General features: G+C 57.5%; 3 protein-coding genes across 30 annotated transcripts; 1 reads left to right on the top strand and 2 right to left on the bottom strand.

Moving 5' to 3' along the window:
• Nucleotides 1–1,195: 1,195 nt before the first annotated feature.
• PCBP3 (poly(rC) binding protein 3) lies at nt 1,196–63,342 on the bottom strand. 26 transcript variants are annotated; one of them, XM_072874852.1, is made up of 17 exons: nt 63,096–63,342; nt 58,930–59,020; nt 52,348–52,429; nt 51,120–51,230; nt 32,341–32,412; nt 32,023–32,046; nt 30,993–31,025; nt 30,139–30,255; nt 29,598–29,729; nt 29,132–29,281; nt 26,344–26,418; nt 23,246–23,287; nt 18,932–19,010; nt 18,099–18,158; nt 15,091–15,143; nt 11,886–12,055; nt 1,197–1,596 (listed from the first exon to the last, which is right to left on the bottom strand). In XM_072874852.1, the coding sequence occupies exons 5-17, from the start codon at nt 32,407–32,409 to the stop codon at nt 1,551–1,553; spliced, it is 1,050 nt and encodes a 349-aa protein (XP_072730953.1). In that variant the 5' UTR covers nt 32,410–32,412; nt 51,120–51,230; nt 52,348–52,429; nt 58,930–59,020; nt 63,096–63,342; the 3' UTR covers nt 1,197–1,550. The 26 variants fall into 26 exon arrangements, with proteins under 26 accessions (XP_072730954.1, XP_072730940.1, XP_072730942.1 ...); XM_072874855.1 differs by having other exon boundaries at nt 58,930–59,015; nt 63,096–63,212; XM_072874828.1 differs by having other exon boundaries at nt 51,125–51,230; nt 58,930–59,015; nt 63,096–63,212.
• A 2,816-nt stretch (nt 63,343–66,158) lies between these two features.
• SLC19A1 (solute carrier family 19 member 1) lies at nt 66,159–72,240 on the top strand. Of its 3 annotated transcripts, none has more exons than XM_072874378.1 (6): nt 66,159–66,296; nt 68,791–69,101; nt 69,857–70,604; nt 70,872–71,064; nt 71,148–71,289; nt 72,100–72,240. In XM_072874378.1, exons 2-6 carry the CDS (start codon nt 68,925–68,927, stop codon nt 72,187–72,189), a joined length of 1,350 nt encoding a protein of 449 aa, XP_072730479.1. In that variant the 5' UTR covers nt 66,159–66,296; nt 68,791–68,924; the 3' UTR covers nt 72,190–72,240. The 3 variants fall into 3 exon arrangements, with proteins under 3 accessions (XP_072730479.1, XP_072730477.1, XP_072730478.1); XM_072874376.1 differs by lacking the exon at nt 72,100–72,240 and adding an exon at nt 71,388–72,066; XM_072874377.1 differs by lacking the exon at nt 72,100–72,240 and adding an exon at nt 71,388–72,066 and having other exon boundaries at nt 66,179–66,296; nt 68,912–69,101.
• COL18A1 (collagen type XVIII alpha 1 chain) lies at nt 71,894–113,705 on the bottom strand. The gene is given in 44 exon segments (XM_072874375.1): nt 71,894–73,240; nt 73,334–73,449; nt 73,608–73,805; nt 73,889–74,107; nt 74,110–74,160; nt 74,403–74,438; nt 74,634–74,762; nt 74,842–74,915; nt 75,055–75,199; nt 75,294–75,416; nt 75,524–75,567; nt 75,659–75,721; nt 75,868–75,910; nt 76,094–76,165; nt 76,383–76,457; nt 76,682–76,735; nt 76,859–76,894; nt 76,988–77,062; nt 77,214–77,276; nt 77,500–77,526; nt 77,633–77,662; nt 77,833–77,922; nt 77,994–78,029; nt 78,458–78,520; nt 78,666–78,710; nt 78,840–78,866; nt 78,982–79,053; nt 79,141–79,281; nt 80,259–80,303; nt 80,476–80,538; nt 80,679–80,828; nt 80,903–80,956; nt 81,112–81,198; nt 81,304–81,366; nt 81,457–81,483; nt 81,590–81,760; nt 81,857–81,883; nt 81,973–82,076; nt 82,196–82,334; nt 82,517–82,576; nt 82,669–82,752; nt 85,643–86,187; nt 113,122–113,192; nt 113,636–113,705. Coding segments are annotated over 44 exon segments (4,062 nt in total). The 5' UTR covers nt 113,647–113,705; the 3' UTR covers nt 71,894–73,026.
• Nucleotides 113,706–121,896: the final 8,191 nt, after the last annotated feature.

Raw genomic sequence — 121,896 nt, 5'->3', positions numbered from 1 at the left:
GGACAACTTCCCATTCGGAGGCACTTGGGGCAAGCACCAGTGCCTATACGGATTTCGGGCTGGTGCTCCCTGGGAAGCAGGTTTAACGGGGGTGAAAAGCAGGCTCCAGCAGCAACGCTTGGGCTCGGCCAGCTGCCAAAACCCAGAGGGGCTGCCTGCCTGCCCGCAGCCCCTTCGCAGGGCCAAACGGGAGCAAGGGTGACGTGCACTGAAGAAAATACAACTGCAAATGGAGAAAAAGGTCGAAATGGGCATTTTTGCCTTTGTTTCCCCCCAGGGCAGAGGTCTGGGCATGCAGTGCTGGCTTCTCCTGGCTGCCTGGCTGCGTTTCAGCCCCGAGCTGGACTGGCTGGGGACAGAGACCTCCCAGCTGCATCGGGGGGCTAGGCAGAGTGGGGGGGCTGAGCTGGCAGCCCTGTTTCTGATCATCACGGGGCGATACCCCCTGCTCAGGGCTGGCTTTATGCAAGGGCGTGGGCACGGGTGGGCATGGGTGGGCATGGAGGGGCACTGCCGGGGCTGGTTGCGTGGCAGGGAGGGGCAGCGCTCTGGCATTGCTTCTCAAGTGAGAAATGAAGCATCTGGGAGAAAACACGTGTCCCAAAGTGGCCCAAAATAGCACTGGATCTGCTCTAAGGTCCGGCTGGCTCATGGCAGCCCGGGGGGGGCCTAGCTTGAGAGCTGCCATTGTGTGGGGCTGGATGGGCAGCCCGTACCCTGTCCGAATTGCTGGTGGCCCCCGCCGTGGACTGCTCCCATCCAGGGGCCCGGCAGTGACTCACGCTTGCTATAAACACGTCTCCCAACGGATAATGAGTCCCGGCCGTCACCGCCTTCGGGGAAAGCTCTGGATTTTCTTCCTAGTGCTCCCCCCATCTCGCTCCCCCTCCCCTCCTGGCAGCCCCGCTCCTGCGCGGGATCATTTCCTGATGCTGAGCAGAGCCAGGGCTCTGAGGCCGTTTTTCCAGCCAGTCATGGTTTGCTTCTCGGGCTGCGTGGGCTGAGTTTTCTCATTAACCCTTCCGGGAGCACAGAGGCTTCTGTGCTGTTGGGCTGCCCCATGGCATCCCACCACACTCCCTGTGGACGCCCCGCTGCCCAAGCCACGGCTGCACCCGCTGGGGACCCCCTTTTTGTCCTCACCCCAATCTCCTCCCGCTAACCATGGAGGGTACCTCAAGCAACAAAAGCTTTATTGCAATTACACAAATAAGCCACAAAATACATCGCAAAGCGGCAGGGGAGCGAGGGGTGATAAAGAAGCGCAGAGAGGGGCAATGGGGAAATGCTTGCTTGCAGAAGCAGGTACTGCTGAACGCTGGCTGCAAGCTGCTGTCCTCCTGTGAGCTGCTGCTCAAGCCCCCCGGTCCCACCGCTGCCCCATACCACAGCCAAGGGAGCAGGGTCTGTGCAGCCGTGGGCAGGGTGCTTCAGGCAGCTGGCCCAAAGGGTGCCACGGAGGAGAGGGAGAAGCTCACGGGAAGCCGGCAGCATCTTCGGAGGGGGCTCAAACGTCAGCCACTGGCACCACACCCGCTGCAGTGCTCCGGTCAGGCGGTGAAAGTGTTCCTCCCGTGGGGATCAGGGTCTGGAGAGCTGGGGGGGTCAATCAAGGGAGATGGTCAGGGCTCAGCCAAGGCTCCAACACCAGTGCCTCCCCCTCCCAGCCCCAGCCATGCCTTGGGCTACACGGACACGTGGCCCCGCACAATGCCCTGAACAACTCTCCAGCAGGATGTTGAAATCACCTGCACCCCGAAGGCCAAGCCTGAGTGAGCCATGCCCAGGCCGAGCTCTGCTACACCAACGCAAACCTCCCTTTGCCACTGGAGCTCGCACTGGAACACATCCTATGTGAGCACCCTGGGCTGCCGGGTCAGCCGAGGCGGTCGCCTGGCAAGCTGCGGGTTTGCCTTGTGGACTCTCACTGGGTGCTGAGAGCGGCTTTTTGGGAACTCCAGAGGAGCTGTCTGAACGTACTGAGGCCACAGGCTTTGTGCAGGGAAAATGCCTCCACCCCACGCCGCATGCTGTGGGCTGTCCCCGGGCTGAGCATTGCCCCTGCCTGCCTGCCTGCCTGCCTCTCTCTGCCTGCCTCTCTCTGCCCCGCAAATGTGGCTGCGAGGATGGTGCTGCTGGCCCCCATCAGCCCAGGCAGCGAGGTTTGGGGGTGATGGGCAAGGGCGAGTGCATCGAGGGGCTGGGGGTGATGGACAGGAGCCCGCAGCCGGGAGAGGGGCACTGGGGAAAGGCGCAGACCCCTGCCCCACCTCTGCCTGCAAACAGCAGAAAGCCTGTGAGTAGGTTTTGTGCTTGGTGTTGCACTAAGGGAAAAAAAACACACCCTGCCCATGTTCTGGCCAACAAGGAGCCGTGGTCACACTGCCCCAGGCTGCCCCAGCACAGCAGGGATGAGCAACACAGGCTGAATCTTGCATCCCAGGTACACGAGCACGTGCACATGAGCAAATGGTTTTTTCAGTCCAAAAAACCCCTCTGAGCATTGCTGCATTTAAAGATGTGCTGCACTATCCTGTGCATCTTGAAATCACTGCATTTCAGCCTGAAATATTTGGAGGGAAAACCTACTTGAGGCAAGAAAATAAATATTAGTATGCAACTGAAAATTTGTTTTAAACACAGAGATGGCAGTTTCTCTGGGGTGTCAGGTTTGCATCTTTAACTGGCTTTTTATAGGCAGTGAGAAGCAGCACACCGTTCCTCTGCAGCGCTCCCATAAGAGATTTGGGAGCATGGCTGCGTGCTGAGTAGCACACAGCAAAGTCCCTTGGGAAAACCACAGCACCGGCTGCAATAGTAGCCTCAGGTTACATCACTGCAATGTCTGGGTGGGAGCTCTTCCCTGAAGGACCCCACCAAAAAAACCCCCACACCACTAAATGAGAGCTTTTGGGTGAGCACGTCATGAAGCTGTCTTGCTCTCCTTTGCACTGGGAAATCCTGTTGGATTTCCGTTGCGGTTCGACCCTAAGCCATGCACGCAACCCTGACTTCAGGAGTAATGCTGCTCCATCCCTCCGGCCCGCTCTCCCTGAGCTGGAGCTCTTCGTGCTTGGCCGTGCTGCCAGCTGGCTGGTGGCCTGCCGCCGCCACGCCACCGTGCCCATGCTTCCCTGGAGCATTCCGCGCCCCGGAGTCTCATCTGAAGCATGAAAACCCAGAGAGGCTCCAGAGCCAAGCGTCACTCGTCCCCTTTTTGGTCCAGACACAAATGCTCTAGACACAGGCTTTCCTCCAGGAATAAATAATGCCGCCGAGACGCTGCCCACAGGGAACCAGAATACAGCACTCCGGGAGTGCTTCAAAGACTCGAGTCCTCATGCACATCCTGGCTTTCCCTTTCAGGATCAAAGCAGTTCCTTCTAGAAACAGCATGCATGTTTTAAATCAGCAACAGGCCGTGGTTCAGCATGGGGCTCAGCAACGAAGCCTCCTCCTGCCGCTCCATTTTTATCTCGCTCATCTGGTTTTGTTCCCCATGTGCGGAGCCGGCACGAGCATCATTTCTGGGAAGAGACATCCCTGTGGTTAAACTGCCTAAACATGGGTGTGGGAATCCAGAGCCAGTCTGGTTTCGCACTTGGCTAGATTTAGTCTGCGGGATGCTTTCTGAGCAATCTGGTGTCTCTTGTTCCTCTTTGCAGGACAACTGTGCTGCAGGACAGGGGGGGTTGCACATCTGGAGTCCAAGGAGTTGCACATCTGGTACATTTAGTACTTCCTAAAAGTCACTGCCACGTTTCCCTTTGGATGGAGGCCTGAGGCTCAATGCATACAACAACGGATTAAGACCTGCAGCTGCATTTTTTTTTAAGGGAAAGAAAAAATAACCCTCTCAGCAGAGCCCCAGCTCCATGTGATGTCCGACATGGGAGCAGGGGAATTGCACCGAGATCGTGACCTTTCTGCAAGTCATTCCACCCCAAGCTCTGCGCTCGCGCCAGCTGCAGACGCTCCTGCCACAAGCCAAGGCACGGTGCTTCCCGCCTGCGCACGCCGACCTCCCCGGGGACAGCGAGGGCTGGAGACCCTCGGGACCTCTCTGGCAAAACCTTGTCTTTCTTTTGCGAAACTCTGGGCCAGGGAGGCCGAATGGGCTTGGGCCAATGTAAGGTGGGGGCTTGTGCCGCCAACCTCGTTCCTTGGTGCCACCGGTATAACTGGAGAGCGTGGGGACAGCCGTGGCCAAGGGAGCTGCTAGCCGTGGTGCTTGCCCAGATGGGCTAGGGTGTCTCCATGAAGGTCCCAGCACTGACGGGACCCTTCCCGCAGTGGGACACAGTGCCAGCCGCCTGCTAGGGGGATGTCACCGATGGCCACCAGTGCAGGGGGGACACAAATACCCACTCCCTTCTCAAGTCCAGTAGCGTGGCACGGCTTCTGCAAGCAGATGAAGCAGAGGCTGGGAGCACCCCACGCCCAAACGCTGCCCACGCCCCAGCTGGAGCAGGATGCCTGCAAAAAGCTGGTCAAGGGGGACATCTAGTGACCAGCCTGGGGGGGGCCAGGGCCGGGGAGCAGGGGTACCTCCCCGGGGCTGGGGGCTGCAGGCATGCAGGGTTAGAAGAGATGGGCTGCGGGGCTCTCAGCTTCTGCAAACAGCATGAGAAAGGTGTCAGAAAGGGTTTGTGCTGAGCCCGCACCATCCTTCCACCCCTGTGGCCAAGACGAAAATGAGATTAAGGATTCATCCCTCCCACAGCACAGAGCGATCCCCCAGAAACCCTACCTCTGCCAGCACTGGAGGGAGGAAATTACCCTTGCTAATCGAATATGAGCTCAAAATTAGCATAATTAAAAGTGACTAGCATGAATACATAAAAAACCCCTGAATTACAACTAAAAGAGAGTGTTAAATTTAAAGATTGTCCCTGGTGAAAGTCACTTTCCCTTAGGGGAAACAATCTATTTTTTTTCAACCCCATTATGTACTAAATTTGCAAACACAGTCTAGGAAAAAAATGCACATAACAATACTCCAAACACTTAATTTTGGGATCATGACCTGGGAAGGATATGAGGGGGAGTGGAGACCTTCAGCTGAAGCCCAAGGGGCTGAGCACCGTCTCCAGCTGGCCCCTCTCTGATGGAAAGCCACCGTGCCCCGGGGGCAGGGGGAGGCATTGGACCAATACTTTCCTGCCAAAGTAACAATTTCCCACAAAAATAATGCATTCCCAAAGAGTTTGACTGAGTAATACTGAGTCGGTTACTTCCAGAAATGTTGAATCATTCTGTCTGGATAAAGTGCATTGCTTTGAGAGAGAAAAGCAATGTACTAAAGCTATGCTGTTGATTAATTGGGACGTTCACCTTGTATTGAATATTCACTCCAATATTAGAGATGTGCATATGTTTTCCCAGTGGCATGGCTGTGGATGCATCACTGGAGCATTCTAAGTTCATATAAAATGCAAACCCAAGACATATCACAAGTAAAAGCAAAACATTGAGGCTCCCTCCAAAGAAAACCGCAAATCTCCTTTTCAGCCATATCAAAGAAATCAAAGCTGTTTGATACATTCCTTGTGATTTTGTTGTTATCGTTGTTGTCATTAACATGTTCCCAGGAGATGCTGCAATTGTTTAAACACTTCTTTCTCCAGGCCTAACTCCAGCCCAGATAATGATGGATAAGCTGCTAGATTCCCACTGGAGTTTTGTTTCTCCTTTTTTTTTTTTTTTTAATTTGCAAAATAAACTGGGAAATGTGACCCCAAAGAGAAGTTGCAAAGTCAAAGGTAATGTCAGAAGGAGGGATGCCTCAGCCACACCAGTGCGACCGCATCCTTCACTGCGCCCTCTCCTGCAGGATCCCACCCGATGCTTTCCACAGGCTTCCCTCTCTCCAGCCCTACAGCAAGGGGCTCAGCTGCTTCCTGCTGCCTCTAAAACCTAAATGCACAGCGGGGAGAGGCAGCAGGCCAGGCCGTATCTCTCCCTCCACTGAGGAGGGGATTCCTGAGCAATGGGAGGCAAATAAGCATTTGTATTGTAGGGGCCCAGCATAGATTTATCACTTTTTGTATGCCCACTTTGAGAAACCCCTGGCTTCGTTTGCAGGAGGGCTGGCATTTCCCAGCTAGAGTTGCTCAAGTGGCTTTTTCTATTATAAATGGTCTCCAGATAGCTAAAACAAAAAAGCATCCTGTATCAGAGGAAAAAGCAGAATTGTGATTGGTTTGGTACATCAAAGCTCCTTTGCCTGCTCAAGTCCCTTGGAAATACCTCAAGATTTAACGATCAAGCAAGCAGACATCATTCGGATAAAGCGAGCTGAAACGCCATGAGGAGAAGGCAAAACCCAGCCCCGTGCTCTGACCTCCAGGACGGCACATTTCAGCAACGTTCCTTAAAAACCACATCCCGAGCAGCGCTGCTTTTTATCTAGGTGCTGGAAGATTTGTGACACTCTCCTGCTGCTCCACGCCGAGCCAAGGCTGCAAGGACACGGCGCTCCTGTAAGGTGGCCGCTACGGCTGGGACTGTCCCTTGCCCCCCTGCGGCACCGTGCACCGTTCCCCAGAGCGCTCCCACGAGCCCATGTCCTTGCTGCAGCGTGCAGCTTGACGCGACAGCTCAGATACCTGCCTGATGCCAGAGCGATGCTCGTATCTGACCTCCCCCCGCTTCACCATCGATTCCTGCGGTGGCTTTACCAGCAGGCACGGTCTCGCTGGGTGACGGACATATCGCAGCAGGCTGGGGTGGGGATGGTACCCAGAGGGGGATGTTATCTGCGGGTTCACTGGCATGGGAATGGGTCTAGAGGTATTGCTGCAGTCTGCTCCTTCTCTCTAGTAGCCTCTGAGCTCGGTTGCATCTGGCACACCCAATCTGGCATTTGCTATTTTGGGCAGCACTGTCTCAGTAGAGGTGGGGAATAGCACAGGGAGCACAGCACATACAGCAAAGAAATTCAGGGCAGCCATGATCTGCAGAAACCGCCGGTCCCTGTGCAAAGCCATTTCCACATTCATTGCAATTAGCACTCTATTAAGGTCCCCTGCCTTCCTCAGGGCATAAGCACCCAACAGATGTTCGAATCCCACAAACACGTTGGCTTGTGATGGATTTCTCGGTCTGGGTCGACATGGTGCTGCTGCTGATTTCTGACTGCGCCCTGTGTGCCAGCACTTTAAAGTGCTCCCATGTGCCAAGAAAGCAGCGCAAGAAGAGGCAGGCTGCTCCTGCCATGCACCTTGGTTGCTTTCCATGTGCCTCCATCACCTGCAAGATCTGCTCATGCTCCAGCTTGTCCTGCAGCCCCATGGGAGAGCCGAGCCATGGTGGGATGGGCTGGCTCCCTCTGTGCACCATCCCTCTCTGAGGGAGGCATCACTCCAGGCCACTGGCTGCCATCACTTTGCTTGGGGGTGGTGGCCGTGGGACGTGGAGCTTTTGCTGGCTGGCACATACCCCGGCTCACCGCCCAGGCTACCCTGATGGCTCTGGAATGCTGACGGTTCGTTATTTTCCTGCTGGGTCTCACACACAGATATTTTGTTCTTTCAACAGGAAAAATACTTGGGCTAGACCAGAGCGAGGAACAGGAGAGGATGAGGAGTGCCAGTTGCCCACAGCTGACTTACCACCTTGGCAAGTGGCTCTGTGCTTGCTGTGGCCAGTCTGCAACTCGGGGAAGGCAACATTTGGTGCCTGGGCTCCCTCTCTCTCCAGCATCAGCACAAATACAAGGGAGGCTGCTGCCTCTCCCTGGGAGAGGTTACGGGCTCCACCTGAGCCCCCGTGGTGCTGCCCAAAGCACCTGCTCCCCCAGACGGGGAGTAAGAGGATGTTCCTGAGCACATTCAGATGTTGGACCACATGAAAGGCACAGCTGAATCCAAACTGCCAGGGAGAGCAGAGCAAGGAGTTGGGAAAGGGCAGCAAAGCATCTTATGAAGGAGCTGGAAGCACCTTTAAACGCAGAGGCTTGAAATGCTCCAGAGAGCTGAGCACACATGGGTTTTACGACACCTAGGCGGAGTGACTCGCAGGTGCTCGGTGGCTGCCAGAAAGGTGGGCTGGCAGCCACCTCCACCTTTCTGGAGCTTTGCCAGCAGTGGGCTCCTGGGCTGGGGGAACGGACCTCTAAGGAAAGGTGACGATGCTGCCTGGTACATGCAGGGAGCAGGCATGTGCTGTCTTGCACAAGCAAACTCACTCCCTTCGCCCTCTCTGAGCAGTGCTATCATCCCTGTCAGCTGCCAAGCAGCTGCACTAGCCACTGCGCTGGGGCTGGAGCCCGTAACCCCCTGCTCATCCCTGGCTCCACTGATGTGGCAGCACCTGGGGTCCCCTCCGCAGCCCAGGGGAGCCCCAAGTGCCCTGCACGAGCGCCAGGCAGTCAGCACTTAGAGCCAGGAGGAGAAGTGGTCCCGCATCCCAGCAGGAGAAGAGAAGGGAGCTGCCAGCAGTGCCTGCCAGCACTAGGAGAAGAGGAGAGGGAAAGGCCATGGAGTCTTGGGGCTCACCTGGAAAAACAATATATTTCCCACGTGGTACTGTGCAAAAATGCATTGTGTGGCTGCTTTAGCTGCCTGGGGACATGGTGTATCATGATCCCCTCATTTGCAATGCAGGAGAAATATGTACCATACATTTTGTACAGTAGGAAATTAACTGATGGAAAATATATTTCTTTCCCCACTTGACAGGTAGGAGAGAGATGTAAAGCCTGGAACCAGAGGCAGGGCTGGGCATAGAGGGTCCTGGGGAAGGGCGTGGGGCACAGACATGGCAGATCTGTCCAGACAAGGGGGCAGTGAGAGATGTTTGTTGCTGTACTGTAACTTGTAAATTAATCTTAGGGAAAACCAAAGTATTGTGCAAGCCAAGCACCCTCCCCTTCAAAAAAAGAAAGCCTAGAATCACTCAGGAAGTGCATTGCTCATGGAGACCTTCTCTAAATAAAATAACAGATGATGATGATGATGATGATGATAGTAATAATAATAATAATAATAATAATAATAATAATAATAATAATGACGGGTTTGTATACAACCCCCACCTTCCCTCCAAGCAGCTAAAAAGGTGCGGAAGGATGCAGAGGGAAGGATGGGGCTGGAGATGGCGGAGCGGCCCAGGAGAAGAACAGTCGGAGCCCATCAGTAGCAGAGCTGCACAAACATTTATTGAACACAAACGACGACAAACACAGCCGGCTCACAGAGCTTCCTGAGCTATCATCCAAAGGTTTTGCTTGTGGGGATTGTCAAAAGAGTGCTTTCAAAGGCCCCTGGGGGTGTGAATCCCATACAGCTGAATTCTTCCCACTTCCAGTTGCTTATTAGTTAAAAAAGAGGACCATTTGTGTGTGTATGTGCGATTCCCCTTCACTTAATATGAAAAATGGCTTGTCTGGACCCTGCCATGTTGCAAAGAGAGAAGTCTGCGCGTGAACCCATGCGTGCACGTTGGCTTGGCTCCCGCATGTTCTGCTTCCCAAATAACACGGGGTGAAAACTACGCCTTACCCTGAGGGCAGGGATGCGAGGTCGCAAAGGTGAGCCAGGACAAGCAAAGCGAACGAAGCAGGAGCATCAAAGGAAGAACGGTGAGAAAAGTAAGTACTCTGAAGCACGCACAGCTCTTGAGTGGCGTCACACGTCCATAGGCTACAGCAAGTACCGCCAACGTCAACTCAAACGTGTAAGTAGCTACGCTAGACTGACACTAGAGACCCCATCATCTTCTGAAGTCTCACCAGCAGAAAAAACCAACCCCCCTTCCCACCCCCCGAAAAGCAGATGAAGTAATAACACCGTACGCTGAAAACAAGGACCATAACCAAAGAGTTCGGGAGCAGCCTCAGGAGCACAGTAAGGAGCTCATAAAGAAACGTTCCAGTGTGTGCATATGCATGTGTATTTATATATATATATATATATTTGTTAGTAAAGAAAAGAGTATCTGTGGAGGTAAAGGGAAGACGGTAAATGTACAGGCAGTACAGGCTGGGTGGAGTGCCGGTGGCTGGAGAGGGTCGGGTGGTGCGGAGTGGAGGATGGTGGGTGGAAATTAGAGTGCGCCCATTCCAGTGACCTCAGACGTCAGCCTAGAATAGACAGGGGCAGAGAGAGGGGTGGGGGGGAGACAAAAACAAGCGCTTAATATCCGCAGCAGAAAAGAAAATGAAGACCCTGCAGGGCAGCACTCCTCCTCTTGCCTATGCCCCCTGCGCTCCGCCAGCGCTCAGACGGGGCGCAGAGCATCACTGCGTGGCTTGAGCGCATGGGGCTTGGAGGTCACTGTGGAGGGCATGGGGGGCTGGAGCACAGAGCCAGCTCAATGGCTGGCTGCCTTCCCCTTTCGTTGCTGCTGCCAGGTAATGCCCATCCCTGGCCCTGCGCTGTGGCAGAGGTGCCACCCACCAGGGGTGCTGTCAGGAGACATCCCAGCACATGGCTTCGCTTCTACCAGCATCCCTCCCTCGGAGGACAGGCAGCTGCCCCAGCTTCTCCAGGTTCTTCGTTTTACTCTGGTTTTTGAAACAGTGGAAGAGGCTGAGCTATGCCCCATCCTGCCCCTCACCAGGCCATCTCTGCCTCTGCCACAGCACAGGCTGCAGCTCAGCCAGCCCTTCCCAGTAACAAAGAGCTGCTCGTTTTTCTTTTCTTTCTCTTGTCTCAAGAGGTGGGGAGGATTTGCAAGGAGCTGCGGGGAAAGCCGCTTGGCCGTGCCCGCAGGCGCGGGGCCGACCCCGTCCCTCTCCTGAGCGGCTGGAGAGGTGCCATGGGTATAGGCAGCGGGACAGCAGGGCAGGACGGGATGGTGGAGGTCTGTTGCAGGTTGGGGCTGAGGTGGGTTGGGTGCAAGGAGGAGAAAGCATGTACAGACCTCACCGGTGCTCCCAGCCCACACCCCAACGAACGTCAGAGTCGCCGCCAACAGCCCCCCATCCTCGGGACCCTGCCGACAGCCTCCCACAGCCATGTACGTCCTGGGCTGGCGGCAGGTTGGCACGGCAGCAACTCTGCCCGCAGCGGAGGGCATGGACGGGGGGACAGCCTCAGCTTGCACGGCTGTGCCAGGCGGGTGTGAAGCCAGTGAAAGGCCCTGTCTCCCCTTAAGCTCCCCATCCACAAGTCTGCAGACGCAGGCAAACAGGTCTGCGTGAGCACCCCGGACACGGCTCACTACCAGCACGGGGCTGGTCCCCAACCCCTCTCCAGCTACGCCTCCCCTATAGGCTCCCCTCGCAGTCCCTTGCCGGACCCCCGGTCCCCCATGGCACAGGCAGCATTACCCCCAGCCAGAGGCCATGTCGGGAGCGCTCGGCCCCTGCAAAGTTCTGCTGCGCCAAGCTTTTTAGCATGAAAAGGAAGCAATCAGGCTGTTCCCGTGTCTTGCGTTTATTGGACTGATTATTTTCATGGGATGGAGGAAAGCCTTTGGGAGGCCTGGAAGCACGCGGAAGAGGCTCTGAGGCAGCAGTAAGTGATGCTGGGATCCCAGCGAGCAGGTCCCAAGTGATGCCTCCCCACCACCGGCTCAGCTCCATCCCCGTCCCTGTCCCCTGCCTCATCCGCAGGGAAAGACGGCAGCGATTTTGTCCACCCACGAGCAAAATCCTCGAGCGAGGGCGGCAGGTGGACAGGCGACCGGCGCAACCCGCGGCTGCTCCACCAGCAGCGAAGCATCTCCCGGTCCCCAGCCAAAGCACCAGTGGGTTGAGAGGTCCCGCTGGTGACATCTGGTTCCCGCTCAGAGGTCTCAGCAAGCCACCATCCATCCCAGCCAGCCTCAGGAAGCCCCTCCTGGCCCCCGGTGCCGGGAGCGAGTGCTGCTCCCACTGTGCCGGCAGGATGGGTTCGGCCGTGGTTGGAGGTGGTGGAGTTCGGCGGGGGGGGTCTCACCTGGCGTTGATGAGGTACTGCGCAAGGCTGATGTTTGCAGGGGTTCCTGTGATGGTAATTTGGCGCTCCGATGACCCTTCTGTGGCGTTGGCGATTTTGATCTGCGCTCCCGACATCTGCCGAATTTCATTGATTTTGGTCCCTTGGCGTCCGATTATGCAGCCTATTAGCTAGAAAAAAAGCACGGAGGGAACGTCTGAGAAGCGGCAGCTCTGGCAGCCATCGGCAGGACACGAGCACAACTGCATGGCACCGGCCAGAAACCCTCCTCCCTCTGCCCTGGGGCACAAGTGACCTTAATGCTCATGAAAACAGGAGAGGGACAGCCCAGGGGTGAATCCCACCTGCATGGGAGCACGGTCCTCCCAGGACACGTCTCGCAACCTGCCCTGCTCTGCTCCTTGGGGGACAAATTTCAATTATCCACACACAATGTGTGGTAGCTCAGAGGGCTTCAGGAAGGGCAAGGCATTATATCGGGCTCATTTCAATAATAATAATTTTCATGATCTAATAATTGGTCCACGTTTGGCAAGGGTATAAGGATGGGAATAAGTCATGTTTCAGACTGTGCTCCACACTTATCCCCTCATTAATCACAGCGAACCTGAAGATGGTTATACAGGACGTGTTACTAGAAGAAAACAAGCCCGCCGCCTTCCCTGGGGACAGCCCAACCCCAAGTGCACCCTCATCAGCCGGTGCAGCCACACACCATTGATAGCTTCATGTTGCTCACTCCATCCCACACTTCTATCCTGCTGGGACACCCTCGCTGCCTCTGTTACCCCCTTCAGCTCTTTCGGTGCAATGCAAGGGCTCACTGGCGTTCACGCCATTGACAGGAGAGCACCACGTGGCTGCGGCACCGGCAGAAGAGGAGAATCCTACTAAAAACATGTCTTTCACACTCTTGTGAAAAAATTAGAGCCGGCTGGAAGCTTGAATTTCCTCAATTGCCTGCCCCTTGAATTTCCTCAATGGTCCTCAATGGCTTGAATTTCCTCAATGGTCTTCATCTTTGCTCTCGCTCATTTGTGCATCAAACTATCCTCAAGCACCTCCACACCTTGGTCACACATACCGAGATGTCCAGCTTTACCAACACAGGCATGAGGTGTTTCTTTATGCTTTTCCTGGCCATCAGCATTTGAGCTCCTCTCCAAGGTTGCACCTGGGAATTTGATATGTGGGACATTCATCTTGGCAGCTGCTGTATTTCTGTCACTGTAGAAGTGGAGACAACTACTCCTCCAAATATTCACTGGTCCTGTTGTCAGACCATGGGGCTACCTTAGTAGTTTGTCCCATACAGACCTGAATATACACCCCACTGCCATGCTGGAAGGGTATCAACTACGTCAGGGGCTGCAGCGTGATGTTCAGCCCAACAGCCGCCCATCCTGGTCTTCATGGCACAGAAATAACTCAGAGATGCTTCAGCAAATGAAAATCCCTTACAGCTGGAACCAGCTGGAGAGACCCAAGGAGCCAAACCTATTTGGAGAGATGTTCAGCAACATCCAAGCATCTCTGCACAGTGTTCAAGAGGCATCCTCTGACAGCCAGAGGAGTGACAAGATGAATTTCATCATCATCTTTCCTTCAACTCTCCTCTCTCTGCGGCGCAACCACAAGCTGATCTACAGCAGTAAAACATGCCTGTAGACCCTTTGCTTTAAGAAACCCAAACCTGTCCTCTGCTTCCTGGAAAGGTAGCAATGGGAATTTCAGAGCCTTCAAAATGACAGGAGGTAGAGCTAAGGAGGCATTTTTTCAGCAGGCAGAAAGATGCAGGCTATGATATTTAATCCTGTGCAGGTCTGATGAGAGCTGGTCTTTAGTGAGCAAATGATCTGAGTACTCCTGGGTCCCGTGGCAGGTTCCTTGCCATGTTAAAGGGGAGGAAAGGCCCCTTTGCAAGGGGTCACTTGATATTCCTGAACATGCTCTCATTGCTGCCAGGGCCACGGTCCCCCACGCTTGACAGACGTGGCTGTTGCAACCTTGGGAGCGCTTGCAGAGCTCCCCACAGCCTGCTGGAGGGGGTCCTCGCTGGATGGACAGAAGCAGGCCTGGGATCAGCTCTGCCGCCATCTCCCACGGGCTCCTCTGCAGAGCTCTCCCACAGCGGTTAGCCCCGGGGTGAGGCATCTCCGAGGGCTTCAGCCAGCAGATGCTCAGAAGCTGTTTCACTGCCGCATCTCTCAGGTGGAAGGAGGCCTCGCAGGTGTCCTGGAGAAGCGGAGGTCCCCGGCAGCTTGCAGCCAGGCTCGCTGCCCTTCCCTTGCACTGCCACGCGTTGGTGAACAGCAGGAAGAAGTGGCAACAGCTGCCAGACCTGATCCAGAAAATCCTGATGAGGATGGGCTGAAGGTGCTTGTAGGTGATGGAGACGGGGACAGAGACTGGAAGTCATCCCCCGACTTGCCCTGATCCTGATTTGAGTGCCCACTGGTTATCAACCCATGGAAACCAGTAGGCCAGTCCAGAAGCAAGTGAGACCCTTGGATCCAGGTGCCGGCTGTGTTGGGCTCTCCATCCCACCCCCTCCCACCTGAGCATCCCCAAGCACCCTCCTCGCACCGCTCAGTGCCCAGTGTGACTCCAGCCTCCTCCCAGCGAATATCCCAGTCCAACATCCACTTTACTACAATGCCTCCATCTATAAGACCCAAAAGCTGCCTGCTAGCAGTACTAAGATGAGACGCACTGTCCTTCAGATGCTTATGTGGCATTTTGTGGCATCAGAAACACTATTTACTTACCTCGTCTTCAACCGCACCCCCCCCAACCCCCCCCCCCCCGGTAACTATGCTTGAGTTGAAACATCGTCTCAGGTCTGCCAGTGCTAGATTAAGCAATTATAGTTTAATCGGGGCTGGCTCGGGAGCTCTCTCCCCTTCCAGTGCTGTCAACTGGGCATGCTTCATGAGCACTGAGTTCACTTGGAAAGGGAAAAGGAGCATTAAGGAGGATTGTACCTAGGAAAGGTACCGATGGGGTAAAGTCCAACGGGTGATTTATGCTGCAGGCTGATCTCCAACAGAACGCACATGGCATGAGTGAACCTGGTGAAGGGGCATCTCTAAACATATTTAACAAAGTCATATGCCTGCAGCTTATATATATATACACACACATACATGTATGTGTGTATGCACACACACACACACACGCCGAGGAAGTACTTGGATTTACTTACATCATTGGGAATGGTGAGTTCATGAGTACTGGCCGGGGGACTGGCATCCAAACCTGGGCATATGCAAGGGAAAATGGTTATAGCTTGCAGAGGCAGCACGGCGGAGCTCCGCTGCTTTCCCGCAACAGTCAACACTGCAAAGGCTGCGTCCTGCTCCGGGGCTGGGAGGGGAAGGGGATCACACACTCTGGTACAAGGAGGAGGAAGACAGTTGCTACCTGACTCTTCTGGAGCTGGGTGCCACCTTCCCCTGCATCCCTCGAGCTGGCCTCGCAGGTGCTGCCCCATGAGTGCCTCGCTTCCCACCCTCCATCCTCCCACTGGGAATGGCTTCAGAGGAGGGTGCGTTACAGCGCAAGGTTGCAGCATCGCTGGGGAGCGTCTGACAGAGGTGGAAAAGCACCTTTCCTCCTCTACACAGCAGCAGACAGCCTGCTGGCTGGCAAACCCAACCCTAGAGGCAAGACAGCCTGCCAGTGGGAGGGTTGTCCACGCACCCCCCAGCCCTCTCTGGACACAGCAGCACAGAGCCACTTGCTTACAACAGCAGCTTGGCGCCCCAAAACGGGTTTCCCTGGGGGATCTGGTGGTGCTAGCACAGGGCAGCCTGCAAAGCACTTTGCAAGTTAAAGCCCCACAGACTTGCATGCTGAATTTAAGGCAGACTGCTAAGACATGCATGCTATCTGGACCCGGGACTGATAGTCCCTCTTACTTCCAAGGGAAAGCATGGCAAACAGTACGTAGCCAGCAGGCTACCCTGTGTGTGCAGCTCCAGAGGCAAGAGGACAGCATGCTGTAACGCTCCTAGGCCAGGCTGAAGCTTGCCTCTCCCACAGGTTTCCTTATTAAGTCACCTCAATGCTGAAGCAGGGATGTCCTATTGCAAATCTGCAAGAGAGAAGCTGTCTAGTGGCTAACAGGAATTTGCAATGACCTCAAAAAAACCCCTTATCCATATGATATGAACTACCGAGGAAGGCTTTTAAGAGCAGTGTGTGCAAGAGTCCAAGACACTTGTGCAGAGTAAGGGGGTGCAGAGAAGAGAAGCACAAGGAGACTGGAAGTGCTGGACTGCTACAACACAAGTCAGTAGCAGCACCGGATTCCTAGTCACCCAGTCCACCAGGGCTTCCTCACGCTGCACGGCATTATGCCACTGCCTTAACCACGCTGAGGAACTTCTCCAAGCAATGGTCAAGTTTTGATGGTCTGCATTTCCATCAAGGCCCTCTGCACCAGAGAAGAGGTGCTCCCATCCAGTTTTGCCAGCAACAGCCACCGAGGTTTTAAAACCCAGCGGGTCTGAACTGATGTCTGTCTGGGTACCGGCACTGTCAAAGCAAGATTTCTGAAATGCTAAAATGAAGCCTTAGGTTGCAATCCCATTTGAGCATCAGCCCTAGAAAGGAGAATATCAGGTATCCTTGATTTGCCCTTGCATGATTCCTGCGCTTTCGCACATGCACCTCCCTTACAGAGACGCAACGCCTGGGTACACCGCCCAGACACCCGCTTGCAGGAGGTCTCTCTACCACGTTTTTCACTCAGGAGCACACAAAAAGGCAGGGAATGGGGACACAAATCCTCCACTCAGCAGCCCTATGCCCTCTTTCACCCCTGCTGGGTATACTAATGCCAAAGCCTGCACAAAACAGCTCCTGCCCAGCTTTTACACAGTGGGCAATGCTTAATGCTGACTTTATAGCACGGTGCACTGGAAGACACGTTTCACCAGCCCTGGACCATCTTTCATGCCAAGCTTCCTCGCAGTCTAGGGCAAGATGGACTGCACGTAATACAAATAGATGTCCCCCAGGGTGCAGATGTCCCCGCCTCTCGGCCATGCATTACAAGGTTCAGCTCGGTAGCAGCCTGGGTATGGCAGAAAATGTCTTCTGAAGGGAGCAGAGCACCGTGGATGGGCTCAGAGCAATGCTGAGGCACCCAGGGGTCTTTGGAAGTGCAGGCTGGACTCCTCAGATTCATAGATAGGGCCTCCCGCCCCATGCTCAGATGCCACGGGTGCTGCTGAAAGCTCTTGGGGCATGCGGTGCCATGGTACTGCATCACCCTCTGCATCACGACAGCCATTGAGGAATGGCCACATCCTTCTCCATTACCTGGAGATTGTTTATTTTAGCATACCAGATCCTCCCTCTCTGATACGCACATGCAGTCCCCACAGCTGTAACGGGGGGGATCAGGGCAGGATTAGTGCCATGGGTGATTGCAAAGGGCAAAGCAAGGCACACAGAAAACAAGGCTGTGGAAGATGGTATCATGAAACCTATTTTTGCTATAGTCTTGTGGGGTCTATTTACTTGGGCTATGTTTGCTTTCATAGTTAGGTGACATCCCCAGACTCTTTCGAGGCATGCAGGTGATGCACCTTGGCTGGCCACAGAGCACGCATGTGCCCCAGGTACATCCAGGGGGGGTCTGGCTCACATCGCCTACGAGCCTCCAGGTCTCAGGATAACTCCTCTAAGCAATGGTAGGTTATAAAAGATAAGCACGTTCGGCACATATGGATGAATGTCATCCATTTTGATATCAAAATTTCTCCAAGATTACAGCCATGCTTTGGCTCCTCAGGGTCCTCTTCCACTAAAAATGCAGCTGACCCTGAATGGCTTAGAGACGGCTAAAATTGTGTTTTGTTTCCGTTCCCACAGGCATTTTTCTACTGTTTCTGAGCAAAGTTTATGCAAAATTAAATGAAAGGATAAGGGCAATGACTCTGATGTCTTTCTGTTACAAGGATGGCAGTTATATGCAAACATCAAAAACCTAGGCAATAAACTCCAGGCACTTTTCTTCTGACATGCTGTACAAAGGAGAACGGCAGGCACAGTGCTGCCTGGTCTCTCCCTGCCAACCAAGAAAACCTGCCGTCTTCTCCACAAATACCACAATTTATCTAGGAGCACAACAATGGCACAGTCCTATTTAAGAAATATATTTCAACAGAAGCCTGCTTATTTCCCTGTAGCTTTGTGTTTTACCTGATGATTGGCCCATCAGATTTTGAGCTTCTTCGGAGGAATGTAAGGGCAGCTTTTCTCCTGAAGAGCAAAGAAGAAACAGGTTTAATGCTTTTGCCTTCAAGGAGATAAGCAATGTCACTTCATCTAGGAAGCTCAAAATATGATGAACATACTGTCAGAAAAGGCATTTCCAACTGGCATTTTGACCACCGAGTAAACAAAGGTACTTTAAGTATCTCCATCCCCTGCGCTCTATCTGCTTCCCAGGTCACCATGAAATGCGTTAACTGCAATGCCAGCCTTGGGGATGAGGCTGCTGAGCCACGCCGGGGCTGGCTGTCCTCCCATCAACGCGGCTCCCTACGACAGCAGCTCCTTCCCATCGCTCTCCCCAGCACGGGGGTGCCGTCCTGCCCGGCTCAGCACTGCTCCCTGCAGACATCGGGGCAGCATCCCCGGCCGGCACCGAGCCGTTCCCCCCGGGAAAGCAGGGATGCCCCACCAGGGTCCGGATCAGCGCACGGCAGGAGATGCTACCTCCTCTGGGCAGGGAAGGATGGGAGACTGGTGCTCATCACTTCTGCTGGGAAAGCCAGCAAAGCTGCGAGCAAGGTAAGCGTGGCTTCGCAGGAGCAGTCCAGGCATGCACGGTTAATGGCTGAGAGCTCGCCCGTGAGGACCGTAACCCCCAAACATCCGTCCTGTCTCCCTGTTAACCTTTCCCCATGGACATTGCAACTTCAGTTTTACTTGCCCTGCCTGTTTCCATTAAATAGCATGAGTTTAGAAAGAGAGAGAAACTCTACAGGTAAGAAGAGAAGGATATCTAGAAAGGGCGTGTGGGTACGTACCAGGGAAAGCGGGGGTGGTCTGTCCAAGGGGAGTAAAGGGGGTTTGCTGCATAGCCAACTGGTGGAGCTTGGTCAACTGCTGAGGGGTAGGAGGGACATTAGAGCTAAGAAGGTTATTGTCATAGAGTACAACAAGTCACACCGAAAATCAAGAACAAAATTATAACGGAAGGAAAAAAAGAAAACAAAACAAAACAAAAAAAACAAACCAGGAAGCCATGGTGAGACATGGCAAAAACATTAGCAGAAGGACTTGGCCTGGGTAAAATGCAATAAAGCCCAAATCTTTTGCAGAAGTGCTTGGTCAGGGTCTGAAGTACGATACCAGCAAGAAGCCCATTCTTAGTTTCCGCCCCTCGTCAAACGGTTCAGCTCCTTCGCTGCGAGCGAGCGGTCATCTCGGCGCACGGCCGGCTGCTGCAGCAGTGGCAGGGCTGCTGCCTACGGTGCTTCCAGCCGCTGCCTTCCCCTTCTGGGCTTCGCAACCGGCAACCAGAGGCTGCTGCTCGCTTCAGGGTAGCTTTAGAGCAGAGGAGCCATCTCAAAGGCACTGCCAGGCTGGTGGCCATCATGTGCCAGCAGCCAGAAGACCCTCTTTGTGCTGCTGGAGCTGCATCGTGACCATGTGTCCCTGCAGCAAATGCTCTCGTGCTGCGCCTCCAATGGGAAACGCCTCTGGGAGATGGACAAACTGCGGCTCTTAACGTCAGCTCGTTACGAGCACAAGCCCCTTAGCAGTACAGGGAAATATGGGCTTCAGCCATGACCAGTAGGTATTTCAGATCCTTGTATCCCTTGTTGTGCCGGGTAGGTTTTCGTGCCCCGTCAGGAAGCAGTTGCATAGAGAAGAGTTTGTTTGGAATACATTTTGTGCTCTGTTTTAGTCTCCAACTTAAAAAAAAAATAATAAAAAAGAAAACAAAAGAAAATAAAACAAACTGGGCTGAAGTCTAGCGGTGAGCAGGAGGGAGGGTCTTTATCACCTCCTGCTCGGCAATTTCACAGGTGCTCAGAGGGTTGCCAGGATCGCATCATCCCCCAAACACAAACCGCTCGTTGCACCCATCCCCTCCCCAGCGAGGGAGAGGCAGGAGTTATGATTTCCACGTTTGGGGGAAAACAATACTCAAAAACCTCCTTGCTCCTGCAGCATGGCTGGGGAGGGAGCGCGGGGAGGTCTGGCCGGCAGCGGTGAGGGGGAAGCGCTGGAGGGAGCAGACCCGGGGGCTGAGCACACCGGGGGAGAGACTGGAGGGAGGCAGCGGGGAGGGGAAACGCCTGGAAGTCCCTGGAGGGTACCCCAGGGAGCCCTGCCTGGCAGAGGCGTGAGGACTTCCAGCCTCCGCCGGCTCGGGGGAGAGGTCTCGCACGAGACGAGGCACGTGCACGTCTCTCCCTGTGCAGCACGGAAAATAAACTGAGGACGCCCTACGGCGTGTTCCTGCCGAAACAGTCAGCTCTGGATAGGACCGGGCATGCCACCGCTCCTGCAGGTAGCAGGGATATCAGCATTTGCCGCTTTTTAATTTAAGAACTTCCCTGTTTTCTACCAAATTAAACCCAGGCGTGCCCTGTTTGCGGAACTCCTCGTTACAACCGGTCCCACCAGTGGGACTCCAGATGACGCGTCCTACCTCTTTGCCGGCACTGCTGAGGAGCACTGGGGAGGCAGAGCCCCTCGGGCTCCAACTGTGCCTTGGGGCAGGGGTCCTGCTTTGCCTGCCCGGGGAAACACCAAAAGCTTTTCTAATCCTGATCCAGCATATTTTTAAGACATAGTTTGGATAGTGGTATTTAGCAAACACCCGTAATAAGAGCAATGAAAAAAGCCTGCAAGAGGAGAGGATGGCTATACCTAGGCATTAAAGTGAAAGCTGCTACGTGAACGCTTGCAGTGCATGAAACACCTCCTCGCCCGTTTCCTGGGAAAAGCTGAAAGCAAAAGCCTGAGACCATTTCTTCAAACTCTGGTTTTCCCTGCAGACCAGAGGGCAGTTCCCCCACCGGCGCTGCTGGGAGGGACAGCACAGGGCAGGACAGCAGTGCTGGAACCAACGTACAGCCACACCGAGCATCCCTAGGCACCCACAGCAATGCCTGGTTACATCTCATCTGCTGCCAGCCTGGTGCGTACCCAGGAGCGATGCCCTGGTTGGGGAGGCTTCCTGCGCTCCACATTTATTTCACTCCCAAACGCCCCTGACTCCTGACTGCCACGGCTGTCCTTTCATCTCCCATTGCAAATTTTGTGAAGGCAGGTAGCTACACATCACATCCCGAACGGCTTACGAGTACCCAGGCAATGCTGAAGCCCTTCATGAGCCAAAAATCCCACTGACCTGGGGGTTTTTCCCAGGGGAGAAAATCAAGGCAGAAGCTTCCATTTTAGCTTTGGCATTTGAAATTCTGACCACTCTGCAGCCATGGGTCTGCAAAAGGCATCTGCTAAACACAGACACCTGCGAGAGCAAGAGCAATGCCCTAAAATCACATTCAAGACTGGTTTCTGTACCAAGCAGCGTTTAAAATGACCAATCCTTGTGAGAGAGCTACGAGAGTAAGGATGGAGCATATGGCCCCCGCACGAACAACTTTTTCCAAGTTTCAGCAAATCTGCTGGGAGTAGGGCAGAGCGCAGCCAGCAAATGTATTAAATGTATTTTATTCCTGCCAAACGGAGGAATAGAATAACAAGGAAAACACTCTAAGCTGTCACCACTGTTTACAAAGGAAAACTGGGACAAAGAACATATTGATCTACGCTCTCTAAATATGCAGGTGTATTTATTCATATTCCACTTAGGGAGCAAAAGTGAAGTGCACACAATTACGAATATTTCTGAGCAACCATCACAGCAGGCTGTTCAAAGTATATGCATACTGGTGTCACATGGAAAGCCAAAGCCTGGCCTCCACTAAATTGGGTGAAATCACCGCTCCTAAGATCAAAATCCAGCCTACAACTCCTAAACGTTCCCACAGGGAGCATGCATTCGTGGTATCGAACAGCCTTGCTCCGTTCTCAGTCGTGCAAAAAGTAATCCCATGATTTAATACCCAGCGCACCTATCCGAAAGAGGAACGCTGAGCCACGTCAAACTCTTCCCATGTGTGGGATGGCTGGAGAGGGCTTTCCACCCAGACCACGCCGCTTACAATTAAGCCACATCCCCAGAGCGGCCCCTTGTGCTCAGCCCCCACTGCGGACCCCCGACTCACAGGCATGCCAGCAAGAAGGGGCCTCTGCAATGGGACTCGACGGGTGTTTTATACCCACTGAAACACATTTAGAAAATCCCAGCTTTTTCCAAGAGCTCCCCAGCACGTGTCAGCCGTGACGACCCCAGAAGCCAAGCAGCTGTCTGCTGCTGGCAAGTACTTCACTGCTGCTTTTAATAGAGAAGTCCTTTAAAATAGACTCGTTTTCTATTTCTGTTGGTACTTTTATGCACAGACATGCCAGGAGACGTTCCCTACACATCCCCCCACAAACGTGCTGTGGCTCCCTGACCCACCCCAGGCACGGTAGCCTGGCGCAAGCAGGGGGATCTGAGCATCAGCAAAACCCATCCGTGCTGCATGCCTGAGCGGCGCCTGTCTCCACACCACGGAGCGTGAGACGAAGCGGGGACCGTGCCTACGATGTCCCCTGCCCCGGGTGACAGCGAGCCAAACCCAGAGAGACAGCTGTCAAACCCAGGGTGACCGCTTCGGTCTGGGGTCCAGCTCCCGCAGGAAGGCACAGAGCCATCGGCAAGGTGAGACCCAGCCATCCTCTCCATCCCTCCGGGGCAGGCGGGTGGTGTTTTGCCTAGCCTCAGCGCCTGCTTCCGAGTCACCCGGAGGAGGACCCCCAAAAAGGCACGTCCCCTTGCCCAGGCTTCAAGCAAGACACCACGCACCACTGGAGCTCTGGCTTCTCCCCACCCCACCAAGGCACTCAGCACCTAAATAAGCCCTTGGTTACCCATATTTTAAGGATAAGGGGGGAAATAGAGAGGAAAGTCTTTTTTCCCCCTTTCTTTGCGTGTTTTGATCATTTTGAGGCACAAAATGCATAGAGTATGGTTTGTCTCAGAACAAAGGGATAGCACTGAACAATGCAAACAATTTAGCATCAGGCCAAGTCCTCAAAATTAATAAAGTTTAGCGCTAACAGGTTAAAAGGCTATTCAAGGTATTACAGATACTACACACGGCCAGTTACTTTGAAAATATGCTATTAATATTATTGTCTAATATTAATATTATGTGAATTAACAGTAGCATGCAGGTGACATAAAAGGGTATAAGAAAAATTAGGGTAAAACTCACATCCGGGTGTGGAATAGCGTATTGTCCCTGAATTGTATAGGCCTGCAAAAGAAAAAAACAGACATTATTAGGGCTGGCAGGAGACGGCGGCAAAGCCCCGTGCCTCCGCAGGGACTGCTGTCCCTGGGCTTTGCTCCTTTCTGCCTGACATGGAGTAACTGCTGTGAATGCAGGGGCTAAAGAGGAGCTCAGCCCCCACCCTGCTCTGCCCGGGACCCTGTGCTACCCCCAAATAACCGAGCACGGGGAGCTGAGCACCATGACTCCAGCACATCTCTCCCCTCGCTCCGCTGCCAGTGAAAGCGGGGTGTGGGATCTTGAATTTTGATTTAACCACCTTAATTTTGAGGCTGGAGGGGATGAGGGAAGCACCTTCCGTGCAGCAAGCAGTTGCCCCGCACACCCCCCTGGCTAGCCCAGGGGAAGAGTCCCCCTGTGCTGCATTAAATTTGCTGGGGCAGCGGGAGGGAGACGTACCCCTCCGATCAAAGCTGGAGCACACTGAACCACCTAATTTGAAGGGGCTGGGCTCAGTTTGGCTTTTCCAGAAGGAACAAAACAGCTCTTTAAAGGTGCCAGAATTGCATGGAGCGGGAAGACTGGGTTTCGCTGTACAAAAGATATTAATCAAACCAGAATTATCTGTGTAGCGGATGCACGGTAGCATCATCACTGCCCTTCACACCTAAACGTGATCCTAGAAAGCAAGCCAGTGCAGTGAGTCTCTCTGTGTTTTCAGGTGCACAACTCTCAACATGTTTTACATTTACCCAGCATATTCCAGTGCTCTGCTGGGGGGAAAGGCATTGCTGTGCAGAAAGCCAGCTGGTGCTGATGTCTCACCAGGCTTGGAGAGGGCTCGGGGACAGGCTTCCTGCATTGCAATGCCTTTCACCAGAAAAAATTGACAAATCCATGCAGATGTCTGCTAGGCAAATTGTTTAGTGTTTTTCCCATTGTTTGTATCCTTTCTCTTTTGTAAATAACCTGGAAATAAGCACCGCTGTGGGTAAAGAGCCAGATACTAGAGAGCCCAATATTTCAGACTTAACCAGCTAGCAAAACGTATCTCACTGGTTGACACATTATTCAGATGATTCTGAAAGAAATGGCAAAAGAGATGGATAACACTTTAAAAAGGGAGAGTAAAGATAGCCAAGAAAAAGAAAAAAACCACTCTGATCCTCCTGCAAATTTGCTGCATCGTTTGCAAACAGCAAAGCACTTTGTGTGAGGAAAACCCCCCAAATCCTGGAGGAGGAAGGAGGCAAAGCCTCATGCACAGAAACAGCAATCCCAGTGCCTGTCGGCATCCCGGCGCGATGGGGACTGGTGTGTCCGTGGGGAAGTGGCAGAGGCTGCTCTGAAAAGTTCACTCTTTCCTGGCGGTTTTATTCGGTCATTGTTTTTTGATTAGAACAGTTTATTAGGAAAAGCTAATTAAAGGCAGGAAGGTGTCTTGGACAGATGCAACCCAACTCTGACAGCACCCTCCTGTGTGACACGCGGCTTTCTGCAGAGGCTGACATTGCTCACGGATGATGGGGCAGTTGCCATCGGCCACCGTGTCCCTCAGCCTGCTGAGCTCCTGCAGGTTAAACCCACCCCAAGCACTGCGCAGCACTGACTGTCACCTGCTGTCCTCTGCCCACCCGCCCTGCGCCACCCCTCGGGCAGAGCCAAGGGGCTCGCCAGTGCTCCCTCAGGGGCGGCAAGGAAGAACTCTCATTTCAGAGATGGTTGCTTCTTCCCGCGACGTCACTTCTGTGCAAGACACCAACCGTTTGCCAGCAGGAGAAACGCTACCTCCATCTTACTCTCCCTTTTGAGAAGATAAGTTCACCAAGCAGCTGGACTCAAAGCTCTTTTCCAGGACGGCTGCTCAGACCAAACGACACACTCCTCCTGATGCTGGCAATGACTAAGAGATGCTAATTCAGCACGCTGCCTGAAATAGCCTGTGCTTTGAGCTTTGCTCCCATCCTTAGTTTGTCCTTCTGCTATTTATTATGGCTGGGGAGAAACGAAATAACTCCTGTGGAGCTGCTCTGGATTGTATTAGCTGTAGCTTCGTGGTGCTGGCTCTACCTGGCTGCTGGAGCTCCTGGGAAAGTACCTCTCCCGCTAGATACTGGTGCATCATGGCATGGTGGCATCTACAGGCAGGTCTTTGGTCACCAGGCGAGGTGAGTAGATGAGGTGGAAAAAGCAATGGTTCAAGTCCCCTCTTTAAAAGCAGCCACCTGCTCAAGTGCTTGTTTCATAAATCACGTGCTGCGGGAGCTGATTTTTGTTTGCAGAACAACTGCCAGCTCGCACGGCACATGTGTGTGATGGTTATCCTGCAAAGAAAAAAATCTGCCATCACTTCCCAAGGGTCGCTAGAAATACCACATCATGACTGCAAGCCTGCAGACCGAGCACTGCACAATGTCACCAAAGGCAATGCAATGCAGGCTCTCCTGCAGGCAGAGCTGAGACCCAGCTTTGCAGCAGAGGTTATGGCATTTTGGGGGGAAGCAGCACCCCAAACCAGCCGAGCACCAGTGATGGGGATGACCCTTTCATGGAGGCTGCCCTGAACAGAGGCTCAGCACAGTCCTGGAGCAGCTGGGACGCGCTCTTCCTATCTCAGCTCGATTACAACTATGCAAAGTTATTTTTAATTGGACTAGAGATGCCAGAAAATAAACACTTGCAGCCACTGTGAGAGCATAGTCACGGCCTCTTGTTCAATGAGGCTTTTCTCATCTTCTTCACACTGGCAACTGTTGGTAAATACTGAATTTGGGTCTAATGAAGCAAACTCCAGCCTTTTCTTGGTGCACGAGTGCCTGGCAGAGCTAATGCCGTTTCCCCAGGCTGGCCCTTTCCTTATCCTCCAGCAGCCATCATAGGAGCTAAGCCGTCTGCCCAGGCTTGCAAACTGCCATCAGTTCTGCAAAGAGCTTTCAGTCCACCTGCCGTGGCACACAACGGATGGGATGACACCATGCAAGTCAGAAGGCAAGAAACCTGAGTGCACTAACGGGCAGCGGCTGGTGCTGCAGTAAAAGGCTGAGGTTGGCAGTGGAGGCTGCAAGCGGGTCGGCTCTTACCTGACCACCTGCAAAAATGACAGGGGTGGAGGCGGGCTTTGGGCGGTAGGGAATGGTGGCACCTTTTGGTGGGGACTAGGAAAAGGGACAAGGAGAGGGAGAGAGAACATTAGAACAGCTTTCCTGAAACGGCGGCAAAAAGAGCGTTAGAAAGCACCCGACGGAGCACGGCCCCCGGGGCCGCCGCCCAGCAACACCCGCGTTTCTGGACAGGAGGACACGGGGGAAATCGGTGTTTAATGGACAACGAGGACAACCTGGGGTACAGGAGATCCCCTGACAAGGCACAGGACTCTAAATTGCTTCCTGGACCTCTGCTGCCTCCCTCGCCTTCGCTATGCTGTCTGCGAACTGCGTTACCCGGTCTAGACTCAAGCCTGACACTGGAATGCAGCGCCCTCCTCAAAACACCCCAAGGAGACCCTCAAGGTGCAGCAAGATGGGGAGGTACACCCATGGACCAGGCTTTTCATCCCTGGCTGCCAGGAACCTCTTCGTGCAGTGGCTTTCTTTGCAGCCTGAGAGCTCTTGCACATCAACAGCCCACCCCGGAGTCGTACCAGCCCCGCCGAGCACCAGGAGCTGTGGCATGGCATCATGAGCACAGGCATCAGAAGGAGTGAGCAGCTCATCTGAGCGACCCAGCACGATGCTCAAGCTCTTTGACCCTTCTCATCTTCCTCGCTGCCAGAACAGGGTCACCTTCAGGACTTGGTTTGGTCTATCGCCATCCAAGCTGGGACGTGGATGTGGTCAAGACCTCCCATGCCCTGGTGGGACAAGTGGCAGTGATCACTTTGGTCAGGGTGCTGAGCTCTGGAGGAGCCAAAGCTGGAAACCCCTCTCAGATGGCAATACCAGCACTTCCAGAGATCTTATTCTAGAGCTGCATGGTGGTAGCAGTCTCTGTGAGAAGCCAGCCAGACAGTAAGCAGCGGAGGCACTGACCCGTACGCACTCCCAGCCCTCCTCCTGCGGCAGCGTGACCCGGGGCAGCCCCCTCCAGCTGGCCAGGACATCTCGCTCCTCCCTGCTGTGGCCTGACCGGTACCTGGGTAGGTCCGAGCAGAAGCTGTAGTGATGCACATCAAGCTGTAGTGATGCATCCCACTGCGCGGTGCACGGGATCTTCTCACCCAAGTTATCTCTGTTGGTTTTCTCTTGAACGTAACTAACAGGCCATAGAAGAGATTTTGGAGGTTTCTAGGGATCAGGAGAGATTTCAGATAAAAGCCTCCTGGTTCTACCCGAAGTGAAATGACCCAGTTACTGCTATGTAAAGACAGGCAATATAAATTACGTTATCTCATGGAAAATTCTTCATTTTTTCTGTGCATTCTTCTAGATGTCCACTTGCAGCCACGTGGCATATCCAAATCTTCCTGCTAAGCACAGGTCTGCAGAAAAGCTGCATGATCAAAGCACAGCCTCTATAATCACAAACCTGCTTTTTCTTTTATTGCATTACAAATCTTGGAGGGGATGAGCGAGGATTTCTGCGGTAAGATAATTTAAGACTGAAAGGTTATAAGGAGCATCTCTGCGAATTGTTCAAGTCAGGGGACTTCCCAGATTTCAGACTGCAAGAAAACTCATGGGTTTTTCTCTTTCCCATTGCTGAGCCATACAGAGGAGTAGCAACCCTTGCTTTGGTCGGTGAGAACAGCAGTCACCAAAGACTTTATAACACACCTGCAAGGATCACCTGGGGCCCACCTCTGCCACAGTCCAGAGCATAACCTGGAGTCACCATGAGGCTAAAATCGCACTCCTCTGACAGCAGAGTGTACCCGCCTGAGCATCGCTACCGGCAGCGGTGTGTAACGTGGTTTGTGGCAATTCCTCCTTAGCCGTGCTGCTGACAAACTGAAGTTGCTTATGTTTGGTTTTACTCCACTTCCACTAAGCCTTGGCGCCCTCATCTGAAGCTCTCGCAGCGGCAAATGCACTCCTCCCTGCCGTGAAAGGGCAGTGGTGTGCGGGCTGTGCAGCAAGGCAGAGGGGCCTGATGTGGGTCTGTGCCCGTTGACCTCTGGGAGGCACCAGGAGCAGAGGGTGTCACCGTCCCATGTGCCAGGGGGTTTCCTCCTGGAGCTTCTCCCATCTGAGGTGGCAGGTGTGGACGTGGGGCACGTGGCTATGGTCATCCCTGGCAATAAGCCATTGGTACAGCAGCATCTCTCCATGGCAGAGATCTTCAAACTCTGCTCATCAGCATTTCTCCCAGAATACGGCACCCTGGACACACGTCCATGCACCCTATGCCTCAGCCAAATGCCTCAGCCTTCCTCACTACCTTTCCCGCTGTGCTTTGCTGGAGCCCGGGTTTGCACTTCCAGCCCCAGCTCCCCCAGCGTAGGAGACGCACTGGTCTCTTCCTCCCAGCTGTGGTCCTCATGGGGCACCATGAGCCCCGTGCAGAGGAGGCCAGGTACTTGGTGGAGTGGCTGCAGCCCCCATCCCCTTCCCACAGCACCCTAAGCGCTGCTGGGACACCAGGCTATGGCCGTCCCAGCCCACCTGGCCTCCTCCGGCACCCCTCTCTCCAGAAGCCAGCCTGTGCTATGACAAACCATCTCCTTTGGGGCACCCGACCAGGCAGGTTTCCAGTGTTGGGACTCTAGAAACAACATACGAAGATGGCGGGGAAAACACACTGGGTGGGTTTCAAACGGAGGTACCAGGAAATGAGTGGTCCGACAACGCGTGGTGAAGGGTATGAGAGACACGCTCCACAGCTCCCAGCGCTGTTGTGGTGTCAGCTGGGTTTTTTTCCTATGTACTTTACCCCCTTTGTTACAGACTGTACCTCCAGCATCACCACACAGATCTGTTTGACACACTGGATAATTGCGTCGGGTGTCCCCGAGATTGTCACCGCTCGCTCCGTGGAGTTGGGCAGCATGTCCCCCGCCACTTGAACCTGAGCACCTGTTGACTGGAGACAGAAAGAGAGAGGAGGAGAAATCCCACAGCTGAATGCCTTTCCTCACAGCCAGCTCCAGCTCCGACGCCACGCGCCTCCCGAGAGCTGCGCTGCCCCATGCAAGCTCAGACGCAACGCCCTGCCTGCCTCCGCAGGAGCACGCCGGCAAGTTCCCAGGGGATGCTGCTCCTACGTCAGCAGGACCGTCCTGGGAAGCAACGTGATGCATGATGCTCGCAGCGTAAGGATCCCCCTTTCCAAGGCAGCTCCTGCTCTCCCTTGGTCAGAGTTGCGATTACATGCAATAACAAAACCAGGTCTGCCTTACCTCCCTGATTTCCTTGATCTTGGAGCCTCCTTTGCCGATCAGCGAGCCGCACTGACTAGCTGGCACGACCAGTCTCAGCGTCACCGGAGGTTTGCTGGTAGCAGTGCTGTTGCTCATTGAGTTGGTTATGTCCTTGGGAAGGAAGAACGCAACACATCAGCCCTTGGTACCCAACCTGCTATCCAGGACAACACAAATGCTCCGGGCCAGAGAAGAGGGGTCATGTCCCCCAGACCCCAGCTGGTCTGCAGCTGCATCACTGCGCATCCCTGCAGTTAATTAACTGCAAGACCTCTGGGGCACTTCACTAAAGCTCAGTTCTTGCCTAGTTAGAGATGTCTGGAAGGTTTTGTGTGGAGGTCGTGTACCAGTTAAGCAAGTCCAACCAGGCACGCATGGATTGGAGGTACTCAGGCCCATCTGCACTGCTGCCCCCAGCAGCAGGCATGCTGGAGCTCTGCTTGGCCAGTGGGCCACCCAAGGGTCTGGGTGCAGACCATTTTACTCTGCCCTCCTGGGCCAAAGGGTTCACATTGCTCACCTCCTCAAATTTGTAGGCAATCATGGCGAAAGCCTTGAAGATGGCATCGGTGGGGCCGGTGATGGTCACGATTCGCTCGGGGCAGTTCCCCTCCGAGATGTTGATCCTTGCCCCGCTCTGGAAAGAGAAGGGCAGTCCTGGAATAACCATAGCCAAGCAACCGGTGGGGATGTGCCGGAGGTGCAGCCTTTCCTCCAGGTTGGATCCTGTCCCAGCCTGGGAAGGTTCAGCACCCAACAGCAGAAGCTCAGAGAGCCCCAGGTGACCGGCAAGTACATTGCTCGCTTAGTCCCTGGTCATCACCTCTGCCAGCTTCTCGACAGCCCATCTAACCTTAAAAACTCCCACCCTTTCCCCTTGCGGTGCTTCCAGCGCTGCCTTATCCTGACCCTCAGAAAGGGTTTCCACGCATCCATCTTGGATCTTTTACTGCAGTGCAAACCCATGCGATCAAGGCAAGACCAGCTCGTGGGGTCATTGCTTGTAAAAAGAAGAGTGTTGCTTACTGATCTGATAACTCCTTGGTAGCTGCAGGCACAAAGACCTTGGGCAAACTCAAGCATCTTAGAAGTGACTTCGTTTTACTGTTTCATTAAGAGCAAATTCTTGGCTCTGGAAAATTCCCATTAAATGTGATAGGAGTTTGTTTGTGTACGGAATGAGAAAACTGGACCAAAGAGCTCTGGGTACAGCCGGCTTGCGTGTCCTTTCCCTGGGAGTGACTGCACGTATCGCGCAGGGCAACGTGCAGCTCTGGCCATTGTGCTGCACGCTGCCAGGCAGGACAGCCCGACGGCCCTTCCCACTCCTCTCTCCTCCTCCTACAAATCATTTTAAAGAGCAGGGTTGCTCACCTCCTCACGCATCTTCTTCACGGTCTCCCCTTTCTGAAATAAGAATCAGAAACACAGGCTATTGTAAAAAATTAAGACTTCCACCTTCAAAACAACCCTTCCAAACACACATCTCTCTAATACATGGCAATACATGGCCAAACATTTGGGCAGCTCTGCGCTGCCTGGCCCTCCATCCCCACGTGATGGGCAGTCTGAGGAGCTGAGGCTGTAAGCCATCATAGTGCTGCTCCCCGTGTCTGTAAGAGATGACAAACAAACCAGCTACACAACTGCAGCTTCCACCTCCATTTCTACATTTCCCATTAGGAGGAAAACCGCATGGAAAAAGCTCAGAAACTGATCAGGTGTTGAGAAAAGCTGGCACTTCAGAGTGCCTTCGAAGGGCAGTTATCTAGTACCTGTAAAGAGATCTAATATCTTTATATCCAGATATAAAGCAGGTACAACTGTGAATCTTTCCAGGGCTGGACAGCCTGATGGAAAAATAAGGTGCAAGCATATAGGAGAAGGTGCTTGTGCTGCAAATCTTCACTACCACAAACCTGCCTTTTAAAAACACCAAAAAAACAATCCTGTATAGCCAGGACTTTCCAAACCACCACGGCAAGCACCAGGGAGCAGAGCACCTCGTAAAGCTTTTCTGCATGAGTTAAATGGCATCCTGTGTCCTCAGAGGGAAGTGCTGCAGAATTTAGATGGATTTGCATGACATTTCTTAATGTCTCTTAATGAATCTATTTAATTAATGTGTCAGGGCAACATGATCATAAACACCTATTTGCTACCACAGTGAAGCAGCTGGAAACAGCACTAGATAAGTTTGGTGGTTGTTTTTTTCTTTAGGGGAATGGTCTTTGATCCCTCGGTGGGTCTCCCATCATTTCTGTCTCACAAACCCAGCGACACGCCCACGCACACCGAACATTTCAGGGACACTACAGGGAAGAGGTGACTGGCATCTACCACACCACAGGCAGCAAACGGTGCGGGCAATAGCATCAAATACACATTTAAAAGATGTTGTTACCTTTCCAATGATGCTTCCGACTTCCTACCAAAAAAAAGCCAAACACAAAGGAAAAGACATTAGAAGACATGAAGACGATCCAGCCCCACCCCATAATGAAGCAAAGACCTGGTGCACACTGTCCCCAGCAGAAGGATAGTGCGGGGGGCAGGCATAAGAGGGGCAGGAGCAGCACGCCACCATGCCATGCTCTCCATGAGCAGGAGGAAACCTGCTCCCGGCAGCCCGGCGCTGCAGAGGCTGGCTGGACCCAGGCACAGCTGGAGTAGAGGCGGGAGAGGGAGCTGCAAGGAAACCCCCTCACCAGGAGCCCCTTACCTTGCCGTGCATCAGCAGCCGGATGGTGAGGGTGACGTTCAGGCCGCCTTCGGAGACCTTCGACTCCATTTCCTACCGGGGGATGGGAGACGTGCGTTAGCTGGGAGGGCAGCCCCGGCACAGAAGGAGACAGCACCACGGCCGTATCACCTGGGGAGAGAGAGGGGGAAAGGTTTTCTCTCAAAACAAGCAAGTTCCTCAACACGGATGGACCCTGCAGAGCAGCAGAGCATGGGAAAGCCACAGCTGGAGGAGCTGCAGGGAGATGTCATGGGCTGAGCACCTTCATGGATGCAGATGGGGCTGCCCACTCGCCGCAGGGACCGTGCTGGGTGCGAGCCTGGGAGCAGCCCACAGCTCTGCCACGGCTTTGCCGTGCAAAGCTTTATGCAAAAGCATGCCATGTCATGCTTTATGCAAAAGCCATCGTGGGAGCAAAGACTCAAGTGTCCGAGGTGGCACAGCCAGACTGCTAGCCCACACCTGCACAGCCAAAAAGCAGCTGTGCCCAGCTGAGCATGTAGATGCAGGAGCAGGGAGCTGGCGGAGCAGCCTGGCCAAAGACCGATGGCTGAACTGGGACTTGAAAAGACCCAGGGCACCTACCTCGCAAACCAAAATTCACCATTTCAAGTGTGAATAAGGCACTCAGAAAATCACAAACCAGTTTTTCAGTAACCAGGAAATATCTATCTGATCCCAGGACCAGGGAGCGGGAAGGATGGAGGACACTTCTGCATTTTCATCCAAGCTGTGAGCACCCTAGCTGGGCACTGCGTCTCAGGACCACGCCATTTCCAGCTATTCATGCTTTGCATGTATCTAATGAAACCTCTGCGAGTTTTCCCGGTGCTGCCGTGTTCCTTTCCCTTCCCATTCTCTCTCTTTCCTCCTCTGCCCTCTAGAGGGAAAAACGCCACTGGTATTTTGAAGGCGGGGGAAAAAAAAAATCACAGAACGGCAACAAATCCTTCCTTTTCTTTCCTCACGCCTCCTTAGTACCATCTCTGCGCAAGGACCAGGCATGTGAAATGTCTCTGCAGGCTACTGCATGGGGAGACCGGTCCTGTCTGAGAGGGGGGTGCCAGCATCCTTCTATGTGCAATGCCAAGAGATTTGTAGCAATTCTCCCCCATGTTATTTAATCCCTCAGTATATATCAGATGGGACGTTTTTCACCCTGGTCACGGGCATCTGGCATTTTCCTTTGCTCAGATGGGGACTTATATGACCAAAAAATGGGAGGTAAACCAGTTCTCAAATATTACTTTAATACAAAGAGGCAATCGGGATGAATAAACATGCAGCAAAGCACAAATCATGGCTGGGAGATGAGTTTGATGTAAAACCTCTTCCAAGAGGTTATTATGAAACCCAAAATGGATAAAACCCATGTGGTTAGCAGGGAGATGGTGTTCCCACCAAGCTAACAGGAGACCGGCTCACTGGGAATGAGGTTGCTTATAGCCTACTTGCAAATGCTGATCTTGATGCCGCTGGATGTTGCAAATGAAAAAAAGTAAAAACCTCACAAGAAGGATAAGAAATTAATGTGTTGAAGATGTCAAGCCAAAAGGCACTGTTAAAGGTGGGGAGAAGGAGAATATTTCAGACAAAGAAGGTGACAGCACTGGGGACCAGAGTAATGGGAATGGCTGGCACACGATAGCACAACGTGCAAGATCAGGAACTTTCTCTTTCAAGACCAAGCCCCCTGCAGGCAAACAATAAAGGAAAATAAATAACCGGTTGTGTTGGTTAACCCCATGCTGATTTCTGTGCATGGGAAGCAATGCTGAAAAGGACGCACGTGCTGATTTGTGGAAGTCAGCGTTGCTGGTGCTCCTGATGTGCCAGAAGATAAAGTGCCTGCACGGAAGAGGTGCGCCCATTGCACAGCAGGACAGCCATCCCCAGGGATGTCCTGTCCCGGGAGCAATCTAGCTCTGCCGCAGGGAAAGAAACAAAGCCACGACACCACTGCAGCCACCCAAGAGGCTGGCACCTGCCAATACAGAGGTGCAGCTCCCCTTCCCGGCTGATGAGCATCCTCTGACAGCAGAGCCAGAGGAAGGTAGAGGCTGTTCACAGCTGACGGTCAAGGCATATCCTCAAGCAGTGGCTTTCCTGACTTGCAGAGGCAGTACTCACAAAGCCATTCCGCCCCGCACACCGCCCCAAGGGCATTCTTTTGTAAGCTGCCCAGCCGCGGTGGTCCGGGCAGCTACAGCCCGGGGTGCCAGCCCCATGGCTGGGAGCCAGCAGGCGAGGGTGGGACCCTGGAGCCGTCTGGGCCTTGCCACTGGGGTGATGGACCCCAAAGCCCAGCTGGGTGGCTGAGGTGCTCTAAACCCAGGCACATCCTTGCGGCAGCGGGAGAGCTGGCAGTCCCAGTGAGGTGGGTCACGACTTGCCCGCTAAGGACCGGCCAAATTTGCCGTTTTGCTTTCACCAAATGTCCTACAGTGGCAACGCTTACCGCGGGAGTGTCTGCCATCCCCTGCTCCACATCCCTCACAGGAGGAACCCTGCATCAGGCCGTTATGTAAATGTTTCCAATTGATTGAAAAAGTGGGTCATGTGTTAGCCAAATGCTCCTGGCTTTAAGATTTATCAGCATTATTAAATTAAACACGCTTCATGCTCCAGTGAGCGGGAAAGCTACATTGGCCTTTTCTTAATCATACTAGTGAAAGGTAAGTCTTTTACATGGGGGTTCATAAACTCAATGGAAATGATGGGAACAATAGGGCCGAGGCATTTACCCTGGGCGCGTGCCTCCCTCCATAGCCCTCATTCTTCATGGACAAAGGGCTGGGAAAAATTATCCCTCAAACGCCATTTTGAGCATTTCGGAGCATTCCCTGCCTGGAGAGAGACCCATCTCGGACCCTTCCTCTTCACCGTTGTATTCTGCCTAGTTCACAGCAGCTTTGAAATGGCTTCTTTGTCCATCTACTTGAAAGCCCTGAGGACACCATTACATCCAGTCCAAGGAACAGAGTAGATCCAGAGCCCAACTCCAACCCAGTGCAAAGCAGGTGCAGCCCCGCAGACGTCAAAGATGCAGCATTAGGAGTCAGAACTGTCGAGTTTGGCCCCGAAATGGAAGTTGCACAGTGAGCCAAGTGAGGCTCTGCCGAGCATCATGCCTGGACAACCGCAGGCGGAGGACCAGAGCAGCATCCTCCCATGCACGGCCATCGCGGGGAGCAGTCAAGTGTCTTTGCACTGCAGCGAGGGGAGCTCTACAGGGTGGGGAGCACAGTGCCTGGCACTGATCTGCCCCAAAACAGCTGGGTAACGTCTTTCCAAAGGATGATCCTGCTGCATAGCAAATAGAGCTTTTAAACGCAGCTGCCTTTTGGGAGAGTGCTCGGAGGAGGCATCGTCAGTACTCAGAGCAATTTGGTTCTTCCCTCTCCCTTGGTTTTGAGATTAAATATATTAAATTCCAGGAAATTTCCTTAATCTATCAGGAATTCCCTGTGTCTGAAAAAGCAGCTCAGGCACCAGTGACCAAGGAGAAGAAGGAGAAGAGGAAGGAAAATGGAAACCCAGAATAGCAGAAAGACATGCAAACATGCACACTCCGATTGTTCTCCTTTCCAGGTTTTTGGAGGTTGGAGTGATTGCCTAAGCTGGCACTCTTGCCTTTATGCTAGGTGATACCTCACAAATAGTGACACTCTCCTAAAATTCGAGCAAAACCTTCTAATTAGGGGAACTGTGAACACCATGTATTAAATTAATTTAATACCTTGATCATCTCCCAGATGGGAGACAGCACGTGAAGCAGAGTAAGGGGGGGGAGACTGAGCTCTGGGCTGGACTTTGTTCTCCAGCCTGGTTTCCAAGCGGGAGCTGGAAAAGCGGATACTGGGATCCCTGCAGCCCGCTCCGGACTTGCGATAGCAAGGGGCTTGGCTGAGCTCGGGCAGAGCCAGTGTCCCTGCAGGGGCCGGGAGACATCACTGGCTCCATGCTTGCCGATGCCAGCCCTCCTCCTCCTCGTCTTCCTCCTCCCATGCATACACTTGGGCTCCCCGGGCACGTTAGTCACGCGTGAGCGGGTCCTGCGGCGCAGCTCCAGCAAACACTGTCTACACCTCCTCTGCAAATGCCCAGCAGAGAGCCAAGGCATCTGCTGACAGTATTGGGGGGCAGCTCCCCCGAGACAGCCCCCGCCGCCCTGGAGCGTGGCAGCAGCAGCCTGCGTTTTGAAGAAGGTGGTTGAGGTTCCCATAAATGAGCTCCATCACAAAACTGTTCTTCTTGTCTTGGCACTAGCATTGCAGACCCCAACTCCAAAAGGAGGGTGTCTCTTATCTGCATTAAAGTCACCCTAGTGCCTCTGGGATGGACAGTCCTGCCAGAAGACAGATACACAAGGTAGAGTTTATTTGGTAGATCTTGTCATGGAATATTCTCATCAGCATTGTGGAGATCAACTGTCATTGTTTTATCTAGGTATTTGTTTTGGGGGACAGCAATGCTTTGTTCAAGTTGTCCAAAAACAAACAGAGAGGACAACTCGGTGCAAAAATGTCCCACAGACACAACCCACCCCCTCCCTGAAAGGTTTGGATGGAAAGTTCACAGGCACTGCCAAGCAAACTCAATGAAGAAAGTCTCTACCACCCCCTCTCCCATCACACAGCCTCCAGAAAATCACACGTTCTTGACAGGTTTGGTCAGTGCAGGCTGATAAAACTCCAACACCTTGGAGCCCTATTGACCAAGAGCCCTTGCCAACCCATGCAGGTAAAGCGCAGGGTGGCCAGGACACCGGTCTGTACGGGCATGTCGTGCCACCTACACAGAGGACCACCCCTGAGACCCTACCCTGGAGCATCTCGGTAGTTGCTCAATGGCAACGCCACCCTGAAAAACATCTGACGCACTTCCCGGGCTCTTTGGTGCTTCAGGAGCCTCACCAGCAGAAAGCCAAGTGTTAAAGAAGAACACGAAGCTTCAGTGTCCTTCCGCACACCGTAATACGCTACGGCATGGCCCAGATTTCTATTGTGGTTGGCAGACTTTCACATCGGGGATTAATAACTCGGCTAGAAAGTCCACCACTCAAGACAACATTTTCCACTGCGAAGGAGGAAATGTTTAAATACCTCTGACCTCTCAATACACCCTTCACAAACCTCAGGCCAGCATTTTCTGACCCTTGGAAAATGAAAGATGTGCTAAATGTAGAGAAAAGCAGGGGAAGCCAGGAAAGAAGATGCTTTTCCGACATTTTATGCTTTCTAGCTTGCTTTCCCAAGGAGCACTGCCTGTCCACCTGCGTAAGCAGGAGCTTTCTCCCCACTTATCTCCTGGCAGCTTGATCCTGCCATTAAGACCTAATCCGGCGATTTTCAGCATTGCGTTTTAGCGGCTGGGAAGCACTGCAATGCAGCCAGCTCAGGATTATGACGACAAGGCAGTCTGGCCAGGTCAGGACGGGGGTGGAAGGAGAAAAAACGCTATGGCAGAAAACCAAAGTCAAGCTTTCCCTTAAACCCAGGCTCCAAATGGAAACGCATCAGCCACCGGCAGGCTTCAGCTGTCCAGAGATGAAGCCATGAGAGGACAGTAGCACCGTCTATATGACACCAAATGCCATTTTGCAATAAAGCTGCATTTCCAGCTGCTGCCATTTTCCAAAAACTGCAGTGATTTTGGTTGACATTTCCTCCGCTCACTCTCCAGCTTCAGTGGAAATATTTTAGATATCTCTAACCAAAAAAGAAAAAAAAGATGTGTCCACACTACCTTGGTACATCAGCCAGCAGCATCCCTACTTCACCTGCCCTTGGTCTTTCCAAGCATCACAGGAGACAAATGTCCCTGCTCTTGCCCTCACAGTAGGCATCTCTGGAGGCTTCGTTCTTGGTCATCTGCTCCCATTTCCCTGCTCTCCTCTGGGTGAGATGTCTCCGCTCATGGCCCAGGATGTCACTCGCTGGCTCCTGATGAGTAATTACAGCCCGCCTTCCCCTCCTTGCTCGTGTGCACCACGGGGCTCTTCCAGTCTCACTCACCTCTATGCCAGTCACCCCAATGACTATTGTGGGGATGTAAATGCACCTTCCTCTGGACCCTCTGCTCCCTCCCTTCCCCTCTCTGCTCTTCTGGCTCCTCTGCCCACAAATTCAGTCCCAGTGCCATCAGAGCAACCTCTCCTGCTGCCTCATTTGCTACCTCCATGCCTCAGATGGTCTTCTAACTCCTGCTTCTCCCACCAACCTCTTTGCTGGCTGCAACTCTTGGGAGCTCTTCTCTATTTCCTAAACAATCATTTCCTACCACCCTTCACATCAGCATGGCTTTCTCCCCGGATCCTTTGCCCTCTAGAGAGCAGGGTTGATTTTTCACACTGGGTGGCCCTCCAGGGAAAGATATTGGCTCTAGATATTGGTATTAGCTAGAGCTCAGGAGCAACTGGTATGATGGCCCATAGCTCCAGCCCTGTCACGCTGCTGTGGGCTCAGCCACATCCCAGGCAAATGCACACCTCTGCTCTCAGACCAGCCCAAATCTGTGCTAAGCCTGCTCTCCCATCCAGGAAATTCCCAGCTGCTTTCCTGGGTTTCTCCTTCATCTGGTGCACCCACAAGGTGTTATCAAGCTGTGCATCTTGCTTTGGGTGTTGGGCAAACCAGCCTCATTTGCCTCTGCTGAACCCACCTTACATTTGTACTTTTTCACACATTTCAGAGCAACTTCTGACCTGATTAATAAGCCAAGAGGAATAGGAACACAGCATCACATACCTCCAGCCCAGTCCAGGAGAGCTGGCAAGTCTCTACAACAAAGAGTAGCACAAACCCCTGGCTCCAGCCTGGGGACACTGGAAACCCAGGGAGGGATGTCCACTAGAGTCCCTGCTCATCCTCTGAGCACCATGTGGTTCATCGCAGCCTACTGCACCTCAACAGTTAACCAAGACCAGCAGCAGCCGCCCACAGAAGTGCAACCCTGGCACAGCTGGTGCATGGATGTGCAATCACGCATGAAATCAGAATTGGGCCCCGCATGTCGGATGGTGTTAGTCTCCACCTTCTCTACGGCAAGCCCGGTCCGAGGAGAACAACTGGTTTTGTTGCAATGGCGGCGCCGTTATCGCAATCTTTTGTGTGAAGGCTAGCGAACAAAGCTGCAGCTTTTCCCTACCGATCACCCCAGGGTGAAGGTCTTGCATGCAATAACTTCATCCCATGCAACAGGCCAGCAGGATGATATCACCTGCCTCTTGCCCTGATACATTTGCAGAAGACAAAACTTGGAGGCTCATGTTAATTACCAGGTTTAGAGGAAATGTAGGTAGCCATACCTGATATATATCTGGAGACATCTATAGCATACAGGAATTTGCATTCATTCACATGAGCTGCTGCTGTGTTGCAAGCAGAGCTTGGACACGCAACAGTGAAGGAAATTCAATTTAGTGGGAGCAGGCTATTACATGCCCTTGTGCAACCCAGAAAACCCTGTGTGGGCTGGTTTCAGGGCTCATTGATTGCGGGACCCTGAGCAAAATCAGTGAGTTGAACCTGTTAAACCACCATCTCGACAAGCTGAGATAACCCTGCCTGGGATAATAATGGGTCTTCATTGACCTTGCTTAATTTTGTAGCGAATTAAAGCTGCTTTTGGAAGGCTGGGGTGAGTGGGTGGGTGGGAACAATGCACTTTAATTCAGCCGCTTCCAATTCGCCCTGTTAGCTACTTTTGGAACAATTTGCCAGTAAAAATAGTATTTTCAGTGAATGTCAAACTGCTTAAGTACATCAGAAATTTCACCCCATGAGGTGATGAGAGCCAATGCTCTTTGCACTACTCAGGTGGGTCCATTACAACTCAGTGACCAAGAGCATCCTCAGATGTCTGTGAGCCTTTTGCAAGTGCTGGGTGGACTCAAGACCCTGTGCACTGAGAAAATAACACTTCCTGGGATAAGGAAGGTCACTCTGTCTCCTCGATCACAGCTTTTTCCTCTGTCAGCAGATTAAAGAAGAGATAAAAACAATCCATTAAAGTTCTTTCCTGAAATACTGGCTGTCCCTCCATGCCCAGTCCAACTTTTTGGAGAGGCTGGGAGTGAGGGCTCCAGAGGAGCTGCTGATGGACCAACAAGGACCAAGCGTTGGCTTGGTCTCCGCTCAGCGCAGGTGCCCTGGTTGTCTCAGGAAGGCAGAGCCAGCAGCATGGCATTGCACCCCCAGCCTGGACCCTGCCATGGGGCTCAGCACTGCAGAGTAGGGTGGATTCTGCTGCAGCGACCAAGACAGAAAAAAATCCCAAAGCTTTCCCGAATTAGCTGAAACGGCACTGCCTTGCACTGCAGGGACCGGGAAGATGACTACTTCAGTGCCACGCTCCACATCTGCACCGCTGAACATGCAGTGGGACATGGGGAAACACCACTAGTAGTGCCGCAGAGGGTGGCTGGACTGAGCTGCTGGAGAATGGAGAAACTTGTGTGATGTGAAGGGAGCCAGGGCAGCTCATCCAGCATTTCTGCGAGCACCAGCAATAAACACCCCCTGAGATGAGTCTTCATAGAGGGGGGATATGCCCTAACTGGTAGTACAGGGGTGGCAGTAACAAGGTTGTTCATACTGTCCTACGTGGCATTGTCCTGAAAGAGCCAGGGAAGCCTGGGGCAGATGAAACCACTTGAAGATGGCTGGGAAATGCTCTAAAGCCCCCCCAGACATTTATCAGTGGCACTCCTATTAAACTGCCAGGTGACTACCCAAGTGGGGGAAGCCAATACACTGGAGAGCAGGGCAAGAAGCCAAAGCAAGCTTGGCGAAGGGGAGAAAATAAGACACAGTTCAGCAAGGCAAAGCACTGAGCTTGGCTGTGTGCAATTAAGTGCACAGCAACAGAGGAAGAGCTCCCCATCCGCCTGAAAAGGGCTGGGAGCAACAACTCAACTTGCAAGCTCAGGATCTGCAGAAGGAAACCAAGAATGACAAGGTGGGTCATTCTTGACCTCTGGGTCACCAGAGATCCAGCCAGCAGAGAGCAACCCCAGACCCTGTGGCCAGCAAACATGGCCCATGGGGAAGGGCTGGAGGAACCAAGGCTCTGTAGGACAGAGGGGTGGGGGAAGACAGGGCAACGGTTTTGAGTGAGGGGCTTAAACTGCAGCAAACAAGATCCAGGCCAGGTACTGGAAAAGAGCTTCCCCACAGCCATGTGCCGTTGGTGACAATGTCATTCTGCCAGTCATTGTTGTTTAAATCTTACAAACATTTGCACATTTGCAAATAAAGCTCATCTGTTGGACAACTGCACTTGCAACCTTGACACTGAGCTATGCCCAGGGTCAGTCATGCTTCAGGGATGCACCCCATTTAGTCTTTTTTCCCCCTAGCCAGAGGCTAAGGAATAGGAGCCAGGAGACACCACCTCACATTGGGAGATGCCTCGACAGATGCCCCAGGGATGCTCTGCTGGCACCATGGACCAGCTCTGAAGGACCCACCTCTTGCCCAAAGGAAGCCAGCACAGCCAGCGATGGAAATGCACCCCTCCGGAGTCTGAGGAGTGGGACAATCAGATAGCAGTCCCCTATGTGCCAGTTTTTACATGCCATTTTTCAGGGGAAGGCCAAAGGCCACCCAAAAAAGGATGCTCATGGCCATAGGTCCATGCCAGCTGTTCATAAAGGAGGAGAGACCACGGGGAGCTGCATGGACCACAGAGGACAAGTGGCTTGTCCTCCAGCAGCCTGGAAACGAGAGGGCACAGCTCTGCAAAGAGCTCCAGGCACACTCCTGGCATCCTTTTAACTGGGGGTGCAGCTGAGAGGAGACCACCTCTGGGGCCTTGGGAAAGCAGAAAGCAACGGGCACATTTATCCCACTGCCGTGCCAGAGACTGCACAGCCTTAACCATAACCTCGAGGAGGTAACTCAGTCCTCACCTAAAAGGGCTGAATAGACTTAACCAGCACAAGACGTTTGCCCATCCTGTTTCTACACCGCTGCTGCACGGATGCATGCGTGGCCGCAACACCTGCAGAGCAGGCACCACCCCCCCCACCACTATTTTTCTTGATCCAGCCACCCGGGATGTGGCCTCCTGTCCCCTTATCCCTCTCTCTACCTTGGTCCCTCATGCTGCGTGCCCTTTCAGGCATCCTGGAGAGCTGGGGCCAGGGGGCATCCGCTTCCAGTGCATTCTCCAAAACAGATGAGGATGCAGCCAAGAGCATCTCCCCACAGCTCGGAGCAGCAGGCATCCTGTGGCCCACTCATCCATGACCCCCTTCATTCCCCTCCTCCAGAGCCTCCTGGCTGCCCTGGCTTTAATCCTGCAGGGAGCATCATCCCAATAACTTCCCTCCGTTTTCAATCTACTGATCTGGGGGCAGTCCACAAATCCCTTCATCCCAAGAGCGAAGCAATCTACTGCCTCATCTCATCCCATCTCCATTTCTCTCTCTCTAATCCCTGGAAACAGGGACAAGGCTCGCAGTGCATGGGCTGCCCTGGAGGGGTCTGTGCAGGTGCTGGTGGACAGACAGACAGACCGACCCGGAGCACACGGGCGCAAACAGGAGGTGCGAGGTCAAGACGGGCAAGGAGCCTGTTATTTTGACCATGCTCAATCTCTACAAAACCCAACTGATTTAGCTGCTGATTTTTTTTTTTTTTAAAGCAGATGGCAGCCCAATGCCAGGCTGCACAGGATGAAAGACTGGGGCTACTCTCGTGAATGCCACCGAATTTCTCAGAGCACCTGGGGTAGGTCCTAGCCCCTCCTGATTCGGGGATCAGGGAACAGGCAGATCTTCCCGTTCTCTCCCCACAGGCTGGGGACATAAGGGACAGACTGGGTGCAGCATCATTCTGCTGGTCCCCTCCACATTTAGGAAAATGCATGGGAACCAAGCAAGACCGATGGGGGAGCCATGACCAGCCTGGTCCCATAAATCCCAGCTCCTCCGGGCCCAGGGCTGGATCCAGTGCTCTGCCTGGGCCGTTCCTCCACAAGCCTAAACCCATTTCTTTCACCCTGGTCATAGATGCTCTTTGGGAATGGAAAACTAATGGGAGACATGGGAAGGGAGACCCTCAGGGTCTCTCCCTGCCCTGGAGAAGCAACTCAGCATCGTGCAGTAAGGACCGAGCAGATCGGTCAGGATGCAGCACTAACCCCATCCCTCCTTTTTCAAGCATCCATTTGCACAGGGCTGGAGGAGGCGGGGGTGAGTGCGCACTCGGTGGCCACCACAAGGCCATGTCCTGCCTGATGCTGTCCCCAGCCAAAAGCACCACGAGGAAGTAGGATACAGGGGTGGCGTGTGACAAAGCCAGCCGGCAGCCGTGCCGGCGGTGGACCCGGGCTCCACGGCCCACATCCTGTGCTTGGCGGTGGCAGCTCTCCCTGGGTTCGGCCGGCAAGGAGGAGGATGGGGGCCCTCGGCGGCCGGGGGTGGATCGCCGCCACGCCGTGCTCAGACCCTGACAGCAGGCTCCGAAACTGTCACTCCCGATCTGTTTTCACTTCAGCTAAACCTCAACCCCGATTAAAATCAAGGAGAGCCGCCTTCTCCTCTCTCCTTCTCCCCGTGGTAGGTCCTCTGTAACCTCAGGTCTAAACACTGAGCAAAACGCACCGGCAAGGGAATTGGTGAATCTGCTTGGCTGGGAATCGGGGCTGCTGGGGAAGGGGCCATGACCACCCGTGCCCCAGACCTGGCCCTGGCTGCCAGGGCACAGCCGCTGCAGTGGTCCGATCCCCGCGGGGCTGCAGGTCCCTGCTGAAATCCAGGGCGGGATGCGCCACCAACACCCCGAGCTGCCTCTGCCGCGGGCGGGTGGTACCCCAGTAGCCCTGGCGGATGGTGCAGCTGTGGGGTGGAGCAGGTCTGGTGTCAGTGGGGTGCCCTGCACTGGCACCCGCTGCACGCTACCAGGTCCTTTAGCAAAGCCTGAATAAAATAAAGAAATTAAACCAGATATACGTGTGTGCGCAATCGCAGCACCAGGACAGATGCATTTAGCGAGAAGCTGAGAAAAGCTCACTCCAGGGATGGGGACAGCCCTCACCCATTGGGGAAGCATTTAAATTCACCTTCCATTTCAGCTGGCCAAAAAGCAGCTGCAGAGGCCTCTTTGCACCTTGCAAAGAGCAGCAAGGTGCCCACTCCCCTCGCCGCGCAGACAATGCCTGTTTTCCAAGTGGGTGTGCGACTTGGAGGAAAAAAATAATCATCGCCTGAGAAAAGCGGTCCTGGGACCACCAAACCATGGAGGGTAAAAGCACCGTTGGTAGTTACCCAGAAGAGCATCCTGCAAGGTGGCAAGCATCTCCCTGTGCAGGCACCCAGGACCCCTCCGCTTCCACCTCAAATCAGTGCTGGCCACTGCGGAAACGGTTTGCTAGGTCCGCTCTGCACAACCTATGCCACCAATTCTGACAGCATTTGTATTTTCTGATGCTTTGCACTAAAATCCCACAGCTTCTCTAATGCATTTTGAAGACAGAATTTGCACCTATTGCAATATGAACATTAAAATAATGCTGAAACCACTTAAAGAGGGTTTTTTTTCCCTTGGTCTTGATCAGTAGCCTTTTTCTCCCCACACCAAAATGATTGGTTTTCTTCAGAAAGAAATGTCCTCTTAATTCAGCAAGACTAAAGGAACATTTTTTACAGTTATTTCTCAGGAAGAAAGAATTTCAAATTTGTTTTTGTATCTGAGAATACTAAATATGTTTATATAAATTAATCCATAAAAGAAGGGGAAAGTCTGAGACTAAGAGCTTCAGAAATATTACTGAATTATTTTGGAATTCTGTATTAAAAGCAAAACCCCAGATATCACGAAAAACTGCCATTTTTCAGGGTTTGGTCTCTGTATCAAAATGCAGGCTAGCATCTGTCTTTGCATCTGTCAAAACAAAGGTCAATCATTTTATGCAAACTTAAACACAATGTCCTTGATCCACTGTTTCTGGTTTATTTTTAAGCTGGACATGACTTCTGACTAATAAAATAAGATTTTCTAATATGGTTCACATTAAAATTACATTATCCCAGAAAACTCAGATTACAAGAAAAACACGTCCAAGAAATTTTCCCTTTATAATACGGAGGTGATATTTTGGGATTGATTTCAACAGCATTTAAGCCCTTTGCAACTAATATTTCACTTTTCTACTTATAAAGCAATGGTGTAACCAAAGAAAATGCAACAAACGCAACGGTATCAGAAAGAATTTAGCCACCCTGAGTAAAATGGTTATCTGAAGGCAAACTGAAAAGAAAACAAAGCGAGCCTCATAATAAAAGGTATTCCTCTCTTCAAATCAAATTTTCTCAGTGCAAGGAAAAAAATTAATGGAAATAGAATCAAAAAGGTAAAAATTAAATCAAATAGGGTTGAGGGGTTTATTATGTTGCCAGACTAAGACGTGATTAACATCTATGTTATTTTAGCATCAATTTCTTTAAGGCAATTTGATTTGTGCTATTCTCACTCTGCGCGCATACATAAATGACACTGTCCAAAGCCTGCACTGTAAATCACACAAATTAGGAATGGCTGAATATTCTGGTTAACGCAGAGATGGATGCTTCCCTACCCAGGGATACGATCTTCGGTATTAGCCGCAAGACACAAGTAAAACTGAATTTTATCAAAATAAAGCACATGCTATAACAGAGAACAACAACTTTGCAAAACAATTTTGCAAAACTATTTTGCAAAACAATTTGCAAAAATATTTTTGCAAATATTTTATAGGAGAGCCTTGAGGAGCAGCCGTTAACTTAAGCTAACCCCCTTACTCGCATACCTATTTCTCCCATAATCCCACCTCCCTCCAACACAGACTTAAATTTCCTCTACAAGAGATTCACTTAAGACGGCTCTTAAGCATCCAAAGCTCTTTTAACCCATACTGGAGCCCCAGACCCAACTCATTTCATGATTCTTCCCTGATTTTCCTCGGTAGGAAAAGTTGCATGCAGCAGGTGGTCTTCCACCAACACAATCTTTTAAATCTTCTTACCTTCCCCAAAGAGCCGCTTTAGTGCCGATTTGGCGGGAGGGGGGTCCGGACAGATGGCCAGTCTTTTCACATTTGGAAAGGATGAAAAATGCTACAGGGGAAAAAAAATCCCAGTGATTTTTTTCACCGCACGGCGCAGAGGGCTCCAAACCTCATTGGCCCTGGGAGAGCCACCACGTGGCACAGGATGAAGAGCACGTGACCCATTTTCTCCCAAATCCCTTGGTTTGCTGGAAAGGGGGATGCACCCACTGCTGATGTTCTTGTCATTTCAGTGGGCTTTGATTTTTTTTTAATTTTTTTAAAGGCCACTGAGCAAATCAGGTTGCCTTGAGGCAATGAGGGTGAACCAGCCAACGCTTTCAACATGAAGGAGAAAGGAGCTCGGGTACAAAACGAGCACCAGGGCGCTGCCCGTGTGCACGGGGAAATCTGGAGATGCTGTACCAGGGTACTGGCAGAGCGGTGCCTGCCCACCCGCTCCAGGGACAGAGCCTCTGGGAGGGAGAGGAGGGCGTACAGCAATACATATTTGGCTGCTGGTGATGGGCTGTGCTAAACCATCCATCTCAGAGGCCGGCAGCAGTGGAGGGAAGGACCAGGCTGAAGCCCTGACTGCAGACCCCACAGCTCAGCTGGCTCCCTGAGCCTCGGAGGAAGGGGATGTGTTACAACTGCTCCATCACTAAAAAAAGATTATCTCATGCCCCTGCATTGCTCCTGACCGCCCCCCCAGGCTGATCCCATCCTCCGCTGCCCTCCCGGCTAAGGCACGGTGGTTGCACCAACCAACTGCTCCAAGAGATTACAAGTTTCCTGCTTTGGAGGCAGAGGGTCCACTGAAACAGCTTTCTTGGAAGAAGGACGAAGTGCAGTGGAGCACTTGACTGACACTGACTTTGATGCTGGGGGTCCCTCCTTGCCCCAGCGCTGTATTTCCCAGGGGACAGCAGCTCTGAGCCACCACATCCCAGCCAGCCGTGGTCCACAGGCCAAGCAGCTCCTGGCCTTTCCTCAGTAACCGCAGGTACCAGCCCATCAGTGTCAGGACACTCAGTTTGGGGAAGGGAAAAGGAATTTCTGGAGCCCAAGACATCCTCTTGTTTTTCTCGTTAAAGCTCAAGCCCATAGGTTGCACCAGTCAGAAGCTGCATTTTTCTGGCAACCAGAGTCTCCACCTGGCAAATCCCTTGGCGGTGCCATCTTGTCGTGCCAGCGATACGCCTGTTCATCACCCCTGCCAATGGAAAGCGCCAGGTGAATCCACCTCTGGCACCTGCCCTTGAATTTCAGTGATGTTACTTCTTCAGAGCAGCTATCCCCTGCCATCCTATCATCCAAGGGCTCAAGCCCTTCTTATCTAAGGGTAGCACCTAAGGCTCCTTGAAACACCAGCTGAGCTTGGGCTTTGGTGAGAAAGCACAGCTCTGGCCACCTCCATGCCTTCTCGGCATCACCACCACATCCCAACCCGGCACTCAGCCCGGCTGCTGGTTCTCCGTCACGGCTGTTCCCCCGCACACAGCTCTGCACGGGGACGGGAGGCATCAGGAGCACAGTCCCTCTTTCCAGGTCCTTCCCGAGGCTGGACTGTCTCACCACGCTGTTATCAAAGACAGAAGTACAGCTATAAAATGCCCCAAACTCTGTACAGAAGTGCAGGGTTTCACCTGAAATCCTCTCTGGCTCGGAAGGTCACACTTCTCCAGCCACCAGCCAGACGATGGGGCATTTTATTCCAACAAATAGAAGCCGAGGGAGAAGCCTGCCATACTCAAATGCAAACTATGGACACAGCCAAAAGTGCTCAGCTCGCTGCCTTCCCCTCCCGTGTTCTGCGATGGCAAACGTGCAAAGGGAGAGAAGAAGGCCCCCCACCTTCCAGCCCCACAGCTCCCCGTTCACAGCCTCCTCATCTTTCCCCAGCAATGCCCAGCTAAATCTGGCTCCTGAGTAATCTTCTGAATAATTATATAATAGAGACGCAGGCAGAGAAATCATTTTAGGCCGCTCTGTTGGTAGAAAGCAAGCTGGATTAAAAGATCAGAACAAGCAATACTTAGATTAAAATGGTTTGTTATTTTCAGCTGCGGAAAATCTGTGGCTAAAGCACGGAAGATGTTGAGGGAAGGCACATCATCTTTCTTTCCCCCCAAAAGAGCTTTCTATGTATTAGCCAAGGCAAGTTCTAGGTTTCCTACTTAGGCTCAGGTTTTGTTTCCCAATGGGCCAAAGAAATACAATTTGCCCATTTGTATGGCATTTTATCTAAAGACTTAAGAGCAGCACAGAGATACTTCAGGTTACATTCTGCTCTGCAAGCTGAGTCCGAATTAACCACCATCAACGTACCACTGTTTGTTAAAACATCGGACCCCTTGAGTCAGGAGAATCGGCGTGTGGCTCGGCAGACAACTTCATTACCTACAAGAAACGTGTCTTCTGGCACACAGCATGGGTTTTATCGGTACCAATGCCTTTGCCTTTAGCATGTGCCTCCCCGCACCCCCAAGCTGATGGCAGGCAGATACCAGGCTTACCGGTGGTGGAGAGGCAGCCGCGACTGGGAGAAGCCCATCAGACAGCAGGGCAGCTCTCTGCAGGCACCTATATGGCGTCCCCCTGGCCCCCAGCAAGGTCGGCGGCACGGGGTGCTGTGCCAGGCCCCGCTCTGACTGATTGCTTTGGAAAGGCGTGAAGGGGAGGCAGGAAAAAAATGGTGAGAAAGGGACCCGACGCTGGGGGCCGAGCCCTCCGCAGGGCACAGCACTCGTCAGCCGCATCCCGGATCGATGCCACTAGCTTTGCTCATTCACCTTCAAGTTCAGATTAAGCAGAAGGGTCAAACTGGGAAATCATTTGCCACTGGCAGGCACGTCCCCCTCACCACCCCGCAGCCTCCTGTCACACCATGGCCAGCTTTTCCCCTTGCCGGCATGGACACTTCCCACCTGAGCACCTTGCTTGCCCCACAGCATCTCCAGCCCCTAGCATCAGCAGTGACCACTCGTCGCATCGCCAGGATGCAAGATGGAGCAGCAGCCGTTTCCCAGTGCCAAGTGGTCTCCAAAAACAGAGTCCTCTTCCAGGTGTCCCTCACACCTGTAGTTTTGCTATAAAATAGTCATGGTACTACACACACAGGATCAGCTCTGAGTTCAAAGGATGAAATCCCATGGGGCAAGAGGTCCAAGACACAGCCTTGAAGGGGACTTAGCATTCAAAATGAAAACCACACCTTGCTTTGCATTTTGAGCCAGAAGCTGCTGGCTTGCACAGAGCAGGGCACCAGGCTCCTCTCCTGCCTGCAGGTGTGGGAGAGGGGCCAGGGCACAGGCCCGGTAGAAGAGATGGGACGTTGGACAGGGAGTGTGGGAAGGCAGAAAAATGAGGTCGGAGACCTTCCTGGAGGGAGGTGGGAGCTGCAGGATGGTGTGATGTTCATCCAAATGATGCTTTAATAACCAATTATTGCAGAAAAGTGTCTTCACTAAATCCAGACAATAAAACGCACTTGGACAGACTGGGGCTATGAGCGCTTGTGGGAGGACAGTCTGGGGACTTGGTCCCAGGCGGGACACTCAGTCCCCGCAGCAAGGCCATGCCCCAGTTTTCCTGAAGTTGCCTACAGGGAGCCAAGACCTGCCGTGCTCAGGGTGATGCCAGCAAGCGGGGAAGAGGCAGAGCCCTCCCGGGACGCACTCTCAAGTGTATTCTTCCTTCAGCTCGTGGCCTCCAAGCTATCAGCAGGAAAGCCAAAACCGCTCTCCACCCCCCCCAAAAAAACCTCTATAGTTGGATGTGTTTGTAAAAGGCTGCCCATAGCACACAGGAACCACAGGCAGTGACAGCAGAGGCCTCAGATGATGTGCGTTCAAGGCCAGGCACAATCAGTACCCACCACATCGCCAGTGACCTTGGACAAGCCTCCTCGCAGGTTTTTGGGCAAGTTCTACCCTTGCTGCCCCTCACTGGGTCACCTGCAGCTCCTCTGAGAAACCCTCCATCCCATTATCCAAAACACACCATCCTGTCGCAGGTATAGGGTGTTGCTCTGGCCCGTCTCTCCCAGGGTTTTAGGTGCAGAAAACAAGGATTAGCAACACTTTTAAAAGGAAAGGGAGAGAAGAGAGGTAGGTTTATCTGTCGCTACAACACTTCTGCTTTATGGAGCTGTCTTCTCACTCGGAGACGCGTGTCATCCTCTTCGCTAATGGAAAATGTTGCCCCACCGTCCATTTGCGATAGTCAATGCCTGGGACAACATGATGGCCCCAGGATAAAGCAGATCTATTTTAGGAACAAAAGCAGAGTGGCTGATGAAAACGACCCCATCTATGCACTTCCTAGCTTAGCTCTTTAGCTGGTTTTAATGGACCTCTGTGACCAACGTGGCGGAAAGCGTGTGGCCGAGTGCAAGGAGGGCAGAGGCAGCAGGATGGGAGACCTGCACGGGTGCAGGACGGCGCCAGCCCCTTCGCAGAGAGAGGCCCCAGCAGCAAAACACACCTCTCCCAGAAGCCCTGTTAGCAGGATTGCACTGTGCAGAGAGCAAAACCCCCTTCCCTTTTTTGCCCACAGAGCAGCCTTGCCCCTCACGCAGAGCTGGGTCCCTGCAGTGCAGCAGTACCTCTGTCTGCAGAGCCCAACCGCGTCCTCCCTGCAGGCGTTTTATAGCCTGAGGGAGACCGTGGTGCAGCTACAAAGACCCCCCAGGATTTGGAAAGGGACTGAGCTTGCCTTACCTTACCCTGCAGGCTGGCCTCGAGCTCCAGAGCGATTCCTCGGAGGGTCCCGTTGCACCAGAAAAGGGCATGCTGATCATGGGGCGGAAACCAGGGGTCCGCGGCACAAGCCTGCAGACCAGGACAGGGCAGAGGTTAGGCACAGCGTAGAGGAAGGACACCCGACGGCTGCTTACCGTCCAGGAAAAGCAAATTTCAGAGAGAAATAAAACATGGTTTGGGTTGGGGGAGACAAAACAATCAGGAGCATCACCTCCAGGTTGTTTATGGGGCAGGCAGCAAAGCCCTGTCTATACTTCTCTCTACATTCGGAGCAGGTTTGGGCAGGTCCTGCCCCAGCATCTACTGACCAAGGGAAGTCATCGGAAGAGCCGGGCTGTGGAGGAGGGGGTCCCCGGGACATGACCCTAGCAAGACCCCCCAGGTCACCACAGCCCAGCGGTCCAGCTGTGGGAACTGCCCCCACGGGGGAGCGCGAGCCAGGGGTCTCCTTCACCCAGAAATCACACCGCTACAGCAATGGAAACAACCCAGCACGTTTCCATGACATGGGCGCGGGGTTATTTTTATTGCTTTATTTTTGCTGCTGCTCCCAATAAGTTAACTGGGGCATGCATTTCCCATCGATAAAATCAATCGAGCAGCCTGAGCCGTTAATAAGCTGAGTGCCAGAGGGCAGACAAACCTCTCCATTGCCCAAAATATTCTTCGGGCAGTGGGATGGGCGAGCTGCAGGGCCCACTCGTCGCTCTGACTTGGTACCGCTCTTGACATGCCACGGCAGCTTGTGTGTTATAAGGGGAAACCTTTCTCTTCCCGGTGACTCAGCAGCCACCAGGCTCATCCCCAGCGACCTGGGCACGAGGGGCTGATGCTGCTGCTGCTGTGGGAAGGAGCCCATCAGTGGGCGGGGAGTCCATGGGACCCCCGAGGTCAGTCTTCGGTCCTGCCTGCAGCAGCGTCAGCACGAAGATCAGACCAGGCTGCCCAGGGCTTTATCCCTTTGCGGCTTGAAAACCTCCTAGGATGGAGACTGCACAGCCTCTCGCAGCAACCAGCTACCCTCAGAATTAATGTTTTTTCCCCCACAATATCTTATATGTCTCTCTGAATGGCAGCCATGTCCTCCAAGGTAGCAACTGCATCCCCAGCTGGCGTCACCAGCAAGCAGGACAGGTCCCAAACAAATTGCCAAAAAAACCTGGAAAAAACCCAAACTGCGACTCACCGTTGGAGGAGCAGCGGGGGCAGGCCGGGGAGGCCGTGGGGCAGAGGGCTGGGGGTCAGCAGTGGAGACGGCAGGGAAGGACCTGGAAGGCAGCACAACATCTCAGCACCCCAGGTGCCCGGCCAGCCCCCCCACCCGAGAACCCACAAGAGCATCCTCCTGGCGCAGCCACCGTGGCCGAGGGCAACCCGGGGGATGGGGAAGCGCATGGGTAAAACAGCCCCGAGCAGAGGAATCCTTGGTAATTTTTATATGCTGATTAGCACAAACTTCTGGTCACTGATTCCAGTATTGAAAAAAAGAAGGAAAACCCCCAACCACGGCACCAGCTTCCTCAAAATACATGTGAATGATGGGGGTCAGACAAGGATTCGGGATGCTGGAAGGACAAGGAGTTGCAAGAAAACTTCCTGTCCCACTCCCCAGGGCCGGTGCAGGCGCAAGCCCCTCTGTCCCAGCCCCGCGGGCGCAGAGCAGCGACCCACAGCAACGCAGCCCGCGAATTCACGAGGAAATAAACTTTTATTTGTCTTTCAGGTCATAGGTTTGAGTTTATCCCAAGACAAGGCCTAGCATTCAGGAAATGCTCCATTAAATAATTTGTCAGCAGTTTTCTTAATCAAATATTGGTCCATCTCCCAGCAGCTCTGCTTCTTGTTATGTTACAACCCTTCCACCCTTACACTAACATGCTGCACGGTAAGATCCCAACCACGACCCCGTGGTCTTGCACTGTGCACCATGTGCACACCCACGCACAGAAACTCCTGCTTCCAGCACAGCTTTTCCCTCTAAATGTTTGATGCAGATAGAATTGTAAGCCAGTCTCAAAAACTGCTATTTCTCTGTCCTGCAGCCCCCTGAGATGCACAGGAGCAGGCCAGTCAAACCACACGCTTGTCTAGCCACCTAACTCATGTTTTCTGCGATTGAGGCACAGGTCACCTCCAGGTACAGACATGCCTGCGTTTCCCAGAGGACTGGTGCCATGCTGGGGGTAAACCTCAGTTCCAGCACGGGCACGAGTGCACCTCAAGTAATCCAAAAGCTGCCTCCAAGCAGAAACCTCAGCACTGCAAAGCATGTCTTGACCACGGCTGCATTAAGCATCCCCCAACACCTCCTGCAGGGCTTTCCAGAAGACCTCTGCCAGGCGCAGCCGTCCAGCAGCACCACCACGGCCAAAGAGGCACCGGCTGTGGCAGCTGCCTGGGTCCCCACATCACACAACAGCGGAGTCTTGCTCATCAGTGACCGATGCAAGGCAGTCAGGAGTTGTCTTAAAAGGCAGCATCACAAGTTTATGGATAAGCAACTTTTTGGTCCGCTGGTAGACTATCATCGTCGCCATCATCACCCAAATGCTCTCTCCAGCATGGCTAAAGCCCCTGAACCTCACGTCTGCTCTGGCAGTACAAGAAGAGGAGTCAATTATCTTTTTTCCTCTTTGTTTCTTTCCAGTGAAACACACATTGGTGCCGCGAGAAAGGCACCAGCAAGGTTATCACGCCAAAAGCTTTCTAGCACTGGGTGGGTGTCCAGAGCACCCCAGCTCACACGCTGCCCTGCTGCCCAGCACAACCCAGCAGATCACACTGGGAATCATTTTTAAGGGTCCCTCAAAGCAAAGCTTGCTCAGGCAAAACCAGATTTTCAGCAGCCCTTCCCAGAGTCTCCCCATCTCTGCACCTAGTCTGGGCTGGAGATGCAGAAGCAGCCCCCTCAGGACTCTGGCGCACTGCCCCATCCCACCATCCCAAATACCAGCAGGTCCTCCCATATCCCCTATTACATACCACCACCCCAACCCCATCAAAAAAAAAGCCTGCTCCAAAACCCAGCCTGCCTCTACTGCAAACTCAGCCAGCCAAGCTGGACTTCGGCTTCCCCTCACCTGCGAGTACTTGGCTGTTTGTGCCCATAGGACGTCTTGCTTGGCCCTGTGTTTGGGACCATGGGACACCGGTGTGGGGTCCAAGGTCTGCAGAGAGCATGGACAGCTTGCAGATGTCCTCTTGCTTTGCTGCAACCCCCCAGGGAAAACTCAAGCTCTTTGGGAAAATGTGCTGTGCAGCTGGTGAGGGATGCACTGGATGGGATGGGGTGGGATGGGGACGGGGACGTTCCCCCACCATATCACCAAATCCCTGAGCTATAGTACACCTTATAGACAGGAACCTCAGCAAGATGGCTCCGTCTGCATTGCCCCGGGAGGCTGCCGGCCCCCTTCATGTCGGAGGGGACCCCGCTCACATCCAGTCGGGATGCAGCAGCCCCTGCGCTGCTGGGATCCGCTTTGTTCTGCTGCTTGGGGTTTTCAGTGCTGCCATTCATCGCGTAGGGCAGAGAACGATCCTCCCCTGACCTGTGTTCCCATCATCCGCCTTGCTGGGTGTTTTACGCAGACAGAGGCAATGATTTTAATATCCCAGTGAACAAGCTGTCGGGACGCATCAGCCTCAAAGGGCAGGCTTCAGTGATGGCTTCTCCTCCCAGGCACTGCCTGGGCAAGGAAAACCGATTCCAGCTCTGCACACACACACACACGCCATGCATGTCCCGTTATTTTCCAGCCTCTTAACAAAACATCCTTCAAACCCCACTCCTCAAGTGGGGGAGTTGGTGAGCCCAAGGTGGGGGGTCCGTAGCTGAGCCGCCACCGGGACAGCACGGCCACCGGGCAGGCAGAGCAGGCAGCCCTGCGGGCAGGAGCCTGCATGACGTGATGGGACCTGAGCGCTCTGAAGCCGTCAAGAGCCTCGGCAGAGATGAGCTGAGAAAAGCCATGAGCGGAGCTGACATCTGCCCCCTGGGCAGGTACCTAATGAGCGGAGACATTGTCCATTTGGGGAGACGAGGTAAAGTTAAAAGATTTCCGAGCTGACACCTGGCAGCCTCCATCGATATTCCTGGCGAAAGAGTAAGGGAAGGAGAACGGAGACAGGGGGCCAAAACCGGTCCCCCCCCAGGCTCTGCAGCTGTGGGTGAGCGGGATGGGTATGGTGCTGGCATCTCAGCATCTCGTCTCTGCTGTCCAGAGCTCCCCTCTATGCGATTTTCTGACACGTTAGAAGAGAAATGGGTGCTTTCTGAGAGATGCCCCACCAGGAGCATCCCCCCGGGGCGGGGGGGGCGGTGGGGTCCCATGTGTCCCCATGCCTGCCAAAAAGGCAGTGGCATGGGGAGAGCACGATCCTGGGTCCAGCAGCATGCCAGACCTGCTCTTGGCTGAGATCTGGGCATGGGCAAAGGCTCCCATGTCCCGCAGTCCCCACAGCCTGGGATCAGGACGGCACTCGGCAAAGCCCCGGCCCCCAGCATCACCCGGCAGCCCCGCCCTGCCACTTCCACAAACCTAGTTCAGTCAGTCCCTATAAATCCAGTGTCTGTAAGCCCACTTGTCATCAGCTCTTCCCCAACTTACCTCCAGCCTCTTCGCTACCCACCACCTTCAAACGGCACCTGGTGATGAGACGGGAGCGACGGAGTGGGAGAGGGGAGAGCCCTGTATCGCCCCTACCACCTCCCGGTTTTCCCCTCCGGAAAACCTGGCTCTGAAAGTGCTTGTGAGCCAGCAAACCTCCTCCCATTTACCCCCAAAGCCCCGGCAGGCACACGGTGGGATCACCTGGGAAAACCCGCACCGAGATGCTTTCCTCCCCACCTGCTTTCCCAAAGGCCAAGGGGGTTTTACAGGGCATTCATCTCCTTGGGACCATCCTGGGTGGAAGGGGAGGTCCTCAAGCATCCTCAAGGCTTTCTACCAGCCAACGACAGCTTAAAAAACTTGCTGCTGCTCCGCACAGACTTCATCAGCTTCATCGACAAACACCCTCGGGTCTAAACCACATCACGAGCAGGATTTTCACCCACATAGCTCCGGGGGTTTTTCCTTCTTTCCGACAGATATAGCCAGAAATGCCCAACCCAGGGTGCAAAAGCCAAGGGCGGCTTTGCCCGGGAGCGGGGACAGCAGTTGGGCTCTGGCTGCTCCTCCCCGGCACCCGCTGACCTGCTGGGCTCGAGCAGATGGAGCGGCCGCAAATCCCCCCGTAAGCCAGGGAAGGGGACTAATCTCCTAGAGGACAAATCGGTTGGCAAGGGGGGGAAGCTCAGCCTTTTGCCGTTTCCTCTCTCTTCCAGCAAACACCAGCAGCATCCGGCATGCCCGGAGGGACCCCAGCATCCCCGAGGGCAGAGGAGGCAGCACCGGGTGCTTGGGTACCTGGTGGAGACCTGGTTTTGGGACAAGCAGACATTTCATTTAGGTCACAGCAAGCTATGCCCTAAGTAAGTGCCCTACCCAGGGAGACACAGCAGCTGGTGTCTCCTTGGGGAAAACCACACCTGGTGAGTTCTTAAAACTTCCAGAGTGCTCCCCGGCCACGAAGGGCTGAGGCTTCTCTGCACATGAGAAGTCCTTGGTGGGCTTAGGAAGCCTTAGGAGCAGCCACCGGGATGAGACGGACCACCCGCAGTGGAATCCCTGGTCCTTTCTCGCCTTTGGGGAAGGACGGGGATTGGGTCCATTGGAGTGGGCTAGTTTAGGTCCTCAGGATGGGATCTGGAGAGCCAAACATGCTCTCTCCAAAACCTAGACATCACTAAAAGGATTAGGAGTGATGTAAGGCGCCGATGTCAAAGCACTTGAGCCAGAGCCGAGCCCCAGCAGCAGATGCCACCAGCAGCTCCCCGGGACATCACCTGTGGCCAAGCCCACCCCGTGTCTTTCAGAAGGGTGTTTCTGCCCAAAAGACCCCAGAGCAGATGTCAGCCCAAGGAGATCTCAGGGTCTGCACAGCCCGGTCCTGCTCCCGGGGCCATTTGCAAGCAGCCAACCCCCTCCCATTTATTTTCCTTCTGCTCCAGAGGCAACCAAGAGTGAGGAGTTCAGCAAATTTATGCCATCCTCTGTTCTTCTGGGTTGTTTTCTTTTTCCTTCCATCCTTTCTTTATCATTGCCCCTCTTCCCTTGCTTAAGGGCTGGCAAAACTACTCCTGCGTGCTTGCAAGGGAGAAACGTCTCGCCAGATATTGTCAGCTATATTCACAAAACTCTGGGGTGTTTTCTAGCCGTGGCAGGGAGAGCTGTCGACGACAGGCACGTTAGCTCTCATAAACGCTCGAAAGGAGGAGGCTGCAACCCAGGGCAAGGACGGCGACAGTACAGGCTGGGACGCGTGGCATCTGGACACGCTTTGCACCCTGGTCCTCTGATGGAGGAGCACGGATGGCCGGCAGAGCCCGGTGAAGCCCTGGCTGAGGTGTAACACACATCAGCATGGCACAGCATCGCTTCTGCTGCTCGCCTGGGGAGCCAGACCCCCGGCGCAGAGGCCGCATGCAAGGAAATGTCCCGGGAGAGAGAGGGTGAGCTATTGGTTTGTGTCCCTGGGGACCACGGCCACCCAAGCTGTGCAGTAAAAACAGGCAACTTCAGGTCCCTCACTCATCCATCCCCTGCCATGCACTGGTGTCCAAAATCCCCTGGAGGGGCAACACATTTTCCAGGTGGGGAAACTGAGTCACAGAGGTGTCCAGACCAGCGAGGTGCCTGAAGAGGTCCCCCTAGGTGTATTTTTCAGCAGACACTAAAACCCCGATGATGCTACAGGGCTGCTTCTCTGCACCTCGCCATGCACTCGCCGTCCTTCCTATCACAGCCTCATGTGCCCTGCAAGATCCCTCGCCCTGCACAAGCTCAGGGAGCCCACCCTGGGCATCCCCAAGGCATCCTCCTCCCCTGACACAAAGCATCCGACATAGCCAGATCAGGAGAATCTCCCCCAAAGCTATGAGATGTCAGAAACATATGGATTTTGCCCCCTGCCTTTGGGCTTTGCAGCTTCCCAAGATTCCTGAGGTGCGTTTCACAGAGTGGCCACGGGCAACGACGGCGGAGAGGCTCACCTGCCCCATGGAGCTGCACCGTCACAGGAAACGGCTTCGTTTCACAGATACCCTGGGGTGTCCTCTCTACAGCTCCCAAAACATTGCCTTCATGTTATCAGTCAAATAAAAGCCTTTAAATAGTGAATCGTTTCCATATTTGAAGGAAGGCCAGAGGCACAAGAGCGAGTCAGGCTATGAGCATCTCTGGAGGTCTCTGGTCCAGCTCCTGCCCCGAGCAGGGTCACTCCAGAGGTGGATTAGGCTGCCTGGCAGGAAATAATTTCACCCTGAAACCTCAAAACTTTTTCCGAGCTCTCCATTTTTTGCCTGCACACTGGGAGGGTCTCTCCTGTGGGCTTTCCCAAAACACACAAAAGGGAGGAGATGTTTGCTTCAGGGAGTGAAACCTGGATGCCCTCATCCACTGCCACCACCGAAAGTCCTCATTTTTATCATTTCAGGAGCACAACGGGCAGCGGGGACCTCATCACAGATCACCCAGCTTCCTAACATCACCTGGGTAAGAGAGGATGGAGGGGCCACACACCACCCCTCAGCAGCATGGAGCCGGTGTGGTCTGGCCTTGCCACCAGCCGGCATGACCTGTGCCAGGGAGGGACATGCCACCATCGTGCCTGGTGTCCCCTGGGCAGCCCTGGACCTGCGGCGGGGCTGATCCTGCCTCCTTACCCCCGGGGCCGGTCCCCCGCGCAGCGCGACTCGGAGGCACATCTGGCGGTGTTGGGAAGGTGACGGTGCAGCCGGCCGGGTGGCTCCTGCCCTGCGGACAAAAGGGATGAGAGTCAGGCTGCGCCGGGGCGAAAGCATCCTCCAGACACGCGCCCCGACACAATGCAAGGCACCCGGCTGCCCAGCGGCAAACCCCCCAAAATCCTCGCAAGAGTGATGGAGCAAAGATGTCGCAAACAGAAACGTGCAACCTTGTCATGGGGGGAGCTGGGGGGCAGAGCCCACGTCATGGTGTGTTTGCACAAGGGGGAAGGTTTCAAGGTTTCAAGGCAGAGACCCCCAGCAGCACCCTCAGTCCCATGCCGGCTGTGGTTCGGTGTTTCCATGAGTCCTGTGTTCATGCAATATTCGCTACGAACACGTTGGGGGGAGCTCCAACCCATGCACAGAGCAAAGCCGCACGTCGCAGATGAGAAACCCCTCCACAAGCAGCAGGTCAGCGGCTAAGGTCGGGAATAAGCGGAGCATTTGCGACCTCCGCTTGCAGCGGCACGTCGCTTACGTTTCCAAATGCGTTAAGTTATTATCATTTAGTGGCTTTTAAGAAAGGACCCTGCTCCCTTCCCACTCTGAGCCAAGCGTGGGCAGGCTGTGCTGGTGCAGGTCGCTCACCCCGCGCCCGCCGCAGCAGGTCCCCATCCCGGGGACACCCGCGCAGGCACGTCAGCATCGCCCAGCACCATGCTGGAGATGCCGCCGGCCCCCAACTCCCTAAGGACAAGCCAGTCCTAGCACTGCTGGGAAGCAGCTTTTCCCAAACCCTGGGCCAGCAGACCTGGGCCCTCCAGGGCACTTGGATTTTCAGGAAATCATCACCTTGCGCTGGGAAAGTCTGGACAAGAGGGTTTACTGCTTGGTGGCAGGGATGCATGAGTCATCCTCCAGCCGCTGCCCTTGAAACCGAGCCAAAAAAGCTTTTACCCAAAGCAGTCAGCAATAGGATACCAGATCTGGAGCTCCAGGATTAACCCCTTCCTGGGAGATGCTGGCTGGTTGCCCTTGCACGTGGACCCTCTTTCTCCTCCTCCAGTTGACCCTGGGTTTCACCACCGCATGCAAGGCTGGGGGGGCACATGCCACGAGACCCTGGTATGGGCTGCTGCCGGACCAAAGGGGGCTGGAAACACATTCCCCCCAACTAGGGAATGGCATTTCTCTTCTGCGTGTCTCGTTGCAAAGCCTGCCCAAACAGGCCAGAGTTTGGGGTTCAGCAAAGGGAAGAAGCAGCCGAAAAAATAAGATGGAAAATTCAAAGTGCTCCGTTTTGCCATTTTTGGAGGAAAGCGTTTGGTTTTTGCACTCCTGAGTGCTTGCTTCATTTAGGAAGTCATGAACCATCCGTAGCTCCTGCAAAGGGCTCCCCATCAATCGGTGTGCCGCATCTCGATGGGCTTTCCCTAAAATGGGGGGAACCTGCCTGCTGGAAAATCCCATATTCCCTCCTCGACAGAAAGCATCCCCTTGGGGATACGCAAAGGAGGGACTTTCTGTGTTAAAGAGTTTTTCTTCTTTGTGTTTTCCCTTCAGGCAGGCAGCACCTCGCTAGCACCCAGCTTGCCTGCCAACCTGATGAAAAGTGGGCCTATTTCTGCATCGCTGTGCCGGGACAGGGCAGGAAGATGAAAGATGCCCCTGTCCCTGCCCCAGGTATCACTGCCCCAGGGCTGGGAGCAAAGGGTCCATCCTGGGGACACGAACGCTGTCCCCCAGGCTGACACACATCTCCAGCATTCCCGCAGCCTCCATGCAGGGAAGGACAGGCAGCGGGCACCGCACGGGATGCCAGTCACATCTTAGCGCCGTTAATTCACCTCCCCAATTAGCAGGGTGAAGAAGCAGAGCTTCCGGCAGAGCGCCGAGGCCAAGAGGAAACGCTGCCATTAGCATTGCCAGCAGCCGCCTGAACCGTGCCTGCTTCCCGCAGGGATATTTGTTCCCCCTCCCCAGGCTCTGCCCTGCGGGAGGGACACCACGCATGCAGGGGTGGTTGCAGCACCCCAGCCTCGCCGTGCAGGCATGCCGACCAGGTGGGTGGGAGCCAGCTCCAGCCCCGAAACAAGCCCACACTCTCCCGGGGCCATTGAAAAGAGAAGGGAAAGGAGCCGGGGGTTATATTTGTACCCACCAACCTGGGCTGGAGCCTCCCGCCGCAGCCCCACGGAGCCGGGGCTCAGAGAGCACAGGGGCTGAGCATTGCTCAACCCACCCCAGCAGCATCTGGCAGCGGTTTTGGCACCTGCCTGGGCCTGCCCTGAACTTCACAGCAGAGCTACACCTCCTTGGCCATCATTTAAAGCGAGCTCAGAAAGGGCTTTCCCTCTTGCATCCTCCCAGAGGCCACCATGGAAGTGCTTCTAGAAAGCACGGAATAGGTCACAGAGATTTGGGGTGCCTTCTTCACCTCCCACAGGGCTCTCCATCCCCAGGCTGCTTGCTTACAGCCGGAGCTGGTCTGCACTAGGTGCTGCTATCCATCCCCTCCACCCTTGGGGACCCCTGTGCACCTCCCAGCCCCGCTCAGACCCCGGCACACAGCAGCGTCCAGCGCATCTCCCACCAGGACCAACCAGTCCCTTGCTACAGCATCCCTCGGGATGCGCACTCTCTCCTCTCCCAAGGACGGAGAGAGAGCATGCACCATCCACGGCTGCAGGCCGGAAAAGCCTAGGTTGCCTGCACTGCGCTGCGTGGCCACAGCACCCGGCTTTGCCCCACACCCCCAGCGCCGTGGGAGCCCCAGGGGTATCACGGCCCCGAGCTGCCCCATCTGCCCTGGGCTCACCATGCTGCAAGCTGGGGGAGGACGCTCTGCGGCACAGGGCTCTGCGCCATTCCCGGGGGGCCATGCAGCATCTGCACCAGGGTGGGGACGCTCTGCAGTGCAGCGGCCGCCAGAGGAGGCTGCACAGGGCTGGGCTGCTGCAAGGAAGGTGGCATGGGTCCCTCACTTCCCAGGACGGGTCCGCAAGGCCTCACCCAGACCACACGCACTCGCCAGGAGGAGCTGGGCAATAAATGCTGCCCACTGCCCCGGGGGCGATACCCAAATAAACCTACCCCTCTCCACCCAGCTCCATGTGATGGGAGGTGATGGCTGCAGTGGGGAGGGGGAGCAACCCCAGCGCAGGGCACCCTGTGCTTCCTCGGGGCACATGCCGATGAACCGGCCCAATTTTGGAGGAAGGACAGAAAGGTCCCAGCTGGGGAAATGGGCTCCCAGGAGGTGATTCGCCCAACTGCAGGGGAAGCTTGGAGGCATGAGCTCCAGAAACAAGGCCTGGGTCCTCTTCCTTCCCCTGGCACTGATGCTGGGGCTGCATCTGCCCCGGCTGGGTGCACCGACAAGCTGCTCGGTGGGTGCTTGGTGACCAGCACGCCTAGAGCCGGGGCTCAGAAATGACCACCGGACCAACAGCAGCGGGACCCCGCGGGATGCTAGTACCCGAAAGCCACCACCCGAAAGCCAGCGGCCAGGGCTTGCCTGCGCAGCATCCCTGCCGTCACCCGTCCCCACACACGCTTCTCCCTGCAGTGGTGGGCGGGGGGCTTGGCAAGCTGCCTCCCTTGGGGACCCCCGCTTGTGGGCCAGGGCCACAGGGACAGCGCTTTGGGGCTCGTTTCGGCAGAGGCCAGCCCTTGCCGAGCCAAGCAGCATCCCGGGCTGGGAGCCAGGGATGGAAAACTCTCAGCAGCCTCGCAGAGACGCACACCCGGGGAGGTGGAAGGGCGTGGGGGGGGAGCCCCTGGGGATGGGGACACGGGGGTCCCACCGCTCTGCGGAGACGCCCTGGGTTTGGAGGGTGCTCGCCTCCTGCTCCCGGGCTGGTTCCCGAAGTGATGCCGCACCGGGAGCCGCCTCCTCGTCGCAGGGGCTGTGTCCCCCTCCTCGCCACCACCCCTCCCCGGGTCCCCGCGTGGGGGACCCGCCCCCCCCCCCGCCCGAAGGATGGACCTGGCCGGAGCAGGGCGAGGGCAGCGTGGGGCCGCCCGCTGCGGGGCAGCCCCTCCCGCACCGGCACCGGCACCCGCACCGGCGGCTCCGTCCCGGGCCCCCCCGAGCCCGCCCCCCCCCCCAAAACAACGCCCCAGGGAAGGCGAACCCCTACCTGCCCCCGGACGGACGGACGGACGGACGGAGGGACGGGCTGTGCAGAGCGGGGAGCGATCGGGCAGGGGCAGGCAGGGCTGGGCAGGAGGAGAGGAGCGGCGGAGTTGGGGGCCGGGAGGGCGCGGCGGGGCTCGCTCCGAGGGAGGCGGCAGCCGGAGCCGAGCGGGTGCGCCCTGCCCGGCCCCGCAGCCCTGCCCGGCCCCCCGGCTCTGCCCGGCCCCCGGCTCTGCCCGGCCCCCCGCAGCCCTGCCCGGCCCCCGGCTCTGCCCGGCCCCCGCAGCCCTGCCCGGCCCCCGGCTCTGCCCGGCCCCCGGCTCTGCCCGGCCCCGCAGCCCTGCCCGGCCCCCGGCTCTGCCCGGCCCCCGGCTCTGCCCGGCCCCCGCAGCCCTGCCCGGCCCCCGGCTCTGCCCGGCCCCCGGCTCTGCCCGGCCCCCCAGCCCTGCCCGGCCCCCGGCTCTGCCCGGCCCCGCAGCTCTGCCCGGCCCACCCGCCGCGCCGCCCCACCGCCCCCTGCGTCCCCCGCCGGCGCCCTGACCCGGTCCCGGTCCCTGTCCCTGCCCAAGCCCCTATCCCTGCCCGGCCCCTGCTGCTACCCCAGCTCCAGCCCCTGCCCCTGCCCCTGGTCCTGCCCAACCCCTGCCCCAGCTCCTGCCAGGTCCAAGCTCCCGCCCCTGCCCCTGTCCCCAGCTCCTAACCAAGCCCCTGCCCCGCTCTTGCCCAGTGCCAGCTCCTGCCCCTGCCCCTTCCCTGCCCACGCCTCAGTTCTGCCCCAGCCCCTGCCCTGCCCCTACCCAAACCCCTGCACCTGTCCCTGCCCCAGCCCCTCTCCCAGCCCCTGACCTTCCCCTGTCCCTGCCCTTCTCTGCCCCAGCCGCTGCCCATTTCCCAGCCCCATTTCCCAGCCCCAGTCCCTGCCCTGCCCCGGCCTCTGCCCGTGCCCTGCCCTTGCCCCTGCTCAAGCCCATGCCCGTGTCCCAGACCCTGCTCGAGCCCCTGTCCCTTCCCCACCACCAGCACCAGACCTTGACGCTGGCCCTCCCCCTGCTAACAGCCCCTGCTCCTGTTACTGCCCCTAAACCTGCTCTGCCCATACCCAGCCCCTGCCCCCGCCCCAGTTCCTGCCCCCGCTCCTCTCCTGCCCTGCTCCAGCCCCTGCCTCAGCCCCTGCCCCTGTTCCTGCCTCTGGCCCAGCCGCATCCTTCGTGCCGAAGCCAAGTCCCAGCCCCAGTCCCAAGCCCCAGCAGCCGGGCACCGGGGGATGCCAGCCCTCGGGCCTGGGGGGGTGCCCCCTCTGTGTGAGGCATCTGATGGGAGGCTGGGGTGCCCCCTGCTGCCAGCACCCTGCCCTCTTTGCACAAATGCATCTGCCAGCCTGGCCCTTGCACCCCTGGGTGCTATCCCAGGCTGGGGCGAGTCCGGCCAGTGACTGGGGCTAGTAGCGGCAGCATGACTTTGCCAAGGGACACACACTGGGGTGGGTGGGCGGGGGTCCCAGGTGGCACTGCTCAGAGTGACACTGCTCAGGGTCATTAAGGCGCACCAGTGCCCCCCGGGTGCTGGCACTGCCTGGGTGCACAGCATCACCCCAGACCCACACCCTGGGGTGCTCCTGTGCCCAGGTCCTGCTGCACATAAGGAAGGGACTCAACCCTGCCACCATCCTGGCAATCAGAGGACGGAGAGACAGGTCCCACCAAGGGCTGTGCTCCTGCCCAGGGGAGGTACATGGTGGGCACAGGGAGCCTGCGGACACGTCTGCTGTGGTCTTGCCATCCTCCCCAGGACCAGTGCCTGCCTGGGAGGGGACACGAGCTGGCTCCTTCTGTTAGCACCAAAGCTGCCCTGGTGTCCTGGTGTCCTGGTTTCCTCCCCAGGGAGGAAACTCCTTTGGGGAGCAAATGTGCCATCATTAAAGAAAGGACCTGGGATGTCCCCCACCTAAATAACACACCCTGACTCTAACCTTTTGGCTGAGAAAAGGAGGAGAAAAATGCAAGGGAAATAAATGCTGGTCCAGTCCCCACCGCAGTGGTTTGGTGGTAAGCATCTTTGCACAGGTGTTGGGGGGCCCAATGGGATGGGACGTCTCTGGGTGCAGCTGCCTGGGCCCCTCACAGCCCTGGGCAGGGGGGTGTGATGATCCCCGGACATCTGGGATCCCACTGCTGAACTTCCAGGCGGGAACATATAAATATTTCAGCGGAGTAGCCGAGCCCTGTCAGTTTGCATTTGCTTCTGGCAGGGTAAGTGCTGGGGGAGGGGGAGGAAAGGGGGGAGAGAAGATGCTCTCAGAAGATGCGTCACCTCCTGGAGGCGGGGGCACCAGCTCCGGGGCCCGATCCTCGAGGGTCTCCACCTCTGCTTAGTTTCCCTCTACGGATGCTCTTGCCTCCGGGACCGGTGCAGGGCCGTGCTTCAGCCCCCGTTGCCCTGATGGCCAGGTCTCACCCCATAAGCACATCTCGGGGGGCTGCTGCCAGGCTGTGCCGGGGAGGGGGGGAAGAGGGGATTCGGCAATTTTGCTCTGAGCCCAGCGAGCAGTGGCACGTCCAGGGACCCTCTGGGACGTGGCACAGCCCCGACTGCAACAAATCCCCTCCCCCGCTATAAAAAATGGGGGGCAGAAATAAATCCAAGCCGCTATGGGCAGCGGGGCGTTAAGTCACTGGGGGGAGCCAAGGCGGTGGGCAGCGTCTCTCCGGGGCTGCTGCCGCGCCAGCCTGGCGGGATGCGGGGCGAGGGGCCCCGCAGCCCAGAGGCGACGGCAGATGGGCGGCGAGCTGAGCCCGGCGGGGAGGGCCCGGAGAAGGGTGTCCCCCCGCGCCGGGGGCTGCGCGGGCAGGATGCGGAGGCGGCACTTTCGGGGGGGGACCTCCCCCCGCCTCGGACACACGGCCGCGGGCTGCCGGCGGGGCTCTGCCCCCGCCAGTGGCCGGGCTCCGCCTCCTCCTCCTCCTCTTCCTCTGCCTCCTCCTCCCCTTCCTCCGGCCCGCTGCACTGTGGGGCTTGTAGTCCTCCCGGCGCCCCGCACATGGGGCACGACTACATTTCCCGAGGGCCCCCCACATCCTCCTCCTCCTCCTCTCGCGCTTGCTGCGGATCCGGCTCCGGCGGCAGCGGGGCCGCGAGGAGCCCCGGGACCCCCCCACTGCGCCCGGGCGGGCAGGGCCCGCCGCCCCCATGCCCGCCGCCCCCCCAGGTACGGCCCGGGCTGCGGGGCTACGGGGTGCTGGGGTGCCCCCGGTGCTGGGGTGCCCGGGGTACCCGGGGTGCCGGGCATGCGGGCTGTCCCCGAGGTGCTGGGGTGCCCGGGCTACCTGGGATGCCGGGGCTGTGGGTGCCCCCCGAGTGCCCCTCGGGTGCCCGGCATGCTGGGGATGTGGGGATGTGTGCCCCCAGAGTGTCCTGTCGCAGGGGGAGCTGGTGCCGCGCACCACCCCCAACACCCTCCTCTGCCACGTGCACCCCAAACCACCCCCCGGCACCCGAAAGATCCACCCATCCCTTGGGTGCTGGGGGGAGAGGCAGGCAGATAGGTGCCCGCACGGTGGGCGAGGGTGTATTTTGGGGAGCTTTCCCCCCTGCTTTGGGGAAGGTGCCCCAGGGACTCGCGCACGCCCGTCCCCTGCCCGCTCGGCGGCTCCCCACAAAAGGCGTCGTGCTTCAGTGGCGTCACTTCTGTGCCACCGACGCGCGGCTGCAGGGAGAGCATCCCCCCGGTCCCCCCGGGGCTGTCCCCTCCGGACCATGGTGGCCGTGGCTCTCCAGGGAGCTGTGCCTGACCTCAGCCGCCCGCGTTGCCTGTGGCTGCAGGTTGACAACTGCGTAGCGTGACAGCGACCATGTGACCAAGGTCACACCATGATAACCCGGCGATAGCCAGGTTCACGCGGTGATAACCGCCCATGCTCTGCTCCCTCTCCTCTGCCTGGCTTGCACCAGGGCAGGGGTTTGACAGCAGCACGCCGGGAGCATCCCTTGGGACTTGTGCCTGTCACCTCGAGTGGTGGCAGCTCCATGCATGCTCTGGAGAGGTGGAGCGGGGTCTGGCCAGAGCGGTTCGGGGCTGGGGTCCCTGCATGTGTGGGGACAGGCATGCCAGGAGTTAGGAGCTGGTGCTCCCGGCGACAGTGGCACTGGGACAGCGGCACGGAACTGTATCCCAGGTTTAACGTGGATGGTTTCCTTTGGGCCGGGGATGAGCAGTTGTAGCCATCCTGGATGGACACAGAAGGAAACGGGGAGCATCTGCTTCCCAAATGGGTTTGGAGCGGAAAGTGGAAAACAACCCATTGGGGGCCCGGGGCATGTAGCGGGGCACTGCCCTGCAGAGAGTGGCTGCTGGAGGTGACGATCGCTCACGTCCGCAGCCCGGCTCGGGGACAAGCGGGAGATGGGGCATAGTCCAGGCAGCCTCCTTGCCCTTCCCAGCACAGTGCGGGGCTGCGGTGCTGCATCCAGTGCCCAGGCCGGCACCGGCTCTGGGCGATAGCTGGCTGGCAGTAAGCGAGCGCCGAATCCCTGCCCCGCTCCCCAGGGACCTACTGAAGAGGCAGCTGCGAGCTCCGGGAAGTGCGCATTTTGGTGATGCTCAGGCACCGGCGCTGACATCCCATGGGAATGCCAGTGAGTCCTCACTGGGGCAAATGGGCACCCCACTTCCCGCTGCCGATTTTAGTTTCAGTCACAACCAGCTTTCCCCTGCCAGCACCAGTGCCAGCTCGTTTCCCCATTAGCCACATGCGTTATCGGGGGGGGGGTCGGGCCGCTTCAGAGGTGAGCCCATGCGGGATGGCAGCAGGTGGGCACAGACTGGGACCGTGGACTTACTTTTTAATGACTGTGATTAGTCATTCTGCAATTAGCAGGGTAATCGGGTTTCTAGACCTTGCTCCCACGGTATGGATTGGCACACATGGATTTTTATGGCTTGAAAAGTGCTGTCAGTGATTTGTCATGGGAGTGGGGAGCACTGGGAGGGCACCCCGGCCAGGCCATCTCCCTTCCCTGCCTTCATCCCATGACCACTAATCGGGTCTCCCTGGCACTGCCAGCTTTGCTGCAGCCAAACCTCAGGATTTGAGCATTTAATCCTCCTCTGGACCGTGAACCTCGTGGCATTTTGCATTCTCCCCAGGCTGGGTCATGCTGCCCGAGCATTGCGTCCCACCGGGGGAGAGCCGAGGGGCAGCTGCTTGCCTGTGGCTTGGCTAAAGTCCTGCTGACCGCCCAGCTCATGTGTAACACGGGCAGCCCCGCGCCCGGTGTGCACATTAACTTGCTTTCACAACTGGCACGGTCCCCGTGGCCGCTGCTGTCTCCCTCCAGAGCATCCCCAGTGCAGGGCATCTGCATCCCTCTGCCTCTGGGTCTGCAGGGGAGCGACTCGGCTCAGAGGGAAGCATTGCTTTGGGGAGGGGGTAAAATCCCACTGACTCTTAAATGGGAGAAAAAGGAGGTGGTGGGAGCCGAGGATGCCCCGCCGCAGAGCCAGGCGCTTTGTGCATCCAGGCTCTTTTACATGGGATTTACAAATGCCGCCTGAAATGGGCCCCCCCCCGGCTTTTGCACAGCGAGACGCGCGGCTGCTTTTCTTCTTGCAAGAACATCTCCTGGGGAGAAGGTAGTGGTATTTATTTGCCTTACGATTATGGAGGAATTTGAGCCCATGCCAAATGCTGCTTTCTCCCCAGAAACTGCAGCGACGTGGCTTTCGATGTGTTGGAGAGCGCCTGCGGCCACAGAGGGGCTGCCTGGCCCAGCAAAGCCCGTCTAGCTGACGGTCCCCAGGATAACACTGCTGTCCCGCTGCAGAGCCGGCAGAGCCATGCCGAACAAGGATGACGATGCCAAAAAGCCGGTATCGGAGACAGTGCCAGACCAGCGCTGGAAACTGCAAGTCTTCTACCTCTGCTTCTACGGCTTCATGACGCAGATCCGGCCCGGGGAGAGCTTCATCACCCCGTATCTCCTGGGGGCCGATAAGAACTTCACACAGGCAGAGGTGAGCCGTGGGCAGCCTCCCTCCCCTGGTGTCCCCCTTTCTGGACACAGTCACCACCCTGGGGCTGGCCGGAGCATCCTCCTGCGGTCCTGGGGTGCGGAGGGGTGCAGGCGTGCCACGTCCTGGGCAAGGCGGCGTGTGGTGACGCGTGGCGGTGCTTTTTGAGGGGGAGCAGGTGGTGTGGTATGGGTCCAGCTGGCAGCGTGTCCCTGTCTCACTGGGCTGCGAGGTCACCCTGTCCCCTAAGTCCCAGGCTCAACTTTCCCTGGCATAAAACCTCATGCCCAGGCTGGCAACCGATTTTTGTGGGACGATGCCTGACCCCTGCCCGCCTGGGCAGCCAGTGGGATGTCAGGGGGGTGCCAGGCTGGGAGAAGCCCTGTCCCATCCCACCGGGGAGACCCTCCCATGCTGGCACGGTGCACAGTGCGGGGCACAGGGCTGGGCACCACCGGGGTGCTGGCAACGATGGGGTTAGATGAGGAGGGGCCACATATCATCGTCCCCTGACCAAGGGGTGCTGGCCCCAGTCCCAGCAGGCTGCTGTGTCCGTGGGAACGCTGCATTCCCGGCACGGGAGGGGGCCGGGGCTCAGCCAAGCCCCTGGCTGAGAGCCCCGTGGGCCACATTCTTCCCCGAGGACGTGCTGCGAATGGGGGTCAGCAGCTGGTGCCCACCTAAACCGCACTCCTCCGGGCTGGGGGCATCCCCCAGGGATGTGTCCCGTGCTCAGCCCCTCCTTGCATGCACGGCAGGTGACCAACGTGATCATGCCGGTGCTGACCTACTCCTACATGGCCGTGCTGGTGCCCGTCTTCCTGCTGACAGACTACCTGCGCTACAAGCCGGTGCTGGTGCTGCAGAGCCTGAGCCACGTCTCCATCTGGCTGCTGCTGCTGTTGGGCACCTCCGTCCTGGCCATGCAGCTGATGGAGTTCTTCTACGGCGTCACCATGGCTGCCCGCATCGCCTACTCCTCCTACATCTTCTCCCTCGTCGCCCCGTCCCGCTACCAGCGTATGGCCAGCTACTCCCGCTCCGCTGTCCTCCTGGGCGTCTTCACCAGCTCAGTGCTGGGCCAGCTCTGCGTCACCTTGGGCGGCGTCTCTTTCCTCACCCTCAACTACGTCTCGTTGGGCTTCGTCAGCTTCGGCCTCGTCCTCACCCTCTTCCTTGAGCGGCCTCAGCGCAGCCTCTTCTTCAACCGGCCCAAGGGGGCTGGCGATGGGGCTGCGTCTGCTGAGCTGGACAAGATGGCTGGGGGTGACGACGGTGGGGGGACGCGGGGCTGGCGGGAGGCGACGCTGTGCCGCATGCTGCGGGAGGTGGGAGCGTTGGCCGGGCAACCCCAGCTCCGGCTCTGGTCCTTGTGGTGGGTCTTCAACTCAGCTGGTTACTACCTGATGCTGTACTACGTGCACATCCTCTGGAGCGAGATCTACCCCACGACGGACAACCGCCGGGTGTACAACGGAGGGGTGGATGCCGCCTCCACACTGCTGGGTACGCTTGCCTGGGCTGAGGACACCAGAGATGTGGGGGGACACCTCCGTCCCACTGCATTCCCTGGGAATGGCTGGGGACACTGGGAATGTGGGGGGGACCCCCCCATCCCGCTGCGACCCCTGGAAATGGCAATCCTTATGATATTTTTGGGGATGCAAGGGGTGGTTTGGCAGCGGTGATGAGATGAGCATCACTAGATGAGATGGATGCAAGGTAGGTCCCATCCTGGTGAGGTGTTCACAGCATCCTTCATCCCCTCCCCAGGGGCCGGCGCCTCCTTTGCTGCTGGCTACATGAAGATCCGCTGGACGCTGTGGTCGGAGCTGGTGATCGGGGTGGTGACGGCTTTCCAGGCGGGGCTGCTCCTGCTCATGAACACCACCAGCAACATCTGGCTGTGCTACACTGCCTATGTCCTCTTCCGTGGCTCTCACCAGTTCCTGGTGCCCATCGCCATGTGCGTGGTACCCCTGGGGACCCCCTCCCACCCCAGCAGGCGGGCTGGCGCCAGGGGCTCACCCGTTCCCCCCTCTATCCCAGTTTCCAGATCGCTACCTCCCTTTCCAAAGAGCTCTGCGCGTTGGTCTTCGGGGTCAACACCTTCTTCGCCACCGTGCTGAAGACCGTCATCACCATCGTTGTGGCCGACAAGAGGGGCTTGGGCTTGTCCGTGCATCCCCAGGTAGGGATGGGGGGCACCTAGGATGGAGGCGGTCCCCTAATGGTGTGGGATGAAGGGGGGAGGCCGCAAGCATCGCTCTCTCCCCACCTCTCTTGCAGTTTTACGTGTATTTCGGCTACTTCACACTGCTGGCGGTGGTCTACCTGCTGGCGGCCGTTGGCACGGGCATCCGGCACAGCTGCCGCAAGCAACCGGTGGAGCTGGCCTTGGCCAAGGGGCCGTGCCAGCTCCCCGCCGAGGTTCCGGCACAGGAGAGGAGCCCGGAGGCAGGTGCCGTGCAAGCCTGAGCACCGGCACCACGACCACCGCGGCCAGGTCTCAACTCCATAAGCGGGTGTCACCCTCACCGTGCGCTTCATCTCCCGTCCCGCCGGCAGGCCAGCCCGTTGAGGACATACCCCTTGGGACCCGTTTTCTGCTCCATGGAGGCAGGGCTGTGCCCCCCCCCCAGCCACAAACACAACCAGAGCAGGGGCAGGATGCCCACGGCTGCCACCGCCGGGCACCACGCAGGGATATGGATGGGGTCCAGGGGGTCTCCTGGCCACCGGCTCCCCATCATCATGCAGAGGCAGGCTACAAGAGGGTAATGTTTCTTTATTCAGTGCCTTTAGAAAATGGTTTATAGGACACAACCGACAAAAAAAATATAAAGATCCACAGGCTTTAAATTGCATTAATTACACAAAATACAGTAGACTAAGAAATAGAGACTGTGTGACTCGCACAGCTTTTATGGTAATAATTTCCATACAATAATAAAAAGCTAGTTACAGATTTATCTTTTTTTCTTTCTTTTTTGTTTTTTAGCACCTTGGATTTGCCCACACCAATTCAGACCAGCTTTGCTGCGCCTTGGCCCTTGGAGCGCTGCAAAGGGGGCAGGGGGAGGCGGGGTGATGGCGGTGCCTGCCCTCGCTACCACACGTGTTCAACACGCACACGCTCGTAAACACACGCCAAGGACACGCCTGGCCCCGCGTCGGGGCCACCCCATCGCCCCAGTCCCTGCGCTGGCCTGGGTGTAGCTGTACCTGGGAGGGGGGGCACAGCAGGGATGGGGGGGACCAGACCCCCCTGGGACTTGTGAGCTGCTGGCTGGGGAGTGGAGGTGAGGATGATGATGGGGGGCTGGGTGGGATGGTCCTTACCTAGGGAGGACAGAGACCATCTGGAGGGGGCCCCAGCACTGCCACGGGACGGTCCCTTGCTTGGGTGGGATGCCGGGGTTTTGGCTGGAGAAGACCCCGTGGCCCCAGCAGCAGGGATTTGGGCCTGGCCTCAAGCTCCTGGCGAGAACAGTGCGGGGCTGGGGGGGTGGTCAGAGAAAGCCCCCCAAGGCTTTCTGGGAGGGCACACCACATGGCAGCACCGAAATCTCCCTGCCAAGCATTCTCCTGCCCAGCCACCCCAAAAAGAGCATCCGAGCGGGTGGTGGACGCAAGCTGAAGTGGTTAAATATTAGGGGTCAGAAGAGAAGTGGAGTGAGAGGAGGAGGAGGAGGAGGAAGGCAGCCAGCCCACAGCTGCCCTGCCCCGGGTGGGAAGTGAGCCCCTGCCGACCCAGGGCAGGGGCGATGGCAATACTCTTTGGCTTCAGGACTGTGGGAGGAGAAGAAAACCCTGCGGGGCGAGGGCAGGAGATGGAAGGGCTGAGGACCACGGGGGTGCCGGGGTGCAGGCTGGCCCGACTCTCCCCGGGGAGATGTGGGGTACCCAGGGGACGGGGACAGGGGTGTCACTTTTTGGCGGCAGTCATGAAGCTGTTCTCGATGCAGAGGACGATGAAGGCGTGCTGGCAGCTGCTGGCTGCCTGCTCCAGCAGCTTGCCGGAGCCCAGCGAGGAAGCCTGGCCGGTGGCCGTGCGCTCCTCCGTCCGCCACGTCTCACAGTAGCTCTCGGGCAAGCGCCGGCCCTTGGCATCTGAGCCATGCCAGATGCTCTTCTGCGGCCTGGAAAGGAGAAAGGTGGGGGGCTGCCGCTGTCCCCACTGCGGTCCAGACCCCCATCTCCCCTCCTTCCCCATCACTCGATCCCATGCTCACCATCCTGCATCCCGCAGGACATCCCGGCCATCGAAGGAGAGGATGCGGGCGCCAGCTTGCAGCGGGGCCTCGCTGCCCGTGAAAAGGGCTTCCCAGTTACTGAAGAGCACTTCGTCCTGGTGCGGGGGTGGAAAAAGGGGTCAGCCCTGCCTGCACCCCAAGAGCATCGCAGGAGCTCCAAGCTCCACGGTCACTGCTGTGCGGATGGATGGGGGCTTGGGGATGTTCTGCATCCCTCAGAGCTGGCGGGGTGTCGGGACGGGGACACACGTACCCGGAGGTTGACGATGGGCACAGCGGTGCGGTCGGCCCTGCGCACGATGCTGTAGAGGTCCTGCAGGCGGGAGGAGAGGAAGGCGCGGAAGGTGCCGGCCAGCCCGACCTGCCGGGCTTGCTGGAAGCACTGGAAGTCAGCGCCCCGGATGCCGCGCATGCCACCGCTCAGCGGGGCATTCAGGGCCACCAGGTGAAGCTGCCAAGAGGGGACAACAGGGATTGAGGCACATGGCTTTGGCCACCATCATCATCTCCCCTCGGCTGGCACACGGCACTCACAGCGGGCTGGAAGTCCTGGTGCACGTGGACGGCCACGGGGGCCGGATCCGGCCGGCGGTGGATGTAGTAGCTGTTGACGAGCTCGTGCTGGTGGTGGAGCAGGGGTTGCTCGGGCAGGCGGTGCTGGTTGGCCACCACCTCGTCCCCACGCCAGGGTCGGGCGGTGGGCGGGGGGCCATGGTTGCGGAGGGGGTGCAGGGGTCTGTGGGGCTGGAGGGGGGCTGGGGGCCAGCGTAGTGGATGCTGGGGGGCTTGTCGTACACCTCATTGTCCTGGGGAGGGAGGAAGAGACAGGCTGAGGCTTGGCTCTGCCCTGAGCAGGATGGGGATGGTTAGGGATGGGGATGGAGATGGAGATGACAATGGGGATGGGGATGGATGGAGATGGGGATGGATGGAACGAGATGGGGATGGTGATGGAGATGACGATGGGGATGGATGGATGGCAATGGGGATGGAGGAATGGAGATGGAGATGAATGGATGGAGATAGGGGTGGGGGACAGGGGACTCACCAGAGCTGAGCTGGGGATCAGGGTGTGCTCTTCCAGCTGCAAGTACATGGCACATCAGATCCCAGCCACCCCCCTCTCCTCTTCCTTGCGTAAGGGTGGGGGGGACACCCGAGCATCCCCAAAAGATGCCACAACTCCTGAAACTCCAGGGTGATGCTGCCTGCAGCCCCTCAGAGCCAGGCAGTGCAACCCAAGACAGGGTGCCCCCTTCTCCCCCTGCCCCCCACTCACCAGCACCCGGCGGAAGCCCCCGCGCAGGCGGACGTAGAGCTCTTGCCGGTCAGTCAGGAAGATGAGGCCACCCTCGGGCAGCTCGTGCGCGGCGCTCAGCATCGCCTGGTAGGTCGGCAGAGCACGCAGCTGCGGGCACAGCCCGGCGGGTGGCTCAGGGCTCGGCCAGCCAGCCCGTGGGCAACACCCCCCCAGAGCCCCAACTCACCCCCAAGGACATCCCACTGGTGCCTGGTGGTCCAGGGGGTCCCGGTGGTCCGGGGGGGCCAGGGATGCTGATAGCTGGGAGGAAGAAGAGTGAGATGGAGAGGGCTGCAGCACGGAGCACGGGGAGGGATGTGAGGGGTGTAGAGAGGGATGTGGGGTGTGCAGGAAGGGATGCAGGGGTGGAAGGGAGGGATGCAGGGGCACGGGTACTCACCTTGTCTGTGGGGGCCTGGGAAGGAGGGTGGACCGGGGGGGCCAGGAGGGCCAGGGGGGCCCTGCCGCCCCTCATATCCGATACCAGGGGGGCCCTGAGGTCCAGGAGGCCCTGGCGGCCCAACGATACTGTCCCCCTTGGGACCCTAGGCAGTGTGAGAGAGCATCCCTGGAGCAAAGCACCCAGGGATGCCCCCCTCCCCATGCTCCCCCTCATCCCCCACGCCGTGGGGTACTCACCGGCAGCCCAGGGTAGCCCTGGGGCCCTGGAGGCCCCGGCAGCCCGGTGACGCTGGGACCATAGAGCGGGGTGCTGCCTGGCTCGCCCTTCTCGCCCTTGGGACCTGCCTCCCCTTTGTCACCCTGCAGGATGGCACTGTCTTAGGGTGAGCGGCCAGGGCACACCCCGGTACCCCAAATAGCGTCAGGTGCCAGCCCCGCGAGCCGCCGCCGGCAGGCAAAGGGCTTACCCGCAGGTTGGCACTGAAGTGACTCAGGTCGTAGGGGAAGTGGCCTGTGGGGAGAGAGAGAGGAGGGGAGAGGAGACCTGGGGTGGGCACGAGCCACCCCCTGCCCGCCTCTGCCTGCGGGGATGGGTCACCCACCTGGGGGTCCCGGGGCTCCGGCATCACCTTTCTCTCCCTTTTGTCCTGGAAACTGGTGGAAACCTATGGGGAGCAGCAGAGACATGCCGTCTCAGCACTGCAGCATCCCAGCCCCAGCTCTGAAGAAGGGTGTCCCATCCCCCCCTCCCCAGCCTTGTTGGGAGTCCCCAAACTGCCCCAAGGAGGCTGGGAGAGGGACATCCTCTTACCGGGGAAGGCCGGCAGCGCGGGATGGCCAGAGTCACTGAAGGCCTGCAGGGATGCAAAGGAAGTGGCTGCAGAGATGGCAGCATCCTCGGGGACCCCCGCCTCAATGTGATGCTGCGGGATGCCACCAGAGTGTCCTCCATCCCCTCCGGCCAAGCAGGGGGCACTGGGGGGACCCGGTCACCAGCCCTCAGCTTCCCCCATCATGGCGACCATGTTGTTACTCACATTGCTGCTGTCGTAGACTATGCTGCCGGGTGGCCCGGGGGGGCCTGGGGGACCTGGGGGTCCTGGGGGACCCTGCAGGGGGGAAGAATATGCATCAGGGTCCTGCAAAGTGGACAGTCCCCATCGGGGGGGACACCGGGGCCATGCCCTGCCCCAGAGGGGCAACCAGTCCCTGAGAGAGGGAGGCATGTGCCCTTTGCCAAAGGGATTCGCGTCCCCAGGGAGACCCTCGGTGTGTGTCCCGCCATCTGCTAGGCCAGCGGCCTGGGGAGACTGCAGCAGCACTCACCCGCAAGCCCAGCGCACTACTGACGTCCGCGGGGTCACCCTTCTCGCCCTTCAGCCCGTTCATGCCAGGACGTCCCTGTGGATGAGCAACACGGATGAGCCCCGTCCCCATCTCCCCCACCAGCTCCGGGGTGACATCCCAGCATCACCACTGGCACCCCGGCATCGCCCCACCCCTCGGCACTGCAGGGACACGATGGGGTTTGGGGTTTGGCGGGTGCAAGACATGCAAACGGGGTGGGGGGACGCGGTGGAGGAGGCGATGGCCGAGGGGACAAACAAACCGGGAGCAGGTCTTACGGGTCTGCCCGGAAAGCCGATCTCTCCCTTCATCCCTGCTCGTCCCTGGGGACCCTGGAGGGGACAGAAGATGAAGATGGGGGTGCTCAGAGTGGGGGCACACCCCCGTCCCCCTCTGCCCTGGATCAGCCCCGTCCCTCCCCATGGGATACGAGGAGGATGGCGACGGTGACTTACCGAGGGTCCCATTGGTCCCCGCAGCCCTGGCTCCCCCTGCAGACAGCGGAGAGGGAAAGGGCATCACTACCGGGACCACCCGGCACCTGTCGCACGGGGACGTGCCCCTCGTTCCCGCGGCATACCCACCTTTTCTCCTTTCGCCTTCGCAGTGACCATGGTCCCATCGGGACTGATGATGACGCCAGGCTCCCCCTTCTCCCCCTGCAAGAGAGGAGGAGGCGCGAGGGGCGATGGAGGGACCAGGCTCCCTCCCACGGCGGGGCTGGCATCACCACCGGGACCGGTGGCCAGGCAGGATGGGGGACCAGGAGCGTGACCACCCCATGGTGCAGAGCTGGCCCGGAACAGTTACCTTCAACCCCGGGGAGCCCGGGGGACCAGATGACCCCCGGTCTCCTTTCGGTCCCACCGGGCCCTGCAGGGAGGAGCACAGAAGCCCACGTCAGCCCCGACCCACCAAAGGCAGACGCCGATGACCACCCCAGCATCGCTGCAGCAGGACCAGCAACCAGAGGTTTCACCAAGGCATGCCCAGAGCTTTCACTCTGACTCCCCCCTCCAGTGCCCAGACGCTGCCCCATGCTCCCCTGCGGGCACCAGTGCCACCCCTGCGGTCCCCAGCCCTGCCACCAACTCACCGGGAAGCCGGCGTGACCCACTCTGCCCTGCAGACAGAAGCAGAGATGCTTGTATGAGCAAACCCCCTCTTTGCAAGGAACCAGGTGCCCTCCTGGCACTGCCAGGGGGTGCGGGTGGCAGGGGGGCACCTACCTCTGGACCAGGCAAAGCCGCCAAAGACTTCTGGAAAAAGAGACAAAACAAGGTTTTTCACCCTGATCTTTGCGCTGAAGAGGTCAGAGCTCCTGGAGAAGTTTCTCTCAGTTCCCTCGCACAATGGGTGCTGGGCAGGCCCCCCCACCCCGCAGTTCTAGCTCTCCCAAGCTGCGGTGAAGCCAGGACCCATCACTTACATCTTCGCTCAAGACAGTGATGACCTGTCCAGGGGGACCAGGTGGACCAGGGGGGCCGGGCAGCCCCACACCATCTTGGCCTCGCTCACCCTGGAAGACACAAGCCATCAGCCCCAGGGCCACCACCGGCCAGGCCCCATCCCCAGCCCGGTGGTACCTACCTTCTCGCCAGGGCCGCCTCGGTCACCTTTGGGTCCCTGGAAGGAGGAGCAGGCAGAGGTGAGCTTCCTGCTTGGCACTGCATGCAGCCGGACCCTGGCTCACAAGCAGAGACCCCCTCCTGCCTGTGGCTCAGCAAAACCTTTCAGGCCACCCCCCTTGCCTGCAAGGTCCAGGCAGCGAGCCACGGTGGGATGCTTTGGGTGGAGGTGATGGCGAGCAGGGCGGCAAGCTGATGAGTATGGGGTCCCAAGCAGCGTGGGCAACCCTGGCACACAGTGAGCCCAGTCCCAGAGCAGGGAAACAGCTGAAGGCATGGGGGGGGTGCATTTTGGCTGCTGGGGGCAGATTTTGGTTGCTGGGGATAGATTCTGGCTGCTGCAAGTGGCCCTGCAGCGAGCGAGGGTGCCCTGCCTGGAGCGAGAGCGGAGCTTCTGGAAAGGGGGGGGGGGGCTGATGCTCCTACCTGTGGTCCGGGGAAGCCCTCCAGGCCAGGGCGGCCATCCACGCCAGGCATGCCAGCATCTCCCTGCAACAAGGTGCAAGAAAGGGTGAGATGCAGTACAGAGCATCCTCCTGACAGCCCCAGGCTGGGGAGCACAGGGGTCCTCCCCAGCACCCCACCAACCCCAGAAGCTCACACACAGCCTGTCCTGACCTCTCGGTGCTCTTACCTTTGGTCCTGGCAAGCCGGGCTGCCCGGGGCTGCCGACCTCTCCCTGCAAGGAAAGAGGTGTCAGAGCAGGAGCATCCCCGCAGGCTGCCTGTGGGCATCCTGCAAGGATGGAGCCAGGCTCCTGCAGCTGGCTCCGGCAAAGAGCGAGGAAGGCATTTGAAGGGCTCCTCACCTTCACCCCCGGCAGTCCTGGCACCCCCTGCAAGCAACAAGAAGGGGGCCATGAGCGTGGGGTGATGGCGGGGCACATGATGGCAGGGGACGCCCTGGGGAGCCCAGGATGGAGCAGAGGGAAGGAGCACGAGCGGAGCTACCTGTGGTCCTTCGGGTCCGCGTGGTCCGGGGGAGCCGGCAGAGAACGGCAGCCCCGACCCCTCCATGTCGCCCTAGGTGGGAGGGGGGAGAAGGGGCTGAGCCATGTCTGCCCCCGCTCCAGTTTATCCCACCCCCCCATCACAGGGGTGATCACTTACAAATCCAGCCTCGTAGCCAGGCCCCGGCGGTCCCGGGGGACCGGGGGGCCCTGGCTGCCCTCGGGGTCCGATGGGCCCAGGAAGGCCAGCTAACCCCATCTCTCCCGGGGCTCCTGCTGGTCCTGTTTCTCCCTTGCTGCCCTGCAAAGGGGACGAGAAAAAAAGGGGACAGATGGGACTGGGACGAGGTGGCAACGGTCCCTGCCTGGTGCCTGCAAGCGGGAGGCAGCGCATCCCCTCCCGCATCCCCAAACCACCCCCTGGGACAGAGCACAGATGCTCCCCTGTCTCCGGGGCAGAGGGGCTTTGTGGGATGGGGCATCGCCCAGCTCCGGTGTCCCTCGTCCCGGCGGTCCTCACATGGCACCGGCTCCCTGCGCGATGCGCACAGTGGCCACCAGAGGCTCGTCTAAAACCATAAATGTGATTTTTCTTCTCGCATGCGTCGCGGCTCCGATGCGGTGGCAAGGCTCAGCGCTGAGGGGGGATGCTCAGCGGCACCCTCGCGCTTTGCTACGGGTCTCCGAGCAGCAGAATCAGTCCTTGCGCCTGCTGCCGACCCATCTGCCCTCTCCCATCAGCAGTGTTAAGGAACCTTAACTCTTGAGGCTCTTGCCCCCAGCTCAGGCTGTGGTGGATGGGCCATCCGAAGGGGCACCCTGGCCCCCGAGGGAGGGGAGGGTGATCACGCGTGTCCCAGGAAGCCTTTACTTCCACCCTGGGGGATGCGGGGTGGCAAGAAGCTCGAGGAGGCGGGCAGAAGAGTGATGTGCAGAAGATAGGGGGTTTCCCAGCGGGGTGTGGGTACCCAAACTCCCCCAAGCAAACCCCCTTCTGTGCCTTGAAACACCCTGCTCGGCTTGCCGGCCCACTTCTCGAGGCAGCAGTACCTGGACCAAAGCCAAGTGAGGGTGGTGGGAGCCCGGCGAGCATTCTGGGGGTGGTCGGCGGCTCCACGCACCCTCGAGCCACAGCACTGCTCTGCTCTGGGAGGACCCCAAATACCAGCATCCCCCTCCCCGCTCCGGCATGAGGTGGCCCCCCAAGCAGCACCCCTGCCTCCACTCTGCTATGTACGTGGGACCCCCCCACCAAGAAACCCACCGCAGGCACAGTACCTTGGGTCCTGGTGCACCGGGGAGGCCGAGGTCACCCACATCGCCCTGGGGAGGAGGAGGAAGAAGAGGGTGTGAAGAAGCTGCCCTGCTCCAGGGACAGGTTGATGCTCCCCAGCCCAGGGACAGAAGGAGCTGGGACCTCCTGGAGATGTGCCAGGCGTGCCAGCTGCCCTGTGGGGGAGCTGTGACATGTTCCCACGGGACATGGGACACTCACCTGCTCTCCTTTGGGTCCCGGCTGGCCAGCCACCCCGTCTTTTCCAGGAGGACCCTGAGGACCCTGCAAGATGCCCAGGAGCTGGCTCCAGTGTGGAAAAACCCTGTGGGGCTGGTGGGCACCGAGCCCCCCACCACCACAGGGGGCAGTTACAGCCCCACCACCGTGGGGTGGCCCAGGGATAGGTCCCCTTGGCCACCTACCGCTGGCCCCGGTGGCCCGGGGATCCCATCCCTGCCTGGCAGCCCCGGCGGTCCCAGCAGGTCTGTGCGGTTCATCCCAAACCGTCCTGGCTCCCCTGGCAAACCAGGCACGCCGGGTGGCCCTGGGGGACCGGGCGGCCCTCGCGGACCCTAGAAGAGAAGGAAGGGACGATGGCTGCATGCGTCCCCCCGCTCCCTGCTGGCAGGAGAGGAGCCGCACTCACCCGCAGGCTCTCCAGGTCACCGCCGAAGCCAGAGCCCTCCATGTCGATGAAGGTCTGGGGGAGAAGCGCGAGGGTGATGTCAGGCACTGACGGCCAGGGTAGGGGTGCCCGGCGGCACGGGGATGCTGTCTGGGGGCTGGCAGCAGCATCCCGCTCCTCTGTGGCGCCGTACCCCCCACCCAGATCCCTGTATCCCAGGGGGTACCCACCAGTTTGTCATGCTTGGATGAGGGTCCTGGTGGTCCCGGGGGACCGGGTGGTCCAGGGGGTCCTCTCGGCCCCACGCCGGGGTCACCCTGGCACAGAAGAGAGAGCGCGGTTTGCAAGCGTAGCCCATCCGCCGGTGAGAGGAACAGCGGCAGCGGTGTGTGCCATCCCCCCACACCAGCACCAGCACTCACCTTCTCCCCCTTCAGACCGGGCTCCCCCGGCATCCCGGGGAATCCCTGGGGCCCCATATCGCCCTGCAAAGGGGAGCGGTGGGGGGTCAGTGGGCAGCGAGGCAAGGGGGGTGGCCGGCACCCATTGCCCCCCCACCCCCCCACCCCACTTACAGGTTTGCCATCCTCGCCGGGATCGCCCTAGGGTGGCAGAGAGGGGAGAGGTCAGTGTGCAGGCAGACAGGCAGGCAAGCAGGCAGGCGTGGGGGGAGAGGGGATACCCGAGGGGCGGGGGGGCTCGACTCACAGGCTCGCCATCCCTGCCAGGGGCTCCGTCCTTCCCTGGTGGCCCTGGGGGACCGGTGACCTGCTCCACCATCGAGCCGTCAGTGTGCCGCGAGAGGGTCCCAGGGGGGCCGGGGTCGCCCGGCTCCCCTTTCTGGCCCTTGGAGCCAGGATAGCCAAATCCAGCGCTGCCCTGGGGAGCCAAAGGAAAAGGGGATGGGTGGCACGTCCCCAGGGGTGGCAGCCCAGGCAGGCATGGCTTTGCCCCGGCGCACCCTGTGATGCTCACCTTAACGCCCAGTTCTCCTTTCTCCCCCTGCGGGACAGGAACAAAGAGGAGTGGGTGTCAAACACGGACACATTGGTGGCATCCTCAAGCCCCTGGGATCCCCCCCTCTCACCCACCTTTTCGCCCTTGACACTGCCCGTCCCCACAATGCTGCTGGTCCCGGAGTCCCCTTTCAGGCCACGCTCGCCCTTCTCCCCCTTTTCGCCTTTGGGGCCAGTGCCTGCAGGAAGGGAAAAGGGACCCAGTCGTGCTCGGGGATGGACACCCCACCACGTCCCTGCCGGTGTGCCCTGGGGCCGGCCGGCACGGTGGGGAAGGGGATGCTGCTGTCGGTATTACCTCCCGCAGAGACCTGCAGCGTCTCCTCTGCTCTGGTCCTCTCGGCTTGCTGCAGGGAGCCTCCGCCGCCCCTTGGCCCGCCACCCGCTGCCACGGGGGGAGAGGTGACGGGGACAGCATCCACCAGCCCCGGGACACCCTGTGCCAACAATAAGGGGACACTGCAGTGCCATTCATCTCCCAGTGCCCTCTCAAAAGGGGCAGGCGTCGGAACCCCGTTGGGCATCCCGGGACCTTGACCATGGAGGGCACCCAGCCCTCCTTGTCCCTAAAATCTTGGGGTCCTGCTACTGGGTGCAACACCTGTGGGCAACAACTCACCCTATCTTTCCCTGAGGGTTGGTGTCCATCTTCCACCCCGCTGCCGAAATCGCCAGAGACCTGCGTTTTCCCGGGTAGAAGGGGCGAGGAGTCAGCCGGGAGCACAGGGGGGCAGCCCCCTCACCTGCCCTGGCCAGGCTGTCAGCGCTCACCTCCTCAGTGTCATCCTCCTCTTCCTCACACTGGCGCTCGGCCGCCCGTGGGTCCCCTTGCAGCTTCAAGTCGGCAATCACCCCCTGGAAGGAAACCACACCAAGGGCAGCCACAGATGGACACGCACCACGGACAGACACGCACCACAAGCCACCTCACAGCACGATGTGACCTGCCGTGCCACCCGGCCACCACGTCCCCAGGCACCCTGTGTACATCAGGCTCTTTCACCCGGCGTGGAGAGCGGTCTCCACCTGAGCATCCATGTCCCAGCACAGCGAGGTTTCAACCTTGCAGCCCTGGTCCCCAGTGCCACCGGCACGGCTCGGTGAGCCATGAGGAAAAGCCCCATGCTGGCACCGGCACCAGGCCGGCCGAGCAGAGGCGGCAGCCAGGACCTGGCCAGCCAGACAGCAATGCTTTGGCCATGCTCCTCCTTCCCCCTCTCCGGAGGGCTCCCCAGCCTCTCCGCCCCAAGCAAGGGCCGCTGGCAGGGCCCAGCCAACTGCAGCCTCAGTTTTGTATTTCTTAGGCTAATCCATGCTTCCTTACCATTTATTTGGGTTTTGCAAGCACTGTGCGCATCCAAACCGCTTGTTTATACAAGAAACCGCCACAAATTCCTTCCTATGGATGCTGCCTCCAGACAAACCCCCGCAGCTGAGCTACCTGCACTGCCCGGAGGGCAGCAGACCCCTATCGATTGTGTGTGGGTACCAGCCTGAATCCCACGGCTTCCATAGCGAGTGGGGTCACCCGGTGTATCTCCGAGCCCAGCCCAGATCCTCGCTGCTGGGATGGGACACGGGGATGCTGCTGGGATGGGATGCTGCTGGGATGGGATGCTGCCCATCCCTCTGATCCCGTCGGGGAGGTGCCGGGGACCATGCTGAGAAGAGAGCTCGGAGAGGGCAGATACCTCTCGCTCGGCCTCTCTTCCCTGAGTGAGACATCTAAAATAATATTTGGGCTTGCTTGAAAGCACAGCGCAACACGTCCGGGAAAGAACTGTGCTCAGGAAACACAATGGGTTTAAGAAAACAAGAATCAGGGGCAGTTGCAGTTCATCCAGGCTGGCTATGATATTATAATATGAATATATTCTAAATATATTATATTACATATATATCATAAATATAATATATTATAAGTATAGTCTATTTTAAATATATATTATTTTTACATATAAATATATATATAAAAATCCCTCCCACAAGCAAATGCCCCCCAGGTGGGTTGTGACCTCCTCCAGCTGCTCGCCCTGGCGACAGCCGGCTCTAATCCATCCCTCTCCTCCCTGCCGAGCACCAGCATCAAGCCCAAGCTTTGATAAATGCAGCACTTCAGCCTGGCCTTCCTGGTCCTGGGCCTTGCCGGAGGCGTCGCAACCAACCCGGTTCCAGCCCTGAGCTGAGGCATCCCCGTGAGGGATGGTTATAAGGGCCCTGTGCAGCCTGTTTGCCCCAATAAAGGGGGCAGCAGCACCGTAGGTCTTATCCTACATCCAGCTGCAATCAAACCCTCCTGCCAGAGCCCGGCTGAGATCCCATTTACAGTAACGCCCTTGATATCTGCTGTCCCACGGGCTTCTGTATTACCTGCAGGCTTCGTCCCTCCAGGTTTCATCCCATTGACACAAAGGCAACTCGGGAAGAAGCACAGATGCCAGCTGAGACCCCACCAGCAGCCCTCCAGCTGCCCATGAGCAGCTCGTCTCACGGCTTGACTGAGGGCCAGGTTTTAATCTGCTTGACGCCCCGTTAGTTCCAGATAACGCGAGTCAGGGCTGGTCAGCGGTGGAAATACCACGAGGCAGTCAGATGCCAAGGAGACATTCAAGCCTGCACTCCCTGCTCCCGTCTCGGCCGGCCGAGGCAGTCAGCCTCCATCCCTCGATGGCCAGCTATTCCTGGCGGGAAAACCGGGGGCGGGCAGTGGGATCGGGTGTTTGGCAAGCTCGGGAACATCATCTGCTAGAAAGGCAGGAGTGCTTCACTCTGCTTCGGGCTGTTGCTTTGCCTTCCAGCTGGTGCCAAACCCTCTCCAGCTGGGGAAAGGAGTTCCTTCACGGCCATGACCTGGCCCTCCCAGCAGGTTCAAGAGAAAAAAATTGCTCTTGAGACCTCAAGGGACCAACTCAAATCCCAGCACAAACTGGTCCCCAGCCCATCAATCATTAACCCTTCTCGGAGGAGCTTTTCCCGCCCAAAGTGGTTTACCTGGCACTGCGGCAGCATTACTCGTTAGTCAAGATGATGTTTAAGCTCAGAAACGTGCTTTGCAAAGCTCCCCAGGAAAAGCATCGCTCCACTCAGCAGAGCCTCTGTTGCTGGGCAAACCGCGCTCAACCCAGGAGAAACCCGGCAGTGCAATCCTGAACTTTCCTTTCCTCAAGCACCACAGGGGATTTCCACGTCAGCTGGGCATTTTCCCCACACTTTCCATAAACCTTATCTAGAACATAAGTCATGCTCAAATCACGGGCTGAGCTATCACCTTCTCTCCTTGCTCTCCAAAGTCTTCCTGCAGATACTGCCCAATGTCAGCCAGCAAAGATATGCTCCAGCCCAAGCATTTTTTCCAGCTAAGAGAGACATTTTACCAGCCAAACCAGCTCCTCCACCAAACGAGTTGGGTATTTTTAGCAAAGGGGAGACTCGAAGTGGCTCAGCGTTTGCTGGGAAAGGTATGGGCAATGGTGGGTGCTGTAGCACAACCCCACCTCCTCCTGCCAGCCCACCTTGAGAGCTTTGCCTTAGTGAGACCCAAGACAATAAAGTTGGTGACATCTCAAGCCACCTTCCCCCCCCCACCTCAAGCATCTCCTTTCTCAGGGATGCATGCGGAGCATGGCCGCTGGTTTGTCTTCTGGGCAAAGAGGCTGCTTCAACAGGCACAGGCTGGTGTCACATCCCTCCGGCCTCACCCAGGATTCTCCTTGGAGATGCTCCTGGGAGTGACCCAAGGCCTTACCTGGTATTTATCTGGGTCGGCTCCTCCAGCCTGAGCAACAAAGAGCCCGGAGCCATCTTCCAGCTCCATCTCGTCCGGGGAGCGCTCAAAGTGGACCCGCTCGTGCTCCTCACAGTCCAGGTAGAGAACGACTACGTCCTCCTCCACACTGATGGCAAAGCGCGTCCACTGGTTGAGCAAGGTGGGCACGGTGAAGGTGGCTGCTGCATATGATCTTGGTGAGCCCGGCTCTGTGTAGTAGAAGATGATCTGCTGCCTGCCCATCCGCAGCTCCGAGAGCTTGACACCCACATAGATGATGCTCTGCGAGGAGTCTGTGATGGCAAAGAGCACGCCGGCCCGGGGGGTGGTGGGCTGGATGTGGAACAGGAGGGAAAAGTCCCGGTAGAAAGGGCTCGGCAGGTGGTACCGGGCCACCTGGCCTGTGTTGGCATTGGGGCCGAAGACGTAGCCGGGGTTGTTGTCGGGGCCATAAATTTTGAGGATCTCCTCTGGTGGGGGGTCTCCGATCAGCTCCAGGAGGCTGACCTCAGTGCTCAGGTTCTCTGCAAGAGGAAGGGAAAGGGGACAGTCACAACTGGCCCAGCAAGCATGGTCACCCTCAGCAAGGCACCTTGGGGGGACACCATGGGCTATGCCTCCCCCAGACGCCACTCTTCAACGGCTCCCTCTGCTTGCCCTCCCCAGGACCCGGGATTTTCCTTCAGGCTGCAGGTTGGCCAAGGCAGCAGCGCTCCTTGAGCTGCTCCCACCGCACAGTTGGGACGTGGCTCTCAAAATGCCACCCATTCCCTGCTGCTGGCCCTCCAACCACAGCCAGGACATCCCTGAGATGGGATAAAACCAAAGGGATCTTGCCCATGGTAGCAACACGCCCGTGCAGGCAGCGGGGGATGCTGCCGGAGCACTGGGAAGCTGAACAACCATGGAGCCGTGAGGAAGTGTGTTGCATCCGTACCCGCTCCGGGGTCACAGTGACCCCCCACATCATCCCAGGACAAGCTTATGGGGTCACCCCAGCTGGGAATAAATCAGAGCCATCCCCTTGCAACACCCTGGGAATGGGGCTCAAGCCAGCGCGCCCCATCAGCTTCCCAGATGATCTCAATTTGGAGCTCGCCTCCTTTCCCGACTCCTTTTTCTCAAGGCGCTTGGGGAAGTTCTGCTCGGGACGGTCTCTCCTACCCGACGCAGCTGAACATCTGGCCGGGGCAAGCCGGCCCTCTGTACGCCAGCTCCCGTTGTTTTGGCAGCAGGCACATCCTCATCGCCCACACACCGGGCGCTGGATTCCTCCTCTCCTATGTCAACCTCTCGGGCGGGTGCCAACTCGATGGGATCGAGCACGCCGGGTGCTTTTTAACTCCGTGTTTCCCGGGAGCGAGAAAACCCAACCACCCCGGCTCTGAAATGGCCGAGGGCTCCGCACTGGGAACAGATGCTTGGTGCTGATTTTGGCCCCGTCCCTGGAGTCAGGAGCAGGAGCTGAGACAATTCAATGTCCCCAAGTCCATCCCTGGTGTTTCATGTGAGCAATGGGGGTTATCAGAGGTGTGTTGAACCCGGAAGGACCAGCCAGGAACCTCCTCCCTGCTCTGGAGCCAGGCATTTTCCTCCAGAGCTCTTACAAAAAATAAAAAGAGGAGGGGAAAAAAAAAAAAAAGAAAGAAGAAGAAATCAGCCCAGCCTTGCCCAGCCTGGAAGGAAAACACGTCTCTTGGGATGGTGAGAGGAGATTAAAACCTGGGTGCCTCTTCCAAAGCCTGCGGGTACCTGCGCACAAGGAGCATCCCCAGCCTCCCCCTACTGCCAAGTCCCAATGCCAGTGCCAGCCCCGTGACAGGGACCCAGGCAGCGGGGATGTTAGAAATGTCACTGATTAGAGGTGGGGGCAAGTTTTCTCTCTCCCAGACCCACTGATCCTCTCCTGAGCCTGCTGCTCTGAAACTACTCTGTGCCCACCCTGCTCCCCCAAGTCCCCAGTCCCTCCCAAGCTTGGCACCTCAAAACTGAGCACCCGGCTGGGAAGAAACCTCCCCCCCAGTCTTGCACCAGCCCTAACCCCCTCATCTGCCCTGCACTGGGATTGCGCTTCCCCATGGAGCATCCCCAGCCCGCTCAGAGGGGAAGGGCTCCGCACAGCCCCTCTGCCTCGCTGGCCGCAGGGACCTCTGGATCCTGGAGCCCCGCAGCCTTTTGAGCCCAGCATCCTTTCGTGCCCAGATGTGCGCAGCCTTACACCAAAAACGACGGGGCGAGCGAGCGGGGCTCCCCCGGACCCACAGCGAGCCCCAGCCTGGCACCCATCCTTGAGACACCCTATGCTCAGGCACCCCACAAGCCAGCTCCCACCGTCCCACTCCCAGCCGCACCGTCCCCAGCCGTGCCAGCTACCCTGCAGCAGGCGGCTGCGGCCAAGCCGACTGCAAACACCAGGATGCAGGGATGGAGCTTATCTCAGGCTGGAGGAGGCCAAATTCACAGCAGCTTTAAGGGAAGAGGAAACCAGAGCTTCCTCCTGGGGGTCCACACGGGTGTAAGAGCCGGCGCTGCAACTTCTGCAGCCACACAGGCCATCGTCTGCCCCTGGGGCTCGGGATGATGGGGGACAGGCTGAAAGAGGCTTTTGTTTTTTTCAATGCAATTTTCAACCACGCTCCCCTTGGCGTTTCAGCTGGCTCTGGGATCCTCCCTCCTCTCCAAACATGCCACTCGCCCCCGAGCCAGGGTGGGAGCTGGGTGCCCGCACTTCCCAAAGCTAACAGGGACACATCTTTCCCCTGAGCAACGTGCAAAGCAGACAGAAGCCAGGGCTGCGAGGCCGGATGGGTCCTGGGGAGTGGGGGAGGTAAGGGGAGACCCCTTTAAACAGCTGCTCCCCTGCAAAAGCCAAGTGCCCTTCTCAACCCCAAACCTTTCAGGCCATGCCTGCTTTTTCCAAAGGGCACCCAGTGCTCAAATATCACAACCTCTTCTCCCTGTGGCAAACTGGCAGCACCCACTGTGGAGCACAGAGAGCCAGAGACAGCTGATGCCGCAGCGGTTTCGGGATGGGTGCTGGCATGGGATGGCTGTGGGGATGCCTCTGGCCGCAGCAACCCAGGCATTTGCTCTTGTTGCCATTGGAAAGGACCCAGGGATGCTCGAAGCCACCTTCCTGCTCTGCCATGACCTTCCTGGCTGGCCCAAGCCAGGGCTGCCAGTGTGGCCCCATGCGTCCCATCCCTGCTGGGATGCAGAGGACCCCCAGCATGCAGGAGCATCTCAAGTCTCTCCATGGGGTGCACCACAGTCCCCACGTCTCCCACCCATTCCTGGGAGTGACTGCCGCCTTCTGAGCATCCCCATGATCCCGCTACACCCCCACGGGGTCGGCCAGCGAACAGAGCCGCTTTGACGCCGAGGGGACCATGTGCGCGACCCTTGTCCGCTGGCCCCAGCTAAATCGCCCCTCTGATGGCAGCGGGTGTCTCGCCGCTCCTGGTCGGCAGCCCCGGGTCATCACCCGAGGGCGCGGGGGGCCGGCACGGGAACACAGCCTCATTCAGAGGGCTCGGCGGGGGGAGCGGCGAGCTCCCGCTCCTGCTTTCATCCCAAACTGTGTTCTTGCTCTTACACCCTGACATGCATTCCTCGGAGCGCCAGTCCCCCCCGCACTCCCTTCCTTCCCCCCCCGCTGAAGAGGCACATCTCGGTCCCCAGCTGACTTACACAAGGGTCACAACCACCTAATGATGAAGCTGGAGGCGAAGCAACCTCTCCTGCCTGCCAAGCAGGGGGGGAATCAAACATTAGCCGTTGGGTAAATCATTAACCCCAAAGCAAAGGGCCGCGCTGGGAGACGGAAGCGTGCGAGCACGGTCGCGGGTCACCTTGAAGCTTCCTCACTGCCACAGTCCCCGATGCTGCTGCAGTCGGGTGGGTGCAGGGTCCTGGTCCTTCCCCTGTCCCTGCGGGGAGCTGCCAGCTCTGCAAGCTCCTGGGAGGGATACCCCAAAGCCCTTTGGCTTTGCTGCACTCTGCGGCACCTGCAAACCAGCCCCGAACACCGGCACAATGCTCTTGGGCAGCATCTCTTGTCCTGGCCACCAGGACGCTGCCTTTTAACCTGGCCACTGTGTTTCACCGGGGGTGAAAGAGCCCGAGGAGGGGATGGTGATGCTCAGCCTTGCGGAGGGAGCCAAAACCCGCTGGCGGTCCCTGTTTGAAGAAACTGAGGCTGGATGGAAAGTGATTTTGGACTCAGCAGCATCCCCTGGGGACAAGGCAGAAGCATCCCTCAGCGCCTAAAAACCTGGGGGAGTCTGGGGAGGGGAGACACATATACACACATGACCCAGCCACATTACCTGCAGAAGCATTAATAAAGACACAAGAATACCCTTCATCCTCCTTGGGGAGAGCATCGCAAGGCAGAGGCAGGCGCCCGCCGGCCAAGTGCGTCCAACACTGGTCTCTGACGGCCTCGCAGAAGCCCTGGCAGGGCGGGGGGGTTACAGGGACCGAGGCACTACACCCGGGGAGCAGGAGCAAGCAGAGAAACCACTCCACGTAGCGATGGCACCGCGATTCAAGCAGCCCCTCCCACTCATGCAAAGCCGCCCGAATTTCTGCCTCGCTGCTGTGGCGGAGGTAATTTGGTAATCTGAAATGGTCGGTGCCCAGCACACTGCAGAAGGACAGGCGGGTTGGGACAGGCAGGCAACGGCCGGCCGGTGGCATCAGTCTGGGTAACAAGGATGCGAGCCCCGCGCCACTACTACCGTAGAGTCGCGCAGCGGCAGTTAGTAAATCAAACTCGCGAGGACTGAAGTTATCAGCAAGAGGAGGATCCACACCATTAGCCACCCTCCTGTTAGGCAAAGGAGGGCTCCGGCTCCCGTTCATGCCGGCCAGAGCCAGCCCCCGGTGGCCGGTGCCGTGCCACAGGTTCGGTGGGGCGGGCGATGCTCCATGGTGGTGTCGGGGCGTTTGCGCCGTGGGGTCCCGGGGCGGCACCGCCTGCTCGTGGGTACCATCACCTGGTGAGAAAGGGAAAGGGGCACTACCTGGCCAGGGACCTGCCGGTCTCTGCAAGGACACCCGTGTCCCCGTCGCTGCGGGGGGCCCCGTCCCCAGGAGCTGTGGTTCCTCAGTGGTCCCTGTCCCCAGGAGCTGCGGTTCCTCAGTGGTCCCCATCCCCAGGAGCTGCGGTTCCTCAGTGGTCCCCATCCCCAAGAGCTGCGGTTCCTCAGTGGTCCCTGTCCCCAGGAGCTGTGGGTCCTCGGTGGTCCCTGTCCTCAGGAGCTGCGGATCCTCAGCGGAGCTGCTGGCCGCATCCTGGCCAGGGGTAGGTGACATGCTGCGGGGAGGAGTGATGCTTGGCCGTGCTGTGCTCTCCACCAGCCCCGTGGCATTCCCGTCCCACTGCTTGGTGTTTTTGGCCGCGGTCCCCTCACCCGTAGGTGCTGCTGTGCCGGGATCCGGCTCCTGGCGCTGTGCGGTGGTGACGTCCCCCACCACCTGGCCACCCCACGTCCCCAGGGACGCGCTGGGGGTGGGAGCTGCCACAGAGGCGAGCGGCTCCGGTGCCGCGGTTCCCTCACCCGGTGCCACTGGGCTTCCTGTGGTCTTCGTGCTGCCCCAAATCCAGTCCAGGAGCTGCGTTTCGGAGGAGGAGAAGCAGCAAGCCAGGAGGAGCAGAAACCCCAGGCGAGGTGGGGCCGGGGCCATTAGGAAGGGAAAACGAGCCCTGTTGCTTCAGAGGACGAAATGAAGAGGCCAGAGGAGGGAAAGGAGGGAAGAGGCAGGAGTTTTGCCCCGACCAGACTCCCGGAGTGCTCACATCGCTCTCTCCTCTCCGGCTCTGGCGCAAGACCCTTCAAACCGGAGCACAGAGGGAGGAGTGGCCGTGCCGCCGGCCCTGCCAAACCCTCCTCTCCTGAGCGCCAGCCTCCCTGCACCCGGCACGGCCCCCCGAGGACCCCACCACCCAGCTGTCCCCACCTGAGCCCCCCAAAACCTCTGGGAGCCGAGCCAGCCCTCAGACGCACCCTGTTCCCTGTCCCAGCTGCTGCTGCCAGCTTTTTAACTCCTTCCTGCCCAGGAAATTCTAAATCCTCTCTCCCTGCTCAGTGGATCTGGTTAAATTACCGGCGTCGAGAGCCGTGCATGGCGGGGTCACACATGGAGACGGTCCCCACAGATGCCAAGCTTCAGTGGGACATACAAGTCCCCCCTTCCAGGTCTCAGGGAAAGGTTATAACCTCAGAGCAAAACCAAACAAGGAGGGAAAAAAATCCCAGAAAACATTTCCAAGATTTCCACTGGCCGGAAACACAAGTCCCAAAAGTCAAGTGCTTTTGAGCCGCTTTCCCAGCTCGGTTACAGGGCCAGGACCCCCCCAGGTGCTGTCTCAGGACAGCGAGGGGAGCGTCTGCGATCCCCCCCGTGCTGCGAGCGTCACGCGCCAGTGACATCTGGAAGCCAGGAGGTCTGAGCAATCGTAACCTTGAGTACTTGAGTTTTACTGAAGCCTGGGATGAAAATCTCCCCTGGGCAGCACTGGCGCTCTCCCAGGCCACAAAAACTTCAGTCGCTCTTCGTCCCAGCTTAAAAAAAAATCACCCAAAATCCACCTATCTATCTGACCTATTTCCCCACCTCAATGGTGCCCAGCTCTGGAGATGACAAGCCCTCATCCCTGGGGAGCACCAAGTCCCCGGTCCCCTGCTGGGATGCAGCACACCCACAGACCACACCACCACGCTGCTCATGCCATGACGCGGGGCAAGTCACCTTTGTGGCTCAAAAAGTGTCCCCGAGAAGGGACATTGACGGGGAGGTGACAATTTCGGCTCCCCCTAGCCGGGATGCTGCACGGCTGGGAAAGCCACGGTCTGCGGTAATGCGGTCCCACAATGCAGAGAGGGAAGGGATGCAACTCTCCTGACGCTCCAGTTTAAAAATATTCAGGAAAAGCACTGAAATGAATGCTCAGATATCTCTTTTGCTTTACGCAACATTTCCCACGCTACTTTTTAAGCGAAACGGGTTAGTGTTCCCCTTAAAATGACAGCTGGCATGGCAAGGATGCTGTTGCTAATAGGCTTGCCCCACGACGGATGCTGTTAGGGGCGCGTGTTGTGGAACAGCCCACGACTAATCTCATGCGGGACGCATTTTTGTCCGTATGTCAGAGCTTCCGTACAGCCCCCCCCCGAAGCTCATATGCTCCCATCAACCTGATGAAAGGAGCCAGCCTGCCAACCCACCCCGGCATGTTTGGACAGGACCCTGCTGCGCCCGGCTCTGCTCCCCTGGGGTGAGGGTGCGGCATCCCGGCAGGGTGCAGGACCCTCCCTGCGTCCTCGGCACGTCCAAGAGGGATGCCGGTGACTGCTGCTCCTCTCCCACTGGTGGGGAGGGCAGAGGGAAAAGCTTGGTGCTCCCATGGCCTCTCCCCCAAACTGGGGGGAGATAAGCGGGGTGGGTGCCAGCCTGCAGCAGGGATGCGATCCAAGCGCCCCGGAGCCACGCAGCGTCTCCAAGGCAGCTCCCAGAGCCAGGGGGGAGCATCACGAGCCCCGATGAGCCGCCTCATCTCAGCCAGGAGGGTTTCAGCAGTGGCACCATGCTGGGGTGCCCCAAGCGTGTGCAGACACAATGCCCAGCCAGAAAAAAATCCCCTTTCTCCCTTCTGCTGGGATTAGGCAGCTCACGATAGCGGAGCAGAGGAAAGCAGCGATGCCGCGGGACCTCCCCGCACGCAGGGGTGCCGCCAGCCCTCGTTAAGTCAATGATCTTCATTTCACTGCACACCTCTGTGCCGGCGGCTACCAGGGAAGGAGCCAGGGCTGGGGTGTCTCAAAATAAGGGACCTGGGATTTCCAAAATAAGGGCCGGGAGGGTGGCCTGGTGGCACAGGTGGCACTGGAGCATCCCGACCCAGCGTGCCCAGCTCTGCCACTGACCAAGCGGCCAGGCTGGGACAGAGAACGTTACCAGCTGGTGAAATATTTTGGAGAAGTATTTCCCCAAAGAGAAGCCACGGCAGCTGGCTTGCTGGCAGAGCAGGGGAAAGCCCTTGTTTTAGCCTCTGCTAGGCTAAAGGCTCTCAAAAAGCACTTTGCACGCTCCAGGGGATGCTGCCAGAAGCTCACCATGACTTTGCACTTCTTTAAAGCAAAACTGGACCCTAAGTCTGGTCCCAGTTCCCTCCTGAACAGGCTGGCTGCATCTTCCACTGCTCTCCATCATCTGCTGGTGCAGCCCGGCCCCTCTGGAAAAAGGGGGATGAGGCTGCCCTGCTCATTGCGGGCTCAGTCCTGTCCCAGAAGAAAAGAAAAGAGAGGGGGGAAAAGGGGGGGGGAGGAGAAGAGAGAGGGGGCAAAAGGAGGGGGGGAAGGGGGCAAAAGGGGAGGGCAAAGGGGGGGACAGGGGGAAAAAGAAGGGGAAAAAGAAGGGGAAAGAGGGGGGAAAGAGGGGGGAAAGAGGGGGAAAGAGGGAAAGAGGGGAAAGAGGGGGAAGGGGGGAAGGGGGGAAGGGAAGGGAGGAAAGAGGGGGCGTAGAGGGGGGAAACGGGGGAAAGGGGAAGGGGGATGGGGGGTAGGGGGGGAAGAGGGGCGGAAGAGGGGCGGAAGAGGGGCGGAAGAGGGGAAGGAGGGGGAAGAGGGGGTGAAGGAGGGGGGAAGAGGGGGGAAAGAGGGGGAAGAGGGGGGAGAGGGGGAAGGGGGGGAGAGGGGAAAGACGGGGGAAAGGGGGGAAAGACGGGGGGGCAAACAGAGGAAAAAAGCTCCTGCCACGCAGGTTTCAGACCTGCAGCATCCCATCAGCCGTTAAAGAAAAACAATGTTATTCTTTGGGGCCGAAGTGGGGCCGAGTGAGCGGGTTTCAAGCGACCCCGCCACGCGTGTCCCCTGCCAGGCGAGCAGCCCGTGGCAGTGGTGGCAGTGGCCGGGGACGGCAAACCCGGCCATGAACAGAGCGGGCTTCGCGGCGTGCGCTGCGTCCCCAGCTCACGTCCCGAGCCCTCGCCGGGGCAGCTCTGGGTTGCTCTCCCCTCAGCTTTTTGGGAGGGGACGGGGACCCTGCCCCAGCCCAGCTCAGCAAACCTCCCCTCCACAGCAAGAGCCGGGCTGGCGGAGACGGACAGACAGACGGACAGGCAGACGGACAGCAGAGGGAGCCTCAGGCCGAGCAGAGCGTGGAAGCACCCTCAGGAGACCCGTTTTGCTGCACCCCATCAGGGGTGACGACCCATCCCGGTGGCCGATCCCGGCCACCAGCCCAGAGGTCACCGAGGTCTGGGCAGGGACGGGCAGCGGTTTTTGACAGAGTGCAGGCAGGGAGCTGCTCGCATCTCAAGGAAAGGTCTCCGCAAACCAGCGGGGGACCCCGGGTCTGAGACGTCCCAAGTGAGGAGCCTTGAGCCCAAAAAGATTCAGCGCAGCCGCAGAAAGGGCTTTAACGCCGACAGCAGATCTTGCTGCCAAGAGATTGAGCCACAGAGGGAAAGACCCCCCCCAGGGTACCCCCTGCTCAGCCACACACCCCTGGAACCAGGGAAGGATGGAGGTCACAGCATCCCCGTGGCACAGCTCCCAGGGAGCCTCCCTTAACAACTGGGGGCTTTAATTCGCCCATTACGGGGCTATTTTTATCCATTTTCTGTTTGCCAGCTCCAGCCCCGACTTCCCCCAGCCTGCAGGCAGGATGGCTGCAAATCGCCTCTTGCTTTTGGCCACCAGTAAGAATATCCCCGGTCCCTTTGGAGCAGCTGCGCCGACCCACACGCAGCATTGGTGGGGTCAGCCCCGGGATGCAAACACACCGTAGCCCCACGACCTTTCCAGAGCCCACCAGCAGCTTGCCAAAAGCTTGCTGGGTTACCACCAGCAATGGCAACATTGCTGTAGGCTGCTTGAGAAAGCATCCACCTCCAAAGGGCACAAAACCACAGCAGAGCAAGCGCTTGGAACCACCGCTGATGCCCCATTTGCCGCTGATCTCCCCTTCCATGGATGCTGCTGGGGAAGGAAGGAAGGCAACCTTGACACCGGCAAAGCCAAAATGCTGGAGGAGGCAGGAGCACTCATGCAGCGAGCAGAAAAATTCAGTGACTGTCAGCAGCAGATGGTATCTATAAATCCTATGGATGTTTGGGATTTTAATCTGTTCTTCATCTAAAAGCCCAAACAACAGTTAAAAGGCCCTCATCAAGACACACCACGAGGATATTGCCACATCCCGAGCCGCTGACCTCCCATGTGGAGACAGCCCCCGGGGAGAGACAGTGGGACCTGGCCCACGGATGGACACTCAGCCAGGGAGATGGGAAGGCACGGGCTGGGGACAAGGATGCACGGGGGCCGAGCTGGCATGAGTGACGGCACCCATCGCGGCCCCAAAAAAGGATGCAGGTGCCAGTTTGCGGGGACCTGCCTCCAGGTCAGCATTTCCCCTGGCCTCCGGCTATGCAACACCGCCGAGCTCCCGGGACCGCAGCGTTCCTAAACATTTACTCATGGAGAGCTAGAAACATCCTCCCAGCAAATTCCTCGATAAGATAAACCATAAAAATGTCACAACTGCCTCAGGGAGCCATCAAATAACCCCGGGGGGAAGAAGGGCAGCCGTGCCCAGACCCCCGCCGTTACCTGCATCCTCCTCCCGCTCCCGAACTGAGCGGAGACGGAGGCACCCACTGCGCTGGGGCATGCATCCTATTCATTTAAGGAGTATTTTTGTCAGCCCTCATGGGAAATTATGCAGGCAACGGCAGCGGGCAGGGCAAGCAAAGCACAAAGCAAACAGTCTTCCTTCCAAGTGTGGCTAAAAATACCCGCGGGGGTCGAGCCCCTGGGGAACAGCACGCCAAGGGGCAGGTCTCACTGAAGGCATCTCGAGTTTGCCTTGTAACTCGTTACCCTCCAGCGAAGACCGGGAGCCCCGAGCTCGAGAAGGCATAGACAAGAGATGCTGGCGGTCCCCTTTTCCCCATCCGCATGGGCAGGAGGACAAGGCAGCAGGGGCAGGGAGTTGGGGCTGGGGTGACTTTGGCCACCCTGCAAGGTGCCCTGGCCACCCCAGGGGATGGATGGCAGAGAGGGGCCATCAACCTCTGGGCTCAGCCAAACCCAAGGGAGGTCTTTAAAAGTGCAAGGAGGTCTTTAGAATGCCAGGTGCGCTTGGTGTGAGCTGTAGCCCCCAGCCCCACCACCCTGCCTCCACAGGAGCCACCGGCTCTGCTTCCCATCACTCGCCTCCCTCCCCGGCCGACCGACAGCCCGGAGATAAGGCGAGGGGAGGTGAGGGAAGGAATGCAACCCCCTCACTCACTCTCTGCCGCGTTAATAAATCACCTTGTAGATTAATTGCTCCTTGGAGGGTGAACACTCACCTCCCCCTCTCACCCCCCACCAAGGTCCCGGCTCAGCCTGGGAGCCACGGCTCAGCCTGGGAGCCACACTCCTGGGAAGCCCCGAATTTCAATTGCGTTCCTGGAATTCCTGCCCCGGCACACAGCCGAGGGGGCTCCGGCCGTATCCACGACCAGCCGGTTATCGGAGCGGGGGGGGGGTTGGTTTCCATCTCTGTGAGGGACTGAGCGGGTCCGCGGCTGGGGAGCGCATCCCTATTCCCAGGCACCTATTTATCTAGAAATACAGGGAGACCAATGCAACCGGCATCTCGGCTCACAGATGGATGCTGTGCCACGGGATGGATGCTGTACCGTGGGATGAGGGGAGATCAGGGCTGGGATGGCGGGTTTACGAGCTGACTCGATGCCATCGCAACCTGCTCATTTGCACAAAGCAAAGCAGAGAAGAGGGGGACAAGCTACCCAGGTGGGGTATGGTTCCCCGGAGCTCAAACGAAGTCTTCCAGTATCATGCACCAGAGAAGCCAACGAAGCCCAAAACATCAGGACGTGACTGCCACGAGCATATTCCCAGCCATGGAGAGGGCTGGGCACCGAGGGGGACTGGGAAAGGGCCCACGGGACACCCTGCCCACCCCTCGACCATGCTTGCGTGCTGCACCCTGCCAGGATGTTAAGCTGCCAATGTCAAGGAGCGCTGCTGGAGGGTAACTCTGCACCAGCTTTGAAGGCTGCACGACAAAAGCTGGGAGTTGCCCATTCCCAGCTGTTTTTCAGGAGTTTAGTGCAGAGGAAAATACCAGCACAGCTAAAAAAAAAAAAACCCAATTCACCATACAAAACAAAGAAGAGCTGCCAAACAAAGTAGTACCTGAAGCTACGATGGAGCAGTACAGCACTCATCCTGCGGTACAGCATCCATCCTGCACCCGCCGGGAGCCGGGGATGCCGGGTGCTAGCTGGTCCATGCTGCTGCAAGAGGCAACTGCCACAGCTTGTGGGTGCTTTATGGAGCCTCTCCGCAGCTTTACGGTGAGGGAAACCCACCCAGCAGTTCATTAACCTCATCCTCAGTGTGGCTCACAGCAAACAAAATCCAAGCTCATGTGGTTGCTGCGGGGCCAGGTGGCAAGAAACGCTATTTTGCTAGGGAGCGGAAAGGAAAAGAGGGATCCGGGAGGGGTTTTTGATTTTGGACTTCAGCTGCAATCTCCCGCTCGTCCAACCAGCCTCAGTCTTGTCAGTGCTGCCCTCCTGCAGCGCAGGGGACTTTGTTTAGCTTGGAGCCTCTGGAAGCCCCCGGCTGTGCTTGTAATAAGACTCCTTGTCCGCTCTGTGGTCCTTCCACCTCTCTGCACTCCTCAGACAATAGTTTGCCTGTGCTGCTGACTTTGGCATCATTTCCCTGCTCTTTCCAAAGTTTCCTCTGCACCAGGCAGCCGAGCTTGGCCATCCTGCTTTGGCATCCCATGCCAGGGTTGTCTGCTGGGCACTGCACTTCATGCCAGACCTCGCCATGGCTTTCAGTCCCCCATGGTGGGGGCATACGAGGGAGTGAGATGCCCAGCAGACCCTTTGGGGGTGGATGCTGGGGCCAAAGCTATTTAATGCCTTTGTTAGCAGCCTGGATGAGGGGCCACTTAAACAGGGAAAGCGTCATCTGGCCCTTGAACCTACCCGGCTCCACATGTCCCAATGATAAAGAAAAAACAAATCAGTTGAACACTTTGAAATGAAGTTGAGCGATGACAACTTGATGTCAGCCAAGGCTGAAATCCCCTGCTCCCTACCAGGATGACAGTCTGTGTCTCCACTGGCACAGAAAGTATTTAAGCAGCAAAATTTAGATCTTTTGAGAAAGTCCAAGCATCACTGGAGATGAACACTAAAGGGGTCAAACAGGTTGATGTTGTCAGTGGCTACTTTGCTGCTCCATGCAAGTGGAGAGAGGATATCTTAGCTTCCTTCGGCACTGGGGAAAGCCAACAGGACCTGGATGAGGCCAGAAAACACATCATCCCTTTCCAACCAACAACCGAACACACCGGATGAGAGATCTACTGGTCCTCAGTATAAGCAGGAGATGGGGACCAAAAGCCATCAGTTGACCAATTATTCCCTTCTTCATCAAATCAGTTGGTTTTAAAGATAAAATATTACGTCAATAAATATCTGTAATGCACTGGAATTGACTGCATATAATGTGACAGACGTCAAGAACAAGGATAGGCACTGTCCCCAGCATGAGCATCCCAAAGCAAAGCTGGCCAGCCCACGGGCACGCCACCACCAGCCGAGGACGGCCACGCAGCACAGTGCCACGGAGATGGGTGGCCGCAAGCTGTTTTCCAGGATGGTAAGGGTTAAAAAAAAAACAAACCCAAACCACACAAAAAACCAGCAGGCATGCCTGAAGAGGAGGATTAGAGAATAGGGCCATTTCTCAGCAAAGACTATGGCAACGTAAATAGAAAAGTAACATTACGCTCAAGACGGGGCCCTTTCGCTTCGCTCCTGCCCTACAATGCCACTATTGTTTTGCTGACAACTGGTAATTATCCCAAGCTGCACACACTGGTATTCCCACCCTTTAACCGGGAGGGATTTTGCTGCCTCCGACCCTCTGACACCAGCAAAAATTCACATACCACAGGGTTCAAAGGGGGGGCGGGCTGGAAAGGCTGGGCGAGCCCCATGGGGTACGTCATTCGGGGACCTCCTTTTAGTCATCCCTAAGAAACAATGCTATTAAGGATGGTTTTGCTCCCGATGGCCATGCTTGGGGTTCAAGGTGCCCCAAATAGCAGGGAGTCTTTTCCCTCATCCCGAGCGAGCAGTACCCGTCATCACCCTGGATGAAAAAATATTCCCCTCCCAAATATCCGAGTCTACGCAGCGCGTCCTTTCTCAACCTGGCAGCAAAGAGGAAACTGCAAAAAAATAAATAATCCCACCGAGGCACGGTTTTCCTTCCCTCCTGAAAAGCTCAGGCATCCCTGGGGACCCTGGACCCCTGGGATGAGCCCCTGCAGGCAGCTGCTGCCCTGCTGCCTGCTGCAAGGGAGCTGTAATGGGGATGCGTCGGACCCATCACTCCTCATTTATGGGACGGGGGAGTTATGGTCCCAAACTCCCCAGCCCACTAGCCCAGTGCCAACACCAGCTCAGATAAGGTGATAAAAAATGCTGGAAACTGCTTCAAGATGGATTGAAACACTTCCATGGTCAAAATGTGGATTTTTTTTCTGCTTTTGTAGGGTAGTGCAAGAGGCAGAAAGACCAGAACAAGGGCAAAAAAATGCTTTTTTTTTCTGCTACAGGCTGCAGGCAGCACAGCCAAGGACGGAGAAAGGCAGAGGACACAGGCAGCCGCCAAAGGACCCGGCTACGAGCACCACAACCAGCTGCTCTGGGATTTATTGTTTTTTTTTTCTTCTGCGTTTTAATTACATGATCGCAGAAGTTCCTTCCTAACGGGAAAGCTGGAAACCAGTTTTTCCTGCAGCAAGGCCAATTCCACAAATGCTAGCAGTGACCTGTAAAGATAAAAAAGGCCCGATAAATCAGCAGAGCAACATCTTTCCTTCCTTGCAGCGTCACCAGCCTGTTTCGCCGGGGTGGGTTTTTATTTGTTGTTGTTTTAAGCACCCAAGAGAAAAGAAACAGCTCCTAAAACCCCACTTAACCCATCCCAGCTGCAGAAAAAAAAAACCACGTAGGCAGAAGGAGCTATGCTACGGGACTCCGGGCAAGCTCCAGCCTGTCCCCGCAGCACCCGGCCGGGCTTTGCGGGGAACGAACCCCCCTTCTCCCAACCCTGGAGCCCCGCCAGCCCCTCGCCTAATTAAAGCGTGTGGCCGCTTGCAGGGCGGAAAGCCGGCAGCCAGAGCATGGAGGCTTCAGTGCCTCCGGGGCTGAGCCCCGCCACCGGACCAGGACCACGCTTTTAAGGATGCTGAAAACTGGAGGAGCTCCCAGGGTCGTGTCTGTATCCGGCCAGCCCCAGCTCTTCTCCGTCACTTGCTTGGCCGGAGCGGCGACTTGCCTTGCCTGGAGCAGGGCAAAGATTAAACCCAGATTTTGCTCTTTAAACCGCTTTTGGCCAGAGGAGGTTGCTTTGCACCCACCTTTTCAGGGATGTTGGAGCACAATGGAGCACAGTTGCAGCAAGGAAGGGGCAAAGGCTTGCACGGCTCATGGAGGAAACGCTCGCCATCCCCTCTGCAAGGAAGGGAGGGCAGGAGAAAGCCCGGAAGGGGCCACAGGGAAAGCAGAGGAAGGGCTTAAAAGATTAAAATGGGACAATGTTATCAGTGGGCAGCTGCCTCGTGCCCCTGCGCCGTGTATGCAGGGGGCTGCGACTGCCGGCTCCAGCTGCACAGCGCCCACCAACGCCCTGTGGTACGCACTGGGGTACCACCCGTCGGACGTTCGGGTGCCAAACGCTGGCACCAGCTGCACCCTGGAACCCAGGCACGGGCAGTGAAGCATCACCAGCAAGACTTGGAAGCAAACCGGGGTCATCAAGAGATTGAACAGCAACAGTGCGATAAAAAGGTTAAAGAGCAAAACTAAAGAAATGGGAAACACTTTTACTCCCTACCCAAGCAAAACGGTTTTTACTGGGGTTCGCACAACTGCTGTTCATCAGTCCAAACCACATCAGCAACACCCCAAGGCCAGAGGGATGCCGGTAGCTTAACAGCAACCCCTGCACAGCGACTGTTCACACAGCCGGAGCATTGGGGATGTACCGGGAGACCCGAACAGTGGGATGCAGGGGATGTACTGGGAGACCTGTTTCCACCGTGAGAGTCAGATTTACAGCAATGCAGGCTGTCCCAAAGTCCCGGTGCAGTCGCGGTGGAGCTGGTGTAACTGGGTGGGCTGTACTTGGCCGTGTGCATCCCCAAGTGTGCTCCCAAGCATCCCACCCCAGTGTGCTCCCCAAATCAGGCTTGGTCTTGGTCTGGGGGCAGAGATGCTTCACCACCAACCCACCCATCCCTGGACAGATGCAGGCCAGCCGAAACATCCTTAAAAGCCTGTTTTATTACCCGTCTCCCAAATTTCGCCACTGCTGAACCGAAGCTAACCACCAGGAGCTGCCAGCAGAGCCTGGGGCAGGCGTAGGGCGTGGGGCTGGGGCTGCCCCCGGAGCCCAGCCCACCTCTCCCCCCTGCCCGGCCATGCGGAGCAGCACGCATCCGGACCACCGGCCTGGGATGGAGCAGGACCTAGCCAATGTCCGCCTTACACTGCTGCATTAATCCTGTTGCTAGGACACCCGCGGACGAAGAAATACAACACTTGACGGATTAGCGTCTAGACTGGCTGACCTTTCCCTCCGCTCGCGAGGTGGAACCGGGGCGAAAATCGGGCACCGTTGGCTAAAAGGAGGGGGTTTTGTAGTTTTGTTTTGTTTTGTTTTGTTTTTATGGGAGCCAGGGAAGGAGGGACATCGCTGTCGCTGAAAGAGCCATTTCACTACCTGCCACCGGAGAGGGATGTGCAGGAGACAGACCCAGGTCTTGCAACCTGCTGCCAAGCCCAGGCTTTGCCCAGCAACCCAGCCGACAAAAGAGCCTTTCATGAGAGGGGACGATGTCAACTCCGCAATTAGCAGGGGAAAAGAAAAAAAAGCCAAAAGAAGATTATTACCTCCAGCAGTTGCCTCTGGGGGCCCCTCTCAAATGGTTTCGTTAACTCTTTCGGCTGAGCCCAATGAGAAGGTGGGGAAGGAGCCACCGTCAGCAGCGGCTGGTGGCCAGCTGGACGCAGGTTGGCATCCCAGCCTCGCAGGATGCCACGAGGAGACCCATCCCCTTGGGTGCTGTTGGGGCAGGCTGGCGGTGAGCGATGTCTCTGCCCCAGAGCTCCAATGCTGGATCGGACCCAGTGGGAACCAGGACTATCACCCGCCCGCATCCCAGCTGGGAGGGAACCACACTATCTCCAGCCCAGCCCTACGACAGTCCCTGCGAGATCAGACACTGACCTCGGCGAGCTGCATCCTCATTCAAACCATCGAGCGGCCGCAGGGTATGCCACTGCCGAACCTCTTCCACCTCCTGCCTTGCTAAGTAATGTGACAGAGAGCTCATCCCAGCCCACTCCATCTCCCCACCAAAAAGATGCATTAGCTTGTTAAAATAAAAAACCCACATGTTTTTATCAGATGGTGCCCTGGCTACCTGGTGGGAAGAGGTTAGAAACCTCCCTCTGGGCATCTTTTCTCTTCCTGATGCCAAAACCCCCCACAGCTTTCCCTTTGCCACCCACTCCGAGGAAATCCAGGACAGGTCACCCAGAGGAGAGCAGCCCGCCCTGACGGTGCCACTGTCCCCTGCCCCAGGGGCATCACCCGATGCAAGTTGTCCCTGCAAAAAGCCATCCGGAGAGCAAATCCCCAACCTGGCCTGCAGTGGCTTTGGCAGGCAAGATGCCAGCCTGAGTGCAGTCACAGGATGGGGACACGCAGGGACAGCTCGCCCTTCTGCCAGGAGTGGCCCTGCGATCGCCGCTTTCCAGGCTCACCACGGGGCTGCGGCACTCGCTCCTGCAGAGCCAGCCCCGGCTTCCCCACGCCCCAAGGATGCCCTCGGGGGCTGGAGTGCTGGCCTTGTCCCTGCACAGAGATTTAACAGCACACCCCAGGCACAGAAGTCCCTGAAGCAGCTGCAGAAGTAACAACCAGTTAATCAACTCCTACATTAAAAGCTGAAAACCCACACGTGCTGCTGCCACACACCTTTCTCCATCCACAAAGTCACAGAGTTTCTCCCGCTCCCTGATATTCAAGGGGATTAGGTACCAGCCAAAATCACTGCCGATCTCTTCCTTGCCATCTCCCACCCATCAGTGCCTCCTCCGAGCACCGGTTCTCAGCAAGACGAGGCACGTCTTCCCAGAGGGCAGCTGCACCGCTGCCCCACGCGTGTTGGTACCCAGGGGATGGGGAGCACGGCTGGAGGACAGGAGGGCCGGTGAGAGCACCCCACAGAGGGCAGAGAACAGATGGAGCGATGGGGTGAAGCAGAGCCCAGCACAGGCCGCCCCGTCCATCGCAGAAGACCCTGCCTCCACACCGCGTAGGGAGAGGCGTGCAGGGCGCTCTTGGAAAGGGTCCGTCTCCCTCGATAAGGCTGCAGGGAGCTGAGCCATCGGGTCCGTGCCCGCGCTGGATCAGGCGTCTCCCGCAGGCTCGCTGGTGCTGGCACCTCCCGGGAGGGCGATGGCCATGCCGTGTGCTCCACGCCGGGACTCTGGGGAGGGAAGCCCTGCTCACGATGCAGCGGGAGGTAATCTCCTTACAAAACACGAGGCCTCCTAGCTCCGAGAGTGCCTGTCTGCTCCCCAGGGCGAACAACCTGGCGCTCAATAGCAGAGCGTGAATTAACCTAGTGAGTGAGGCAAGTGGTTATTGATCATGAGCACATGCTAACGAATGCTGGATTGAAGGCTTACGGTCCTGGCACATGGGGGAGTAGCCACTATAAGCCCTTCGCCTGTTTCAGGACCCGGCTGGGGAGACACCGCCATCAGGGAGAGGGTAACACGAGATGTCCTGGGGCTCCGTGTCACCTGTGGGTCCCGAGTGTAGGCAAGCCCACTCCCCTTGCCGCAGCACAGCCCCCTGCCCAAAGGGAGGGAGGGACAGCAGCTACAGGTACCCCATCCCTGGGGATGATGCTGAGAGTGGGTGGGTGTCCCAGCGGGGGTCCCCAGGAGGGAGCGGGGAGATGGCCCTGTGCTGGGGTTCAGCGAGGAACCTCAGGAGTGGCTGCCTTCCCCAGACCAGGCTGGCCGTGCGAGCGCTCGCCACCGAGGCTGAGCCCAGGGTCTCCGTCCACACCTAGCCCCCTGCCGAGGTTTCCCCAAGATGAGGATCCCAGCCCCTCTGGAGAGCAGTTCAGGGCCAGAGGGGAAGGATCGAACCAAAAAGATGCCTTTCCACCCTGGGGAGCTGGTTTAGAGCAAGACAAGACATCATTTCACCTTCACCCTAACACACTGGTGGGTTCCTTGCTACCCTGACTTGCATGCATCACCCCAACCTGGACCACAGGTGCTTAGGAGGGGGGGTCCACATCACCCCTTCCCCGGGGACTCTGCTAATCCTGCTGCTAGCAGGCACAGCAGAACATGCAACACCCCAGCACCACCCATCTCACCAGAGGCATGGGTCCCACATTGGCACTGGGGGGAACCCCCGGCTTTCAGCAACCCCTTGCCTTCTCCCATCCTGCATTGCCACCCATTTAATAAATTACAGCCTATTGTAAACCAAAACAATCACAGAGCTCCTGATCCGGCAGCGGCAGCCTCGGACCCGCTGGCAGGAGTGATGGCCAAAGCCTCGTGCACCCATCAAACATGGACCTCCTTGACCTGCCTCACCGGGAGATGCACCCTGGTGCAGCACTGCCTCGGCTGGGAATGCTGCCGGGCTGGATGGAAAAGTGGATGGGACCCAGGCCACCATCCTTGGCATGGGTGCAGCCAGCAAGCTCCGCCAGCTTATCTGGGGTTATCGAAAAGGTGCTAAAGTCAACAGTCAACAATCCCCGACTCAATTAAGTTAGAGACTAATGAGGAGGTTGGAAAAAAAATTGTTTGACTACAGTGTTTACTGGAGGGGAGGCGGGTGGCTTACTTACGAGTTATAAAATCAGAGATAGCTTCAAGGGCCACTGAGCTGGTGGAGATTTATGCCAGCAGTGATGGTGGGAAGACCATGGGATGACGACGCTGGCCTAGTGAGCTGCAGAATCCAGGTGCTATTCCCTGGTGCTAGGCTGCTATTCCCACCCCAGGCTGTTCAAACAGCCTCCCACAACCTGGGCCAGGGTCAGAGGAACAGCCAGATCTTCCAGTCCCTCAGGAGGAGGAAACCAGCAGATCAAGCTCGGGAATAAAATAAAAATACAATAAAATCCACTAATGACCAATTTCCATCTTAGAAAAGGGTTGGGAGGCGATGCCAAAAAAAGCAATAAAAATTCCACAAAAGCAACCTTTTCAACTGAAAACCAGCAGACACGGGATGTTCCGGACCAGATGTTTCTCGCTGAGAAAGCCCCCGGCGCCGGGGATGCTCCTGCCAAACAGCGCTGCCGGTCAGAGCCGGGAGCACAGCAAGCCTCCGGAGCCTTGTCCCTGGAGCAGCCCCATCCCGCAGCCCCTGGAGGGGTCCTGCTCCCTCCCCCAGCCCCCAGCACTTGCTGGGAGGCAAAAGCCACCCCACCTTTGGCTTGCGGGAACCATCCCTTCACCCCCAAAGGGTTTATTAACTGTGCTCATACCTCAAGGCCACTGAGGTTTTTTGGCCCACGGTCTGCTCTCACACACGCTGGGCGGGAAAGGAAATCGAGCAGAGGAACAGAAAACACACCGAGCAATGCCGAGACGTGCGCTTATGTGGGCAGAGCTGGCAAACGTGCCCAGCACCACCAAAGCAACCCACCGCCTGTGCCACCAAGCTGCCACCCACCCCGCAGGCAACCCTGCTCCTGGTGACCGGGAGGGATGCGGGACATCAGGCTGCAACATCACAAGATACCCACTGGCTTTCTCTTTAATGAAGGCTTCTCACTCATTAATAGCGCAGCCAAGCTTTCCAAGCACAGGAGTTGGCCTCACAAGTGTCTGAGCAACTCTGCATTAACCGCAATCCAGACGGATGGTACCCAGAGTGTATCAGCCATTAATTTTCCAGTTTCTGGTGGTTCCCCCCCCACCCCGCCCCATCCTTCCCTCTCCGCTCTTTGCTCGCTCTCACCCAACACAACCCATTTTTGCCCTCAAGCCCGCTCCAGCTCTCCCTACACCCACAGCCTCCACTCTCACATTTCTCCCAGTGGCTCCAAATCCACATTAAGGCAACGCCGGAAGCCCCCATTAGCTGTACAAATGTCCAAACTATTTTCTAATTCTGTTCAGCTCCTTGCTTCAATTATATCTTTGGCAACAAGCTCTCTAGGCTAATCAAGTCCGACATTAAAAGCCAAAAACCACACATGTTCTGCTACCAGATACCTTCCTCCATCCACAAAGTCAGGGACTTTCTCCTGCTCCCTCATATTCAAGGGGATTCAGTACCAGCCAACACCGTTGCAGGTTTCTTCTCCACCACCTACCACCCATCAGTGCCTCCTCTGAGCATCAGCTCTCAGCAGGACAGGGCACATCTTCCCAGAGGGCAGCAGCACCTCTGCTCCACACACATTGGTACCCAAGGGATGAGGAACGTGGCTGGAGGACAGGAGAGCCAGTGAGAGCACCCCACAGACAGCAGAGAAGAGATGGAGGGATGGGGCGAGGTGGAGCTCAGCATCAGCCCCCCATCCATCACAGAAGGATGTGTACGCAGCCAGAGAGATGCGCAGGACACTCTTGGAAAGGGTTCATCTCCAGCACTTTCTCAAATGTCATCAGATACGCTAGAAGATCGTTAAAATGCTTTATTAATCCCATACCTCTGGGCTGCTGATACACATCCGATACTTAATCCCAGATGTCTCCTTCAGTGCTTTGAACTCTCTACTGAAATGCCAGAATTAATTCTTTTCTTGGTAAACTATCAGAGTTTGGAAGAGACACAGTGCACGGGCTGGGATTGTTATTTCAGGGCTTAGAGCATCATCCCTAACAGTCGCTGCAGACCAGACCGGTGCAGGAGAGAAGCTGGCACTGCACACATCCAACAACAGCAGGAGCAGCGAGGTGTCGGCAAGCCCTCGCCGGCAAAGTTGCGCGGCAGCCCCTGCCAGCCTCACGCAAGGAGCTTGCATGGCATGGCTCCTTCCCTCCCCAGTCTCCTCCAGCTCCCTCTCCACGCATCCTCCCAGAGATGTCACCCTCTGCAAAGCAGCCCCAAGCTCAGAGCATCTCTTGAGGCAGGGAAGCACTAATGGGAAGGCTGCCTGCGGATGGAGGATCTCCTCCCTCTGCTCTCCAGACACGGGGCAAGTAGCCCTCCTTGAATCCACCTCCCTGGTACATCTCTCCTGGCTGAACGGGGCTCTGCATGGACCTTACCAAACTGGAGAGTTGCTTGGGCCCTACTTTGCTGGTTATGGTGGATGCCTGTCCATCACAGCCATGGCAGACCAGGGAGCCCCCAGACAGCAGGAGGGAGCCCAGGTGAGAAACATGAGGACTCCAGCACAGGAAGGATGCACTGTTGAGTCACACACCAGCATGGACCATGGGGCTTCCCACGCGGCTGGGCAACAGGAACCCCAGCTCCCCATCCTCTAGGCAGTGCTCAGAAGGAAGGGGGTATGTCCATGGCGGGGTAACCACAAACCAGAGCAGGAGCAGGTAGAAAGCACGGCCAGCAGGTCGAGGGAGGTGATTCTCCCCCTCTACTCTGCTCTTGTGAGACCCCACCTGGAGCACTGCAACCAGCTCCATGGTCCCCAGCACAAGAAAGACATGGACCTGTTAGAGTGGGTCCAGAGGAGGCCAGGAAAATGATCCAAGGGCTGGAGCACCTCTCCTGTGAAGAAAGGCTGAGAGTTGGGGTTGTTCAGCCTGGAGAAGAGAAGGCTCCAGGGAGACCTTATTGTGGCCTTTCAATATATAAAGGGAGCTTACAACAAAGATGGAGAGAGACTTTTTAGCAAGGCCTGTAGTGACAGGTCATGGGGCAATGGTTTTAAACAAAGATGGTAGGTTTAAATTGAACATAAGGAAGAAATTTTTTATGATAAGGGTGGTGAGACACAGGAACAGGTTGCCCAGAGAAGTTGTGGATGCCCCAACACTGGAAGTGTTCAAGGTCCGGTTGGACAGGGCTTTGAGCAACCTGATCTAGTGCAAGATGTCCCTGCCCACAGCAGGGGGGTTGGACTAGGTGATCTTCAAAGGTCCCTTCCAACTCAAACCATTCTGTTATTCTATGCTGAAGCAAGAGTGAGCAAATTAGTAAAGACTGCAGACACACGAGGGTGAGACGCCTTGGGCTTGCATAGAAGAGCAGGTTGCTCTGTGTGCCCGGGAGCTTCCTTCCAGAGCTGCTGCGACAAGCCCCAGATGTGCTGGAGAACACAACAGTGGCACCCCATGGCACAAGCTGGGGTGAGAACAGCCCTCCCTCACTATCCCGAAGGACCAAGGACAGACCTCAGCTCCACCAGACACCCCCCGGGCTGCCCAGGAGGCTGGTTTGCAAATAGTGGCGACTGTGTCGCCTGTGTGCCAGGGTCCTCAGCATCCTCCGCAGGCTCCGCGCTCACGGGAGGATGCAGCTTCAGATCAGTCTTCACCCTCCCATGCTCTCTCCCTGCTCTACACGCTCCTGCCTCCTTAAAAAAAAGCGGTGACATCCCCCCACTAGAGAAAAGACTCTTTCCCAGCAGCACAGTTATCTGCTTGGGGTTTTTTTTAAGCCTTGCGATAATGCTTGAAACAGGATTGCAAAACGTGTTGCTCTGTCTTCTCCAAGTGCTCAAGGTTTGCTATTTAACAGCACCCAAATTGTATTGACATAAACACTGCAAGAGGAGGTTATTCCAGCTGCAGGCCAAAATAAATAAGAAGCAATGTCACAAAGAGGCTGCTATTCAGAGCAGAAACACCACTTCACCGGGATCTGGTCGTGTGTGTGCAGGATCTTCCAGCGGCCACAGGGAAAAGCAGCTCGGCTCTCCGTCCTCCCAGGGACATGCGCCAGCGGGGAGGGAGCTCCCAGGTACCCACGGCCACGCAGGGCCAGGAGAGACCTGAGCTGCTCCCTTTCCCCACATGGAAACCTAAAATCAGAGCTCTGGGAGAAGGATGCTGTGGAAGGACCGAGTCCAGGTACAGAGCTGCAAAACCACTGAGAAAATTAGGAGCGGGGCTTGAAAAGGTTGCTCGCATCAAAGAGAAGAAAATTCCTGCCTGGGAGCGCAGCCGCTCTGCAGGACTACTCAGTCTCTTTTTAAACTGAGTTTCCAGCCCCGAAGTGCCATCCAAGCGGGGCCACTTCATCTTCGCTGCTTCCTCCTTGGGATGGGGAGCAGGGATGGGATCCATCTGCCAGGGGATGGACCAGGAGCCCCGGGAGCATCCAGCAGTGCTGCAGGGAGACGTCCACAGGCTTGGCTCCTTCCAGCTGCCGGCAGCCTGGGGCAGCTCTCCCTCCCCACCAGCTTCCATGGCAGAGAGCGGCCGCCCAGATAAGCTTTTGCAAACAGAAGTCCCTCCAGCTGATAAGGAGATGAAGAGCCTACAGGGCCTCCCAGCACAGCATCCTCCCCAGCCCAGCAACTGCTCCAGCCCATCCCAAGGGCCTCAGCAGCCAAACGATGCTGTTGGAGCTGAGAGGTGCCAACTCTCCCCAAGCCGAACCCATGCTGGTGGGTGCTGCCTGGGGCTGATTCCCCACAGCCCTTCTCCTAGTCTTTAGAAGAAACTCTTAAAATAATGTTTGCGAAAGCTCCAATCCACCTGTCAAAAATCCCCAGGCACCGATGCCAAAGCAGTTGTGTCACAGGCTGTAAATCGCTTTGCACGGCACCTGTTTCATCTTTGAAGGCACGTGCTTGCAAGGAATCCCAGCCATTGAGACCGACAAGCCATTGAAGATGGAAATAAAATCAGGCACGAGCGTCTACGCCAGCAGCAAGCGGCTCCGGCACCTGTTATATTTAACAGTGGGAGGAGGCAGCCCAGCTTCCCAGGTGCTGCCTGCATCCTCCTCATCATCACCAGCCAAGACCTGGACCTACCGGCCCATCCCAGCCCCAAACTGATGCAGAGAAACTCAGCGCGAGAGAAGATGAATGAAGTCAGGCCGTCTCCACCACCGGGCTGGGGCAACCCTGGCTAGCTTTGTAAATCCCTGCTGGTGGGGATCCCCCATCTCCAGTGACCTGTCCCAGGGTTATCCCCCGCTCCTGGGATGGGGATTTCCCCAGTGTCTGACCCAGCCCAGGCTGCTGCCCCATGCACGGGGGACACCCATGGCCCTGTGCGTGCCCCGATTCCCCCATGCTCTCAGGACCGGACCCACAGCAGCATCCCTGTGGCATCCCCATCCCCTGTGTGGCTACGTGCCCTTGCTGAGGAATCCCAGAGATCTGGTGATAAGAGGTAAGACCAGCTCCGGGCAGCTAAGCCCCCAAATTTGCAAGGCAGGCAGATAAACAGAAAGGTTATCTCCATGCCAGGATGGCCTTCAGAGCAAACATTCCCCAGGAGCCATCACAAAGGAGGGCTGGCAGAACAGGCCCTGCGGTCCTTGGACATCGAACCAAGGGAAGGAAAAAAAAAAAAAAAAAGGAAAAAAAAGCCACACCAACCCTCTTGCAAATTCTTTTAAAACCCGATTTGCAGCCTGCCTTTGGGAGACGGCCAATTCGGCTGGGTGAAACGGGCACCTCCCTGCCAGCGGTGACCGGCGCCAGCGGTGCCCCCCCAACGTTTAGCTCCTCTGTGTGCTACATGAAACCTCCTTGGGGTCCCCCGGCGTGGCTGCTCAAAGGTGGGGGGGATGCAGCTTCAGCTCAGCAAAGGGTCCTGGCCAGCCCTCCGTGTCCAGTGCGGTGCCGGGAGCCGGGACACCAGCGGAGAGGGGGGGTGGGAAGGGCACGAATAGCTCTGACTAACCACTGTTAAACCAGCTCCTAGCCCTCCAGCTCAGCTCAGCCACACTGGACGGTCTCCAGGGACCTAAAATAGTCAATTCAGGATTTCACATGGGAATGATGTTCCCATCTCTGAAGACCTCCAAGGGGAGCTTTGTTCCCGCGGTCCCCCAGGAGGCACCCACGCCATGGAAAGTGGCGTCACAAACCCAGCCCGGGGCACTTTGAGAGCTTCTCCAAGTGTTCCCAGACACACTTTGGGAGCGCTGGGCATCCCCACTGCCCAGGCCATCCCTTCCCCTCCGCGACATGACCCCGCCACCAGCAGAGCTAGCAACCGTGCCCGAGCTGTTCCTAGATGACACGAAGCCTTGCTTCAGTAAATAATCCACCGATTTCACGGCCCAGCGCCTGTCTGACTTGCAGCTCGCCTGTACCTGGGGCATCCACTTACCAACACGTCCTGCCCAGCCTGCAATGACAGAGAGGGGCACGAGCCATGCCTCATAACGTGCTGGCAAGCTGACAACGCTCAGCGAAAGCAGAAGACAACCAGAACATCACCCTGCAGAAAAGCCACCCTAGCCTGGTTTTGGATCATCACTTGCAGTTCAGCTGCTTTTGCAAACGGGGTTCCTGGGCCGCAAGTGGGGTCGGGGGCTCCCTGTGTCAGCCGCGGCTCTCTCTGCCGCCTCACGCTGGGCATGCCTCCAGTCTGGCTGCAAGGGGAGGAGGGCTTTCAGCCGGCCTGGCAGCCAGGAGGAAGCTTCCCCGGCGGGGAGGTAAAATTCACCAGGAAAACAGGCAGCTCATGCACTCAGGCAGTGGGAGAACCGGCTCGCGTGCCCCATGGGGCAAAGAAGGGCTGGAAAGTTGAGTCAGCGCCACATTCCCCTCTCCTGGAGCAGCTTGAGAGTGAGATGAGTGGGTTGTTTCGCAGAGCCCCGAAGGCAGGGGAAAGCCGGCAAGCGGCATGGGAGGTGTTGCATCCCCAGGGCACATGCTCGAGGCTTCTTACCGCTCACAACGCTTCCAAGGACAAGCAGTCACGGGGAAGACTTCTGCAGGCGTTGCAGAAACCGCTAACACATGGAGCACGGCCACTTTGGGGCAACGCCATCCCATCTGTCCCACAACCAGAATGGACCAGACTCTCACCCCAGCAAAGCCTCCGAGCGCGCTGCAGCCAGGCATCTCTCTCAAGGGCTGCCCGGCACAGCGTTTCCCCAGCATCCTTCCCCGGTGCCCCGTTGATGAGATGGGGCACACAGGACCCCAACCTGCCACCCCCAGCGGCCACGAAGGACATGGCCGTTGAAGGGGTGTGTGTGTGGGGGAAACCCCCCATGACCCTTCTCTTTGGGGACCACAGTCTGGGCGCAGCGTTTGGCCCGGGGGGAGACGCGACCCCATGCCTGCTGGGGAGCACGGCTGCGTTCGCAGCGCATCCCAGGGGACAGGGGACTTCAGGACGCGGAGGGGGTCCGGGACCCCGGGCACAGCGGCGGGGACCCCCCTCCCCAGCACCCCACGCACGTTACCTGGCTCCTGGGAAGCAGCGGGGACCAGCAGGACAAAGAGCCCGAGGAGCAGCAATCGCCACGGGGGGCACCTGCGGGAAGCGAAGGAGAGAGCAAGAGGTTACCTCCCTCCCGCCGGCTCCGGGGTGCCCCCCGCCCGGCGGCCCGGGCCCGGGGCCGGACCGGTGCGCCCCCCACTCCCGCAGTCCCGCGGCGCCCGGCAGCGCGGGGGTCCCCACGGCTTAGCGCCGACCCCCCAGCCTCGGCGGCACCGTTGCACCGGAGACCGGTGAACCCCAGCCCCGGCGCCCCCCGGGTCCCCACGGCATAGCGGTACCCCCCAGCCCCGCCGCCCCCACGGTCCCCCCGCAGTACCCCGGTGCCCACCAGCCCAGGCGGCTCCGGGGTCCCGGTGCTCCCCAGCCCCGGCGGCGCCGGCGTCCCCGCGCTACCGGTGCCCTCCAGCCCCGGCGGCTCCGGGGTCCCGGTGCGCCCCGGCCCCGGCGCCCGGCAGCCCCCCGGCCCCGGCGCTCACCCTGGGCGCATGGTGCCCGCTCGGTGCCGGCGGCTCGGCTCGGCGCGGCGCGGCGCGGCTCGGCCCGGGGGGCGGGGAGGGCAGGGGAGGGACGGGAGGGAGGGAGGGGAGGGGAGGGGACGGGACGGGACGGGAGGGGAGGGGAGGGGAGGGGCGGCCCGGGCTGGCGGCGCAGCGGGCGCGCCGGGGCCGGGGCTCAGCCCGCCCCCAGCCCCTGGGCCCGGGGCTTGCGCGGCCGCTGGGCTCCTGCAGCCGGGAGGGGGTCGGGGCCGCCCCCCGGGGCGTCCGGGCTCTGCGCCAGCCCCAGCGCAGCCGGTGTGCGGGGGGCACGGCCCGGCTCCCCGAGGAGCATCCCCTCCCCGAGGAGCATCCCCTCCCCGGGGTGCCGGGCATCGCCCTCGCCCCCAAAGGGCGCCGGCAGCCCGGACCTGCCCCGGCGTCGCCTGCTCCACCAAGGCCGTGGATTTCGGCTCGCAGGCCCGGCCTGGTCTTGAATCAGCGAGCTGAGCTCATTCCCTCTCCTCTCCTCCATCCAAGCCCCGGGGGCACCAAGCAGAGAAGGGTGCATCCCATGCCCTCCGCTCCTGGCCCTTCCCTACCCCAGCAGCCCCTCGCTCCTCCCCACTGCGTGTGGGGGGCTTGGGAACCCCACGAGCCTCCCTCGCCACTCTGGCTGTTCGTGCGATGAACCTGGCCCAGCCCGGCAGGACGGGGGGGGCCTGGGGGTCCCTGGGCACCCTCCTGGGACAGCCCTTGCCGGGGGGCTGGGGTGCCAGAGCCCAGGCGGCACCGCGCCTCACCTCACCTTTCCCGTGCAGGGAAAGGAGTTAAAGCTGGTGCTGCCGCCCGCTTCCACCTCCTCCCCTTACCCCAGCTTTCATCTCCCTCCAGCCCCAGCCCTGTGGAGGGCAGGATAATCCCCACGAAACCTGCCACACCTTGCTTTGTCTTCTGCAGCATTTTAGTGCCCCGCGGCAGCAAGCTTCTGAAATCCAAGCCCTGGAAACTTCCAGGGGATCTAGAAGTGATTCACTGATGGCAGAGGCGGTGTTTAGTCTAAGCCACGGGTTGGATCTAGCAGAATAAACCATGACATCCAGCTGCTCGGCTCCGTGCTCGCAGAGGTGCACACTATCGCTATTCGTCTTTTAGCTATAAATCTTTTAACCGCACCTTGCACCACAGAGCCAAAGGCAGGCAGCCCCTTGGCACGACCCCAGTCTGGGGGCGATGAATAGACACCGAAGCTGCCTTTTGTTTGGGTGCAGAATGATTTCACGCGGTCAGGACTGTTAAATTTACGCTTTCCTGGCTGGATGCTGAGTGATTTACCGCCCCTTTCTTCTCCCACAGCTGGATTCCTTTCCTCCAGGTAGACGCTGATGTGCGTTGCCCGAGTACCTGAGCTGCACAAAAGGCAACACGTGGCAGCCCTGAGTCACCGGGCTGCCATTTTGCACAGGGTTTTCAGAGGGGTGGATGGGCTGCAGGAGGAGTTGCGATGGCGCCGGGCCTGGAGAGCATGGAGCAAGTGGGAGAAGAGTCCTGGGGCAAGGATGGTGCTTGGAAAAATCTCCCTGAAAACAGAAAATGATCCTCCCCGATAGCAGCGGTCTCTTCAAAGTGAGCTGGCTTTTAATGGGCTTGATGGGAGTGGGTAGGTAAACGCTCCCGCGGGGTGGGAGAGGCCGTGGACAGCTCCGGGGCGGCTGCTCCGGGCACTGCTCTAGCTTAGCGGGGAAACACGGTGCTGGGCCTTCCTATCGTTATCAGCGCCGCATGGGCCAGGAGGTGCAAATGTTGTCGGGGCGACCCTGACCGCCTGCCTGGACCTTCCCACGCACTGACGCAGCCGGTGCTTCACTGAGAGCAGAGATGTTATCTCCGGGTGCTGCGAGTGCCGAGTTGCAGGTGAACGTGGATCTGCCTCACAGCCCCGACTTCCTCCTCGCTGCACCTTCGGGCTCTGCCTGGCTTGGCTGTGCTCCCCCAGCTCCTGCTGTGCTTGTTCTCCAGGGAGAGACACGGGGCAGGTTTGAGGGCATCACCTTTTGGCCACCCTCCTGCCTTCCCTGTGCCTGCCAGCGGGTCTCTGCCCCAGCGCTGGCCCCACTGCCATGGGGCCATCTCCCCCCAGCAGACCTCCATGCAAAGCGCCTGGATGACACCAGGGCAGTTTCCCATCGTAAAATTTCCTCCCGCTGTGCTTTAAAGTTCGAGAGCCACGAAGGACAGATAATGAGGCTCATCTTTTCCCAAGCAAACAAACACTGCCTGCTGGGGGGGGACATGCTGCCAGGGACACAGCTCTTTCGAAAGCCGACCAAATGGAAACCAGCCCTGATGGTGGCTCGGCTGCTTGCAGCCACGACTTCCCAAGCCCCAGCCAAAAAGGCCCTCCTGCCCTGCAGGCTTCAAGCTCCAGCAAAGCTTTAGCATTTTTCATCTCTGCACGGCTCCTCCAGGGTCACCCTGCCCCCTCACCCCTGCGCCTGGCTCCCACCCGCTCCCTCCCGGCGGCATCCCACGTCTGGCTGTCCCATGCTGCTGGGTGGCCCTGGGCAGGGGCACCCCAGTGTGGGGACAGAGGGGCTGCCCCAGCTCCCACCACACAGCCCCTGCCAGCTCAGCGGCTGGGGCAGCACAGCAGCCAAAAAATGTCACCCTGGCAACCCTGCGGGACGACTGGCCTGTTTTTCCCTCCTTTGGGCAGAGGGGAGGGGTTGGAAATGCTGGCCGCGCAGCCCAGGCGCGTCCCTGGCAGTGGCTCCGGGGCTGGTACGCGTGGCCGGCGTCCACATCCCCCTCCCGAAGTGGCTTTGGCGCGATGGCTGCCCCTGCACTGTGAAGGGCAGCGTGTCCCCAGGCTGCCGGGCGGCCCGAGGAGCCGTGACCCGTGTGCTGTGGGAGCGGTGGGGTGCCAGTGGACACCGTGAACTGTCTCCACCACTGAAAAACAGTTGCTTGTGCATGGTTGCCTTGAGATGCTCCTGTGACTTGCAGCTGGGATGCGGGCAGGAGGCTTAATCCTGCTGCCACCGTGCTTTTCCACGGGGGGCTTAGTGAGGAGGCTGGGGAGCACTGGGAGCCATAGGACTCGAGCCAAGGAGGCAATAAGGGACAAGAAGGCAAAGGACAATATTTGGCAAGCGTCTGTGCAGAAAAACAAAGGCTGCAGCAAGCGGAGGGAGCAGAAAACCACTGACGGGCAGGGCTGTCCCATCTGCACCAATCCCCAAGCGGCCCCGTGGCCGGTCCTGCCACTTTGATGTGCCATTTGTCCGTGTTAAAGCCACCTTCTCCCGGCTGCAGCCCCTGGGTGTGAGCGCTCAGGACCACTGGCACCAGCTGGTTTTGCATCTCTCTGCCCCACCCGTTGTTCTCGCTCAGAAGCCCGTGTCCGCTGATGGCCCAGACCCTCCAGGACAGCGGTGGAGGAGCTGGTCCAGGAGGGATGTCCGCTGCAAAGGGCAGCACCATGCCCTCCCTTCAGCTGACACCTTCAGCGAGGATCTGGCAAAGGATGATGCGACAGCATCTTCGTCTGCAAAAGGCAACCCCCCCCCTTTCCGGAGGTGAAGCACACAGAGCCGCAAAGGTGGGCGTTTGGGAAAGACCCAAGGAGCTCAGGCAGGGAGTGGGAATAATTGGAAATCCAGATATTCCCCCAAAGAAGAAAGCTGGAAAGCACAAGAGCTTGGCCGAGTGGGGAGCACATTACCCGCCCATGTAGGCGGGGGATGAACTAAGCCAGGTTGGGGTGCTGGGAGGCTGGGAGCATAGCAGCACCGCGCCTGGCCCCAGCAGGCAGATCTGGCGGACACGTTAGCGAGGGGCTGCAGAGGGCAGAAGGAGATGTTATGGGGGCGGCCAGAGGACTGGCCTTCAGCAGAAATGCTCCAGGATCTGGAGCCCACCCACGACCCTACCGCAGATGCGAGGAGGACAGGACAGCGTGGTTTGCTGCAGCTTGGCAGGGAGGTGAGACGGGGCCAGGGGACCACTGTGCCATCACCTCCTACCTCAGCAGGGACAGGACAGACTCCTGTCTGCAGCCCCCCACACCACGTGGCACAGCCCGCCACCACCCCAGAGCCCGGAACCCCACACATAGAGCTGGGTGGGCAGGGGACCCACGTCCCAGGGCCGCTGCCTCTCTCCCTGGGCCACGTGCTGTGGAGAGCTCTTGTCTGGCAGACTCGCGATGTGATGGAGATGGCCTGGCCCGTTCCCAAGCTGGATATCGGCAATAAAAGAGCTCAGAGATGCATGAGAGAGAAGGGCAAGCGAGAGCATTTGCTCCGGAGCCAGCAGATACACAGCCGCTATTTCAGCAGAGGCACAGCTGAGAGCTTACCCCCCTACACACAGTAACCTCCTCCCCGGGGAAGGAGGAGGGGGACCAGAGGAGGGATTCCCCCTTCCTGTCCCAGGGCTGGAGAGCCCCGTGCAGTGTCGGCAGGGAGAGAGCCAGCCCCAGACCCTCGGATCACGTGCATCCTTCCTGCTCTCTGCCTGCACCCCTGCCAGTGCCTGCTCCCTCCTGCGCAGCCTCCCCACGGAACATGGGCACCTGGGGTGTCCCGGCAGCCCCCACTCCCTCCTGGCTTCTCTGTGACTCATCCACTCCAGGGGAAAAATCTATTCTTCAGCACACATCAAATGAAGGACCGAGAGAAGCATTTCATGGGAAAGGGGACAAGGCGGATGCTTCTTGCATGCCTCATCCCGGCGGCTCGCCCTTGGGTCTCTGCCTTTTGGCTGGCTGTGGGAAATGGCACTTGTTTCCCTTCCCACTGCGCAGTCATGCTCGTACACCGCCAGTGGAAGACAAGAAGGGTAGAGCTCTGGAGCTGCGTGAAACCTCGGTGCATCCGCATCCCAGGTACGAGGTGCAGGTCTGGTCCCCCATAGCTACAGAGGGGCCCATTGGAGCTGGGGTGAGGAGCATCTGCAATGACGGAAGGGACGGAGCAGCTGCCTGAGGGGTGAGACCACCCGGGGGGGGCTCTGGGAGGGGAGGAGGGAGTGGAAGGGGGGTGATGATGGAGGGCTACACGCCCATATTGCTGGTGGGCGAGGTGGATGCGGAGCTGTTGCTCACCTTAGCCTGCAACACCAGCATCGGGGGCACTTGCTGAGGCTCAGCAGAGAGAGGCTGAGAGCAGATTCCAGCAGGTGTTTCTGTCCCCAGCTGTAGTGCTTGCTGCCAGGGTAGGACGGGGAGGTGGACAGGACCAGCTAGAAAGGGAGGAGAGAAATTCATGGTCATGAACCATGTGGAGGTCCTAAAGAGCCTGGACAAGCACGTCCCCACCAATATCACTGATGACAACAGACACTACAGGAGTACGAGGGGACCAGCCCACAGAGAGTGGCCAGGCTCACAGCATCCCCCAGCAGCATCTCTTGTTGCTGTCTATGGAGACGTGTGCCAGCCTGTGCCCCCATCACCCAGCCAGGGGAGGACACCAGGTCCCCCTCTGCCCCTTCCCACTGCACGCCCTGCCCAAAGCCCCCATCCCTCTGCAGGGCTGGGGCTCGCCAGGAGCACCGGCCATCCCTGTCTCTGCCAAACCCAGCAAGACTGAGAGAGCTCCAGAAGCCTTCCCCCAAACTCCCTGTCTGGCTGCGATGCCTGAGCTGCTCATGCCAGGGAGAAGTCCTCCCACCCTGGGACACCCTGGCTGCCAGCTCTGGCCCCTCCATGTCCCTCCTAGGGCTGGTGGGGGCCTCCAGCTCCTGTGCTGGGACAGGTCCCCCAGGCTCTGCCTCCCCTCGCACGGCCTGCCTGTGGGCTCTGTGCCCCAGCAAGCTCTGCTCACACACCCACCTCCCCGTTTTCCCCCAGAAAGTGCAGTGCAATTCAAATCAATGTCCGCCTGCCCTGCTTGGTGTGAGCCCAGGCCAGCAGCCACAGAGCAAGCAAACTCATCCAGATTCCTGCTTCCCTTCCACAGCCCTCCCAGACCTCTTGAAAAGCAGTTTATTTTTAACATGAGAAAAAGAGCATGTTCCTCCTCCTTCCTGCATTGACAGACAGGTGCTTGCTCAAGGGAGAACCTTGAAATCAGGCCAGGAAAGACAAGGTCTCCAGGAGGGAGCCGGGTCTGGCATGGTCACGGGGCTGAGCCCAGGCTGCCATTTGGGAGAGGGCCCCGTAAACATCACCGTTGGCTTGCCAGGCACAACGCTGACAGGCTGTAAGTCATGGCTGTCTGTGGCTCAGGCTCGGGGAGCAGGATGCAGGTGGGAGGACACGGGTCCCAGTGCAGGGTGGAGGCTGGAGGAGGGACCAGTGGGGCCCTGGGGATGCTGTGTTGGTGGTGAAGCATGCCTGCGTTTTCCCCATGTGGAGGTAATGCCAAGAGCAAACAGCCCCAAAACTGAAGGTTCTGGCATGTGGCAGAGCTACTTCTTTGGGAGTCTCCCAGCAGGCCTGAGGTTGTCACCTCCTCTCTCCCAGACTGCACTGGGCATCTCCCCTGGAGATGAATAGTAAACTTTGACTCAGCTGGAAAAAAAAAAAAAAGAAATCAAAGTCCTTTGCTCCAGCAAGACTCAAAATAGGAGCAGTTTCCTCCCTGGGAAGAGGAAATTCCCAGATCCCCACAGAGCATCTCGTGCTGGCTGGCTCTGCAGGACCGGACTGCCCCAGGCTGCTCAGTATCTGAATGCCCGACATTCTGCCCCAGTTCCCCATGCCAGGATGCACTGAGCTGCCAGGCTTCCCACAGCTTGGGAGGGGGTCTGGCCACCAGGAAGGATTGCTCCTGTGAGATCCCCACAGGATCCCCGAGGATCCTTGTACCCACCTTGCATAGGGTAGTGCTAGGACCTGACCGCGCGTCTGCACACAGTCAATGTGCCCCATCCCTTTCTGGCCCAGCTGGCGTCGGCCACCTCCGAGCTGTCCGGGACTGGCCAACATTTAGCTTGTATCTTCAAGATAACGCCGCCAGGATTTCTATTCCAATTTATGAGCCCTTCCCACCTGTCTGGGAAAAAAAAAAATGAGCTGGGATGGGTGGGGGTGGGAATGCCCCCAGGGCAAAGACCTGACCGCTGTGGCCATCCCATCCCCATGCACCCTGCTCACCTCCCAGTCCCTGCAGTAGGTTTGCTGAGCTGTTCACCACTGGTTTGAGCATGCTTGGCAGGACACTCCTCAAGCCTGCTCCTAGCCCTCTTGCTTCCCTGTTTATATCTGACTTGTGCGTTTTTTCATCTTCCCTTTTCTTCTTTCGGCAGACCTTCTGCTCTTCAGCATCAACCTTTTTCCTGTGCTCCCCGGTCTTTCCCATCAGCTGTGCAGGGGCTTTACGGGATTGCCCTATTTGCTCTTCGCTCCATGTTTTACTGAGGCTCTTAATACGGCGTTTTTCTGCAGCCTCCAGGCAGCTTGGAGGCCTCTGGCTTTCTGGACCACACTGCTGAGACGTTTGGGATTGGCCTGTTTTTTTCTTTTTTGACACATTTCCTCATTTTTACATGGTCTCTTGTCTTGAAATTGAATAACCATATGCTGGATTTATTCAGCCTGCTCTTCCTTACCATAAAATTAAAACCAAGTGGTATCACAGCTGGTCTAGACCCTCCCCCACATGCTGTGCAAGAGCAGATCCAGAAAAGCATCTTCTCCTGGTGATTCTCAGACTGCTCCTGAGGGGATGGCACCATGTACTGCATTCAAAGGTTTTATCCTTACGTCTTGTCCCCTGACACTTCGATCCAGTCCGCAAGTGGGTAGTTGAAGTGTCCCCTTATTACAGCCTCCCCTAAAATCCCTAAGTATCTGGCCTTAGGTGTCTGGCGTTGGTGCGGGAGCACTTGTACGTTTGCCCTTGCTCTGTTGCCCAGACGTGCGCTGGCTGCTCTCCTGGCACTGCAGGGGATCTGATTTGCCTTCCTTATTTATTGCAGTTACGCTGTTTATTTTCCTGCTGGCATTTTTAGAAGTGTATTGAGCATTAGCTGCACTCCCCACATCAGTCCCATCAGGCCAGACCAGGTGCTCTTCCCCAGCCGCCTGCTTCTGGTTTAAATACTGTCTGGCACTGCAGTCATCAGTGCTAGCAGCCTGCTTCTGTTATGATGAAAGAACAGCATCTCTGTCCTGTGCATGTCCCTAGCATCCCAAGAGGTGCCTCAAGTCCTACCATAGCTAAACGCCCCCTCTCTGACCCACCGTCTCATCCCCACCCTGAGACTCCAGGTCTCCGCAGGTTTCCTGGGTCTCACCCCTGGGACTGGCGGGGTTT

Source organism: Ciconia boyciana, chromosome 10, assembly GCF_034638445.1.
Source record: "Ciconia boyciana chromosome 10, ASM3463844v1, whole genome shotgun sequence".
Classification (NCBI taxonomy): domain Eukaryota; kingdom Metazoa; phylum Chordata; class Aves; order Ciconiiformes; family Ciconiidae; genus Ciconia; species Ciconia boyciana.
This window is presented reverse-complemented; position numbering and strand designations above follow the sequence as displayed.

What these genes read in the sequence shown, in the direction of transcription:
- PCBP3 (XM_072874830.1), bottom strand. Translation starts at nt 51,199, where the DNA reads ATGATCAGCATGCCCTTTTCTGGTGCAACGGGACCCTCCGAGGAATCG. An exon ending in GCTCGAGGCCAGCCTGCAGG is followed by an intron (nt 32,413 to 51,124) that starts GTAAGGTAAGGC and finishes ATCCCCCGGTAG; the next exon opens with GAAATGGAGTCGAAGGTCTC. An exon ending in TCTGATGGGCCAATCATCAG is followed by an intron (nt 15,144 to 18,098) that starts GTAAAACACAAA and finishes GCATATGCCCAG; the next exon opens with GTTTGGATGCCAGTCCCCCG.
- SLC19A1 (XM_072874376.1), top strand. Translation starts at nt 68,925, where the DNA reads ATGCCGAACAAGGATGACGATGCCAAAAAGCCGGTATCGGAGACAGTG. An exon ending in TTCCTGGTGCCCATCGCCAT is followed by an intron (nt 71,065 to 71,147) that starts GTGCGTGGTACC and finishes CCTCTATCCCAG; the next exon opens with TTTCCAGATCGCTACCTCCC. An exon ending in GCTTGTCCGTGCATCCCCAG is followed by an intron (nt 71,290 to 71,387) that starts GTAGGGATGGGG and finishes CCTCTCTTGCAG; the next exon opens with TTTTACGTGTATTTCGGCTA.